The sequence below is a fragment of the Rana temporaria genome, chromosome 3 (genome assembly GCF_905171775.1).
Source record: "Rana temporaria chromosome 3, aRanTem1.1, whole genome shotgun sequence".
NCBI classification, from domain to species: Eukaryota; Metazoa; Chordata; class Amphibia; order Anura; family Ranidae; genus Rana; species Rana temporaria.
Window position 1 is genome coordinate 459254566 of NC_053491.1, and position 144179 is coordinate 459398744.

General features: G+C 45.1%; 1 protein-coding gene across 1 annotated transcript; it reads right to left on the reverse strand.

Moving 5' to 3' along the window:
* Nucleotides 1-42958: 42958 nt before the first annotated feature.
* Nucleotides 42959-108868, reverse strand: LOC120933506 (NXPE family member 3-like). Its single transcript, XM_040346746.1, has 6 exons — nt 108748-108868; nt 64867-65391; nt 59750-59970; nt 57643-57713; nt 46125-46340; nt 42959-43671 (listed from the first exon to the last, which is right to left on the reverse strand). The coding sequence occupies exons 1-6, from the start codon at nt 108802-108804 to the stop codon at nt 43139-43141; spliced, it is 1623 nt and encodes a 540-aa protein (XP_040202680.1). The 5' UTR covers nt 108805-108868; the 3' UTR covers nt 42959-43138.
* Nucleotides 108869-144179: the final 35311 nt, after the last annotated feature.

A 144179-nucleotide genomic window follows, 5' to 3' on the forward strand; every position in this document is an offset into this window, starting at 1 on the left:
ACTAGCAGTGCAGTGGTTAATATTGGCTTCCTGGGATGGCCTGGGGTGGAGCCATACAGGGAGGAGAGGTGATAAGTGGCATCTAGAAAGAGAGTCAGGCCTCTAATGAACACATGGAGACAGGTAAGCTGCCAGACTGTATTGCATATCCATGACAGATATATTGTGCAGAGACATCTAGGGATGCCTAAGCAGTATCCTGAAAAAAATTACTTTTTTCTTGGTATTGCTTAAGAAAAAACTTCATGTTCCTAGGCATTCCTCTACCTCTACCATGAGCCTCATTAAAGAGGTTGTAACCCTAAAAAAAATAAAAAAAAATCCTGTTCCTTTAAAGCATGTTAAAACGCATAGGGCTTGTGCGGTGTCGTTTGCCCCATTCTATGGTGTAATAAACCTGGTTGATCCTGTCTGTTCCTGTGTCCCCCTTAGTGTGCTGACCAAGGTAATCATGGCTGCTGATCCCTGATACCATGGTCAGTTTACATGTCTCCATCATCCCGCTGCTCCCCCCCCCCCTCTCACTGTCACTTCCTAGTGTTTGAGCCCCCTTGCCGCTATTCTGTACAGCAGAAAAGTCAGTGATCCCAATTACTGCCAGCCCTTTTGTAATAATAAGATATACTACACAATGTATTTGTTTTGTTTTTTAATTTGGCAACTAAATACCTTTTTCACATCGCTGACCGCCCGGGAGAAGTCAGAGGGAAATCTTAGCCCCTCCCAAGGTATTTCCAGCATTCAGTAGATTAAACTTTACTACTAGGCATGTGCATTTCGTTTCGTTCCGAATCGAAATTCGGACAAATTTTTCATTATTCGGACATTCGGATGCATACGAATTCCCGAATTGCAATATTAATGAATTTACCGAATCCGAACAAACGTTTTTGATTCCGAATAGAAAACCCGCGGACGAAATTCGATCGGAATTCGAAAAAAATAAAAATTTGATCGGAATTCGAAAAAAAAAAAGAAAAATATATTTTCGAATCGAATTCGAAAACAAATTCTATTCGAAAAGAGACTATTTGTTTTCGAATCCGGTCGACAATTGAACGAATTCTGAAAACGGTCGAAATTCGGTCGACAATTGAACGAATTCTGAAAACGGTCGAAATATTTTCGAATTTGACCGGATTTTTCGAAATTCGGTCGAAAACGAACGAATTCCGAAAACGAATTTAACACATGTAACGAATCTAACTTAACGAAATTAATTAAATAACGAATTAAAACGAAGCGAAACGAAACAAATTTTTCCCTTTTGCACATGCCTATTTACTACTGCTCACTGCTACACCTGAGGTGACATTCCTACTGTTTATACTGATCTGGATACCAAATGTCATTGTATGCCTAGCACCTAGGCTCCATTCACACCTAGACAATTTGAATCGCCACGATCCTGCCTGCAGTTCCAGAATCACGTCCCGCGTTTTGCCGCGATTTGGAATCACGGCGATTCAAATGACCGCAATTCAAATGACCTAGGTGTAAATCGAGCCTTTATGCCGCGTACACACGATCGGTTTGTCTGATGAAAACGGTCTGATGGACCGTTTTCATCAGACTAACCGATCGTGTGTGGGCCCCATCGGTTATTTATCCATCGGTTAAAAAAATAGGAACTTGTTTTAAAATTATCTGATGGTTAACTAACCGATAGAAAAAAACGATCGTCTGTGGGCACGTCCATCGGTTAAAAATCAACGCATGCTCAGAATCAAGTCGACGCATCCTCGGAAGCATTGAACTTCGTTTTTCTCAGCACGTCGTTGTGTTTTACGTCACCGCGTTCTGACACGATCGTTTTTTTAACCGATGGTGTGTAGACACGACTGATGAAAGTCAGCTTTATCGGATATCTGATGAAAAAATCCATCAGACCGTTTTCATCGGATGAACCGATCGTGTGTACGCGGCATTACTGTTTGCCTAGTTACCAAATATATTGGGTGACAAAATATTATGTTTGCATTTACTACCTGGATTGGTGCCTGTATTCTTTGATATAGTGCTACTACTGGGTACTAAGTATTACCTTCAGTGATTATCTGTGATATTGTATGTTTGTACACTCAACCTGGTGGGATATAGGAGCTGAGTCTAGACTAAAATTCTGACTTCCTTCTGACTTTAGTAACTTTGATCCACGTCAGTGAGTATTGCGTCCATTGGTACAGAAAAATGGCCAATAAACCAGCATTTACAGTAGGAGATGACAGTCTATATATTTCTTTTAGAACAGGGTTCCTTTTAGCCAATAGAAGCCTGGAGGTGAGGATCTTGTACAGAAGTGGTGCAATCAGAGTCAATATTCTTTGTCAAGAACAGTATAGTCCACCAGTATTTGTAATGGACCAGAATTACTATGGGAAGATTGGGCAATAGAGCATCTCCATGATATGTCATCAATGTCTTGCCTCCCATTGCAAGGATTGGGCTTCACAGTGGAGATTTTTAGGGGCAGATTCTCTAAAAAGCGCCTATCTATAGGCGGGCGTAGCGTATCTCAGATACACTACGCCGCCGTAACTTAGTGAGGCAGGTCCCGTATTATGAAAGAACTTGCGCCCAAAGTTACGGCGGCGTAGTGTAACTGTGCCGGCGTAAGCCTGCGTAATTGAAAGTAGGCTGGTGTGGGCGTGTTTTATGTTAATATATCGTGACCCGACGTGATTGACGTTTTTAACGAATGGCACATGCTCAGTATCACGTCGAATTTTCAAATTAAATTACGCCCGCTCAATGCCTAGTCGACGTGAACGTAACTTACGTCCAGCCCCATTCACAGACGACTTACGTAAACGACGTAAAACACGACGCTGTTCCGACGTTTCCGACGTCCATTCCTAACATGACTTACCCCTGCTTTATGAGGGGTAACTTTACGCTGGCGTATGTCTTACGTAAACGACGTATCTTGCTACGCCGGGCACATGTACGTTAGTGAATCGGCGTATCTAGCTCATTAGCATATTAGACGCGGAAATCTACGTCTAATGATAGGCGGAACACTAATTTTCCTAGCGGGGCCTCTGTTCAGTGTTCCGCCTATCACGGATGTCCTCTCGTCAGAGGATGAGAAGGCATCCGTGATAGTCGGAACACTAAACAGAGGCCCTGCTGGGAAAATGAGTGTTCCGCCTATAACAGAACCGTCTGAGGAGGAGGCGCGGCTTTTAAATCATGGATGCCCGCAGCCTGAAACATGGATGTCCGCAGACCGACGGAGACAGATCCGGCGTATAAGATGACCCCCGACTTTGGATGCATTTTTTTTGCATCCAAAAGGTCGTCTTATACGCCGGCAAATACGGTATATCAAAATGCACCTGAGAAGTAAAGCAGCACTAAATGACTAAATACTCAAACCATTTAAAGTAAAAAAAAAAATCCAAACCTTTTTTTTTATATTTAAGGTCAGGACAAACAGCATCACATAATATACAATCTTGCATAGTTATACATGGCCTGAAAGGTCCGAACCAACATAACAGTAATTATTACGTTTTTCATCATTTAAAGCTCTTAAAAATACACCTAAAACCTCTTTAAACCCACATAATTGACCTAAATGCATGTTGTCTATAGGAAAAATTTGCAATTTGATAAAAAAACTGGATTAAGATAATTAATAATTTTTCTTATGACTAATTTTTAGTTAGCTCTTATCATGTGTGTGAATCCTTATCATTACACGTGTCAAATAATAAAAAAATGAGTGCAGACACGACAGCCAAACGTCTTCTTGGCACACAGTCAAACTAACAAACTATGGATAGCTTGGCTGCCAAGGTTCTGCTTTGTACTGTTTACATTCTACTTCTCTTTCTCACATTTTCTGGCTCGGGCTGACTCATTCATCGCAAAATAACTTCATCTTTAGGATCTAGGATTGCTGGAGGAGATATGGGTTCGAAGGGCCCAGCGCCCACAATTAAAGGGACACGACAGTGAAAAATATTTTTTTTTAACTAAACAAGAGCCTAGGTAGCTGTAATATTCTTTATAGCATTTATGTTGTGCAACTTTCTGCTTTACTTCACTGTAAATAACCCTAGAGCTTTCACAGGGCTGAGGCTCTCGCCATCCACATTTCACGGTGATAGGTGCTTGACTGGGCAATTACCAACCAAAAGCATTGCCCCATGTGAAAAAAGTGGAGCAAGTCTTGTCCTACATAGCTGGATTTACTGGATTTTTCTTTGCACTCATGTGCCAAACAAGGGTTCAAATGGAATATGAAATAGAGCTACTCTGGGAGTAACAGTAAATGGAACCTGTTGCTTTGCCCTGTTTAGACTGGCATGCTCAGAATGGTAGCCAGGAAGGACAGCCAAAAGTCATTAGCAGAGCTAGTTAGAGATACATGTAAACACCAGATGGAGTTTCATCAAAGTGAAAGCAACAAAGCAAAAAAGTTGCACCTACAATTAATATAAATCTACCATAAGTCTACTTGTGACTCCTGCTTACACACAAGTCTGGTTACCCAAGACCATACCTCCCAACATTTAAAAAGTCCACTGCGGGACAGTTGTTGAGCAGGGGGGGGGTCTCTGTTGTTGAGCGGGGGGGTCTCTGTTGTTGAGCGGGGGGGGGGAATCGAAGTTGTTGAGCGGGGGGGTGGTCGAGGTTGTTGAGCGCGGGGGGGGGGGGGGGAAGTGGATGCCTCTCACCTTTGCACAGAATGTCTCCTCCCTCAGCAGTCATCTCATCGACGCGCCGCAGTACATTCAGCCACGCCCGCCTCCTCCTATAGTACAGCTGCCATTCAGCTCCACCCGCCTCCTCCGATAGGCTGCCATTCAGCTCCACCCGCCTCCTCCTATAGGCTGCCATTCAGCCCCGCCCGCCTCCTCCTATAGGCTGCCATTCAGCTCCGCCCGCCTCCTCCTATAGGCTGCCATTAAGCTCCACCCGCCGCCTCCAGCAGTACTGCCCATTCAGCCCCCGCCCGCCTCCTCCTACAGTACTGAGCAAGGGGGGGGAGCTCGGATCCTCTCAGTGCGGGAAATTTCACCCTTTTGCGAAACTGCGGGAATATGCAGTCAGTGCGGGATTATCCCGCAGAATCCGTGCTTGTTGGGAGGTATGCCCAAGACCCTTAAGGTCTGAGGAGCAGCGATACAACCAATGGCAATGATGGGCTACCGTACTCAGTTGACCACATGGTGGCCAACCATTCCCCTGGCAGCTAACCTTGATACAGATAACTACTGAGTGTCCGGCTGCATAAAAGCACAGCAGGTAGGTATTTTCCTGATACCAGGGGTCTCACAAGGACAAGAATTTCCATTCTCTTTGACTCACATACAAGAAGTTGGAGGTGTAGTTGTCACCAATACAGGAGATCACAGACAAGCAAAAAAAATTGTCAGCTATTCCAACCCTTCCTCACTCTGTAGAAATGTGTTTTTATCTGTGTCTATGTTGGAAAGATTTCCCATTACTCTGTCCTGTCGTGACTTGGTGCTAGGGCCAGGCTGTGTGGTAGGCAGAAGAGGTGGCTGCCTAGGGCGCTTCAGCAGGAGAGAGGAACAAAAAGGGCAGAATCTACAAACAATGTCTGCTCATGGAGCTTTTTCTCCTTGGGTGCTAAAGGACCATGTTCTGGCACAGCTTGGAGTTTAAACAAGACTTCCTTTCCTGGCAGTTGGATAGAGCTGGAGAGAAATGGAAAGAAGGTAAGTAGACATTATGGCCAAATGATGTAGCCACTCATCCCCATTATTGAGTTTAGGTTCATTCTCAGTAATAGGTACTGTAAATGCTACAGAATACAAAAACATTCATAGACAATTGTGTTCTTCCAATCTTACGGTAACCGTTTAGGGAAGACCCTTTTCTGTTCCACCATGACTGTGCCTTTGTGTACAAAGCCGGCACAATAAAGACATTATTTGACCAGTTTGATGGGAAGGAACTTGAGTGGCCTTCTCAGAGCCCTGACCTCAACCCTATTAAACACCTTTGGATGAATTGGAACACCAATGGCTGGCCAGGTTGTGGGAAAATGCAGCTTGGTGTGGCGGCAGTAATTACACAGTCTCTGGTTGTAGGGAACGGAACTTGTATTAATGCAGAACCCAGTAATTTACAAACTCAGCGGTAAGGGACACAACTGGGAAACACTTACGGCAAACAGCAATTTATAGCAGAGCATGTCTCAGATCACGTACCAACAGTGTCTGTCTTGAGGAGCGGAATGTGGCTTGGCTGGTCCTGACCCAAATGGTGAGGTCTCCAGGTAGCATGGCATGTCCTTATCCTCTCCCTACTTATCTGGATCCTCTCTTTGCCACTAATCACTGTCCCTGTCAGACGGATGAACTGTCTCTACACTACCTACACACGAAATGTGCACCAAGCCTCGGAGCCAGCACCTTAAATAGGCTCTGACTGACCCCAAAAAATAATTGGTTAAGCACCTAGGATAATAACGAATAGTGCCCATACAAAATTATTAATCTTAAAGGTAACAGCTGCAGTTATAGGGCTAGATTCAGATAGGTGAGCGGATCTTTAGATCCGCGTAACCTATCTGATTTACGTTACGCCGCAAGTTTTTCAGGCAAGTGCTTTATTCACAAAGCACTTGCCTGTAAAGTTGCGGCGGCGTATCGTAAATCCCCCGGCGGAATTCAAATTCGGCGGGTAGGGGGCGTGTATCATTTAAATGAAGCGCGCCCCCGCGACGACCGAACTGCGCATGCGCCGTCCCAAAAAAATCCCAGAGTGCATTGCTCTAAATGACGTCGCAAGGACATAGACGGGAACGTAAATTACGTCCATCCGTATTCGCGAACGACTTACGCAAACGACGTAAAATTTCAAAACTCTGAGCGGGAACGACGCCCATACTTAACATTAGCTACACCTCATATAGCAGGGGTAACTATACGCCGGAAAAAGCCAAACGCAAACGACGTAAAAAAAAGGGCCGGGCGGTCGTTCGTTTCTGAATCGGCGTAAGTCCTCATTTGCATATTCCTCTTGTAATAATACGGAAGCGCCACCTAGCAGCCGGCCTGGAATTTCAGCCTAAGATCCGACGGTGTAAGTCACTTACACCTGTCAGATCTTAGGGATATCTATGCGTAACCTGATTCTATGAATCAGGCGCATAGATACGACGGCCGGACTCAGAGATACGACGGCGTATCAGGAGATACGCCGTCGTATCTTCTTTCTGAATCCGGGCAACAATGTGCAAAATTCATAAAAAAGTGAGCGAATGTCCAGTACATGAAGGAAGGTTTTCAAATGCTTTATTTCAGGCCCAACATAGCCAACATCAACATGGAAGGAAAAGGGTGATGAAGCGATAGAGAACTTTGCGGTATCAGGCCTGGATGTAGAAAAAGAGCAATCCTGCTCTCAATAGTACAGTAATAATAATCACAGTTCATCGCCACTCTAGCCAGAGTGGGTGAAGTGCCCCCGGACAGACTTCTGCCACCAGCCTGGCAGCCAAAGTGTCACTTAGAGTTGCTGGGAGGAACAGGCCCCTGCCACAGGCCTGGCTCTAGGGCCTCTGCCACAGGCCTAGTAAGTAGATAAGCTGAATGAATTGAGCTGATCCTCCCAGTAGATTTAGTTAGGGTCACCGGGTGACAGTTGAAATGTACCTGTCAACGTCCCGGTCACCAGATCCCCAATGGTTCGCTCAAGCCCTGTTGGACAACCTGCCTCCGGGTTCTCCTCAAGCCGACCCCCCAATCGAGCAGCACCCAGCCTTGGATCTTCTCAGTAAAGCAGGGGAACGCAGTAAGTCACTGGGGCCCCTCTCTGCAACACAACTTAGCCAAGGAAAAAACAAATTGTTACCTCAACTCAAAATGGACTGTGATCCGGGGCTCTAGCCAGGGTGTTCAGGTCCCATGGGTAAAATTCTTGAATCAGGATAGCTGGCAACTCGGCTTCTCTTATATAAAAGTACTTTATTTGTTGCATGGGTGCACAGGTACAGGCTATATGTTGATGAGTTTCGGCTATGGAGCCTTCATCAAAGCACCTTAGCCAATAATTAATAATCAACCGTGTCTTATATAGCACTCAATGTGATCAACAATTACTTATGACAATATAAAAAAAATCATATTAATAACATATCAAAGTCCCATAAACTGTATTGATTTTGGAAGCTTCCTGAGGACGACCTTTCAGGTGGAAATGCGTTGAAGCTATACCTGCATCATCACTACTTCTGTCGAGCTTTCACTATTAAGCTGAGCTAACACAAGAGCTACTGGATTTAAAGGGGACATACACCACAAGCTTATTCGACCATACTAGCGATAGTTGGTCATCTACATTCAGCGAGTGCCACTCCATGTGGGGCACTATAAGTTTAAATTTTAAGTTTAAATTTAAATTTAAAAGTTTACATTTTAAAGAGCACCTGCACACCAGGGAATCTGTTCATAGGACTTTAATATGTTATATGCGACTTCATGGCGGATACATTGGACACTTTCGACACTTTTTGGGGACCATTGTCATTTTTACAGCGATCAGTGCTATAAAAATGCACTGATTACTGTAAACATGAGACTGTCAGTAAAGGAGTTAACCACTAGGGGGCGCCGAAGGGGTTAAGTGTGTCCTAGGGAGTGATTCTAACTTTTAAGGTGAGGAGCTACCAGTGACATGTCAGCGATCACTGTTCCCGATCACAGGGAACAGTAGATCCCTGACATGTCACAAGGCAGAACAGGGGAATGCCTTGTTTACAAAGGCATCCCCCTGTTCTGCCTTTGCTGACCGCAATTGTGGGCCGCCCGGGAACATCGAGTTCCCTGGACCCGCGGGCGTACTCACGAGGTATGTGGCGGCGCAAATTTAAAGGGACGTACAGGTACGCCCATTTGCCTGCCCGTGCCATTCTGCCAACGTATATCGTTGTGCGGCAATCGGCAAGTGGTTAATTATCTGCCTCACCCACGATGGCTGCTAGAGTCATCTGGGGCAGCAGCATCCCCAATGACCCAGGAAACCATAGTGGAACCATGTTCCTCTCCAATACCTCGCCCCCTGCAATGCCGCCGCAGTCGAGTGCCACCTGCAGTGGAGACAGTAGACTGCACCTGCCTACAAGGTCTTCTTAAGCAACATCAGTTCCTGACCTTGCAAATGCTCTTTTAGCCGAATGGGCACAAATTCCCACAGACACACTCGAAAAAATTGTTGGAATCCTTCCCAGAAAAGTGGAGGCTGTTAGTTGCAAAAGTATGTGTGTGGGAGGAGAAGCTCCAAATGAATGCCTATGGATTTTGAATAAGATGTTAGATAGGTGAGATGGTCTGGTACGCCCAAATGTTTGGCTCTATAGTGTATGTTCTGCTGAAGACCTGTTAATTTTCCCTACATAGGCAAAGTGCAAGTTCACTTATAACAAAGTATTGGGTTATAATCGGGGCCAGTTATTGGGGCCCAAGCTGAATTTTTCATCTGTTCTGTTTCTGTCTGGCCGCTGTCAGGAATGTCGCGGTATGGCTTCTTGTTTTATGGCTTTCAATGTATTTGCTTGCTTCCTTAACTGTACGAAGCCTTGTATTATACGCAGCTGTTTGCTTCAGGCTGTGTTCATATTTCTGGCACAGTAGAGAAACTTCCATGTGACTCCCTGTTTGTCTGATGGTCAGAAAGACAGAGACATGAGAAAGCAATTTGGCTAAACTGATGCAGACTGATGACTGTGGTATCCAAGTATATAGCAAAATCTCTTTCATTAAAGAGGAGCTCCGGTCTCCCCAAAAAGAATTGAAAGTCAGCAGCTAAAAAAAATACTGCAGCTGCTGACTTGTAATATAAGGTCACTTACCTGTCCCAGGATCCAGCGTTGTCCTCAATCCTAAATCTACTTTCCGTCATTATAGTAGAAAGGGCCTTTAAGCCAAAACCAGCACCCTGTAGCTCTTCAGACCGTAGAGCAGGTTTTAGAAAGCTCACATCCCCTCTTCTCTGGAAAAGGCAGAAAGGCATAGGATGTGTTTCAGAAAATGTGACAAAAAATGAAAAAAAATAAAATAAAATGATAAAAAAAAAATCACTGCTCCAGCTTAATGGAATTAAAAAAAAAAAAAATCAACATCAACCTCTCATAATTTTTTGGACAACCCTTTACTAATTAGGCCAGAAAATAGTAATTTTTAATTATAAAGGTTTTTTTTAATAGGATTTCGGCATCCAAAGTCCTTTGAAGTTTGCCAAGCAATGCTTGAACCCAACCTAGTTACATAGTTACATAGTTAGTCAGGTTGAAAAAAGACACAAGTCCATCCAGTTCAACCACAAAAAAATAAACAAACAAAATAAAAAACACAATACAATCCCATACACCCAACTCCATACCCACAGTTGATCCAGAGGAAGGCAAAAAACCCCAGCAGAGCATGATCCAATTTGCTACAGCAGGGGAAAAAATTCCTTCCTGATCCCCCGAGAGGCAATCGGATTTACCCTGGATCAACTTTACCTACAAATCTTAGTACTCAGTTATTTTATGTACATTTAGGAAATAATCCAGGCCTTTCTTAAAGCAATCTACTGAGCTGGCCAGAACCACCTCTGGAGGGAGTCTGTTCCACATTTTCACAGCTCTTACTGTGAAAAAACCTTTCCGTATTTGGAGGTGAAATCTCTTTTCCTCTAGACGTAAAGAGTGCCCCCTTGTCCTCAGTGTTGACCGTAAAGTGAATAACTCAACACCAAGTACACTGTATGGACCTCTTATATATTTGTACATGTTGATCATATCCCCCCTAATTCTCCTCTTCTCAAGAGTGAATAGATTTAGTTCTTCTAATCTTTCCTCATAGCTGAGCTCCTCCATGCCTCTTATCAGTTTGGTTGTTCTTCTCTGCACTTTCTCCAGTTCTCCGATATCCTTTTTGAGAACTGGTGCCCAAAACTGAACTGCATATTCCAGATGAGGTCTTACTAATGATTTGTACAGGGGCAAAATTATATCTCTGTCTCTGGAGTCCATACCTCTCTTATACAAGAAAGGACTTTGCTCGCTTTGGAAACCGCAGCTTGGCATTGCATGCCATTATTGAGCTTATGATCAACTAAAACCCCCAGATCCTTCTCCACTACAGATCCCCCCAGTTGTACTCCCCCTAGTATGTATGATGCATGCATATTCTTAGCCCCCAAGTGCATAACTTTACATTTATCAACATTAAACCTCATCTGCCACTCAGTCGCCCAATTAGACAGAGCATTGAGGTCGGCTTGTAAATTGGCGACATCCTGCAAGGACGTTATTCCACTGCATAGCTTGGTGTCATCTGCAAAGACAGAAATGTTACTTTTGATGCCAGACCCAATATCATTTATAAATATATTGAAAAGTAAGGGTCCCAGCACTGAACCTTGGGGTACACCACTGATAACATTGGACCATTCAGAGTGAGAATCATTAACCACGACTCTCTGAATTCTGTCTTTCAGCCAGTTTTCTATCCATTTACAAACTGATATATCCAATCCTGTAGACCTTACCTTACACATGAGCCGTGTGTGCGGAACTGTATCGAACGCTTTTGCAAAATCCAAATATATCACGTCCACAGCCACGCCTCTGTCCAGGGTTTTACTTACCTCTTCATAAAAGGAAATCAGGTTTGTCTGACAACTTCTGTCTTTCATGAATCCATGTTGTCTGCTGCTTAAATAGTTTTTTTCCAGCAAGAACTCATCCATGTGGTCTTTTATTAAACGTTCCAGTATCTTCCCAACTATAGAAGTTAGACTAACAGGTCTATAGTTACTTGGTAAAGACTTTGTTCCCTTTTTAAATATAGGCACCAAATTGGCTCTACGCCAATCCAGTGGTACTATTCCTGTCATTAATGAGTCCCTAAATATTAGATACAGTGGCTTTGAAATGACAGAGCTCAACTCACCTAGGATCCGTGGATGGATGCCATCAGGTCCAGGTGCTTTATCCACCTTTATTCTGTCTAAATATTTCTGGACCATATCACTTTTGAGCCATTGTGGATTTGGGGCTGTGTCACTCCCACCCCCATTTTGGACATGAGCTCCCCCATGCTCCATTGTATACACAGAGCTGAAGAAAGCATTTAATAAATTTGCCTTCTCTTTGTCCCCAGTCACCCACTCTAGATTATTTTGTAAGGGGCCTACATGCTCAGACTTCACCTTTACAGTTTGGCTCATCTATCTATCTATCTATCTATCTATCTATCTATCTATCTATCTATCTATCTATCTATCTATCTATCTATCTATCTATCTATTATTCTTTGGACAATCCTAGCTATGTATTTTTCTATCATATTATTCTACGTATCAATCTATCCATTTATCAATCTCTTTCTTGGTCTATAAATAATCTAATATACGGTAAATCTTCTATTTTCTATGCAATACTCTATTAGAAGTCGAATCTTCTTACGATTATTTATCACGTAGCAGTTTGTCTTTGATGGGTTATTAATTATTTTGAAATATTCATTGTAATGTAAGTTCATTATTTTCCCTTATGCCCCGTACACACCATCACTTTATGTGATGAAAAAAAATGACGTTTTTAAAAACGTCACTTTAATTGACCGTGTGTGGGGGAAAACGTCGTTTTATGTCTTGTAAAAAACGACAGAAAAAAATTGAAGCATGCTTCAATTTTATGTGTCGTTTTTCAAAAGTGCACTTTTTACTTCACAGAAATTGACCGTGTGTAGCAAAAAACGTCGTTTTCTAAGACGTTTTTTCATCCACGCATGCCCAGAAGCAAGCTTCAATGGTAAAACGTGGTGGAACGTAACCTCACTTTGCAAGATCATTGTGAGAAAACGATGGTGTGTATGCAACTTCGTCTTAGAAAATTGAAGTTTCAAAAACGTCATTTTTTACTTCACAGAAAGTGTCGTTTTTTTTCATCACATAAAGTGATGGTGTGTACGGGGCATTACTCAATACACATTTCCCAAGCTTGGACACAGAGACAAAGTGATGGCTCTGGTAACCAGGGAATAACGAGCGTCATTATTACCGGTATGGTGAAACATTGACTAGTTGAAGCATCACGTTTCCCTTTTATAGAGTTTATTTTACATTCTGTCAACATGGCGGTGTGTTTGCCTTTCTATTGCTTCACCCATCCACATCTGTTCACATTAATCTACATCACTTGAACTTGTCCTCTTCAGATTAATAATACTACACTCAGCAAAAGTCAATAGTTGGATGCCAGCGTAGCCTGGATTGCCCGATAGAAGGCCGTCTACGCAAGTCCTAAGTTTTATTGTCTCCGTACTTTCTTGCTCTATAATTCCATTTCATTTATCCTTTACTGATCTCACTTTTCCTTCTGCTTTTCTTAGCTGCCTTCTATCTTTTGCCAACAGTGTATCTTTCTTTTGAATCTCCAATCTCTTTTCTTCCAAATGCCATTCTCATTATGTCATTGTGACCCGCTGTCCCAACATTACCAGCCACTCGATACAAAGAGAACCCTCTGCTCCCCACACCATCAGCTACCCAATGACTAGGAGACTGAATAGGCTGTAATTGGAGAGATACACTTACACAGATGCCAGGCCTTGTATACTGGGACTTCTTCATAGTGGTCATTGTAACCTGTACCCATTGAATATTCAATACCGTCTTTGTGCCCAGATTACACAACCGTACTTTTTACCTTTGAATATCTGTAAACCAGGGTGTAATTACTAGGGGTGAAGACAGAGCATTAGTTCTTGAATAAGAACTTTTGGTGCTAAATTTCGGGTGTCATGGAAATTGCGCAAAAATGTTGGTCTCATATGGGATCTTGTATCAAAATGTCAAAAACATTGGTCCCATATCAGATTTCATGTCAAAGTGTCAAAAACTTTGGTCCCATATCAGATCCTATCTCAAAATGTCAAACATGTTAGTCCTATATCAGATCTCATGTTAAAATGTCAACAACATTGGTCCCATCTCAAAATGTAAAAAATGTTGGTCTCATATCGGACCTCATCTCAAAATGTCAAAAATGTTGGTCCCATATCAGATCTCATGTCAAAATGTCAAAAGCACTGGTCCCATATCAGCTCTCACCTCACAATGTCAAAAATGTTGGTTTCATATCAAAAACATTATTCCCACATCGGATCCCATCTCAAAATGTCAAAAATGTTGGTCCCTTATTAAACCTCATGTCAAAATGTCAAAAACATTCAAGTTGGACCTCATGTCAAAAATGTTGGACCCATATCAGATCTCATATCAAAAACATTGGTCCCATATCAGACCTCACCTCTAGATGTCAAAAATATTGATCTCATATCAGATCTCATGTCTCCTCATATCGGATCCTATCTTAAAATGTTGGCCCCATATCAAATCTCATGTCAAAAAACATTCATATCATATCTCATATCATGAACAATGTCAAAAACATTGGTTTCATATTGAACCTCATCTCAAAATGTCAAAAATGCTGGTCCCTTATTAAACCTCATGTCAAAATGTCAAAAACATTGGTCCCATATCAGACCTCACCTCTAGATGTCAAGAATATTGGTCTCATACCAGATTTCATGTGAAAAACATTCTCCACATATCGGATCTCATCTCAAAATGTCTAAAAATGTTGGTCCCATATCAAATCTCATGTCAAAATGTAAAAAAATATTCATATTGGGTCTCATCTCAAAAATGTTGGCTTCATATCAGATCTCATGTCAAAAACATTGGTTTCATATTGAACCTCATCTCTAAATGTCAAAAATGCTGGTCCCTTATTAAACCTCATGTCATGTTTCCGAACTCCCGCCGTGCATTGCATTGCCGTGACGTCATTTTTTCGAACAGCGACGCACGTAGCATAATTCCGTATTCCCGGACGGCTTACGCAAACGATGTTATTTTTTAAATTTCCACGCGCGAACGACGGCCATACTTTATACAGCAATAAGATTGCTGTGTAAAGTTAAAAAAAACGACTAACTTTGCAACGGGAAACTAGACTAGCAGCGACGTAGCGAACGCGAAAAACGTCGGGAATCGCCGTAACTCCTAATTTGCATACCCAACGCTGGTTTACGACGTGAACTCCCCCCAGCGGCGGCCGCGGTATTGCATCTTAAGATCCGACAGTGTAAAACAATTACACCTGTCGGATCTTATGGCTAGCTATGCGTAACTGATTCTATGAATCAGTCGCATAGATAGAAACAGAGATACGACGGCGTATCAGTAGATACGCCGTCGTATCTCCACTGTGAATCTGGCCCAATGAGTTTGCAAATTGTAGAGAAATGTTAACTAATGCATTACAAAATTTTACAACCATTAGAATTTAGACGCGTGAAATTAGTTTTAGTCTACTAAAATGTACTGGAGATTTAGTCGACGAAATATGACTAAAACTAAAACAATTGCAGAAGACTAGAATGGGACTAAAACTAAAATGTAATTTTAGTCCTAAGACTAAGACTAAAACTAAATCGAAATTTTCTGCCAAAATGAACACTGCTTAGAACAATGGGTATTCTTTAGAGCTAGAAAAAAAAAGGAAAAAAGGAGGGCGCACCGACCTAGTGCATTACCAGTGATAAAATATTTTATTACAAATATAAAAGCAATATATATACTCACAAACAAGCATGGAAAAAGGCTTGTCAATTAATCAGACTGCGTCCCTTGACACCTGCAGACAGGACCTGATGCTGAGGGGATTAGATGGTACACCAAACGGCTGACGCGTTTCAAGGGCCTTGTCACGTATCAGATAAGACCAGAACTGTGTGGCCAGAATGGTAGTCAAGCCAGGCCAGGATCATAAACAGGAGATCAGCAGATGGGGTCCAGAAGTAAACAGACAGGGACAAGATGGAAGGAATCAGGCTGTAGTGCAAGAATCCAGGGATACATGAACAGATACAAACAGGTTCAGGATACAGGAATCAGGGTTCAGGATCAGGATAACAGGTAAACAGGCTGCAGGTCAGGGCAGGAGGACAATTCCAGGGCCTTTCTTACTGACACTTTGGTGCCCCTAAGTTGCTGAGCCGGCCTGTCTTTGACTCCATTGTGCTGTGTTGGTACTGTCTTGGCTGACTGTTGCTGACCATGGCTTTGTAACAGACACTCCCAGCGATGTAATGCGTTCCACGCTGTAACGCATTACAGCGACCGCGCGATGATGTCATCGCCCGGCGCCGCATGCGTTCCAGCTTGGAACGTGGAAGTGCCGGGCACACTCAACGCTGGATTCGGCACACCTGCCTTGTACCTGTCTCCTGTCTATAAAGGCATTCAGGTTATACAGAAACCTTGTTCTATTATTGTCGGCCGGAGCCGGCCTGCCTGCAAGGAACTACAGATACCATCTGTCTCAGGCTGGAAACCATCGCATTCCTACATCAACCTCACTGTTGTTGTTGCGGACACCCTAAAGATACCCTCCTTCTTGGATCCCTACACCACGGAATCCCATTGCTGCTGAACTACAACAAGACTTCCTCTGCAAATGGATAATTAGCCATTGTTTCACTTGTAGTGCTTCACAATCATCTGCTACATGTATTGATTCTAATCAAATTGCTGTAATCAACCCTGGCTTACTATGTACTACCATACACCTTGAAATTGTCTGTTATATTCTTGGCTGCATACTGTGAAGTATCTTAAAGGGACATACACTCTCAAATTACCTGAGCTATATTTGCTTCTCTTACTCAACTACCAGTTGCCTACACCTTGCTTAGTTACTACGTGCTTGACACAAGTTGTTACTTGTTTATGGGCCCATGCCCTAAGTTACTGAACATGTTCGCCTTATCTTTTCTATGCTAGGGGTTGAGGATTTTTCATACCTGCTCCCTTAGTGATCTAATGCATTCTTTACATTAAAGTGATATGATGTAGAGAACCCCCAAACTCCTGTTCCCTGATTGGCGTGACATCTGGGGTCCGATACTGATAATCACTTGCATACAGAAGTACATTGAAATCCTTGCTAACCGCAGTTGTGGTTCACTCTCGTTCACCAGAGCTGTTACAGGCTTGCTCTTAGACTTTTCTCACTGGTGACCTATATCACCTTCAGCCACACGGCAAATGGCGCTCACCAGTTCAAGTGCCATCAGTGGTAACTTCATCCACCGTCACTCGTGCCTTCCTCATCTCAGGCTCCCAAGGTGTGACCGCAGTGAGAAGAAATTCTTCCCTTAGGCCACCCGTGGTTGAGGCAATGCCTGGCCATAAAACTTCTAGTCAGTCCAAATGAAACTGTCCTGATATAGTCCAGGATGAAGGCAGGACCAAGGTGATGTACCTGAATCTCTGAGGCAATAGTGGCTTGGCACTGTTTTTTTTATGTTGTAGTGATCCACATAACTCAATAGACAATCAGCAAGGCACAACAGTGTATTATAACATTGGCACCACATGCGCTGTGAAGTAGATCGTTTCCTTATCTGCAGAATAATGGTAGTAAAGTAGATTCACTCAGCAGTGATACAAAATCCATTTACTGGAACCTCTCCCTACCCCTTCACCTATGCTTTTCCTACCCAGCGGAGCTTTCTCCCTACCTTACTGCCTCGCTATCGCTAAATGATTCTGGCCCCTATATTTGAAGGGTCCTTTGTCAAGATGGGCACTCAGATTTTGTGGGACTTTGGTATCCAATACGATCATCGTCCTCCCCAAGATGGCTGTCTGGTGCTCAAGATCGGAGACATCTCCTCTCCATTGGACTTCTGCCATCCTGATGAAATGGCACAGTGCCAACTTTAGATTGGGGGAAGTACTGCAGTCTGTACTTACCTAAAAGGATGGCTGGAATGTTGAGACATAAAAAAGTCACATGACATCCACCCTTGTCACAGGATGGGGGAGAATTTATTTCCTGCTCTGCTCTTTGCATACCCCACAACCGTCCCGAATTCCGCGGGATCCTCCCGGAATTCTAACTGTGTCCTGGGGTCCCGCGGACTAGACTAGATTCCCGCAAAACAGTTCCCCGGGCGCAACATTACGGGGGCCTCCATGTTTGATTTTCCCCGCCATGTTTTGGTGTCCGTAGCCTGGCCTGTGATTGGGCGTATTGGCGTCATGTGCGTCGTGGGGCTGAAATTCTACAGACCATGGTGGTGGAAGGGGGTGCGGCAGGTGGATGGCGCTGGCGGGGATTCGGAACAGGTAGAAGACCCCCCCCCCCCGCTCAACAACTCTGATCCCCGCCCCCCCCCCCGCTCAACAAGATGTCCCGCATGGGACTTATTAAATGTTGGGAGGTATGTCTTTGTAGTTTCACTTGGGTATTAAATCAGGGGTGTCAAACTCAATTTCATCATGGGCCGCATCAGCATTATGATTGCCCTCAAAAGGGCCGGTTGTATCTGTAAGATTAGATGTCCAGCGTATCCCCTCCCCTTACATTAGATGTCAAGAGCCACCCCACCATCATAAATTGAGCCCCCCACTCTCCCTTACATCACTTGAAAGCAGAAAGTAAGGGTCTGGAGGAGGACCAGAGGAGGGCTGGAGCTCACCTGCAGCTGCAGGATAGGTGCGAGGGCCACATGAAATAGCCTGGAGGGCCGAATTCGGCCTGCGGGCCTTGTGTTTGACACCTTGAAAAACAGCTCTAGGCACCTTTAGTAATAGGTAATGTTTTGATTTACATTCATTGAAGGTTTACTCGCTGTGGATATTCTTTCAAAATATAAAACATGAAATAACCATTTAAAGTAAAGATACAATATCATCAGCTACAAGTCAAATTTCCAAAAAATAAATAAATATATCTAAAAAATAATCATTTCGAAGTGACGCTCCCTTTAGGGCATGGGACCAAGACACTCTGCATTTACAATAAGGCGCCTTTCACACGGGCGGCTGTTTTGCCGCAGATAAAAGCATGTTTATGTTTTGCTGGAATTCAAGACTCCAGGCACAGTGATCAGCTGCATTTGTACAGTGCTTTTAGCTGTGGTTGCGTTTAGCCGCGGCACGATATTGAACGGGGATCCGACTTAGATCCCTGCCAATACCAAGCACTGTGTCTGGTATGAATCTTAAGGGGGAACTCCACGCCAAATTTCAAATTAAAAAACGGCATGGGTTCCCCCTACAGGAGCATACCAGGCCCTTAAGTCTGCTATGGATTTTACGGGGAACACCGTACGCCGAAAAGAATGGCGTGGGGTTCCCCCAAATTCCATACCAGACCCGTATCCGAGCAGCAGCCCGGCCGGTCAGGAAAGGGGGTAAGGACAAGCGAGCGCCCCCCCCTCCTTAACCACTTTAACCCCCGGGCCTGTTTTTCAGAGTCGGTGTTTACGAGACAAAACCATTTTTTTTTGCTAGAAAATTACTTAAAACCCCCAAACATTATATATTTTTTTTTTCTAACACCCTAGAGAATAAAATGGAAGTCATTGCAATACTTTTTGTCACACCGTATTTGCGCAGCGGTCTTACAAGCGCACTTTTTTTGGAAAAAATTCACTTTTTTAAATGAAAAAATAAGACAACAATAAATTTGGCCCAATTTTTTTATATATTGTGAAAGATAATGTTACGCCGAGTAAAATGATACCCAACATGTCACGCTTAAAAATTGCGCCCGCTCGTGGCATGGCGTCAAACTTTTACCCTTAAAAATCTTGATAGGCGACGTTTAAAAAATTCTACAGGTTGCATTTTTTGAGTTACAGAGTAGGCCTAAGGCTAAAATTAATGCTCTCGCTCTAACGATCGCGGCGATACCTCACTTGTGTGGTTTGAATACCGTTTTCATATGTCGGCGCTACTCGCGTATACGTTCGCTTCTACTCGCGAGCTCGTCGGGACGGGGCGCTTTAAAAAAAAATTTTTTTGCTTTTCGCATTTATTTTTATTTATTTTAGAATTTTTAACACTGTGGCCCCCCCACCCCAAAGCACCTGTCCCCATGTTGATGAGGACAGGGCCTCTTCCCGACAACCCTGGCTGTTGAGTGTCGGGGTATGGGGAGGGGAGCTTATCGGAATCTGGGAGCCCCCTTTAATAAGAGGGCCCCCAGATCCCGGCCCCCCCCACCCTAGGTGAATGAGTACCCCTACCCATTCACCTGGCGGGAAAAAAATGTAAAAAAACACACTACACAAGGTTTTTAAAGTAATTTATTAGTCAGCTCCAGGGCCCCCCCCTCTCTTCTTTAGCTCTTTTACGAGGGGGGGCTTCTTCGATGTCTTCTGCGGGGGTCCCGGTCTTCACCACCATCTGGTGGTTCTCTTCCGCCGGGGGGGGGGAGGGCTTTCTTCGTTAGCTCTTTTACAGTGGCCCCCTCCCGGGCTTATGTCGCCTTCTGCCTCTCTTCTTCGATGTTGACACGTCGCTTCCTCCCACTGTAATGCCGTGTGCGCGGCTCGCACCGATTTTTATATAGGCCTCTTATGACGTCACAGTCAAATCATGCTCCGTGCACCCGGAGCATGATGGGAGGTCGCGGGCCACATCAAAGGGCTCCGCGGGTCACTGGTTGGGCACCCCTGCTCTAGCCTGTGTCTTAGAATAACAGGGAGGTAAAACCTCCATCAATCTACATGTAATATCCCGCTCCTATTGTGTTTAGCTGGTTAGTGGGCATGGAGGAGGAGGAAGGGAGTGGGCTGTCCTCAACCACTGTGTATACACCCACATGTGTGACTCTATAGTCACATGGGCTGCTCAGGTGTGATACGGAGGAAATGCTCAGCATAGAAACTCACTGAAAACTGAGCAGAGCTGCCAACACTGCTCTGCAAAATCACTAGCTAAATTGGGGACCTAGACAGAAGGGGGAGATAGAGAGCAGCAGGATCAACCAGGTTTTTTTTGCAGAATATAGAAAAGGAATCTCATAGTGACTGAGTATGAACAGCTTGTAATACACCAATTATTCATAGTTTTTTATGATGTGGGTTTGGTGGCACTTCATTGAACTAAACTTAGGCCCAGATTCACAACCGAGATACGACGGCGTATCTCCAGATATGCCGTCGTATCTCTGCGTTGCACCGTCGTATCTATGCGCCTGATTCTTAGAATCAGTTACGCATAAATAGCTGTTAGATCCGACAGGCGTAAGTCTCTTACGCCGTCGGATCGTAACTGCATTTTTATGCTGGTTGCTAGGTGGCGCTTCCGTCGAATTCCGTGTCGAGTATGCAAATTAGGTATATACGCGAATTCCCGAACGTACGCCCGGCCGAAGCAGTAAAGTTACGCCGTTTACGTTAGGCTTTTCCCGGCGTATAGTTGCCCCTGCTTTATGGTGGCATAAGTGCGGCGTAACAATGTTAAGTATGGCCGTCGTTCCCGCGTCGAAATTTGAAAATTTTGTGTCGTTTGCGTAACTCGTCCGTGAATGGGGCTGGACGTAATTTACGTCCACGTCAAAACCAATACGTCCTTGCAATTTTAACAGTTGAATGTGTTATAACAAAAGGCTGCATATAAATTGTAGCAGAGTCCTCCAGAACAGTAACATGATATAAAACGGGGGAGACAGAGACTGCTGGCACACACAACCTAAACCAACAGCAGTGTGCAGGCAACCGGCGCAGTCAGCACTGTGGCTGAAAACGTGAAGCCGCAGACAGACTCGCCAACCGTCTCTGGTTAGGCAGACTTTCCATGCGAGCGCACTGTGGTCACGCTATAGGGTTACACACAATACACTCACTGCCAAGGAATGATGAATCTCTTTCTTCTCAAGTTTATCCACTTAAAGCAGTATTAAAGCCAATAAGTGTAATATATTGCAGCTCACTAATTCTTAAATGTGGTGGCTGCATTTGTTTTCTTTTTTTTGTCTTGTTTTCCTTTATTTTAACCTGGTAACCTGCCATGTAACACACTTTCTTTCTGAGGCTGTCTCTACTCTGGCTGGGGGAGAAACGGAGACACCTTTGGAGAGCAGTACAGTGGAACCTCGGATTACGAGCATAGTTCCAGGAGAATGCTTGTAATCCAAAGCACTCGCATATCAAAGCGAGTTTCTCTATAGAAGTCAATGGAAATGGAAATAATTTGTTCCGCATTGACTTCTATGGCCGGCGGTGGGTGCTGGAGAGCCTCGGAAACACTCGGCTCTGGGACAGCTCATCTGAACTCAGAAAACCTTGGAAAGGCTTGGGAACTGAGTATTGCTGATCGGCTCCACTTGACTCCGGCGCCCCCCCCACCTCAGGCCAAACGCGGTACTGCAACCGCTGTGGTTTGAATCCTGCTCGTTTTGTGAGACAACACTCGCAAAGCAAGTTAGGATTTTTAAAAATACAGTGCTCGTATCGCACGTTAACCGCGTTACTTGCAAATCTGAGGTTTCACTGTATTGTCAGTCTAGGGGAGAGGAGTGTTAGATGTACTAACAGATTTAGATTGACTTGACTAAGGCCCCTTTCACACAGTCGGACCATTCAGGTCCGCCTGTCATATTTGTCGGTGGACCTGAACGGCCGCTCCATACGCTCCATCAGCGGAGACATGTTCGCTGACATCCGACCCGATCTGCTAAAATCAGATGGATGGCGATTTATTTTTGTACTATTGAAGGGAGGGTGAAGGGAGGGTGGGGTTTTATTTTTTAAATATATTTTTTCACAGTGCTTTTAGGAAAGGGGGTGGGGGGATGGGGCAATGGTCGGCGTCAGTGGTCGGCGTCAGTGGACGGTGTCAGTGGTCGGTGTCAGTGGACAATGTCAGTGGACGGTGTCAGTAGTCGGCGTCAGTGGATGGTGTCAGTGGACAAGGTCAGTGGTCGGTGTCAGTGGTCGGCATCAGTGGACGGCGTCAGTGGTCGGCGTCAGTGGTCGGCATCAGTGGACGGCGTCAGTGGTCGGCGTCAGTGGACGGCGTCAGTGGACGGTGTCAGTGGTTGGCGTCAGTGGTCGGCGTCAGTGGTCGGTGTCAGTGGACGTCGTCAGTGGTCGGCGTCAGTGGACGGTGTCAGTGGTCGGTGTCAATATTTTTTTTTTACAATTTCATTTGTTCTTCATTTTTTTTTTACAGTCATTTTGTGTCAATGTCAGTATTTTTTTTTTAATATTTTTTTCTACAATATTTTTTTTTAATATTCATTGCAGTTTTATTTTTTATGAGCTCTGTTGGGAGGCTTTGGTGAGATGTCAGGGGTCAAAACAGACCCCTGACATCTCCCCTTTGAGACAGAGAACGGGACTGAGGTCACAGATTCCCCACTCCCTTTCTCACACCGAAGATGAATGGAGAGAAGACAGCGTCTCGTCTCCAGTCATAAACTGAAGCAGAGTAACACAGGTTACTCTGCTCAGTTATCGCAAGGCATGGAGAGAGCGTTCGGTAACTAACGCTCTCTCTATGTCCCATTCAGAAAAGGAAAGGACCGATAAATTACATATATACCCGTCCTTTCCTCCGCTCTCCATCCTGACAGATTAACCCCCCCCCCCAGCCCGTGGGAGAGCAGAGGAGGGGAGCCGGCTGCGGGGGACGAGGGGGGGGGGGAGCGTAGGAGGAAGACACAGCGGGCGGATAAGGAGGAGAGAAGGGGGGACATAGAAGAAGGTGAGGGGAATTGGTGGAGGAGAACACGGAGGTGATCGGTACAGCGGAGGGACAGCCGTGAGCACCGATCTCCCTGCATGGCTTTAGCTCAGCCGCTTCTCCTTCTCTCCCTCCCCTGGCTTTCCGCAGAAAAGACATTCAGGGGGATCCGTGCTCACAGCTGTCCTCGCCGCACCGTCTGTCACTGGACCCGCGATCGGGTCACAGAGCTGCAGAACGGGGGCAGGGTTGCCAACTTCCCACAACTTCCCAAAGTATTTTTTACTGACAAAACCTGGAAAATTTACTAGCGGAGCGCATTTTTTACTGGCAAACTGAGAAGTTACAGAACTCCTATTAAAAACGAACACAATGGCCCAGATTCTCATACAATTACGTTGCTCCTGGGCAGCGTAACGTATGTGATTTACGTTACACCGCCGCAGGTTTACAGCGTTAGTGCCTGATTCTCAGAACACTTACCTGTAAACTTGCAGCGGTGTATCGTAAAAGCGCTTGGCGCAAGCCCGCCCAATTCAAATGGGGCGGGCACCATTTAAATTAGGGGCGCTCCCGCGCCGAGCGTACTGCGCATGCTCCGTCGGGTAAATTACCCGACGTGCATTGCGCTAAATGACGTCGCCCCGACGTCATTTGCTTAGACGTTAACGTAAATGGCGTCCAGCGCCATTCACGGACGTCTTACGCAAACGACGTAATTTGTTTAAATTTCGACGCGGGAACGACGGCCCTACTTAACATTGGTTGCCCCTCATAATAGCAGGGGCAACTTTACGCGTCGCTTAAGCTACGGAAACGTCGTAAATTCTCAGCGTCGACCGCGCGTATGTTTGGGAATCTCGCGTAATTACCTAATTTGCATAGACGATGGGGAAAACGACGATGCGACACCTAGCGGGAAAAAAAATTGCATCTAAGATCTGACAGCGTAAGAGCCTTACGCCTGTCAGATCTAATGGGTATCTATGCGTAACTGATTCTAAGAATCAGTCGCATAGATACCCGGGGCCAGTTCAGGACTTACGACAGCGCAAATGGTGTTGCGCCGTCGTAACGCCATTGAGAATCTGGGCCAATGAATATTTGAACAGTATAAACATGATATGGAAACACTGACAATACCTATAACAAGGTAATTTGCTTGATTTACACTTAAAAAGTCAATACAGCATGAAATTATCAGCCCCTGGTATTTACTGGCAGTTGTAAAAAAAATCACAGATTTTTACAAACTATCAGTAAATTTACTGGCGGTTGGCAACCCTGAACAGGGGATGCATGTGTAAACAAGCATCTCTCCGTTCTGCCTAGTGACACTGTCACCCTCTCATCGGGAGCAGCGATCAGTGACGTGCCACTCGTAGCCACGCCCCCTAACCGGTAGAATCACTCCCTAGGACACACTTAACCCCTTCAGCGCCACCTAGTGGTTAACCCCTTCACTGCCAGTGTCATTTTCACAGTATTCGGTGCATTTTTATAGCACTGCTTGCTGTATAAATGGTCCCAAAAATTTGTCAAAAGTGTCCGATGTGTCCGCCATAAAGTCGCAGTCACGATAAAAATCGCAGATCGCCGCCATTACTAGTAAAAAAAAAAATTATAATTCAAATGCCATAAAACTATCCCCTATTTTGTAGACGCTACAACTTTTGCGCAAACCAATCAATATGCACTTATTGCAATTTTTTTACCAAAAATATGTAGAAGAATACGTATCGGCCTAAACTGAGGAAACTTTTTTTTTTTTTAGATTTTTTTGGAGATATTTATTTTGGAGTAAAAAATATTGATTTTTTTTCAAAATTGTCGCTCTATTTTTTTTTATAGCGCAAAAAATAAAAACCGCAGAGGTGATCAAATACCACCAAAAAAAAGCTCTACTTTTTCAATTTTGTTTGGGAGCCACGTCGCACGACCACGCAATTGTCAGTTAAAGCGACGCAGTGCCGAATTACAAAAAGTGCCCTGGTCTTTGGCCAGCCAAATGGTCCGGGGCTTAAGTGGTTAAATAATTCTGTAAGTGCAAGGACTTCTGTATTCCAAGAATGCTGACACTGGAGCTTCTGCACCTAGTATTAGGAATGTTACTCTTTATTAAACTTTAAATAATCTTTCCTATTGGATGTAATCGTGTTGTGTTGTGTTGCCATCTAGTGGTGATTTGTGACATTGCAGCTTTTTTAAGAAACTCCTGCATTTTGCTGTGGTGCATATTATTTAGTGTGTGACAAACAGCATTCTTCTTATAGTCGAAGGCATTGACAGGTCCTCGCTTCCAGCACACAACCTAAAAACAAGTAGCTTAGGCTCTGCTTATTGGTAAGTTGGTAAAGTCATGCAAATCATTTTTTTTTTTTTCCCCTTTTAGCCCTCAGTGCATCATAAGCCGTTGGTGCATAGCATAGATACAGTGCATCCGGAAAGTATTCACAGTGCTTCACTTTTTCCACATTTTGTTATGTTACAGCCTTATTCCAAAATTGATTAACCACTAGAGAGCCGCGCTATAGACGAAAGACGTCCACAGCGCGGCTCTCAACTGCCGGGTGGACGTCCCTGGATGTTCTTTTATGTGCATTCCCTGCGCGCACCCTGCCTAGGATCAGCCCTGCTATTTAGTATATACTAAAATGGGTCAAACAGGCCTTGGTGTATCAACACCTTGAGATGGAAGTCTTTGCTGTGATCTTCTTCTGGAGAATCATATCATACCGGCTCCTGTAGATTTACGTCAGCAAAATGGCAGTAACGTATAGTTACGTCACTTTGAAATGCCCCTGCCGCGAGCTCCCTGACCATGCCCGTGACCATGCCCGCGGTACCCGGTGTCCTGCGATCGACCACAGAGCTACAGAACGGGGAGAGGAAAGTGTAAACACGCCTCTCCCCCACTGTAATATCCACAGACATCTTCCCACTGTAATATCCACAGACATCTCCCCCACTGTAATATCCACAGACATCTCCCCACTGTAATATCCACAGACCTCTCCCCCACTGTAATATCCACAGACCTCTCCCCCACTGTAATATCCACAGACATCTCCCCCACTGTAATATCCACAGACATCTCCCCACTGTAATATCCACAGACATCTCCCCACTGTAATATCCACAGACATCTCCCCACTGTAATCCTCAGACATCTCCCCACTGTAATATGGTCCACATCTCCCCCACTGTATAGGAAGATTAGTGCTTGCTTAGTCTTACCAGAGAAACCGGCCGATCACAAGCAGTTGAGGCCGGGTGATGACATCAGCGCGCCGCTCTAGGCTCACCTAGGCCACCGCCGGGTGGACCAAGATGGCCGCCGCTCTGGGAGCTAGTTCGAAGCTGCGGCCTTTCCTATGGCCGAGGCAGTAGCGGAGCTCTGCGGATCACGTGGTGTGCCGATCCGCATATGGTGACCCGTTCAGATCACGGTTCATTTATGATCCGTTGCACCACTAGTACAGATCAAAAGTATTTTGTGAGCCCAAGAGAGATGTTCAACTATTACAGATTAATTCCAGTAGTTCAGCCACTTTGTAAAAAGTGAAGGCACACTATGAGTTAAGTCCAAGCAGCTGTATGACATCTTTTGGGTTTATCTCTATTATTTACATTTGACAGGTTTATTGCTCTGCCAGAGAGACACCCCGGGGATCTGAGAGGAAAGAAACACACAGATCAGCTATGCCCACCTCTCTTCTCTGGTGCCCATTTACAGAAGCCTTTGTATTATGTGAATTTGTTCATATACCAAGGCTTCTGTGAATGTGCAGGAGTAGGGGAGGGGCAGGCTTAGCAGCTGCAGTGACTCTCCTGTTCAAGATATAGAGCTCAGAAGGATCAGTGCCGTTCTCCAGGAACTACAGCAATAACTGTCTTCTGGGAGTACTATAAACCTGTCCGATATAAATATTAGAGCTAAGCTCAGGAGGTGTCATGCATTTCGCTGGACTTACTCATAATGGGCCATATTCTCGTAGATCGGCGCATATTTAGTCAGGCGTAGCGCATCTGCTTAACTTGGAGAGAGCTGTCCCATATTCCCAGACCACATGCGTCCTACGAAGCGCTCGCGCAACTTAAATGTGTCGGCGTAAGCCGGCGCGAGGGATGTGGGCGTGAAGCATTCTAATGAACCGTGACCCCATGCAAATGATGTCCAGACCGAACGGAGCATGCGCCGGACGTGCCCCGCCCTCTGCGCATGCGCAAACCAACATTAGGCTAACTCCCCGCTGAGTTGGGCCGGCCCAGTGCATAAAAGCGTCACCACATGCGCCCAACGAGTGCAAAGTGACTCCATTTATTTCTGTTGGTGTTGTGAGATTTGGAGCTTTAACTTTGCAATGCCTGGACCCAGGAAGGAGAGAAGAAAAAAAAACTTCACCCAAGATGAGAGGGCCATCATTGTCTCTGCGATGGAGAGATACGATGCTCGCCTCCATGGTGCAGATAGTGGCAGCACCAGCAAGACAAAAAAGGAGGAGATCCTTAGGAGAGTTGCTGCCCAGGTGAATGCCTTAGGCCATGAGGTCAGGACCCCCCAGGACATTCAAAAAAAGATGAATGACCTGCGTGGTGTGGTGAGGAATAAGCTTGCCACCATTAATAAGCATGGGGGGCCACCCTGTACTATTCGGCTCACAGAAGAGGAGCAGGTGATTGCCAGATGCCTTCAGAGGGAGCAGGTGGAGGGCCTGGAGGGCCACGACTCAAGTGAGCCGCCCATGAGGACAGGTAAGTGTGTTTTATCTTCTATCTGGTAGCATGTTTGGGGGGGGGGTGGTGGGACATGTGACAAGTGTGTGGGTCCACCAACATGTGAATGTTTTGTGTCATCCACAGGTGTGCAGGAGGTAGCTGGGCCATCTGATCCTGCCAGTGGCCGTCCCACGGCATCATCCCCTGAGCATCCTGCTTCTGTGGCTGACCCCCTGGGAAGCCAACAGGCCTTGGTGGAGTGGAGTGGGCAGTCCTCCGCGCAGGAGGTGGTTGAGGAGGTCGTCCATGAGGAGGTGGTCCACACCGATCAGGAGGTGTTCCTCTTTTTGGAGGATTCTCATGTGGTGGCAGGACCATCCCAAACCTATCACATATCCAGCCCCTCAGGGTCCTCCAACACCCTCTCCAATCCATCCCGTCCCATCCCCCTCATCTCCAGCCCCTCAAGGTCCTCCCCCTATGCAAGGGCCCCAGCCACTCCTGTCCCCAGGAAGGCGACCCACAGGACAAGGGGTGCGGCAGGAGTGCTGCAAGAAAATCTTGCCAGGCAGCAGGACCAACAGAGCCGCCATATGGGGGAAATCGTGGTGGAGTTGAGGCGCCTATCCAACAGCCTGGCCTCCTCGGGAGCAGTACCAGATGCTCTCCAAGATGTGGCTGGAAACAGCGCAGCCACAGTCACCAGCCTGGGGGAGCTTCAGAATACCACAGCTGAACTTGTGGGGGAGGTCAGGTGCCTTCGAGTGGCTGTACAGGCCCAGACAGCTTCCCAGGAGGCCCTGCTCACCCGCATAGCGGTGGCTTTGGAGGGCAGACAGGCAGCCAGGGAGGGACCTGGGGATGCTCCTCCACCTGGGGATTCTCCTCCACCTGGGGATGCTCCTCCACCTGATGCCCCATCCCCCCCCAACTGAGGCTCCCCCCAGGCAAGTGAGGGCCAGGAACCTGGGCACCAGGCATAGCCCGCGCCGAGGCAAGTGATTTTTTTTTTAACTTATGTCTGCTCTGATTAAGAGCTTTTTTTATATTATTTGCTCTGATTAAGAGCTTTTTTTATATTATTTGCTCTGAATAAGAGTTTTTTTTTTGGGTGCTGCACACAGGCACTAGTGCAGAGTACAGTGTGAATGGTGTGTGAATGTGGGGGGGGGTGACACTCCTGCCAGTAAGGGGTGTCACCCTCGGGCGCTGGGGATAAGTTCTCCCCAGGTCCGTATGAATGGACAGCAACATCATTGGAGCCTTGACGCGGCGTTGCTGCTCCCTAGTACCATATGGGGTACTTCGGTCTAATCCAATGTGATGTGCATGTGGGGTGTGTGTGCTAGGGACCACAGTGGTGTGCATGCGTGCATTCTCATTGTGCCATGTTTAATGTGTGTGTTTAACGTTCAAAGATTCGTTCCACGAGACATCTCCTGACTGCTGTACCATCAGCAGATGTGGTACCCTCGGTTAGGGGGGGATTGTCTGGTTCAGGGGTAAGGTCATCACGTAGGTCAATCTGCAGGCCCCTTCTCACTGCAAAGTTGTGCAGCACGCAACATGCAGCGATGATCTGGCACACGAAGTTTGGGGAATACAACAGGGTACCCCCAGTCTTATCCAGGCATCGGAAACGGGACTTCAGGAGGCCAAATGTGCGTTCCACCACTCCACGGGTGCGTGCGTGTGCTTCATTGTATCTTCTCTCTCCTGGGGTTTGGGGGTTCCGGAATGGGGTCATGAGATCGGGTCCAAGTGCATATGCAGAGTCACCTGGAAGGGAAAAGACAGGAGGATGTTAGTCGTGCATGTGCCCCTCGTGATGTCTGCATCATGGGGGGGACAGTCATACCTGACACCCATGTCACTTACCAACCAGCCAGCTGTCCCCATACATGTTCTGATCAAATTGTCTTGGGATGTCGCTTTGACGAAATATGAAGCTGTCATGGCTGGATCCTGGGTGTTTGGCACGGACGTGCCATATGAGGCCATGGGCATCCACTATCACCTGTACATTGATTGAATGCCAATGCTTCCTATTGCGGTATATGTGCTCTGTCTCATGGGGGGGCTGTAGTGCCACATGTGTGCAATCAATGGCCCCCACGGTGCTTGGGAATCTGTCAATTAGGCAAAACTCACGCATTGCCTTCAGCCGCAGGTCCTCCTGGGTGGGTTTGATGATTTGGTTGGCCATGCGTCTCAGGATTGCGGGGACAACCTGGTGCACACATCTGCTCATGCTGGTTTGTGATATCCCAGCCACGTCTCCACTTGTTCTTTGAAAAGAACCAGTGGCAAGGAAATGCAATGTTGCCAGGACCTTCACCGGTGGCTGCACTGCATGTGAGCGTTGTGTTGGGCTGGTGATATCATCCTGCAGGTCTCTGGTAATTTCCAGGATGGCATCGGGGCTGAATCTGAAACGGCGATACACCTCCAAATCACCCATGCCAAAGAGGCTAATGCGCGGTGGGTATATCCTCTCACGTGCCCTCCTCCTTCTACGCGCCTCGGCCTCTGCACACACTAGTAGTGCTAATACCACGCCTGCCCCTGGCATGTTGGCATACAAATGTGTTGTCCTATAAGTGTGGTTGCTCAGCTCGTCCGGGATGGTGGTGCTGCTGTATTTGCTTTCAAGCTGACTTACTCAGGTCTGGAGCAAAGTTACCCGTGCTTTATGAGGGGTAACTTTAGGCCGGCCATTCGTCTTACGCGCACAGCGCGTAGGTTCGGGAATCAGTGCATCTACATCATTTGCATATTTGAATACTAATTCTATGGCAGCGTAGGATGCCATCAGCGGAAATATACGCCTACGCTGCGTAAACTTAAACATGTTAAGACGGACAGAAGAAGCCTTGTTTCAGGCGTATCTGGTTCTGTGACTACGGCGCATAGATAGGACGGCGCATCTTTACACTTACGCCGCGCATCTCCATATACGCCGGAGTAACTTCTTTGAGAATATGGCCCAATGTGCCTAGAATTTTTTACAAAGGAGCGGAATAACTGGAATTCAGTTTTGGGGTTGCAGTGAGGTGGCACAAAAGGACCAAAAAGCCCACCACCGAAGTACTGTGAGATACAGCATTGTCTTCTTATAAGGCTGCATTCACACCTGAGCGACAAAACGCCCGACGCCGGACGCTTCTGCCGCTAGAGGGGAGAATTCCCATTGCTGTCTATGGAGATGGTTCACATCTCATAGACGCCGAACGCCTGTCGCCTGAAAAAAAGTCCCGGACCCTTTTTTTCAGGCGACAGTGGCGTTTTCCCATTGACAGCAATGGGAAGACTTTTGAAAAAAATAAAAATAAATTGAAAGTTTCACACCCGCGGCAAAATACGCCGCTACCGCCGAACGCGGCTGTCGCTCAGGTGTGAATGGGGTCTAACAGAAGAGATTTACATGTCTTCACATTCCATTACAAAACCCCAACACAAGGAGCTCGGTCTCTGCTTATGGCCAAGTCAGCAGAATTATGCAAAGCATTACTCTTTGCTCTTTTTAGCCATCAGTACATCCAGAACCTTTGGTATATAGCTTACTGTAGATAGTCATCATTCTAAAAAAACAATGTTACCAACTTGGATACAGCTGTTTGACGCTTCTTAGCTCTCATCAGTGCAACATATGGTTTTATTGGCTCTGTGGTGTAGGGCTTGTAAGTCTGGGGAAAAGTCTAACCATTAAAGCTGAATTCCTGTTATGGATTTTTATCATAGTAACATTGATCATGCTTGGGCCAACATAAGTATGCACATGCCATGCCTGTGGAAACTGAAAATCTCTTAAAAAATCCCCTCTACTAGAGTGATTGCCACTTTCTTCCAGGTCCCCTGTCAAGTGGCTGCTCGGCCTCGTAGTGAGCACAGGAGGCTGTTTATTCGATATGGGCACCTGATGACGTCATTTATGACAGAACATAGCAGTATAGATATCCAGCATGAGATTTTTGCCCGTTGAGATCTGATATGTTTTCAAAGTGTTCCTTTCATTTTTTTGAGCAGTATATATATATAAAGAATAAAATGATGCGCTCAGTGATTAAATGAATATAAATAAATGATCCAACAGCTGCTCTCATATGTATGTACACACCATAAAACAGATAAAATAAGCATTATTGTGATAATAAAATCAATATGCAAATTAAAGCGGAGTTCCGGCCACAATTTCACTTTTTAAATATAAATACCCCTGTAATACACAAGCTTAATGTATTCTAGTAAAGTTAGTCTGTAAACTAAGGTCCATTTTGTTAGGTTGTTACAGCATTTAGACACTTTATAAAATAGAAATTGACTGGGGCCATCTTAAGTGTGGGCATCATGAAGCCAGACTGTATGACTTCCTGGATTTCAGCCTTGCAAATCTCGCACATGCTCAGTGCTGCACAAGCAGTGTCAGATCAGGTTTCAGCACCTGTGCTGTCCAAGTCACATGATTCTTTGAGACTGGGGAGTGCACAGACTCCTGGAAAGTTACACCCACTACATTCCCAGGAGTCTGTGCGGTGTAGGTTAGGAAGCATTAAGCACCTAGGTGCAGGAAGTGGGAAGATTAACTATTCTGCCTAGCAACAACACTTTGAAGGCATCTAAAAAAATAAAAATAAATTCGTAAAGGACTAATGACATTTTTTTAAAACTACTGATGTAATGTTATATTTATGGGTGGAACTCCACTTTAACAAATATTTATAAACAATGGAAGTCAATTGGACTAAGCACCCCATAGTGGTGTGAAACGTCAGCTTTTCATTGATCCTGTGCCTCTGATGTCTTTGTACCACAAGAATTTTTAAACCGTCTTCAATAAAGGCGTCAACAGAGTGCGGCCGTCCAGTCTTTTCTTCGATTCAATGAAAGTCCATTCATGTGATACACAAAACTTAGTAATAATTTAACCACTTTATTACTGGGTACTTAAACCCCCTTCCTGCCCAGACCAATTTTCAGCTTTCAGTGCTGACGCATTTTGAATGACAATTGCGCGGTCATACAACACTGTACCCAAATTATATTTTTATAATTTTTTTCCCACAAAGAGCTTTCTTTTGGTGGTATTTGATCAACTCTGCGATTTTAATTTTTTGCCATATAAACAAAAAGAGACAAAAAAATTGAGAAAAAACACAATATTTTTTACTTTTTGTTATAAAAATATCCCAATTATTAAAAAAAAAAAATGTTTTTCCTCAGTTTAGGCCGTTACGTATTCTTTTACATATTTTTGTTAAAAAAATCGCAATAAGCGTATATTGATTGGTTTGCGCAAACGTTAAAGCCCTTAAAAATAGGGGATAGAATTATGATTTATTTTTTTAACTTTTTATTTTTTACTAGTAATGGCGGCGATCTGCGATTTTTTTTTGTCAGGCCTGCGATATTGCGGCGGACACATCGGACACTTTTGACACTATTTTAGGACCATTCACATTTATACAGCGATCAGTTCTATAAAAATGCACTGATTACTGTATAAATGTGTCTGGCAGGGGAGGGGTTAACACTAGGGGGTGAGGAAGGGGTTAAATGTATTCCCTGGGTGTGATTCTTACTGTGGGGGGAAGGGACTGACTGGGGGAGGTGACCGATGCTGTGTCCCTATGTACAAGGGACACAGCATCGGTCTCCTCTCTCCCTGACAGGACGTGGAGCTCTGTGTTTACACACAGAGATCCACGTCCCTGCTCTGTCACTGCCGATCGCGGGTACCTGGCGGACATCGCGGCCGCCAGGCACACGCATCGGCATCTCAGCGATGCGCCGGGCACAGTTTTTCCCCGCCGCGCGCCCCCAGCGGCACGCGCAGGGAATGCAAATAAAAAGACGTCCAGGGACGTCCACCCGGCAGTTGAGCGCCGCGCTGTGGACGTCTTTCGTCTACAGCGCGAGTCTCAAGTGGTTAAGTGAAAAAGAAGATCCAAAACACCAAAAAGTCCTGGTTGTGAAAGAAGCTCAGCTTTTCCACCTGTTATAGGGAACACCAATATTGTGTCTATTGTTAATATGGACTACAGTGCTACTAATTAATAATTAAGGAAAAAAACAAACATAAAAAAACAAATAATAAAAGCTGCAATCTGGGTGATAAACCAAATCAATAGTAAAAATGTGAAATAATATAGATGCGCTTAAATGAACTTAACGTTTGGTGCTCAGTACAAAAGATACTGTTTAAACATACACAGTGAATCAAATATAAACACAGTGAGCATGTGTACTAAGTACAAATTATGCTGTATGAACATAAACAGTGAATCAAATCCCCAAACATAAACACAATACGCATGTGATATGAAAGTCCTGATGTGGATAAATCCTGTAATGCCTTTCCTTCATATAGAAAGCACTTCCCACACTTCAGCTGTGATAATCAGGTATACAGGCTCTCAGGAACAACCACATGAAAAAAAGGAAAGAAAAACCTCATTGCGCAATATATCAAGATACTGGTAACCCATGAGTAAGTCACGTGACAAGTGACGCAACGCGTAGGGGAGGAGCCTACAGTGACAGGACCATCGGATGCCGAGGCTGTCGGATCCGAGTGAGGAGACTGCTTACTGAGTGGCGTATTACATGCTTATGAAAAGCGAGGTTTCGTGAGTGAACACATTGCAGATTTGGCTCATTTATATTCCAGTATCTTGATATATTGCGCAATGAGGTTTTTCTTTCCTTTTTTTCACGTGGTTGTTCCTGAGAGCCTGTATACCTGATTATCACAGCTGAAGTGCGGGAAGTGCTTTCTATATAAAGGAAAGGCATTACAGGATTTATCCACATCAGGACTTTCATATCACATGCGTATTGTGTTTATGTTTGGGGATTTGATTCACTGTTTATGTTCATACAGCATAATTTGTACTTAGTACACATGCTCATTGTGTTTATATTTGATTCACTGTGTATGTTTAAACAGTATCTTTTGTACTGAGCACCAAACGTTAAGTTAATTTAAGCGCATCTATATTATTTTACAATCGTGTCTATTGACCTCCCACATGCCTCCGATCCAATTGAGCCATATGTCAGAAAGAAGAGGAAACACAACTCATTGCACAACATTCAGTTAAAAGCACAAGAGTTTTATAGTTTGAAGCTGTGGGATTCTGTTAGATATTCCGGGAACTTGATGTCCCCCTTCCTACCTCTCCTACCGATTGTCAACAACCCTCTTTTTCTTCCAGGGTTGGAACAACCCCGTTCTTTCTCCTGGTGGACCACTCATGGCTTTTCCAGAGTGAAACACTTTTTATCCGCGCGTTCGTTCCCATCATGGGAGGCCCTTCGGGTGACACACGAGATTCCTAGACAAGAGCATTTCCATTATTTGCAATTGCGCAATTGGATTCTTTCTCTTCGTCGTACCTCTACTTTTCCTTTTCGAACGACTTCTTTTGAACACACTTGTTTACATTCTCCGGGGTCCCCAGGTCTTATTTCATTGCTTTATGCATCTCTTAATAGTAGGTCATCTTTATCAACCCTCTCCTATGTGACACAATGGGAGCGAGACCTTGGTTCTAGTATTGAGGGAGAGGACTGGAGCAAAGCTTGGACGTCAATTGCGAAGTGTTCATTTAACACCTCCACTCTAGAGGCCGCCTATAAAGTACTCCTGCGGTGGTACTGGGTTCCTGCTAGACTAGCCCACGCTTATCCTGGCAGCAGTGATAGATGCTTTCGGAATTGTGGCCAACGTGAGGAGGTCTTACATGTATGGTGGTCGTGCCCACGCTTGATCGGCTTTTGGTCAAGGGTCTTTGGCCTATTACAGACATTATTTCATGTGACAGTCCGTAGGGATGCCCGACTGGCTCTCTTACATTGCCCGATACCGGGCCTATTTGCGCCCCAACAGAAATTGGCCACATATCTTTTTATTTCTGCCAAGAGGACCATTGCTCAGGCCTGGAAGACCCAGTCGGTTGCTTTCCAGGGGGTGAGATCCAGAATGACGACTATGATGATTAATGAGCAGATGTCCAGTATATTGAAGGATTCGCATGCAAAATTTTTGAAAGTATGGGAACCATGGATAAGTTATTCCTTTCCATCCCTGCCCCCGACCAGTTATGGTCGGCTTTAGGAATCTTGCTTCAGTGGGTCCCGTGTCCGTGATACTCTTTTTCTCTACTCTTTTTCCTTTCTCTTTCTCTTTTTCTCCTGTTTGCTTTTTCTGTCATTGCTTTTCGATATAAAGGCCAACAATGTAAGCTGCTGTACTCTTGGGTACAGAAGGATATTTGTGTCCATGACATAGGCCTAAATTTCAACCTGGTCCCCCATGGCCTGGGTTATAAGTTGTCTTGGTGTTTTATTATGTGGTTGTGCGCTATTTCTTATTTTTTGGTGTGTGTTCTATGTCGCCCCTGCGTGGGCAAACCATGGCTTGTTATAATTTTTGAAAATTCAATAAAATATTGAAAAAGAAAAGCACAAGGGTTTTATTAAATTCTACTTACAACTAGGACTAGTATACAGGCATATCGGAATATACATCAGTCCCGCACTCTGCTCGTGTACTGAGATTGTCACTGCTATTCCTTGCTTCGCCAACATATGTTTCGTTCAGCAGAACATTATCAGTAGGAAGTAAGGGATAACTGTGATTAGATGTTTTGAACACCAGAGGGCAGTACTCACTTCCTGATGGTTTGCACACCATCCTGGAACGCACCTCCATGATGTTGTAGACCATCCAGCACATTTAGAGGCCATGATGTTGGAGTTTGACTGTGCTCTGGTGTATGATAACAATACACACTGAATCAGTGACTCTAAAACAACTCAATCATACTAAAATACTACATTATAATAGCACATATAATAGCACATATATAATCATGGGCATAATTAATGATATTGAAAAAAAAAAAACACATTTGCAATGACAACTAACTGATACATTATTATCAAAGATTTTACAGGCAGTCCCCTAGTTACAAACATCGGACTTACGAACGACTCCTACTTACAAACGGGGGGGGGGGGGGGGGACAGGAAGTGAGAGGAAATCTACCCCTAGCAATGGAAATTCTCTCCTGTAAGAGTTAATATGGGAAAAAGGTGTCTCCTCTCCACTGATGCTTTATCACCAATCCTTGTTATCACAATAACCGCAAATTTTCAAAATCCAATTGTCATTGGGACAGAAAGTGAGGTGAAATCTTCTGAACTGGGGCACAGGCAGCAAAATAAACATTACAGGGGTGATAACCCTTCCCTATGCTATCCAGAAAGCTTAAAAATTGTTTATTTGGCTGGAGCTCCACTTAAAAAATATACCTGTTCTGACTTACAAACAGATTCAACTTAAAGTGACACTAAGGGCCAGATTCTCATACATTCGCGCTGCTCCTGGGCAGCGGAATATATGAGATCTACGTTACACCGCCGCAGGTCTACAGGTTTACATCCTGATTCTCAGAACACTTACCTGTAAACTTGCGGCGGTGTAGCGTTAGATTGCTCGTCGCAAGCCCGCCCAATTCAAATGGGGCGGGCACCATTTAAATTAGGCGCGCTCCCGCGCCGAGCGTACTGCGCATGCTCCGTCGGGTAAATTACCCGACGTGCATTGCGCTAAATGACGTCGCCCCGACGTCATTTGCCTAGATGTATACGTAAATGGCGTCCAGCGCCATTCACGGACATCTTACGCAAATGACGTAATTTTTATTGAATTCGACGCGGGAACGACGGCCATCGTTAACATTGGTTGCGCCTGCTAATTAGCAGGGGCAACCTTACGCGTCGGGTACGCTACGCAAACGACGTTAATTCGCTGCGTCGACCTCGCGTATGTTCGGGAATCGCCGTACTTACCTCATTTGCATAGACGACGGGGAAAAGCGACGATGCGACACCTAGCGGCGGGAAAAAAAATACATTTAAGATCTGACAGCGTAACAGCCTTACGCATGTCAGATCTAATGGGTACCTATGCGCAACTGATTCTGAGAATCAGTCGCATAGATACCCGGGGCCAGATGAGGTGTTACGACGGCGCTAATGGTGTTGCGCCGTCGTAACGCCTTTGAGAATCTGGCCCTAAAGGTTCAGTTTAAAAAAAAAAAACTTACCTCTACTGTGCAGTTCGTTTTGCACAGAGTGGCCCTGATCCTCCTCTTCTGGGGTCCCACGGCGGCTCCTTCCCGCATTAGATAACCCCCTCTGGGAAGCTCTCTCCCGAGGGGGTTACCTTGCGGGCGCGCTCCTGAGTCATACATTTGGCGTCCATAGATGTCGAGTGTATGACTCGGCCCCGCCCCCCCAGCGCCCGCATCATTGGATTTGATTGACAGCAGCAGGAGCCAATGGCTGCACTGCTATCAATCTATCCAATGAAGAGCCGAGAAGCCGCAGGGAGAGTGACACAGGATCGCGCCCACGGAAATTCAGGGGCTCAGATAAGTAAAACGGGGGGGGGGGGGGTTGGGGGGCCGGACACTGCAAGGTGTTTTTCGACCTTAAAGCGAGAGTTTACCCAAAAACTTTCTGCAGTTAGATCCAGCATACTGCTGACATCTGCAGTATGCTGGTCTTTTTTATTTTATTTTGGTACTTATCGTTATAGCAGTATCTCTTCTATGGCTCCGAGCGGGGAATCCTTCGGGGGAATGGGCGTTCCTGAAGGCAAGCAAGTTGATTGACGGCCTTCGATAGCGCGTCACAGCTTCCGAAAACAGCCGAGGTGACACTTGGCTGTTTACGGCGCCTGCGCCTGCCGTGTAGAGCTGACTGCGCAGGCGCCGTAAATTGACGAGTGTCACTCGTGTGGATTTTCGGAAGCCGTGACGCGCTATCAAAGGCTGTCAATCAACTTTCTTGTCTTCGGGAACGCCTATACCAGGAAGTAATTCCCGCTCGGAGCCATAGAAAAAAAACTGCTATAACGATAAGTGCCAAAATAAAATAAAAAAGACCAGCATACTGCAGATATCAGCAGTATGTTGGATCTAACTGCAGAAAGTTGATTTTTGGGTGCATAGGATGCATTAAGGTGAAAAAACATGAGGGTTTACATCCCCTTTAAGAGCAAACCTACAGACCCTATCTTGTTTGTAACCTGGGGACCGTCTGTATATACCATATGGTTCTGATTATTAGATTATTAATAAAATCATCTGGCGTATGATCCCAGTTACTTAAATTCTATATATTTATATTGTGTTGGTGGGACCCTGTGCTACCTTAAAGATTGCTGGTTTACGCCAGATTTTGGAGAGAAAGACACATTAATTGCACATCTGTGTGTTTGGCTATTTAGTTCTGACCTGACTATGGCTCAGGGCCCCACCCAACAGACAGGAAGTCTGTCCTGGGAGTCAGGTGGACTCCCATCCCTCTGAGAGGAGTCAGAGGCTGCATGGGCGCAGCCAGAGCATGTATGTCTGCAGGAGGCAGATGTCATTGGTGAATGAGCAGCAAGGCACTGATCAAGGAGTAAGCTAGGTGTGAGCTGAACTTTAGGAAACTCTGTTCTGAGGAGCAGACTTAAGGCCTAGGCTAAAGGCCTGAAATAGCCGGATGGCAAGAATGAAAGCCAGGAGGCTAAACTGTTGAGTACGCAGTAATGGTGGAACCCCAATGTGAGGGCTACTGATGTATTTGTGAACTTTTTGTGCATTTAAAGCAAAGCAAAAATGTTTAATACATTTTTAGGCAGATTCAGAGCGAGTTACGCCAGCGTATCAGTAGATACGCCGTCGTAACTCTGAATCTGCGCCGTCGTAAATTTAAGCGTATTCTGGAAACCAGATACGCTTAAATTAGGCTAAGATACGAGCGGCGTAAGTCTCCTATGCCGTCGTATCTTAGGGTGCAATTTTTCCGCTGGCCGCTAGGTGGCGCTTCCGTTGAGTTCGGCGTAGAATATGTAAATTACTAGATACGCCGATTCACGAACGTACATGCGCCCGTCACAGTAAAGATACGCCGTTTCTGTTAGGCCCCATACTCACGAGCAAACATGTCTGCTGAAACTGGCCCGCAGGCCAGTTTCAGCAGACATGTTTGGTCGTGTGTGGGCGCGAGCGGGCCGAATTCCAGCAAACATTTGCCCGCCGGGCCTTTTCCCAGCAGACAAATATTCCTGGACTTGTTTTAAAACAGCCCGCTGGAATTCAGCCCGCTCGGACATGTACGGTCGTCAGTACAGACCTACCGTACATGTCCAGGCGCCCGCCGTCCCTCGCATGCGTCGAATGACTTCGACGCATGCGTGGAAGCATTTTAAAGGCGGGCCGCCCACGTCGCCGCGTCATTGTCGCGGCGACACCGCGTCATCGACGCGGCGACACCGCGGACACGCCCCGCGTATTGTTTACGCGCGGACTTCTGTACGATGGTGTGTACAACCATCGTACAGAAGCCCTCTGGCAGACATGTATGGTGAAAACGGTCCGACGGACCGCTTTCACCATACATGTTTGTCCGTGTGTACCCGGCCTAAAAGGTACGCCGGCGTAAAGTAAAAGCTGCCCCTAGTTGGCCTAGTCAATGTTAAGTATGGCCGTCGTTCCCGCGTCGAAATTTGAAAATTTTACGTCGTTTGCGTAAGTCGTCCGTGAATTGGGCTGGACGTAATTTAAGTTCACGTCGAAACCAATACGTCCTTGCGGCGTACTTTGGAGCAATGCACACTGGGATATGTACACGGACGGCGCATGCGCCGTTCATAAAAAAACGTCAATCACGTCGGGTCACCAATAATTTACATAAAACACACCCCCTCATCCTCATTTGAATTAGGCGCGCTAACGCCGGCCCCATTTACGCTACACTGCCGTTAGTTAGGAGGCAAGTGCTTTGTGAATACAGCACTTGCCTCTCTGTCTTACGGCGGCGTAGCGTAAATACGATACGCTACACCGCCAGAAAGATGCGCCGCCGTACCTGAATCTAGGTATTTGACTTGATATACAAGCGATGTCTTTATATACAAGTAGCTTCATGTCACAACTGAGTATAAAAGAGAAGAGAGTAACCTCTAATGCCCTGTACACAGAATTTCCGATGGGATAAAATCCGATGGAATTTTCAGTCGGAATTACGTTCAAGCTGTCTTGCATACACACTGTCAGACCAAATTCCGACTGTCCAAAACGCGGTGACATAAAACACTACGACAAGCCGAGAAAAATTAAGTTCAATGCTTCCGAGCATGCGACTTGATTCTGAGCATGCATGTTTATTTCTCCGTCAGAGTTCCACACAGACGATCGGAATTTCCGATAGGAATTTTTTTTCGGAAAAAAATAAAACATGTTCTATTTCTAAACTCCGATGGAAAAAAGTCTGATGGGGCCCACACACGGTCAGAATATCCAATGAAAAAATTCCGTCTGGAATTGATATTTGGGGGGAACCCCACGTCATTTTTTTTTTTTAATTGACGGCAGGGTTCCCCTTAATATCCATACCAGACCTAAAGGGCCTGGTAATTGAATTTGGGGGGACCCCTACGCTTTTTTTTTTTTTTATGAATGACTTTTCTCTGAATTGTCGGGAGCCGACAATTCATTAGAGCCACGAGTGATTTTAAATTACTTTTTTTCCTTCAGAAATGACACTTTGTGCAGAGACAGTTCTAAGCACGGGAAACATGCGCTGCTTCACAGGCATACTATACACCCCCCCTAGGTACGAAATTTAAAGGAATATTTCACTTTCATTGGTTCACTTTGGTTCACTTTAAGCATTTAAGCATTATTAAAATCACTGCTCCCGAAACAATGGCCGTTTTTAAAACTTTTGTTTGCATTGATACATGTCCCCTGGGGCAGGACTCGGGTCCCCAAACACTTTTTAGGACAATAACTTGCATATTAGCCTTTAAAATTAGCACTTTTGATTTCTCCCATAGACTTTAACAGGGTGTTCCGCGGCATGAGTTTGACTCGAACTTGAAGTTCATCCCTACTCATTTTATACAATTTTCTTAGTAGAAACAGCTTACTGTTGAGGCTTGAATGCTCATGCAGTTTTTGTAATGAAGTCCACATACCTTTAGCCGTTTTTTCTGTTCTTATGTGTATAAGCTGGTCATCTTCCACTAGTAAGCTTATAATTGCTTTTGCCTGCCTGCCTACCTTACCTATCCCAGTACCTCAGCACTTGCCACAAGTTATCCTTGTTCAAAACCATTTCTAGCTTAAACTTCCACAGCTGATAATTGACATTATTCAGCTTTGCAACTGCAAATATCACATCTGAACTGCTTGCCATCTTCCAGTAGCTTGCATATAGTACTCACTGAGATGCAGAGTTATCTTTCCAGTGCCTGGGTGCTGCTGGGTACGCTGGGCCCGTAACCTATTGTGCAGAGTATTGATATAAGTGCTGGAAGCTTCTTGGATACAGCAATACGGCTTTAGTTTCATGGAGAAATATCAGAACATGTCTTTAAATACATTTCCATAGATACACACTGCAGTGCTGGATAGATAGGTATAATGCATACACTATATATATATATATGTGTGTGTATATATATATATATATAGTTTACATTACTTTACATTACATGTTGTTGTTCTTCAAACATGTTCTACTTTATGAAGAATCTTTGAAGAATCTACTGGGGAGAATACAATTATTAGGTTTGGTTATGGCAATGCCAGTTGGACGGAACATGAAATTCTGGTGGGGATATCTAACCACAAAAGTCTCCAAGAGCTACTTGTAAGCCAGTCTGTAATTTAACTTGCCAACAACCATGCAAAAGTGAAATACAAACTAAAACAATACAGGGAAACTGCCTGGATGCCAGGATTTATATAATATTCTTTCGTTTTCAACCCAAGTTTAACAGATATCCAAACAAGGAATAGAGAATATGGGGACATAATCTTATCAATCACGTAGGGCATATATAGGACAGCATAAGGTCCACCTCATTCCTGATGACCGGTGGACCTGGGTGGATGTTGTCCGGGAGGTAGTGACAAGACGTCATGTCCCAGGCATCTATAATAGTGACATCTATTCCTTTAAAGGCAGCCCTCAGTAGAATGTCCAGCTGAAGAGACAACCAGTCACTGCCAAAAATTGACTTATAACCCGTGTTGGCCGATTTTATGAGCACTGTCGTCTTGGGACTACGAAAAAGCAGAGATGAAATGGCTTGACGAATTCTTTCCAGCCTCTCCAAATAAACTCTGATGGGGAAAGTGGTAAAGTGAGCCCAGAGGGTCAATACAATAACAGTATGAGGTCCGCCACTGATCCCAGCCAAGTGGGCTGCCTCGTAGTGCAGGTCAGCCATCATCGTCTTTGTCGCTCTCAAGGGAAGTCCATGAGCACGCCATCGTAAAGCCAATCCAGTGTTAGCATCTACTGCAAGTAGTGGGCCAGATTGGTAGTTGATGTGCAAATCGATCGTCTTGAGACCTAGGTGAAAGACAAAAATATGATAATTTAAGCATCCTAGAGCCTTATTTCCGTTTAAACAAATTATTCCTAATTTCAACCATTACCTTCTATGACACCTGCCTGTTCAACCCCCTGGGGTCCACCATGCCACAACCTATGACTACCCTTAACATGACTATGACATAACTATGCCATACCAAAGCTTAAAGTAATTCAGCACAATGGCTGAAAAGCTTTGCAAAGTCAAAAGCAATTTATTGAATTATTACACATAATCATACACACCCTAACCAAAAAAAGCATGTTTGAATTTTTAAACCACACACAGTATAATAGATATAAATACTAACTACACTGTGTCAGTGTCCCCAACTGATTGTTGAACAGGGAAAAGACTCAGGGCTAATGAGTGCGATGCTGTATACATAAAATCACAAATTTATGAAATGCAGAGGTCAGGAGGGGTATTAAACAGGGAACAGGGGCCAAGAGCTCATAGGCGGGAAATGCAGGGGTGGTTATTGCACAGATTACAGGACTCAGCCGTACATAACACATAAAGTGCAATGCTCAACAGTACCAAACACAGAGTCAGGAGTGCATAATGCACAGATTTCAGAGGTGGGGAGTGTGTATGATGAATGCAGGTGTCATGAATGGGTATTGCAGAAAGTGCAGGGATCAGGAAGGGATATCACACAGGGACCAAGAGTGCATAATGCAGATATAGGAGTCCGGAATGGTTATTGCTCAGAGTACAGGGGTCAGGAGTGGTAAGCCCACACAGTACAAGGGTCATGGGTACATAACACACAGGGGCCAAGGGTCTGAAATAATTAATGCATAGATTACAGGGCTCAGGGGTGGTTATTACACAGAGTAAAGGGGTAAGGAGTGTAAAACACAGAGAATGTATGGGTCAGGAGTGGTTATCACCCAGAGTACAGCGGTTAGGAGTACTTAACACACAATATGGACAGTCCAACATAACACACAGAGTGTAGGAAGGCTTTAAGCGGTTGTAAACCACTGTTTTTTTTCTGGACCTGCAAGGTAAATGCATAATTTGCTAGTATGCATCGCATACTAGCACATTATGTGAAACTTACCTTAAAAAAAAGCCCTCCTGCGCTGCGATGTCATCGCTGGAGGCAGCGTCCGTCTTCCTTCCTGGATCAGCGGACTCTGGCTGTGTGACTGACCCGAGCAGTGATGACATCACTCCCACGTATGCATGGGGGAGCCATCATTCATGGCACAAGATTCTGAAGGAACAGCACGGCTGTAGCAAATATCTATTAAACAGTGCACATTTAGGAGATATTTACTGTACCTATAGGTAAGCCTTATTATAGGCTTACCTATAGGTATAAACTATGCATGGGACTTTACTTCCTCTTTAAGGCAGGGTTGCACACTGATGATGTTAGAACATGAATAGTTTATTCTATCTGGCTGGCTTACTAACAGTTCCCACCTATGGCCATACCCCTCTGACATGTTTCACCCCTATTGGGCCTAATTGTATAGGTAGAGGAGGAGATGCTGGGGCACCAAGACAGCAGCCGCCCGCAGCCCAGAGAGAGAAGAAGCTGCCGCCCGGAGCGCAGCCCAAGTGATGGGGTAAGTACGGGCCCTGACTGACTGACGGAGGGGGGTTGCCGCCCTTTACCCCCACAACCCAACTGGCCGACCGGGGGGCTTCTGTGCCATCTGTGACCTGACCACCACTGATATAAAGTTTGTGCAAGTATCCACCTAGTGTCTTGGAGTCCAAACTACCTAAATCCATATTGTGTTATCCTCATTATCAAAAGCAATGTAAATAAAAGAAAGATTACCATTCTAGGGAATTAACTTTACAAAACCTAATTATGAAAATTGACATTGCAAAATAATGACACTACAAAAAGAATGCCCCCCTCCCCAACTCTAATAAAATATATACCCTGAATCTGTCCCTTCTTGAAAATATATGTCGAAAGTCTAAAATCTAAAATGAAGTAATAATATGGGCAGGAGGGTAGATCAAAAGCACCCCAAGGAAAAAGTGAGCAACATACAGTATATCAACAAGGAGGTGAAGAATATAATTATCAGAAAATATATATATTTTTTAACTATGACAAGAAAAATTAGCATGTCTGTTTGAGAATTAGGTATGGGTATTGTTATTTATGGGCAATGGGGAGTTATTCATAATAGTGTGTTATATCCCACTCAAATTTCATCCCCTTGGGGATACGGAAGTCTAAACAAAATATCCAATAGACCTCCCTCCTACTCAAGAGTGAGCAACTTCACCCCCCTTGGACAGGACAGCCTGCTTCAAAATTTCCTTCTATCCCTTAGTCTGTTAAAAAAGAATCACATCTATGGCCTGATATAAACGACCCCAATGAAAACGAATAAATGATCACTTTTGTAAAAGGGTAAAATGAAAATGTAAAAAAATAAAAATAAAATCTTACTTGGTATGAAGTTTATCAGGTACTCGAACCACTGGCGTAGAGTTGAATCCCCAAACATGTAGATGTCTTTCCCTTTAAGACATGCTAATGCCTCATTCGGCTTCGGAAAATGTCTTGATTTGCAGGCAAGGGACGTCCAGGTGTCATTGTAATAAAACCCAGAAGGTTGTGGAGATTCCTGGCCAGGTCTACAGGCTGGGAGTGTAGAGGTGAGGTCTGTAAGAGGGTGATGGGTGAGAGATCATACTGTTTGGTGGTTGTCCATAATCTGGGCTTTTTTTAATAATAACAAAAATAAATAAGTTAAAATGCATAAAAATATTAATTATTTTAGTAACATCCAGGAATTTCTCCTGGACCAACACAACCATTTGAGCTACTTGGCCTTTTTGAAGAAATTCCCTAGCTAAATGAAATGTAGTTTGCTAAATCAAGGTATATCATAAGCCCCTACCTTTTTTAAATAAAAAAATGTTAACAGTTTTTTTAACGAATAGTTGTATCTCAGTGCTGCTCATCTCTTGCATCTTCTTTGCCGTCTCTTCCTATCATTATGCACTATAGCGATGGCTACATGGCTTTTCTCAGAATGGTTCTCCATAGGGTGAGCATGCAGTGGACCATATTTAAGTAATTCCCAATGCTACATATAGAGGGTGCATTATAATATTTTATTTGGAGACATCTAATTGCTGTGTTTTCAGAGTGGTGTACTATATCATTTCCTCTGCTGCCAGCCTGTACATGTTAGTCTGTGCCACCTGGTACTCCTTACAGCTGGGGGAGATTGGCTTTTATCCCCTAAACATCTGTTCATTTTTAGATTTTTGGGCTTCTTGTACCTTACAAATACGTAGTGAGGGTGTTTTTTTTTCTAGCAGTATAGACAGATTTTAGTCTACATATACTTTATGTATTTCCTGATATTTATGAATATATATTAGTTTGTTTTGTTTTAAATTGTTTCTTGAGTTTTTTTGTGGTATTTATTTATTTTGTAGATTATTTTTGATGGATTCATGGCGGAACTACCAATTATGCCAGGGTCCTGACATTGCAACTATCGCAAAACGTGCTGACACTTTACTATCCTCTCTTTGGGAGGCACTGTACTGGCAAAATAGACCTTTTTTATGATTCATTAGGTTTGCTTTTTACCCCAGTTTTATAATTTTTGTTATAAAATAAAGACATCCCATGCTTTCTACAGTTCTTTCCTTCCGATCTGAATTTGTGATGAACTGGCCACTATAGTCTCCATCGGAAGCCTGTGTGCAGGGTGACAACACAGTCCCATCATGCCCCGGGACTGTGTCATCATAAGGGGTGGGGTCACCAGGTGACATCACCCGGTGACCCCCGTCCCATGCCTATATAAGTTGTTGCGCACCGCTCGACATTACAGCAGGAGAGAGCATTGTGTCAACATCGGAAGAACAGAAGAGAGAAGAAGACGGAGAAGACTGGGCCACCGCTAGTAAAAGAGCTAGCAGAAGATAGAGGAGGAGCCTGGCAGAAGAACCGGAGAATGGGAGAAGAGGCCGGAGAATTCGGAAGAGACCCCCGAAGTCAAAAGAAGACCCCCGGAGTTGACTAATAAATGACTTTAAAAACCTGTGTAGTTTTTTCTTGACATTTTTTATTTAAAATTTGGCGTGGGAACCTCAAGAATCATACCAAACACAGTGCCTGGTATTGGCAGGGATCCAAGTCGGATCCCCGTTCACCAAAGAGCTGTCCAAGGATGTCAGGGACAAGATTGTAGACTAAAACAAGGCTGGAATGGGCTACAAGACCATCGCCAAGCAGCTTGGTGAGAGGGTGACAACAGTTGGTGAGATTATTCGCAAATGGAAGAAATACAAAATAACTGTCAATCCCCCTCGGTCTGGGGCTCCATGAAAGATCTCACCTTGTGGAGTTTCAAATGATCATGAGAAGGGTGAGGAATCAGACCAGAACTACATTGGAGCAGCAAGGTCCCCATGCTCAAGAAAGCTACAAATTAAGAAAGCACATGTACAGGCCGGTCTAAAGTTTGCTAATGAACATCTGAATAATTCAGAGGAGAACTGGGTGAAAGTGTTGTGGTCAGGTGAGACCAAAATCGAACTCTTTGGCATCAACTCAACTCGCCGTGTTTGGGGGAGGAGGAATACTGACCCCAAGAACACCATCCCCACCATCAAACATTATTCTTTGGAGGTGTTTTTCTGCTAAGGGGACAAGACAACTTCACTGCATCAAAGGGACGATGGACGGGGCCATGTACCATCAAATCTTGGGTGAGAACCTCCTTCCCTCGGCCAGACCATTGAAAATGGGTCATGGATGGGTATTCCAGCATTACAATGACTGAAAACACACAGCCAAGGCAACAAAGGAGTGGCTCAAAAGCACATTAACCTCCTGGGCGGTGTTCCCGAGTCTGACTCGGGGTGAGATTTTTGGGCAAGGATCGGTAACCCCGAGTCAGACTCGGGCTCGCCTCGCTGGATGTACAGGGAGTTTCACTTACCTTGTCCCTGGATCCAGCGATGCCACCGCGCTGTGTGAGCGAGCAGGACCTCGCTCGATTCACACAGTGCCTCCGTGTGACGCCGATCTCCGTTCCCTGCGACGTTACGACGCACGGGGACGGAGAACGGCGCCAAATTCAAAAAAGTAAACAAACACTATACATACAGTATACTGTAATCTTATAGATTACAGTACTGTATGTAAAAAAAACACACCCCCCTTGTCCCTAGTGGTCTGTCCATTGCCCTGCATGTCATTTTATATAATAAAAACGTTTCTTTCTCCCTGCAAACTGTAGATTGTCCATAGCAACCAAAAGTGTCCCTTTATGTCAAAAATAGTTTTAGATCAGCTAAAAAACAGCGATAATAAATTATAATCACTTGCAGAATTGTGCGATAGCGATTTGTGGGGAAATTCGTCATAAAAAAAAAAAAATAATGACAGCAACAATTCTGCAACTGAGCAAATTTCAGTGATTTTGATTTGATTACATTATTGAATAATTTTTATTATAATTATATTATTATTTGTTATATTGATTTATAATTATTTATTATATTATAATTTATAATTTTGTTTTTAAAAAAATTTCATACCCGGGATGCCTATTAGAAGCTTGTTTGGTCAGATTTAAGTGAGTTATTTCTAAAAATGACAGACCTACAATATAAAACGCCAAATTTCCTTGCAAATAATGGTACCGCTTTCAGCATGTTTTTTCTGAAAGAATCATACCGCCAGGGAGGTTAAGGTCTTGGAGTGGCCTGGCTAGTCTTCAGACCTTAATCTAATAGAAAATATGTGGAGGGAGATGAAGGTTCGAGTTACCAAATGTCAGCCTCAAAACCTTAATGACTTGGAGAGGATCTGCAAAAAGGAGTGGGACAAAATCCCTCCCTAGATGTGTGCAAACCTGGTGGACAACTTCAAGAAACGTCTGACCTCTGTGCTTGGTGGCAAAACCCTTGTTGGCAATCACAAAGTCATGTTTTGTGAAGGGGTTAAATATTTATTTCACTCATTAAAATGAAAATCAATTTATAACTTTTTTGAAATGCGTTTTTCTGAATGTTTTTGTTGTTATTCTGTCTCTCGCTGTTACAATAAACCTACCATTACAATTATAGACTGATCATTTCTTTGTCAGTGGGCAAACATATAGAAAATCAGCAGGGCATTAAATACTTTTCCCTCACTGTATATCTTGACTTTATAATGGCGGTGAAGGATGAATGAGGGAATATCTTGCAGATGGAATCATCAGTACAGTAGATACAACAACAACAAAAAAAAACAGTTTCGGAACCCTGGGCATTAATATAGAGTTTTACTTTTTTTGCTTAGCTCTTTTTCATTAAAGGGGTTGTATGGCTTTGTTTAAAAAATAAATAAAATAACAAACATATCATACTTACTTCCACTGTGCCCCGATCCTCGTCTTCTGGGGTCCCTCGGCGGCTGTCTCGGCTCCTCCCTGCAAGAGCTAACACCCTTTTGAGAAGCACTCTCCCAAGGGGGTTAGCTTGAGGGCCCGCACCCTGTCATACACTCGACATCCATAGACACAGCGTGTATAAAGTGACAAGTGCTTTTGCGCTAAAATGGACCCTAAATGGATGAACCCACCAAAAATAATATAGTGCAGCAAAACCTAATAATGTTTACATAACATTGAACAAGAAATAAAATAAAAAGAGATTCTGCGCAACGTATCACGCTAGTGACCTAACAGTATCACATAAAAATAAATATAAATATCAATAACATATAGTGATATAAATAATTAATGTAGGAGCTGACAGAATTCAGCAATAAATGTATCAAAAATAAAGTGCAGTGTAGTCAATCCACAAAAATATACAGTACTCTGTGAGTTAATGTGCAAAAATAGTAAAAAACAAGTTGTGCAAAAGGATTTAAATGAGAAAGTCCAGTCCCAAAAAAATATGTGTAAGCACAAATCAGCTGTCAGAACGGATGCACTGGATGAAGATGAGCACCAGCTCGATACTAAAAATACACAGCCGTGTAGTAGAAGATGAATCAGATCCCTGACTGAGCTCCCGGGACTCTTACCTCTCAGCCCTCCTTAATGGGCATCAATAGACAGCTCACTCGCAGCCTTCTATGGGTGGTCACAACTGCTTCCTCTCTCGATCTAATGAATCCTCCCTCTATTGGGTCAGGTGCTCCTCAATATCGAATGGGTAATAAAAAGCAAGAAAAAGAGAGGGGACTCCCATAGTGAGGTACCGTATGGTGCAGGTGAAATATTTATTAAGGAAAAACCTGCGCTTACATATAAAACTAAAAACATGTGCAACGAAGGAATAAACAAGCGGCGTCTCAATCGCCAGCTTACGTCACTCCGGGTGTACGTCCTCCAATCCCTACGCGTTACGACACCACGTGTCTTCGTCTCGGTCCCGCCCCCCGGCGGCTGGGTGATTGGATGTGATTGACAGCAGCACGATCCAATGGCTGCACTGCTATTAATCTATCCCATCTAGCTAATCAACGCCCAGACTCCGTGGAGAAGAGGACTCCGGGGGATGTGCACAGCAGGTGAACGGGCTCAGGTAAGTAAAACGTGGGGGCTAGGGGAGCCGTCATTGCCAGGTTTTTTTTATCTTAATGCATAGGATGCATTAAAGTGGATGTAAACCCACTCTCATCCTTTCTAAACTACTGCCATAGTGTTGATCTATAAGGATATAGATGCCTCCTGCATGTATCCTTACCTGTCACATGTCTCCCCTCTGTCTGTTATAAGAACTGAAAAACTGCAGTTTATGTGGGTGGATCTGTTGTCTGGAGCTCTGTGGGTGGAGTTGTGATGTCATTTGCATATTCCTTACACTGAATTCTGCTATGATCACTAACATCCAGTCAAAATCCAGAAAAGTAACTACATGACTTCAGAAAAGGAGTGGGGGTGGGAATTTAAAAAAAAGGATTTTTGTACTCACCGTAAAATCCATTTCTCTGAGTTCATAGACGGACACAGCCTTCATTGACCTTAGGGTTATGCTTCTTCCTACCAGGAGATTTAGGCAGAATTCTACAGCACTTAAGGTGTTAAAAACTTTCCTTCATGCCGCTCCTCCCAGGGGGCGTGGCTCCCCCAGGCATAACCCCCACTCTGCTCTAGCAGCTTCAGTTCGTAACAAGCAGTACAAACCAAGGAGGGGTGGGTGCTGTGTCCGTCTATGAACTCAGAGAAATGGATTTTACGGTGAGTACAAAAATCCGTTTTTCTCTTTCGTTCATAGACGGACACAGCCTTCATTGACCTTAGGGACGTCCCCAAGCAGTGTCAAAAAAATTTGAGGGGTGGGAAAAATAACACAGCAAAAACAGGTTACACCCCAAACAAAACCGGAGTTACTCAACGGAGGAACTCCAACCGTAAACTGCCGCCTGTAACACCCTGCAGCCGAAGGAGGCATCAGAAGATGCACTCACATCCACCTTTCAGACTTAGAAAAAGTGTGGAACGACGACCAGGTCGCTGCCATACACCCCTGTAACACAGAGGCATGATGCCAGAAAGCCCATGAGGCCCCGATCGCCCTGGTCGAATGCGCCGTAACCCAAAAGGGAGGCGCCTGCCCCTTCAGGGCATAGGCCTGAAACACAATCCATCGGATCCACCCCGGAAAAAGGTGGCCGACGAGACTACCAGGCCCCCTGGTAGAACCAGCCAGCGACACGAACAGTGAGACCGACTTCCGGAACGGAATCATAGCAGATAAGTACATACATAGGGCCCGAATCACATCCAGAGGATGTAAAAGTGGCCACCTCCCTCCATTTCGGCCAAGGACATAAGGATGGAAGAACAATGTCCACACCAACGTGAAAAGCCGAAACCGCCTTGGGGAGAAAAGACGGCTGCGCCGCAGCACCACCTCATCCTTATGGATGACCAAGCAGGGAGCCTTGCAAGACAAGGCCTCCAGTTCAGACAAACACTAGTCTGATCGAGGTAATTGCTACCAGAAAAAAATCACAGTGGAAATGCCCACGACGAGCCACGGCCACGTGACAACGCAGACCTTCCTGGGCTAGAACCCAGAGTCAAATGCCTGAAGGGCAGGTACTCTAGCACTTGAGCTAAACCTGCTCCCGTCTCGTGACAGTCAACAAAAAACCTCCCGAATGTCCACAAAGGGAGCATCCAGAAGAACCAAAAGGACTAAATACAAGTCCCATGGGGGTAGTGGAGGGGCCATATGCCAGACCCCCAGAACAGACGTACGCACCAAGGAGTGCGACGCCAAGGCTCATTGAAAGTAACAGCCAGAGCAGAAAACTGATTCCCAACTGTACGTAAGGCGAGAGCCTGATCCACTCCCTGCTGTAAAAAACAGCAGAATCCTGGATACCACGTACGTACGAGGGTGCCATTTCATCTCCTCACCAGAGATGCAGGCCCTCCACGTATGATGTAAATCCTACGTGAGGTAGACTACCGTGCCGGCAGCACGGTCGAGACCACCGAGCCCAATAGGCCTCGGGCCTTCAGCCCCAGGCTCTCAACAGCCACGTCGCTAAGCCAGTGGCTGTAAAAACAGGGTGGAAGATCGGACCCTGTAACAGAAGATCAACCCCCAGGGGAAAATGCTAGGGGGCGTCAGCCACCAGACGCACCAGGTCCACGTACCAGGAGCGACGCGGCCAATCTGGGGCAATCCGGATTGATAAATACCCTCGGCTTCCACTCTGCGCAGCAGGCGAGGAAGAAGCTACCGAGGAGGGAAGGTGTAAAGCAGGCGATAGCGACCCCAAGGAGCCACCAACGCGCCTGACGCGTCAGCCCACGGGTCCCGTGACCTGGCCAAAAACATGGCACCTTCCGGTTGAGGCGGGACACTAGAAGGACCACGCCTGGAGTGCCCCACTTTCGGCACATATACTGAAAAACCCCTACGGGTGGAGAGACCACTCTCCGTGGTCTAGCATAGTCCGACTTAGGAGTCGGCTTGCCAATTCCGTACTCCCGGAATGTACACGGCCAATAGAGCCGGAACGGACCCTTCGACCCACCAAAGTATGTGCGCGACCCTCGTCGCTGCAACAGAGCTCTGTGTGCCTCCCTGATGGTCGACGTACGCCACAGCGTTGACGGACAGGGTCCCGAATGGTCGGCCCTGTAGATCCAGGGACCACCAGGCAAGGCAAAGCTTGATTCAGAACAATGATTGGTAGGTGGGTCGCCACCTGAGTCCAGCACCCCAGGGCTGACTGGGTGCCCCAAAAACCCCTCCCACAACCGGAGAGGCTGGCATCCGTCGCGACCACTGTCCAGTGGCTTGGCCGAAACGACTTCCCGGCCCGAAGCACCGGAAAACATCAGCCACCACACCAGGGACTAGATGACTCATCCGAACCTGGTAATCCAGAGATGACGGAAGCTAGTCCCCACGTGACAACAGGTCCTCCTGTAGCACCCTGGCGTGGAATTGGGCATACGGAACCGCCTCGAAAGAGGCCACCGTCAGATCCAGAACCCTCAAGCAGAATCGCGGAGATGACCACCACTAGGTCGACAACTGCTGCCCAGCAGATTGCAGAGTCTTAAATTTTTTCGTTAGGAGAACAAGACTCCCGCCCCGGCGGAATCCAGGACTAGTCCCAGGAATTCCAGTCCCAGACGGGACCAACACTGACTTCTGGACAAAAACAGAAGCCAGCCAAACTTCCTGGAGAGTCTGACACGTGATAGACACGGCTCCACAAATGCAGAGTTCTCAGAAGCTCGTAGGAGAATGTCGTCCAGACATCCCACGATAAACCCCCGCTGACACAGCCGGGCCAGTATCGGGACGAGCACCCCGGTAAAAACCTGTGGTGTCGACACCAAGTCGAGCGGGAGGGCCACAAAAAGAAAAAGGTCCTCCCTGACCGCAAAGCCCAGAATCTCTGGTGCTTAGAGCATATGGGAACATGCAGGTATGCGTTCATGACATCCAAGGACGTCAGAAAAAAATTCCCATCCTGAAATTTTGTACTGTACAAAAAAACAAACGAGGGCCCTGAGGCCCAGGGTTGGACGGACCCCGTCCACCATGGGGATTACCAACAGATTGGAGTATTACCCCTGAGACCGTTCCATCGAGGGAACTGGCACCATCACTCCCCCGATCAGAAGATCCTGGACAGAACCAACCAGCGAACCGGAGGAAGCCAGAGGATGGAGGGAAAAAATCTGTTAGGCAGCCAAGAGAGAAAATCTCGGAAAGAAGAGGCCTCAACCGAGCCGCAAAATCACAAAGCCAGCCCCCCACCCGACACGGGCGGGGGCAGACCTACATGCGGAAGCAATACCGTCCGCAGGCCCGTAAGGCACGTGGTGCCAGGCGCATCACAGCCCCGCAGCGGGGGCCTTAGCACCCTGCAGAATACCCACCGTGCTGGGCGCACGAACCGCTCGGGAGAGGAGGGCCCTCGCCGACGGCGAGGCTCCTTGCCCTTCCTAGCAGAGGAAGCAGCGTGCTCTTACCACCCGTGGCATCCCTAGGGGTGCCAACCCGGGAGGCCCAAAAAGCCGCCCACCCCTAAAGGGGTGAGTCCACCAAGGACCCTTTGAGGATCGGTCCGAAGACCAGCATGTAAGCCACACGAGGCGGCGCAAACACCCCCACACAGGCGGAAGCCCTGGAAAGCAAGGGAAGCGCATCCAGGACCGACTCACAGACGAACTACAGACCCCGAACCAAACGTTCAGCTAGGTCCTTACAGGGCTCAGCAGCATCTTATGCCCCCAGCTCCTGCAGCAGGAGCTACAGCCCTCTAGTCAGAGTCTGTGACACCAGAGACCGAGTCAAGACCGGTCTCAGCGGGGTACCCACAGGCAGGAGCCCCTTCCACGGGCAACGTGGCGGCTTTGCTCCATCCGGACACCGGAGGGTCCACAGGAGGAGAGACCCACCTACTTACAAAGGGGTCGCAAAGCATTCAGGGACTGCAAAAAATATATATATATATATATATATATACACTGCGGTGTAACATAAAAAGTCCAAATAAGGAACACAGTTGCAGTGCGCTGCGTTTTTGCGGAACCCAAAAGGGACCGGTACATCTGGTACCTCCGCCAAAACCACAAACCGTCTAGTTACTGAGCAACAAGCTCTACCGCAGAAAATAAGAGCTCCAACAAATTCCTTGGTCGCGTGGGTTTTTATAGCCCGCATCCACTGACACCACAGAACCAGACGCAATAGCCGGGCATAGTCTAATGTCAGCGGCATCCCCCGAAGCAGGCTCAGGGAGGGGGCGCTTTTTTACCCCCCAACCAGGCACTAGCTGCTTCAGAAATAACACTCCCTCAACAGAAGTGGCAGGGGGAGGGGCATCAAGGGTTAACTCAGGCCTTAGTGGGGAGGATAGTACCTAGTACAGGCTCCAGGGCATCCCACCACCGAGTTACCCAAACTGCTAAGCAGAGAACCACCCACGGTCACCTCCCGGCTGTTCCAGCTCTAATCTGAGCATGAGGGCCCCCAGGGAACTCACCACCCGCCTGGTGCATCGCGCTGAGAGGAGCCTGATGATGTGCTGAGAAGCCGGCTGCGCTGCTGACAGTCCCCACGGACAGATTCGCGGTCTCTCCGAGCGCTAAAACGGCCACACGAGGCCAAACGAAAATGAAAGATGGCCGCCGTAATTGCAAAAAACCGCCAAGGACCACAAGAAAATGGCCGCCGAAATACACAAGGCGCGACTACGGCAAAATGGCGGCCGTGGCGCACTTTTCAAAATTTTTTTTTTTTTTTTAAAGAACAGACAGCCAGCAGCCACAGCAGCATAGTAAAACAGCACACAAGTCCCGCAGAGAACACTACAGCCCCCTGCAGTGAACACACACAGCCCCAGCTAACACACAGGCCCCGGTGATTATAAAGAGACCCCAGAAAAAAAAACCCTCACAGCCGCTACCCAAAAGGGAAGGAAGGAGAGGAATAAGGGAGAGAGGAAAGCAGGGCGAACCCTCAGTCGACCTCCCCAGGGAAAATTCCAGCCAGACCACTTACCTGAGCAAGGGTCACTACTTACCTGTCCTGCGACTACCGGCTGGAAGTATCCCAGACAGACCAACGTCCGCTAAACGGCATGGCTGACAGCCAGACACACTGTGACAAGGCCATAAAAGACCGGTCATATGTGTGCCCTAGAACCGAAGTTCCCCGGCCGCCCCTGGAGCAATGGGGCCTGTCGTGGACGTCCCAAAGCTGAGCTGAGGGCCGGCACACGCTCGAAGGCCGAACCTGGGGGGACTACAAGGGTCGAGGACCCAGCCTGTCACCCAGTCGGCTGTTGATAGAAGAATCGCAGGATTCAAAAATGCAGGAACAACATAATAAAAAGCGAGAAAAATCGCAAGAAAAAATGCAAGAAAATTGCAAGAAAAACTCCAGAGTCCAGGACTCCAGAGAGAGCCTGACTCTCCTGTCGGTTAGGCAGAAACAAACTGAAGCTGCTAGAGCAGAGTGGGGGTTATGCCTGGGGGAGCCACGCCCCCTGGGAGGAGCGGCATGAAGGAAAGTTTTTAACACCTTAAGTGCTGTAGAATTCTGCCTAAATCTCCTGGTAGGAAGAAGCATAACCCTAAGGTCAATGAAGGCTGTGTCCGTCTATGAACGAAAGAGAAATAATGCCTGTCTCCAGGCTAGTGCATGAGATATGTAAATAACCTGTCACTCACAGCAAGGGGGCGGAACGGACTAAGGTTTTTCTCTGTAAGTCCGTTTTATTTCACTGAACACTAAAAGAGGATTGCTCAGAGCTGGATTAACTGTGTGTGGCAAGACTGGGCACAGATGATAGGAAATCTTATACTCTACATTGTGACGTCAAAATTTTTTTCGGGTTTACATCTACTTTAAGGTGAAAAAATACGAACCTTTACAACCCCTTTAATGTCTGATACATTGTGTTAGCCCATAATAACAAGAACAAGTCGTTATATCAAATACAATGGAAGGCTTACCTAATGAAGAATTTGTTGTCATGATGTTGATTGGAGGAACCAAACCCGATATCGTCTTGTCAGTCACAGAGCTGTGGAGAGCGAACATTTTATTAGCAACCTTAGCTGTGCCAACAACCAAACTGAATACAATTACTGGCATCATCAGGGAAACTGTGTATGCGATGGTCGGAAGGCTGTCAATCAAATAGGAATGCCCAGTCCCGCAGCCCATACCCGGAAGCGGCGGGAGAACATCTATCTCTACAACGGTAAGTACGGCATTGATTTTAAAAAAAATACCCGTTTCTGCTCCCCTTAAATAGCCTCAATCTAATGTTAAAAATGTATTTTTTGGGTGAACCTCCACTTTAAAATATGATAGCTAACTGAAAACCTAAAGTGACACTAAACAACATCCTTATTTCCCAAAAAGAATCCATACACATCCACCACTTAATGGTCCTGTAATACATTTTTTATGAAATAGTTTATTTTTTTGTGTTTTTCTGCCTTCTTGTAACATCCTCCACAAGCTCTCGAACCTACCATTTTCCATTTGTTTGTTTGGAACAAGCAGTGAACATTAGTTGCGGTCATGTATACTCCACTATGCACCAATCACATCCCATAGTCCATAGTACTTCTTGGGAGTGAGCAAGAGAAGATGGCTACATTATTACATACAGTGGGACCATGGAGAACAAACATAGCCACCTTCTAATACAGCCTTTTAAATATGGGGAAACCCTTGAACTTTTCGCTCTCAAGGAGCCACCTGCTAATAATTGCTACATCTAAAGCTCATGGTCAGTGGCTGCCGCTGGCAATTTTCTTTGGGGGGGCGGCAAACAGTACCACCAAACCCACCCCCATCGGTTGGTCTGTCGGCGGACGGGTCTGGTGCACTTACCCCATCTAGGCACACTTCTCCTGGGCCCTCAGTGCCGACTCTCCCGTTCTCCTGCTCTCCACGGGTGACGACTCTGGCTTCCATTTCCTCCCTCCTTCTCGGCGGCCAATTGGGAGTCTTCTCACACCCGCTTCTGATTGGCCCGATTAAGGATCAGTGTAACAACAGCAAATATTAATTTTCTGTTGTAACACCTGGGTGTGCTCATGGCGCAATGCTCTGCGCCACGATTCCACATATTTTGAAGTCTATTAGAGCCTATGGCTCTAATCAGGTGCTTAAAAAAACACCCCCGCCACTGTAATTCAGGCACCGGGCATCCTGAAAGGTGCCAGACGCCTGAATAGGGGGTGGCAGCGGCGGCCGTGGAAAGATTCATGTTATGCATGAATCTATCCATTAGTCATATAGGGGGTGGCGTGGTTGCATGCGCAGTAGGGTTCCCGGCATGAAGCCGAAAGGCTAAACTGCCGAGTACCCTTACCCGCAATGGTGGCGGCAGCACCCGACAGCTGATAGAATGCCACGAATGCCTCCTCCGCCGGGTCACAGTTCTTAAAGTGTAAGTAAACCCACCTATCATTTTCAGGCAAGAAAGCTGCCATCTTGGCCTATGTTTAATCTTCAACTGCCATGATGCTGCACATGTGATCAGTTATGACACCAGCCATTGGATGGTTTGACAGTTTGGTTGAGAGCACAACCAATGTGACAGTTAGCAATCCCGGCATGCCGGAAATGTAACTGCTTTTTGAAACTGTTAGATCGATGGGTTTACTTTCGCTTTAAATAGATTGGGGGAAGGGCCACCACTTAATATCACCTCACCCTTACCAATTTAAGAACGGTCACCTGGCAGAGGAGAAATTCAGCAGTCAGCCTTTGTCGCGGGCAGAGCTTTTTTTTTTCAGCGGTGCGGCAGACGTCATGATTGACGATGGATCTACATTTTTTTTAAGAAAACGAACAGGGCAAACGGGTCGCGGTTCAGGCCGAACTTTCACTCAGGCCGAACCATTCGCCCAACAGTAGTCTACACTTTAGTGCTAAATATTGTCTAGAAGGTGGAAGGAGAAAGTATCAAGACAGGTTTTGAAGATTATGAAGACTACTCAGTCCATTTAACTGACCCTTTTACAGCCAGCCAAGACAATTACTACATCAGCATTTTCTTACATGAAGCACCCCCTAATATTTATAGACTGGTTTACTCACCCACTTAACAAAGAGTCCTCCAGGGTGTTGGTCACTTTGCGGTATCCACCCATGGAGTGATAAATCAAGGAATTGCAGGGGAGTCTCTGCGGCTTAAAACACTGCCATATCTCACCGGTGTGAGGGTCTTTGTACTCGCAAATATTTGGGCCTGCCAACTCCAAGTTACATTCCATCACTTCACTGCTCCCATTAAAGTGAAAATAACCACTGAAATATACCTGTGAAGAAGAAGTGTAGACAAAAAAAAATGACAGACATTACAAAAAAAAATAAAAAAATAGATAAGTTATCTTGTCACCTCCGATAGCATCCATCCAGGCCTCCCAGTCATTCGGAATGAGGACGGGCCCTACGTTGTCCTACATAAACTGATCAGTCATAACATTATGATCTCTGACAGGTAAAGTGAATAACATTTATTATCTTTTGACAATGGCATCTGGAAGTTGGTGGGATATATTAGGCAAGTGAAGATGTTGTCTCCCTAAAGGTGATGTATTGAAAGCAGAAAAAAATGGGCAAGCCCTAAGGATTTGAGTGACATTGACAAAGGGCATATTGCAATGATGAGTGCACGTGCTCAGCGTCATATCCAGAGATTGTCTTTGGGAAATAGACGTATGAGTGCTGCCAGCATTGCTACAGAGGTTGAAGGGGTTAGGGATCAGCCTGTCAGTGCTCAGACTATACGCCGCACACTGCATCAAATTGGTCTGCATGGCTGTTGTCCTAGAGCAGGGGTCTCCAAACATTCTAAACAAAGGGCCGGTTTATTGTCCTTCAGACTCTTGGAGGGCCGGACTTTGGCCAGCGGGAGTAGAAATGTTCCTGGCAGCATTGTTGGTGAACATCTGGTATTAGGGGGAGGAATAGTGCCCCATTGCTGGTATCATAGGGAGTAATAGTGCTCTGTTAGTTGTGTCAGTGGGAGAAATGGTGCTCCATTGTCGGTGTCAGATGGCAAAAAAGTGTCTCATATCAGTGGGAGGGATAGTGCCCCAAGGGCCAGATAAAGGCAAGCAAAGGGCCGCAGTTTGGAGACCACTGTCCTAGAGGGAAGCCTCTTCTAAAGATGATGACCAAGAAAGCCCGCAGATTGCTGAAGACAAGCAGACTAAGGACATGGTTAAAAAAAAACAAAGCAAAGGTTTGCGCTAGTATTACCACCTAGTGAGGTGTGTAATTATTTTGTAAATAGATAAGTGGCTACACCCTTAAATTCCTGAATAAAAAGAAAGTATGCAAAAATACATAAATTAATAAATAAATTAATTTAAGTGTCAATGTCCCAACCGGGCCAAGGCTGGCACACCCGGAACAATTACCAAAAATAAATTATAAATTAATATATATATATATATATATATATATATATATATATATAAATCCTGTGTGAACAGGATCAATATCACACCAAAGGCGTTAACCTTGTGCAACCTTATGAAAGCAATCTGCAAATACACTTAATGTGATATCAAGCAAATTACGACAATAAGCAAAGTGACATGTCTTCATTTAAAAAAAACATAATAATTATAGGACGTCTGTGAATCAGATGAAATGTCCCAAAGACCACATAAGTGGTGAAAAAACATATATATAAAAGTCCCGATCCAACTGACATCCACTGCAGTAGCACGATTAGCAGAAGTAGAAATCCACCACCGATTAAAAATTGAAGTTGGTATAGGAAAAAAGGAAGGAATCCCGAAGATCACACCGACAGAACAAAGGTAAGTGTGTACTCTTACCAGATCACCATGAGTTTTAGGCGTATCAATCCATCTTCCAATGGGGTACCCAGGAGGAAAAAATGAGGGCTCCGCGGAGCTACGCACTGACGTCACCGCGCTGTACATGACCCGAAAGCAGGGGCATACAATAATAATTTTTTTTTTGCTCTACTTTGTTCTCTGTTTTATATGTTTTTAGCCGGCAATTTTTTAATGCATGTAGTGTAGTGTTCTGGCTACAAATCTTTTAATAAAATTGCCTAACGGTACCTCACGATCTCGAGCCCTCATTTTTTCCTCCTGGGTACCCCATTGGAAGATGGAGCCTGTGAGGTGAGACTTTCTGAGTGGAGTGGAGAGAGGTGGTGTCTGGTTACCTTGCAAGAAGCAGCTGGAAGCGTGGGAGTTTACAGTTCCTGGTACATCCGATTGGTGGATCGATACGCCTAAAACTCATGGTGATCTGGTAAGAGTACACACTTACCTTTGTTCTGTCGGTGTGATCTTCGGGATTCCTTCCTTTTTTCCTATACCAACTTCAATTTTTAATCGGTGGTGGATTTCTACTTCTGCTAATCGTGCTACTGCAGTGGATGTCAGTTGGATCGGGACTTTTATATATATGTTTTTTCACCACTTATGTGGTCTTTGGGACTTTTCATCTGATTCACAGACGTCCTATAATTATTATGTTTTTTTTAAAATACAGACATGTCACTTTGCTTATTGTCGTGATTTGCTTGATATCACATTAAGTGTATTTGCAGATTGCTTTCATAAGGTTGCACAAGGTTAACGCCTTTGGTGTGATATTGCTCCTGTTCACACAGGATTTATATATATATATATATATGTAAATGTATCATTTATTTTTGGTAATTGTTCCGGGTGTGCCAGCCTTGGCCCGGTTGGGACATTGACACTTAAATTAATTAATTTATTAATTTATGTATTTTTGCATACTTTCTTTTTCTTCAGGAATTTAAGGGTGTAGCCACTTATCTATTTACGAAATAATTACACACCTCACTAGGTGGTAATACTAGCGCAAACCTTTGCTTTGTTTTTTTGTTCTGGTTTACATGTATATCACGTGTTTGTAGGTGTTGCAGCTGGAGTTATTGATTTAACATAATTTATCATAATTTTTGTATCATAATTTTTGTATCAAGTTATATAACTTTTCCCTTTAGCGCAATTATTTGCTTTGTTTATTTTTTAAGGACATGGATTACTTGAACTATGTCCTGTGGTCTGATGAGACCAAGATAAACTTATTTTGTTCAGATGGTGTCAAGCATGTGTGGCGGCAACCAGGTGAGGAGTACAAAGACAAGTGTGTCTTGCTTACAGTCAAGCATGGTGGTGGGAGTGTCATGGTCTGGGGCTGCATGAGTGCTGCCGGCACTGGGGAGCTACAGTTCATTGAGGGAACCATGAATGCCAACATGGTCTGTGACATACTGAAGCAGAGCATGATCCCCCCCCCCTTCAGAGACTGGGCCGCAGGGCAGTATTCCCACATGATAACAACCCCAAACACACCTCCAAGATGACCACTGCCTTGCTAAAGAAGCTGAGGGTAAAGGTGATGGACTGGCCAAGCATGTCTCCAGACCTAAACCCTATTGAGCATCTGTGGGGCATTCTCAAATGGAAGGTGGAGAAGCGCAAGGTCTCTAATATCCACCAGCTCTGTGATGTCATCATGGAGGAGAGAGGACTCCAGTGGCAACATGTGAAGCTCTGGTGAACTCCATGTCCAAGAGGGTTAAGGCAGTGTTGGAAAATAATGGTGGCCACAAAAAATATTGACACTTTAGGCCCAATTTGGATATTTTCACTTAGGGGTGCACTCACTTTTTTTGCCAGCGGGTTAGACATTAATGAGTGTGTGTTGAGTTATTTTGAGGGGACAGCAAATTTACACTGTTATACAAGCTGGACACTCACTACTTTACATTGTAGCCAAGTGTCATTTCTTCAGTGTTGTCACATGAAAAGGTTCCAATAAATATTTACAGAAATGTGAAATAATGTATGTATATATATATAAATGTTTGGGAGTAATCTTCTAGCAAAAAATACTGATTTTAACTTGTAAGCAACAAGTGTCAGAAAAAGGCTTATGCTGCGTATACACGATTGGACATTCCGACAACAAAGCTGTCGATTTTTTTCCGACAAATGTTGGCTCAAACTTGTGTTCACACAAATGTTGTCGGAAATTCCGAACGTTAAGAACGCGTGACGTACAACATGTACAACGAGCTGAGCAAAATGAAGTTTAATAGCCAGTGTGGCTCTTCTGCTTGATTCTAAACATGCATGGAATTTTGTGCGTCAGAATTGCGTACGACTTGTTGTCGGAAAATTTGAGAACCAGCTCTCAAATTTTTGTTGTTGGAAACTCCGTCAGCAAATGTCAGATGGAGCCTACACGCGGTCGGAATTTCCGACAACAAGCTCCCATCTGTAACGGTATGGCCTGTGGGACCCAGAGGCTCTTGAAGGATGTGGGGTACTCCTGTGTCAGCTTCACCAATGACTCTTGGGTCTAGGGTCATCCTATGTCCACTAGGGGCATAGGATGACTGAGAAATTATATCATGAATTACATGAGATGGGACAGTAATGATAATTCATGTATTGCAGGATATCTTGAAATATTACAAGTTGTTAATTCTGACCACAACAGGTCAATAGGAGAGTGTCTCCTTCAATGTGGAACATAGACTGTTGAGGTGCTAATTAAGTCTGCTACTGTTAAGATGTTAATCGCCTCCAGCTACCTGGCTGTAATGATGAAAGCTTGCAGTGATTGCATTCTATTGTCTATTGTGTTAATTAAGCCTGGCTCCTAAGATATTTCATGGTGCTATGCTAACTAACCCTGTATTGTGTGAAAGTTCTATTGATGCTAATATGTGTTGTGAGTTAACACACTCTAAAAGTCATGATGTCTGCCATGTCAGCTATAGTAATTGACTCAGGTAGATTCGGTGCCAGAAAGCCTGACTTACAGCTAAAGCAATGTGTATTGAAGTTCCTTGTGTCATGTTGTGGGTGGAGTTGAGTCATTGTCCAGATTTGGTTTCTAACTGTATATAACAAGCTGAGTTTACCATTAAAGTATTCATTCGTTTGGAACCAGAGAACAGAGCTTGTGTCTCGTTATTCTGGGAAAATCCATATGGATCGTGTCTGCTGGATTGTGGAGTGTCGGATAAGCTGACTTGGGTTGGTGGAATGGAATATCGTAAACGGTGTTAACCCCTGACCGTTACACCATCGAACATTTGTTGTCAGAAATTCCGATCGTGTGTACGCGGCATTAGGCATGGGTTGAACATAATTGGGATAACCAGTTTAATAAATTACCTTTCCAGGGTCACTTTCTCTTTTCTTCTTCAGAACATCTACAGCCTCACTGGAGTGGATGAGTCGGATGTGGACCTGGGCTTCCCCTGGCCAAGGCAGTAAGAAGATGGCCTGGTAGCTTCCATTGCCATTGTCTTTTACATGACCAGTGACTCCAGCCGTTAATGCTTTAGAGTGCAGCTTGGCCTGGAAAAAGTCTCCGCCATATTCCTTTCGTTTGCCATTGTGATCGCGGGCTGTGATGACCACCTCCAAAGTCTCTCCAACCCTGTAATTTTCCCTTGGATTCCACAGTTGGTAGTCACAATTCTTCGCACTGGTAGACAATGAAAAATCCTGCAAAGGCACTGGAGGTTCCGGCCAACTAATATATTTTAAAAGCTCCGTTAGTTTTGGTTCCGTAGGAGGAACTGAAGTAGAAGGAACTGTAGTGGATTGACTAATCTTAGCGGGAAGTCTGAATGTCTTGAGGGCAAGAAGTATGCGTCCATCCAAAGTATCCATAGATGCAAATCTATAGGAGAACTAAAATAAAAATGGATTTAAAAAAATGAGACAAGGCAATCATGTGAATGTCAACATTTAACAAAGAAACTCAAAATTGTTTCTGTTGTACCAATTTAGCAGAGATATGAAAATTGTTGAACTAGGAGGCAATATCGATAAGGTGGGACTTATGGCTTCAAAGGAAACCTGTAGTATGTCAATGTAGGCCAAATCAACAGCAACATCTTCTCACCTTCCCTTCACTTCCCGACCTCTTAGCCCAGCAATGGGAACAAAGAAAATAGTGGGGCAGATTCAGGTAGCTTTTACGGCGGCGTATCTCCAGATACGCCGCCGTAATTTGAAATCTGCGCCGGCGTATCGTTACGCCTATTCTAAAAGGCAGATACGCAAAAAAAATAGGCTTCCTCCGCCGGCGTAACTTGAATGCGGCGGCGTATAATTGTGTGCAATATTACGCTGACCGCTAGGGGCGCTTCCGTTGTTTTCGGCGAACGTACGTGCGCCCGGCGGTAGTTTTTTACGTCGTTTGCGTAAGGCTTTTTCGGCGTAACGTTGCTGCTGCTATTAGGAGGCGCAGCCAATGTTAAGTATGGATGTCGTTCCCGCTTTCGAAATTTTAATTTTTTACGTCGTTTGCGTAAGTCGTTCGCGAATAGGGCTGGACGTAATTTACGTTCACGTCGAAACCAATACGTCGTTGCGGCGTACTTGAGAGCAATGCACACTGGGATATGTACACGGACGGCGCATGCGCCGTTCGTAAAACACGTCAATCACGTCAGGTCATAACACATTAGCATAAAACACGCCCCCCCTTCCACATTTGAATTACGCGGGCTTACGCCGGCCCCATTTACGCTACGCCGCCGCAACTTACGGGGCAAGTGCTTTGTGAATACTGCACTTGCTCCTGTAAGTTGCGTCGGCGTAGGGTAAATACAATACGCTGCGCCGCTGTAACTAGGCGCACAGGTACCTGAATCTGTCCCACTGTATTCAGTACTTTCAGTCATGGAGGCACGTATGGCTTACCCCGCTTCCTTTCATGTATTAGACCCCTTTCACACTGAGGCATTTTTCAGGTGCTTTGGCGTTAAAAAAAGTGCCTGAAAGAAGCCTCATCTGCAATCCCAATGTGAAAGCCAGAGTGCTTTCAGAGCCCTTTCACACTGCCAGAGCCCGAAAAACGCTGGTAAAGCTAAGGCCCCTTTCACACTGGGGCGTTTTTCAATGGAAAGTAGGTGTACTCAACACTCCTAAAGCGCTGCAAAGAAGCTGCTTGTAAGACTTTTTTTGACACCCTGCCAGCGCAGCGACTCAGTGTGAAAGCACTCGGGCTTTCACATTGGGATTGCAGATGAGGCTTCTTTCAGGCGCTTTTTTTTTAACACTGAGACCCCTTTCACACTGGGGCATTTTTCAGGCGCTTTAGTATGAAAGCACTCAGGCTTTCACATTTGGATTGCGGATGTAGCTTCTTTCAGACGCTTTACAGGCGCTTTTTTTAACGCTAAAGCGCCTGAAAAACGCCCCAGTGTGAAAGGGGTCTTAGGCTACTTACACACTGAAGCGCTGGGTGCGTCGGAGCCAAAGTGCCGCTATTTTTAGCGGCGCTTAAAGCTGCTTTCACACTGAGGCGCTTTGCAGGCGCTATTGTGCTAAAAATAGCGCCTGCAATGCACCCGGAAAGAGCCGCTCCTTTCTATCCAGTGTGAAAGCCTGAGCTTGTTACATATGTACAGTAAGGCCTCAATTACATGGGTCAAGGGGTAGTAAAGATAAGTGGTTTAGCTGATGTTTTACCGCCCCAGCCCATCTGCCAATCTGCACATTAATATGCCAGTGGCCACAGTCATCAAATGGTTACTGCGTCTAACACTACTTTCTTACAGTGTATCTAAAGCCATATGTTTTTAAGGAAAAGCACAGGGTTAGCACCCAGCAGCTTTTGTTGTTAAAAAAATGAATTACCTTTTCTGCGCTTAGGGCTGATAGGGCTGTTTGTTAATGTGCATTGCACATTTATTTGAATGGGCTGCCAATGTATTACAACAGACCAAAACTGGGACCTGCACCATGGAATTATAGAACAGGAGGTTCTAAAAATGAGACAATTAATTTTATATTTGTAGGTACAGCCAACCTTGTGGGAACAGTTTGGGGACGGCCCCTTCCTATTCCAACATCACTGCACACCAGTGCACAAAGCAAGGTCCATAAAGACATGGATGAGCGAGTTTGTGGTGGAAGAACTTGATTGGCCTGCACAGAGTCACCTTTGGGATGAATTTAAGCGTAGACCAAATGCTCTTCTGGAAGAATGGTCAAACATTCCCATAGACACACTCCTAAACCTTGTGGACAGCCTTCCCAGAAGAGTTGAAGCTGCAAAGGGTGGGCCAACTCAATATTGAACCTTACGGACTAATAGCCAGATTCACGTAGGCGGGCGCAACGTTAGGCAGGCGTATCGTATGGCATATACGCTACGCCGCCGTAAGTTAGAGAGGCAAGTGCTGTATTCACAAAGCACTTGCCCCCTAAGTTACGGCGGCGTAGCGTAAATGGGCCGGCCTAAGCGCGCCTAATTCAAATGTGGAACAGGGGGGCGTGTTTTATGTAAATGACTGGTGACCCGACGTGATTGACGTTTTTAACGAACGGCACATGCGCCGTCCGTGGACATATCCCAGTGTGCATTGCTCCAAAGTACGCCGTTTCGACGTGAACGTAAATTACGTCAAGCCCGATTCGCGTACGACTTACGCAAACAACGTAAAAAGGTAGGCCTGTTCCGACGTCCATACCTTGCATGGGATGCGCCACCTAGGGAGCAGCTTTATCTTTACGCCAGCGTATCTCTAACGTAAACGGTGTAACTAATTGCGACAGGCGCTCGTACGTTCGTGAATCGGCGTATCTAGTCATTTGCATATTCTAAGCCAAACTCAACGAAAGCGCCACCTAACTCAACGAAAGCGTAAATATGCACCCTAAAATACTACGGCGTAGGAGACTTACGCCGCTCGTATCTTAGCCTAATTTAAGCATATCTGGTTTCCAGAATACGCTTAAATTTGCGACGGCGTAGATTCAGAGTTACGACGGAGTATCTACTGATACGCTGGCGTAAACCTACCTGAATCCACCTATAAGACTGGGACACCATTAAAGTTCATGTGCGTGTAAAGGCAGGTGTCCCAATACTTTTGGAAATCCTTGCCCAGAGGCTTCACATCATTTTTTATATATGTTTTCAAAGCCTTTGCTGTCTTCAATCATTTTGTAGCACTATAATTAGCACTTTGAAGGTAGCACCACATTTATATATTTTTTTTATCTTTTTTTTTTGTCTGCCCTTTCTTTTTATATTTTTTCTGAGCGATGTGGTTTGCGCATTAGTTTATATTTTTTACTATGCTCCTTGTGCTGCTTCTTCCGCTCACACTCCAGTCCTGCTGTACACGGACTGATTCCAGGTCACATGCAAGTATTCTGCTTGCATTTAAAAATACTTTTAAGAATGTATTATTAATTTCAGAGCTGCATTAATTTGTGTTTTTTTTTTTTTTATACCTGCCTGGAGTTCAGCTTTAAGAAGTGATAAATACAAAGGGAATGTTACATCATTAATGAGGAAGACAATCCAGGCATAACAATGTCAGGATTATCCATAATGACTGACATGTCATGTAATAGATTAGTAGGTTGTATAGATTTGTTTGTTGTTCCGGCACCAATTACAGAAAAAAAGTCATATATCATTTATTTCTGGTCTCCATAGACTTTAGGAGATTTCAGTGTATAATGCATATGCAACAAATATACATCTTAACCACTTCCTTACTGGGCACTTCCTTCCTGACCAGGTGAAATTTCAGCTTCTGGCACTGCGTCGCTTTAACTGACAATTGCGCGGTCGTGCGACGTGCCTCCCAAACAAAATTGGCGTCCTTTTTTCCCCACAAATAGAGCTTTATTTTGTTGGTATTTGATCATCTCTGCGGTTTTTATTTTTTGCGCTATAAACAAAAAAAGAGCGACAATTTTGAAAAAAATATTTTTTACTTGTTACTATAATAAATAGCCCCCCAGTGGCAAGGAGGAGCAGAGGCCGTAAAAAGACGGCCACTCAGAGAAGTAGAGCCACCCTGCGGCCGTACAAAGTCATACGGCCGTCGGGAAGTGGTTAAAGTGCAAGCGCTTATATAATAACATCATAAAATAGGTGCAAACAGGTCCAAAAAATGCAGCAATGGTCACTAAATGATAAGCATTGGTAAGTCCATGCATCAAATGGTTGACTTGAGAGTAGACAGCATCACCACGGAACAGATATCAAACTGGCGACACCCAGTGAAAGGTAAGTGCCTACTTACCATACCCCCATGACCCTTCGTATGAAAAAAGGATCAGGTGGAGCTTTAGTACAGTTAGTGGCCTAAGGTCTGTACTGGTACCTGGATGGGACTGGCCAGGAATGGACTCCAACAGAAGAAATTACCATGAATAAAAGGAAGAAAAGAGGGCCATAGTGAAGTTCTGCGATTTATTGTAAAACAGATTAAAAACAAAAGCCAAATGGCCGCTTACTTGTGCAAGTGCCGAGACCTTGGCACTAAGGAATCAAGCGTGTTACAGCTAGATGTGACGTGGAGCACCAGCTGCACTGTGTCTCACTCTCGTGGGTAGGTGTAGCGTGCGTTCCACCGCCTCTCTATGCCAAATCTGGAAGTGGCTGAATGTGACCAGGAATGCCTCGACGTACGTTTCATCTATTGATGTCGTCAGGAAGCTTACCTCACATGTTTTGAACAGCGTTTACATATGTGGGTGGGACTTACGTGTGTTCGCTTCTGAGTACAAGCTACCGAGGACAGGGGCGTTTTAATTTTGTTTACTTGGAGCGGGATGGGAGATTATGGGATGCCCACTTGACTTTAGCAACAACACTTTAACAACTTTTTCAGGGAAATTTTCCTATACACATTCTATATACAACCTCCTTCACACTCCTCCTGCACTTTATTTGCTTGCAGACTCCAGCTGGATCATTGAAATGGATCTGACAGGCACCGTCAGATTTAGCGATAGCCCTTTGCAGGCAGGAACTCGAAGCCAATTGTTATGTAGCAGAACACAGTGATCAGCATTTACTTTCCCACCTGTGGCTACTGATCCCAGATATCAAAAAGTGAAAAATTCAGCGCTGGGATATAAAAATTAAACTAAAATACAAGTACGCAAGCCAGCACTGAGGATAAATTCAAAAAAATTCCCAAAGCATATAGTAGTGAATAAGTGCAGCGCAAAAAATTAAATTAAAACAAATTACAATAAACGATAATATATATGAAACAATATAACGATAATAATTGGCCAGTGAGATAAATGTCCAAGTGTCCAAACATTCCTTAAATAGGTGTAAAACACACACTGAAATCCAACAGGAGTGAGAGTGAAGAGGAAGCACCAAAAGAAATCCACCACCGCAGATAAGATGGACTCTCACCTCATTGCTTCGACCCAAAAGAGTCACAAAGCATGTCAGCAAAACCCTCAGTCAGATCCAGCCTCCATAAGGAACCACCATACCACAGGGATATCAGCAGGCCACCATATATAAAGGATACACAAAAGAAAATCTAGTGCTCTCTGTATGCTGGTTTTATTGAAGGAGAGGTAAAAAGGAATGGCACTCACATTTAAAAACACTCGCGGAGCCGAGTGTATACTATAACAATAGAGATCTCAGCAACGATGATCGGGGTGACGTCTTGCGTAGCTCCTCCCCTTACGTACGCGTTACGTCCCGGGGGCAGGACTTCATCAGCGTCAGGTGGAGCGAGTACCTCCACCTGACGCTGATGAAGTCCCGCCCCCGGGACGTAACGCGTACGTAAGGGGAGGAGCTACGCAAGACGTCACCCCGATCATCGTTGCTGAGATCTCTATTGTTATAGTATACACTCGGCTCCGCGAGTGTTTTTAAATGTGAGTGCCATTCCTTTTTACCTCTCCTTCAATAAAACCAGCATACAGAGAGCACTAGATTTTCTTTTGTGTATCCTTTATATATGGTGGCCTGCTGATATCCCTGTGGTATGGTGGTTCCTTATGGAGGCTGGATCTGACTGAGGGTTTTGCTGACATGCTTTGTGACTCTTTTGGGTCGAAGCAATGAGGTGAGAGTCCATCTTATCTGCGGTGGTGGATTTCTTTTGGTGCTTCCTCTTCACTCTCACTCCTGTTGGATTTCAGTGTGTGTTTTACACCTATTTAAGGAATGTTTGGACACTTGGACATTTATCTCACTGGCCAATTATTATCGTTATATTGTTTCATATATATTATCGTTTATTGTAATTTGTTTTAATTTAATTTTTTGCGCTGCACTTATTCGCTACTGATCCCAGTACTACCTCTTCAGGCATTGCCAACCCACCTGGCTGCAGATGCCTCTTTGACTAGCCCTCCTGGCTAACTTCTCCACCACAGTCCTCCAGACTGACTCTCTTAGGAGACCACCCAGGGAAGGGATGAAGACGTGGTACAACGCTGTCTTCAGGGAGAACTGGCTACATGTGACAGTCTCCCCACTTGTAAGTCCCCATTAGTGCTGCTCTACTCAGACTGTCCTCTACTTGCTCCTGTGCCTCCAGGAAAGGATTCCTCCATGTGTTATGGCAGGATCCTTCCAGCACCCGAGACCCGGCCCAAGGTCAAACCCCCCTCCCACCAGACTAGGGGGTACCCCAGAGGGCCACTGATCACTATTATTATTATACACGATTTATATAGCGCCAACAGTTTACACATCGCTTTACAATGTATAGGGGGGAGGGCAACACAATTACAGTACAGTTCAATACAAAAGGTACAGGAGGGCCCTACTCGTAGAGCTTACATTCTAAAGAAAGGGGGTGTTGGTACAAAAGGTAATGGCTGCAGAGAATGATTTGATGGGGGTGGCTCGGGGACAGTTGTTAGGTGGGTGTGGGATAGGCTTCCCTGAATAAATTAGATTTCAGGAATCTCCTAGAGGTGGACAGGGTAGGGGCTGATCAGACATACTGGGGCAAGGAGTTCCAGAGGATGGGAGAGGCTCTCGAGAAGTCCTGAAGGCGAGCATGGAAGGAGGTAACAAGGGAGCTAGAGAGCAGGAGGTCCTGGGAGGAGCGGAGGGGACGATTTAGGCGATATCTACAGATGAGGTTGGTGATGTAGATGGGGCGATGTTGTGAATGGCCTTGTATATTGTGGTTAGCATTTTGAATTTTACACAGTGGGGTAGGGGTCCGGGGAAGCCAGTGAAGGGATTGGCAGAGAGGAGCAGCAGCTACAGATCGGTTAGTGGGGTGTATTAGTCTAGCAGCAGAATTCATAATAGAATTCATAATAGACTGAAGGGGGGATAGCTTGCTTAAGGGTAGGCTTAAGGGTAGGCGTGAATAAGTTGCTTTGTGGTGTCAGTCAGGAAGGGTCGAATTCTGGAGATATTGCGGCAGGATTTAGCCAGTGATTGGATATGGGGGCTGAGGTCAGAGTCAAGTATTAATGAGGTGAACCTTGCCCCCTGCCAGCCCTTTACTGGGTATGGGCTCTGGCCCTCATAAATATTCCAAATAGCTCCTTCTAACCTCCACCCACTAGCTCTAGGAGTTTCTACAGCCTTCTAGACCAGGGTGAGGCACCAGAGGAGCTGTCAAGAGGAGTCCTCCAGCCCTGAGCCAAACTAAATTTTCCTACACTAACCAACCTACACTGCAAAACCCATCTTACACCCAGCACACACTAGAGGGTGCTACACTCAGACAATAACGTTTTTAAAAAAATGGGCAGACTCGATGGACTACTCTGTCTTTTTCTGACGTCACTTTTCTATGTTTATATCAATGGACGAGCAGTGTTGTCACCCTAGGCTGCTTTTCTGATTTAGAAAACAAACATTTCTCCCTCTCCTAAAAGGTATTTATAGTGTTTTTTTTATATATATTTATACACAAATGTTTTGCCTTGCATTTACTAAATGAATTGTTTTACAAGTTGAGGATTCATGTATACTTTACTGTATATTCTATGGGTGTCACTGCCAGTAAATTCTATATTCTTATGCCGCGTACACACAACCGTTTTTAATGGTCTAGAAAAAACAATGTTTTTTTCGACGTGATTCTTGTCAAGCCTGCCTTGCATACACACGATCGTGAAAAAAAAATGCTCGAGCAAAGCGTGGTGACGTACAACACGTACGACTGTACTATAAAGGGGAAGTTCCATTTGGATGGCGCCACCCTTTGGGCTGCTTTTGCTGATTTCGTGTTAGTAAAAGTTTGGTGAGAGACAATTTGGGTTTTCAGTCTTCGTGCTTTTCAGTCTGTTACAGTGTGACGAATGTGCTATCTCCATTACGAACGCTAGTTTTACCAGAACGAGCGCTCCCGTCTCATAACTTGCTTCTGAGCATGCATGTTTTTTTCACGTCTTTAAAGCCCACACACGACCGTTTTTCACGATATGAAAAATTACAACGTGAAAAACGACGCAAAAAATTAGAGCATGCTCTACATTTTTAATGCCCATTTTTCACGTCATGAAAAATGCTCTGGAGCCCACACACAATCGTTTTTAATGACCATTTTAAAAAAATTCATTTTTCACGTCATGAAAAACAGACGTGTGTACGCGGCATCACAGAATGTCACATCAACAATGAGGAAGTCAATCCAGGCAAAACAATGTCAGGAGAACCTATAATGAATGACATGTCATCGAACAGATTAGTAGGTTAGAGATTTGTGTTCTTCTGATGTCAGAAGCAAGGAGTCATAAAAAATGCAAATCTTTATTATCTGGTCTCCATAGAATATTGGCGCCATGGGAATAAGATGTATACATGGTATATCTGTAAATTAGATAAACATCTACAAATCTATTGGGCTGTGCACCACTCAAACATGATTTCTTCATGTTAAATTATTTCTAGACACGGACACTGCGGAAAAATTAGTTGTTTTCATTTCATTGGTTTCGTATTCGTTATTTTGAATAAATTTGTATCTTCGGATAATTTCAATTTTGTTACATTCCTCTTGTATAGACAGGGCAATTTTTAAAGGCAGGGCAAAGGGGACAGCTGCATTTGGCCCTGTCATTGTTGTGGGGCCCAAAGCAGCTACCTCATACTTGCCAACTATCCCAGGTTAAATTCCCTTGTCCCTTGAAGTTTTAGTCCCGTGCTGTGTCCCGATATATCAGGCTGAAGTGCTGCTACTAATGCTGCCCAGCTCTGCCCTATTGTTGTGTACAGATGACTCACCTGCAGACCCTGTAAATAATCGGCATTGATATGTATAATGGCTGCATTCCTATGTAAATAGCTGCAGACCAGTGGCATTTATATGTAAATCACGCCCTTTTGAGGTCATATCCACCATCACCTATACATTGGTGGTTACTGTGAATGCTCCTATTACATCAGTGAGTGAGTGAGTGAGTGACTTATATAGCGCAGCAAATGCGAACTTAATCGCCTCAAGGCGCTTGACATCCAGAGTCGTACCGGTCCTTCAGAAGAGGTGGGTCTTTAGTTTTTTCCTAAAGGCCCGATGGTTTTCCTCCAAGCGGATGGTAGTGGGTAGAGCATTCCAGAGCCGAGGTCCTTGGGTCAGTGGTCAGTATAAATCCCCTTTACATTGGTGGTCATTGTAAATCTTCTCATTAAATTGGGGCTTGGTGTAAAATCCTTTTATTTACACTAGTGGCCAGTGTGAAGTTCCCCCTTCTTACATTGGTGGTTACTGTAAAGGCTTTTATTACATTAGAGGTCAGTGTAAACCCCTAGTACATTGGTGGCCAGTGTTGAAACTCCTCTTTATATTGGTAGTCGGTAAACAAATCAGCATTGCCATTGATCACACCCTTCCCACCCCCCCAGCACTGCCACGGTGAGCAGGCAAGTGGAGAGTGAAATTGCATTAAGAGGGCGGCCCCAAGTAAAGGTTTGCCCAGGGTCCAATCATTATTAACCACTTGAGATCCGCGCTATAGACAAAATACGTCCGCAGCGCGGCTCTCAAGTGCCAAGTGGCCGTTTAAACACGGCCTTTTATGTGCATTACCCGCGCGCGCCACTGGGTGGCGCGCGGCGGGTAAAAACTGTCCCGGCGCATCGCCGAAGACCCGATGCGTGTACCTGGCGGCCGCGATGTCCACCGGGTACACGCGATCGTCGGTGACACGGCAGGTGACAGCAGGGACGTGGAGCTCTGTGTGTAAACACAGAGCTCCACGTGCTGTCAGAGGAGAGGAGACCGATCTGTGTCTCTTGTACATAGAGACACAGCATCAGTCACCTCCCCCAGTCACCCCCCTTCCCCCACACAGTTAGAACACACCCAGGCTACACAGTTAACCCCTTCCTCACCCCCTAGTGTTAACCCCTTCCCTGCCAGTCACATTTATACAGTAATTAGTGCATTTTTATAGCACTGATCGCTGTATAAATGTGAATGGCGTCAATTTTGTGTCAAAAGTGTCCGATACGTCCGCCGCAATATCCCAGTCCCAATAAAAATCGCAGATCGCCGCCATTACTAGTAAAAAAAAAAAATAATAAAAAAAAATCATAATTCTGTTCCCCATTTTGTAGGCGCTATAACTTTTGCGCAAACCAGTCGCTTATTGCGTTTTTTTTTTTTTTTACAAAAATACGTCGAAAAATACGTATCGGCCTTAGCTGAGAAAAAAATGAGTTTTTTAAAAAAAAAATTGGGATATTTATTATAGCAACAAGTAAAAAAATATATATATTTTTTTTAAATTGTCGCTCTTTTTTTGTTTATAGCGCAAAAAATAAAAACCGCAGAGGTGATCAAATACCACCAAAAGAAAGCTCTATTTGTGGGGAAAAAAGGACGCCAATTTTGTTTGGGAGCCACGTCGCACGACCGCGCAATTGGTGGCGCGCGGCGGGTAAAAACTGTCCCGGCGCATCGCCGAAGACCCGATGCGTGTACCTGGCGGCCGCGATGTCCGCCGGGTACACGCGATCGTCGGTGACACGGCAGGTGACAGCAGGGACGTGGAGCTCTGTGTGTAAACACAGAGCTCCACGTGCTGTCAGAGGAGAGGAGACCGATCTGTGTCTCTTGTACATAGAGACACAGCATCGGTCACCCCCCCCAGTCACCCCCCTCCCCCCACACAGTTAGAACACACCCAGGCTACACAGTTAACCCCTTCCTCACCCCCTAGTGTTAACCCCTTCCCTGCCAGTCACATTTATACAGTAATTAGTGCATTTTTATAGCACTGATCGCTGTATAAATGTGAATGGCGTCAAATTTGTGTCAAAAGTGTCCGATACGTCCGCCGCAATATCCCAGTCCCAATAAAAATCGCAGATGGCCGCCATTACTAGTAAAAAAAAAAATAATTAAAAAAAATCATAATTCTGATCCCCATTTTGTAGGCGCTATAACTTTTGCGCAAACCAGTCGCTTATTGCGATTTTTTTTTTTTTTACAAAAATACGTCGAAAAATACGTATCGGCCTTAGCTGAGAAAAAAATGAGTTTTTTAAAAAAAAAATTGGGATATTTATTATAGCAACAAGTAAAAAAAAATATATATTTTTTTTAAATTGTCGCTCTTTTTTTGTTTATAGCGCAAAAAATAAAAACCGCAGAGGTGATCAAATACCACCAAAAGAAAGCTCTATTTGTGGGGAAAAAAGGACGCCAATTTTGTTTGGGAGCCACGTTGCACGACCGCGCAATTGTCAGTTAAAGCGACGCAGTGCCGGAAGCTGAAATTTCACCTGGGAACGAAGGGGGTTTATGTGCCCAGTAAGCAAGTGGTTAAAGACGGCCCTGCATATAGATGCTGTATTCGTTCAGATAAATTTGAGTTAGTTACATTCCATTCATTTAGATACGATATTCGTTATTTCACTAATTCGTAATAATTCGAAAAAATTGAAAATCAGAAAGAAAAGTTTCAATTATTAAAATAATACATTTATTTACCATTATTATAGCATCTAAACAAATGGAATGTAACAAATTAATAATAAAAAATAATAATAATAAAAACTATAAATTAGTTATAAACTAGGTATTGGAATCTTCCTTTCAAATTTGACTGTTAGTGAATTTATCCGAAGTTACAAATTATCCAAAATAACGAATGCTGCATCTAAACTAAAGAAACGTAACAAATTAATAAAATTAAATAATAATATAAAACAAACAATAATAATAATTCTAAACTAATAAATTATAGGTATTGGGATTTTCTTTCAGATTTGGCTGTTAGTGAATTTATCCGAAGTTACGAATTATCCTTTTTATTTATTTTGGATAATTCGTAACTTCGGATACATTTTTAATTCGTCAGGCCTCGTACACACGACCGAGGAACTCGTCGGAAAAGACACATCGTTTTCCCTCGACGAGTTCCTTGTCAGGCTTGTGGAGAAACTCGACAAGCTTTTCTTGCATACACACTGTCAAGACCAAATCTCGTCGTTCTCAAACGCGGTGACGTACAACGCATACGACGGCAGGGTAAGTTCGATTCCACTGGCACAACCCTTGGGGCTGCTTTTGCTAATCTCATGTTACTGCGTGTTAAAGCGGTTCTCCACCCTAAAGTGAAGTCGCGCTGATCGGTACCCTCCCCCCCTCCGGTGTCACATTTGACACCTTTCAGGGGGGAGGGGGTGCAGATACCTGTTTAAAGACAGGTATTTGCACCCACTTCCGGCCCGGCATTCACGGGCAAAAGACGGGCATTGCGTCACATCCCGTCGCCCCCCGTTGTGTGCTGGGAACACTCGGCTCCCAGCACACAGCGGGAGCCAATCGACGGGCGCAGCGCGACTCGCGCATGCGCCGTAGGGAACCGGGCAGTGAAGCCGGAGCGCTTCACTTCCTGGTTCCCTCACTGTGGATGGCGGGGGGCAGCAGGGTGACGAGCGATCGCTCGTCCTCTGCTGCGGACGGCGCTGGACTCCAGGACAGGTAAGTGTCCTAATATTAAAAGTCAGCAGCTGCGGTATTTGTAGCTGCTGGCTTTTAATAATTTTTTTTGGCGGAACATCCGCTTTAAGTAAAAGTTTGGTGAGAGACGATTTGCACTTTTCAGTCTGTTACAGCGTGACGAATGTGCTATCTCCATTACAAACCCTTCTTTTACCGAAGGTGCGCTCTCGTCTCATACTTTATTCTGAGCATGCGTGGGTTTCTAAGCATACACACGAACGTGTTTCTTGTCGAAAACCAGCCCGACGAGGAACACAACGAGGAAATTGAGACTCCTGATGAGGAAAAGGAGAACTTGTTCTCTTTTTTTCTCGTCGAGTTCCTCGACAGTTTCCTCGATGAAAAACATGCACACGACCGTTTTCCTCTGCAAAAAAGCTCTGCCACCAAGTTTCTTGATGGATTCTGTCGAGTTCCTCGGTCGTGTGTACGAGGCCTCACTTTCACTAACAGCCAAATTTGAAAGGAAATTCCAATACCTATAATTTAATAATTTATAACTAGGGTTGTCCCGATACCGATACTAGTATCGGTATCGGGACCGATTCCGAGTTTTTCCGGCGGTACTCAGACGCCGATACCCCGCCCCGATACATAAATAGAATACTTGCCGCCGACCGCCGCCCGCCGCCGAACGCCGCCCGCCGCCACGAAACGCCGTAATCCGCCGCCATTCGCCGCATCCCCGCTGCCGCCGACTGTGTAAATACGGGCGGGAACATTACAGCTTTGAATAGCTGTAATGATTCGCACCACGCATAGACACTCCCCCTCGCTCGGGTGAACTGTCCAATCCCGAGCGAGGGGGAGTGTCTATACGCAGCGCGGCGCCAATCATAACAGAGATTCAAAGTTCAAAGTAATGTTCCCGCCTGTATTACAGAGTCGGCGGCAGCGGGGATACAGGTAAGCGTGACATGGCTGGATGGGGGGAGACGCTGGATGGGGGGAGACGCTGGCTGGATGGGGGGACGCTGGCTGGATGGGGGGTGATGCTGGCTGCATGGGGGGACGCTGGCTGGATGGGGGGTGACGCTGGCTGTATGGGGGGTGACGCTGGCTGCATGGGGGGTGACGCTGGCTGCATGGGGGGTGACGCTGGCTGGATGGGGGGTGACGCTGGCTGCATGGGGGGACGCTGGCTGGATGGGGGGTGACGCTGGCTGTATGGGGGGTGACGCTGGCTGCATGGGGGGTGACGCTGGCTGCATGGGGGGTGACTGGCTGCATGGGGGGTGACAATGGCTGCATGGAGGGTGACAATGGCTGCATGGGGGGTGACAATGGCTGGGGGAATACATTGCTGGATGGGGGGTGACAATGGCTGGATGGGGGGATACATTGCTGGATGGGGGGTGACGCTGGCTGCATGGGGGGTGACGCTGGCTGCATGGGGGGGTGACGCTGGCTGCATGGGGGGTGACAATGGCTGGGGGAATACATTGCTGGATGGGGGGTGACAATGGCTGGATGGGGGGTGACAATGGCTGCATGGGGGGTGACAATGGCTGGGGGAATACATTGCTGGATGGGGGGTGACAATGGCTGGATGGGGGGATACATTGCTGCATGGGGGGAGACGCTGGCTGGATGGGGGGTGACGCTGGCTGGATGGGGGGTGACGCTGGCTGCATGGGGGGTGACAATGGCTGCATGGGGGGAGACAATGGCTGGATGGGGGGATACATGGCTGCATCTGTGGGGGGACATCGCTGCATTTGGGGACACATTTTAAAAAAAGTATCGGTATTCGGTATCGGCGACTACTTGAAAAAAAGTATCGGTACTCGTACTCAGTCCTAAAAAAGTGGTATCGGGACAACCCTACAAATATTATAGTTTTTATTATTAATAATAATAATAATAATAATGGTTATTAAACTTAATATATTAATTATACTAGAAATTATCCAAATGTTTTTTGTTCTTTCGGATTTTCATTCTTTTTTTTGGATTTTCGTACTGGTTTTCTGATTTTTGAATTTTCTGATTTTTGTTCTTTCTAACTTTCCAAATGTTTTTGAAATTCGGATTTTCGTTCTTTCTAATTTTCATTCTTTTAGAAAATTTGTTTTCAAATGAACAAATTTGCCAACTTTTGATGAAAAACTAATTTGGAACAAAACAAATTGCACATGGCTAATTATTTCCCTATATAAAATATAAGTCAAATGTTCTCTAGCATAGCATACTATTATGGATGAGCTAGTATGCTATGCTAGAGAACATTTGACTTGGTCAATATTTTATATAAGGAAATAATTAGACATGTGCAATTTGTTTCGTTCCAAATTTGTTTTTTATCAAAAATTGCCAAATTTGTTAATTCGAAAATTACAAAGAATGAAAATCCGAATTTCAAAAACATTTGGAAAGTCTTGCAGGGTCTTTTTTTTTTGAGGAGGGTTTACTTCCTCTTTAACCTAAGCTGTACCAAGGTGAGGCTAGTGAGCACAGAGGTGACACCACGGTGGAAGAAAGGGAAGAATACACATTTGTATTGACATTCACAGCATTTGACTAGATTTATATTTATGTAACAATACCCCCGGAGGAGCTGCTGGTTTGTTTTGGGTGGCATGTTACCTCGTGGCTCCTCCGCCGTCTTAGGGGTGTATGGTGCATATAGCAGGAACGGAATGTCCACGACAGGTGTCTTTTCTGTGCTCTTTATTAACCAGCCGGGTAAAAACAATAACTTGTGGTGAAAGGCGGAGTTGAAAGAAGAAGAAGAAGGAGAACAGCAGATTCAGGCGTAGTAATAGGGAAACAGTCCTGCTCCCACGTGTAACACTTCTTGCGCCACTCCTGCTTGAGTGGACTTAGTGTACCTGGACAGGCCTCTCTCACTGACCTGGCAGCCAGATTATCACTCGAACCTTTAGGGAAAAGTCTTTGCCACAGACCCTCCTGGAATGAACTTGAACCTTTAGGAAGAAGTCTCTGCCACAGACCCTCCTAGAGTGGACTCAGGAAAAGGCCTCTGCCACAGGCCCTCCCCGTAATCGTGATTACCGAGATGATCCTCCTCGATAGAATTGCGCCTGGATCTCCTTATCTCAGTGTCCCGCTACCTTGTTCCCCTGTGGTTTGTCAAGACCCTATTGGATCGCCAGCCTCTCGTTGGCTCTCTTAAGATGGAATCCCCACCGAACAGCTATCTTGCTTGGGATCTTCAGGGTTGGGAACCTGAACGGCTCCCTGCCACAGCTCAAATGTTCCGGACCAACATGGTCCCGGAACCAGGAACACCGCGTGGCACACACACTCAGGCCTGGAAGGCCATTACACCGATGATGCAGTCACCCTAAAGGTGGGTGCCGCATTTGAAGAAGAACCCAGACCAAATGGCGTCTTTCCCATAAATACCCTCCCCTAGCATGCACAGCAAGGAAACTCACTTCACTATTGCAAGAGAGTGGCGGGCGGAGAGCGGGGCGGAGAGTGGGCGGAGAGCAGCGCAGTCCTCAGGCAGGTAATAATCGGCTGTAATAAGTTCTTACTGTCCTCTCTCATGTCGCGCTGTTCCCGGTGACCCCTCCCCTTCTCTCGTTGTATGCTTGTGGCATCATCTGAGATGGACGAGAGGAGAGGAGGGGCCGCAGGGGAATAGCGCAACATGATAGAGGACAGTAAGAACTTATTACAGCCGCTTATTACAGGACTTATTACAGATGTGAGCCGCTTCCTGCGATACTCTGCGTTTAAAGTAAACTGAAAGGAAAGTGTGCCCTGCTGATGTGCCCCATACCCTGTGCCCAGTACCCTGATGTGCCCAGTACCCTGTGCCCTGCTGTGCCCAGTACCCTGATGTGCTCTGTGCCCAGTACCCTGTGCACAGTACCCTGATGTGCCCAGTACCCCGCTGTACCCAGTACCCTGTGCCCAGTACCCTGATGTGCCCAGTACCCTGATGTGCATCATACCCTGTGCTCAGTACCCTGATGTGCCCTGTGACCTGCCGTACCCAAGTACCCTGATGAGTACTTGTACTTGTGCAAATGCTGCCGATGCCCTGTCCGATACTTCTCTATTGACAAGAGAGCGGTGGGCGGAGAGGGGGCGGAGAGCAGAGAGCAGAGCAGTCCTCAGTGGTCACCCTGGAATTTTTCTCCCTCTCTAATGTTTTCCCTATCTGACTGTAAAGGAACATTCTTCCCACTGACCACCAATGTAAGAGACATCCTTCCCACTGACCACCAATGTAAGAGGCATCCTTCCCACTGACCACCAATGTAAGAGACATCCTTCCCACTGACCACCAATGTAAGAGACATCCTTCCCACTGACCACCAGAGTAAGAGACATCCTTCCCACTGACCACCAATGTAAGAGACATTCTTAACCCCCCTGGCGGTATCCCCGAGCGTGACTCGGGGTTGGTTTTTCATGTTACGATCGGTAACCCCGAGTCACGCTCGGGGTAGACATGCAGAGCCTGCAGCGTGCGCTGGCTTACCTTCTCCTGGATCCAGCGATGTCACCACGCTGTGTGAGCGAGCGGGACCTCGCTCGATTCACACAGCGTCCTCCTGTGCCGCCGATCTCCGTTCCCTGCGACGTTACGACGCACGGGAGCGGAGATCGGCGCCAAATTCAAAAAAGTAAACAAACACTATACATACAGTATACTGTAATCTTATAGATTACAGTACTGTATGTAAAAAAAACACCCCCCCCCCCCCCTTGTCCCTAGTGGTCTGCCCAGTGTCATGCATGTCATTTTATATAATAAAAACCTTTTTTTCTGCCTGAAAACTGTAGATTGTCCATAGCAACCAAAAGTGTCCCTTTATGTCAAAAATGGTTTTAGATCAGCTAGAAAACAGCGATAATAAATTATAATCACTTGCAGAATTGTGCGATAGCGATTTGTGGGGAAATTCGTCATAAAAAAAAAAAAATAATGACAGCAACAATTCTGCAACTGAGCAAATTTCAGTGATTTTGAGTTGATTACATTATTGAATAATTTTTATTTTAATTATATTATTACTTGCTATAATTATTTATAATTATTTATTATATTATAATTTAAAATTTTGTTTTTAAAAAAATGTCATACCCGGGATGCCTATTCGATTCTTGTTTGGTCAGATTTAAGTGAGTTATTCCTAAAAATCACAGGCCTACAGTATAAAACACCAAATTTCCTTGCAAATAATTGTACCGCTTTTGGTACGTAATTCCAGACAGAATCATACCGCCAGGGAGGTTAAAAGTATTGGTATTCGGTATCGGCGAGTACATGAACAAAGGTATTGGTACTTGTACTCGGTCCTAAAAAAGTGGTATCGGGACAACACTAGTTTATAGTAAACATTGATCACCCTGAATATTATACTGCACCATTTGAATAGATTTGTATTTATTTTAGTAATAAGCACTATAGCATTTACTTTCCTTTTCTTTTCTTTTTTTTGTTTCCTTTTGTAGATTTGCACATTGTATAATATTTACTTTTAGGCATTTATGTGTCAAATTTCTGCTGGATTTACACCAGGTTGATTGTTTGCACACTTTTGTATTTTATTAATTTATTACTTTGTTGACCTTGTAAGATGCACACAGTAACCGCACATTTTTTTGGTAGCTCGGCACTTATTTACTTTACTTTTGATTTTAGTCACATCAATCACAATAGCTACGGATAAGCTATAGAGTGCTGGCAGCAGCCTGGAACACCTGCGATCATCTCATGGTAAGGAAGAACGGGGAGATGCTGATGTAAACAAGCATCTCCCCGCTCTGCTTAGTGACAATGACAGTGATCACCGGTTCCTGAAGCGGTGATCACTGCTTTTGTCACGTGTAGCCCATCCCCCCCATCAGTAAGAATCACTCACTAGGGCACACTTATCCCCTACAGCACCACCTAGTGGTTAACCCCTTCACTGCCAGTGTCATTTTCACAGTAATCAGTGCATTTTTATAGCACTGTTCGCTGTAAAAATGACAATGATCCCCAAAAATGTGTCAAAAGTCTCCGATGTGCCATAATGTTGCAGTCACGATAAAAATCGCAGATCGCCGCCATTACTAGTAAAAAAATAAAATAAAAATGTCATGAAACTATCCCCTATTTTGTAGACGCTATAACTTTTGCGCAAACCGATCAATAAACGCTTATTGCGATTTTTTTACCAAAAATATGTAGAAGAATACGTACGGCCCAAACTGAGGTTTTCTAATTTTCGGATTTTCATTTTTACTTATGGATTTTTGAAATTTTTGAATTTTCGATATTTTGAATTCTTGAGTTTACGAAATTAGGAATTTCCTAATTTCTAATTTCCAAATTTCTGAAATTTCAATATTCCTATTCCAATTCTAATTGGACATATAATGACGTAGGTCACATGTGTACTATTGCATGTTATTAATTGTTTTATCTGATGTATTGATCCATTTGATGTAGAGGTAAAATCAGCTTTTTTCTTATTGGTTTTCCTACTGACCCTACGGGGAGGCATCTCCCACATTTGTGGAACCCCTTAAGATTTTTAAAGATTTTGATCTGTTTTGGAGGGTCCAATGCGTTATGTACGAGTCTGTTTCTGAGGTTTGATGCCCTTTGATATATAAAAGAAGGCCTGTTGGGTATTAGAGTTTTCAGGATTTTGTCTAAATGTAGAATGGGCCAATGTTTCTTAACCACTTAAGCCCCGGACCATTTTGTTGCTAAATGCCCAGGCCAGGTTTTGCAATTCGGCACTGCGTCGATTTAACAGACAATTGCGCGGTCGTGCGACGTGGCTCCCAAACAAAATTGTCGTCCTTTTTTCCCCACAAATAGAGCTTTCTTTTGGTGGTATTTGATCACCTCTGCGGTTTTTATTTTTTGCGCTATAAACAAAAATAGAGCGACAATTTGGTAAAAAATTCAATATTTTTTACTTTTTGCTATAATAAATATCCCCCAAAAACATATATAAGTTTATATCAGTTTAGGCCGATTTGTATTCTTCTACCTATTTTTGGTAAAAAAATATCGCAATAAGCGTTTATCGATGGTTTGCGCAAAATTTATTGCGTTTACAAAAAAGGGGATAGTTTTATTGCATTTTTATGAATTTTTTTTTTTACTACTAATGGCGGCGATCAGCGATTTTTTTCATGACTGCGACATTATGGCGGACACTTCGGACAATTTTGACACATTTTTGGGACCATTGTCATTTTCACAGCAAAAAATGAATTTAAATTGCATTATTTATTGTGAAAATGACAGTTGCAGTTTGGGAGTTAACCACAGGGGGCGCTGTAGGAGTTAGGGTTCACCTAGTGCAGTGATGGCGAACGCGTGGCACGCGTGCCGCTCCCGGCACGGCAAGCTGTTTTGGTGGGCACGCGGTGACAATGCAGAAATGTCAAAGAAAAAAAAATTAAATCGTCAACCGCAACTAGAAACTACATTTCCCACACTACCCTGTGCTAGCGGTGACGTGTCCGAGTGGGCGTAACTTAGAATGAGCGCCCGGAGGTCACGTGTTAGCTTGCTACCCAATGAAAGCTCTCAGATCATCCACTGCCTGACGTGCTGCTGGGCGTGACTGGGAGCATGAGGAGAAGACGCACGGCGGGAAAGAGCTGCAAGACTCGTGAAGCCATCTTCTTCATTGCGCAGTTTGATTCAGCTGCAGACAAAGGTAAGAATACTTATTACTCGAATACTATTTAGACATGGGATACCTGGGTCGTTTTATGGGTTGCCCTGCTAACATCACCCAATCTAAAATGTAAAATTTTGCTGAACAATTACTTTAGCTAATCTCGCTGGTGGGTGTTCTGACAGTTGCTGACTGACTTGGGAAACTTTGTTCTGCAAACATATTACCCCCCTCATTGCTGTTATTGGGTCTAGTTGTCCTTTGCAAACATATTACCCCCCTCATTGCAAATGACACCTATGCCCAATAACAGCAATGAGGGAGGTAATATGTTTGCAAATGACACCTAGGCCCAAAAACAGCAATGAGGGAGGTAATATGTTTGCAAATGACACCTAGGCCCAAAAACAGCAATGAGGGAGGTAATATGTTTGCTGTTATTGGGCATAGGTGTCATTTGCAAACATATTACCTCCCTCATTGCTGTTATTGGGCATAGGTGTCATTTGCAATGAGGGGGGTAATATGTTTGCAAATGACACCCAGGCCCAATAACAGCAATGAGGGGGGTAATATGTTTGCAAAGGACACCTAGGCCCAATAAAAGCAATGAGGGGGGTAATATGTTTGCAAATGACACCCAGGCCCAATAACAGCAATGAGGGGGGTAATATGTTTGCAAAGGACACCTAGGCCCAATAAAAGCAATGAGGGGGGTAATATGTTTGCAAATGACACCCAGGCCCAATAACAGCAATGAGGGGGGTAATATGTTTGCTGTTATTGGGCCTAGGTGTCATTTGCAAACATATTACCCCCCTCATTGCTGTTATTGGGTCTAGGTGTCCTTTGCAAACATATTACCCCCCTCATTGCAAATGAGGGGGGTAATATGTTTGCAAATGACACCTAGGCCCAATAACAGCAATGAGGGGGGTAATATGTTTGCAAATGACACCTAGGCCCAAAAACAGCAATGAGGGAGGTAATATGTTTGCTGTTATTGGGCATAGGTGTCATTTGCAAACATATAACCCCCATCATTGCTGTTATTGGGCCTGTGTCCTGGCCTATGGACAACAATGACACACTTTTTTTTTTTTTCATTTTAGCCCTTTGGATTCTTCTTTGCAATTCTTGTAGAATCTACAGCAGCTTCCAGACCCAGCAGAGCGGTGTCAGCAGCGGCACAGCGCGACTTCTTGTTTCACAGGACATTGGACGATTTGAGCTTATATCTGTCTACATTAAAAAAAGTAAGTTGCTAAGGGTCACATCTGGCCCCCGGGCTACGGTAGTTTCCTGTGTCCCTATGGACAACAATGAAAACATATTTTTTTTTTCATTACAGCCCTCTCTCCGGGATTCTACTTTGCAAATCTTGTAGAATGTACAGCAGCTTTCAGACCCAGCAGAGCGGTGTCAGCAGCGGCACAGCACGCCTTGTTGTTTCACAGGACATTGGACGATTTGAGCTTATATCTGTCTACATTACAGAAACGTAAGTTGCTAAGGGTCACATCTGGCCCCCGGGCTATGGTAGTTTCCTGTGTCCCTATGGACAACAATGAAAACATATTTTTTTTTTCATTACAGCCCTCTCTTTGGGATTCTTCTTTGCAATTCAGAATCTACAGCAGCTTCCAGACCCAGCATAGCGGTGTCAGCAGCGGCACAGCGCGACTTCTTGTTTCACAGGATATTGGACGATGTATATCTGTCTACAAAACCGTGAGTTGTTCTACCTTTTTTGTGAAATGTTGCAATAATATTTTTGGTATAGGTAGGTAGGGATAGATTTGTATTGGGTGCTTCATCCATCCTTATTTTATACATTTTGTGTTTTTTGTAGACATGAACAACCAAAAATGAGTACATCAAAAAAAGCAAAATTAAAAACAGATAGTGGAAGATCATTCCAAGAGACCTGGACACAGTCATTTGGAGTGATTGAACGCAATGGGAAAGCGTTATGTGTTCTGTGTAGTGAAAGTGTGGTATCTCGCACATCTAGTGTCAAACGTCATTTTGATACCAACCACAAAAGTGTTGCCGAACTTGGTGTAGCTGAAAGAAAAGAGTTTCTTGATGGGAAATTGAAGAGATATCACTGCCAGTATCGTAGTTTTTGCAACTATCTTTCTAAAACAAATTATCTGGCAAATGCCAGCTTTGAAATTTCACTGTGCATAGCAAAACATGGAAAGCCCCTCTCTGATGGCGATTTTATCAAAACGGCCATGTTGGCTGTGAGTAATTCCCTTTTTCATGAATTTCCAAACAAGGACAAAATTAAGCAACGAATCTCTGAAATGCCACTTAGCAGAAATACTGTTAAAGATAGAGTCCTGCGTATGGCAAGTGATGTTAGTCAGCAGCTCACCACTGACTTACAAAAGGCAGCCTGTTACTCCATGTGCTTGGATGAAAGCACAGACATAAATAATCATGCAAGGCTAGCAGTAATTTTGCGTTATGCTGTTGGTGACACCATGAGAGAGGAGCTCATGAAACTGTTGTCTTTGCCTGGAAGAACACAAGGGATAGATATCTACAATGCTGTGATGGAGGCTTTTGTCTCACAAGACATAAGGCCAGAAAAAGTGGTTTCAGTTACTAGTGACGGGGCACCTTCCATGGTGGGGGTAACATCTGGTTTCATACAGTTTTTTGTCAAAGAAGCAAAGCACCCAGTCATTCAATTTCATTGTATTATACATCAAGAAGCTCTTTGTGCCAAGGAAAGCAGCAAAATATTAGACGATATCCTCAAGGATGTCACAAAAATGGTGAATTACATCATGGCTCGTGCTCTTAATTTTCGACAGTTTCAAGCACTTCTTGATGAGGTACAGGCACAGTATAATACTTTACTTATGTACAATAATGTACGATGGCTAAGCAGAGGACGGGTCTTGGAGAGATTTGTAGCCTGTTTGGATGAAATTAGGCTGTTTATGAATGACAAGGGGCAGGAATATCCACAGCTCACTGATATGACCTGGCTCACCAATCTCATGTTTTTTACTGATTTTACAATACACTTCAATGTCCTGAACAAAAAACTGCAAGGTTTAGGGAAAACAGCAGAAAGAATGTTTTGTGATATCAGAACATTTGAGAGAAAACTGCAGGTTTTTGAAAGAGACCTTGAAAGTGGGCAGCTGAAATATTTTCCCAATCTAAAAATGCATTTGGAAAATTCTACAACATTTACAGACAATCCAAACCATCATGAAATCTACAAAGAATTTTCTAGCATTATAGCAGTTGCAAAGGAGAATTTTGGCAACAGATTTGTACAGTTCCGTAAGATGGAAACAACCCTGAGTTTTCTTACTTCTCCAGATAAAGCCAAATTTGAAGAACTTGATCTTTCCTGCTTACACTGGTTAGATTTAGAAAATTTGGAAATGGAGCTACTGGAATTTCAAGAAAGCTCTATCTGGAAAAATAAATTCTCTGACCTGCGTGCCACTCTTGAAAAGATGGAGTGTGAAGGGATGACCAAAGACAGCACAGTTGCTAGTTCAGAAAATGAAATACTTAAAGTGTGGAATTCTCTGCCAAATAATTTTAAGGCAATGAAAACACTTGGGATTGCTTTCCTTACTTTGTTTGGGTCATCCTATGCTTGTGAGCAGCTGTTTTCAGCATTGAATTATATCAAATGTGATGCCAGAAATAGACTAATGCCGCGTACACACCATCGTTTTCTGCGATGGAAAAAAACGTCATTTTCAAAAACGTCAATTTAATTGACCGTGTGTGGGCAAAAACGTCGTTTTATGTCTTCTAAAAAACGACAGAAAAAAATTGAAGCATGCTTCAATTTTATGTGTCGTTTTTGGCCGACGTCGTTTTCTGTGTTCTAAACATTGACCGTGTGTACGTAAAAACGTCGATTTAAGCCCGCGCATGCTCAGAAGCAAGTTAGGAGACGGCAGCGCTCATTCATGTAAAACGACTGTTCAGAATGGAATCAGCACATTCGTTAAGGTGTTTTTCAGCTTATAGACAAGAAAATAAACCGCATCTTTAACCCCTGCTTTTAACTGCTACCCAGAAATGGACGTTTGTTGCGGCTGATCTTGTTGCATAGTTATGACAAGCTTTTAATTAGTTTCTTTCTTGTTTGATAATGTTTATGTTTGTGTTCTGTTATTTAGTTGTATCTTCCATCTTAAACATTTTAAATATATATATTGGTCCACCTTTTATTTTTTTAAAAAATTTTTCTCACCAATTTGATTAGTAATCTCTATTATTTTTTTATTTAGGAGTGTGTGAAGTGTATGCAACAACCTAATTTTTTAGTTTACTCACCCACAAGCATGTTTTTTTACCTTGTTAATGTTTTCATTATTTTTTTTGTCATGGGTCTGCCCACTCAATACTGATCTCTCAAATCTACAATAAAGAAACATGTTTAAATTTGGCTGAAAATTAAATTTTTATTTTAGTCTTCATAAAAATTTAGAAAAAAAAAAAGTGGCAAACCAAAAACACAACATAATAAAAACAAAGATGCCAGGGTAGGCAGCACTTTAGAGCATGCTTGTTTTTTTCTGAAAACAAGGGTCCCCGAAGCCACAAATACAGCCTGTGAGTCCACATAAAAATTCCATCAGGGGCACCGTATTATTTCTTCGCCCTTTTCTTCCCAGCAGCCTTCCCTGCAGTCTTCCCTGCAGCCTTCCCGGAAGCCCGAGTCCTTGGGGGCTGGGTTCCTGGAGGAGATGAGGTGGCAGGAGCCATAGCAGCCTCATGAGGTGGAGAAGCAGGAGCAGGAGCAGGTGCAGGAGCAGGAGCAGGAGCAGGAGCAGGAGCAGGAGCAGGAGCAGGAGCAGGAGGAGCAGCAAGGACAGGAGGAGCAATCCGCACAATGTGGGTGTCGTCATCGAGCTGCCCCAGGGATGCCATGGTTATGGCTTCGAACATGAGGAGTTCGCAGCGCACACGCTGGCTCTGCTCCAGATTGTACAGCTTGGCTGCAATGAGCGCTGCGAACCCCTCAACTTCACTGGGTGGCTCTCGGATGGCTGCAGTAGCTTGGCGAAGCAGGCCCTGGGTCTCCTCCTCCATCTGTCGCATACTCCTGAGCCGTTTATTGGGATTGCGGAATGGAGGGATCCGGGAGATGGTATCCCGCCGGCGTGCCTCCTGGGTCCCACTGGGGCCTGCCACCTCCTGGCTCCCAGTGGGCTCTGCCACCTCCTGCCTTGCAGTTGGCCCTGGCTCCTCCTGGCTCCCTGTGGGCCCTGTCTCTTCCTGGCTCACTGTGGGCCCTGGCTGTTCCTGGCTCCCTGTGTGCCCTGGCTGTTCCTGGCTTGGGTCTGCCTGTGTATGAAAAAAAGGAACATATGTTATTTGTGTTTGTCATTAATCACACACATTTTTACAATCATGAGTGATGCAAATTGAATGTCAATATATATTACACACAGGGTCGCCATCCTTAATTATGTGGCCCCTTAAACACCTTCAGACATGGTCCCCCTGGAATTATGTGGGTTGTTGCATGCCTAATTTAGTAAATAAGTGGCCTTTTACCCAAAAATTAGGTTAATCAATTTAGTGTCAACTAGATAGTACTCAAAAAGGGTGTCTTCCATCTGGGACCCCTTGCAGGTGTATTGCGTTACTCCCCCCCTACTGGCCTATCTGAAAATGCCACCCACTCCTTCATCAACATTATTAATTTGCCCATTTTGACCCCATCATGTTTTCCCACTACTGACTATTGATCCTATCCCTAAACTTTACAAGATTCACATAGAATTTAGAACAATAGTAACATACATTTACCATTATTACTATACTTGTCATATACTAACTAAATTCAAACAAAAAACACATACCATTCTCCACGGCTCACAATTGGGGTCCTCCAGGAACTCTTCCTCTTCCTCCGAGCTTGTCTGCTCTTGTCTGCAGGGAAGACTGGAGGATTGGCTGCTGGGAAGCTGGGAGCTACCTCTTGGGGGAAGGGTAGACAGGGATGGCCTGGTCTCTATGTGGTCGTCCAGGAACTGCAGCTGACTGTAGTACCACAGGGTTGGTTTGTAGATGGAGTCAGCTGCAGCCCCAGACCTCATTGAGGCCAGGACTTGGACCCGTTGGGCCCTGTAGGTGCCCCTGATGGAATTGATTTTATTTTTCACAGTGGCTGTTGTGGCGTTGGGGACCCTTGTTTTCACAAAAACAAGCATGCTCTGTCTAGCTTTCTCCCTGGCATCTTTGTTTTTATTTAGTGTGCTTTTGGTTTGCCACAGAACTGGATGTTCCTTCCATTTTTGGATGAAGTCTGTCAGGAAGTCCGCATCCTTGAAGGCATCCATTCTTTCTGCACATGAAACAGAAGCCAAAACATAATGTAATTAAAGGCACTAGCTTACTTCCCCTAACTAGCCCACAAACTCATTCCCTATTCACTATAATAAAGTCGGAATTAAAAACTTACGTCTCGTCGTTATTAGGAAAGATCGGGAATTACGACTTCTTCCACAGACTATGCAGGCCGTTTCCAAACACGTCCCATCCCTTTTACACTACGCACGCGTGACGCTCCGCACGACACCCCGCCCCTGACGTTCGGTATCGTCCTTTCCACGCCCCTTCTCTGTCGTTTGGTGAGGGAGAAAAGATGGACAACATGGAGGTGTATTCCAGCTCAAGCCAGGAGGCAGGCCAGGCCCAACCACGCCGCAGATTCCGCTGCAGAGCCTCCAACATGTCATTTAATGAAATGGTGGAGATGGTCACCATATTGAGGAGGGAGGACTATGATGCCAAGCATGGCCCCTACATGCATCCCAATAAAGTAAAAGCACAAATTATGGAGAAGGTCATCCGTAGGCTCCAGCGGAAGTTTGGTAAAACCAGGAGCAGAGAGCACCTGCGCAAAAGGTGGTCGGATTTGAAAAAAAGGGAACCCCACCAACTTTACCGAATTAATAAGGTGATTCGAAGAAGAAGTAAGTTTTTTCCATGTGTATTTAATTATTTTTGTGTGTTCTTTGTGCCCTTTTTTTTTTGTGCCAGGTTGACCATAAAATGAATATTATGAATGTGGACGCATGATGCAGTCGTCGTAGTCGTCGTTCATTCGGTGACTTTCAATAATCCAAGACCATATTAACGAGAAATGGCATCATGCCTAGTTGGCATGTGCAAAGGGGAGTTGAAGCACTGTATCTGATCAAAAATCGTAAATTGAGGAATTGTGGGCGAATGAACGACGACTCCTATGACCAATTAGTCGACACAAATATGAAAGTTGTGACATTTTTGGGGCTTAAAAAAAAGGTGTATTCAATTCTGGACTAGATGGAAATGTGTTTCAGCTTATTTTAGAAGAAACGTAAATACCTTGAGATTCACAAAAAGGAGCGTTTGCTACTCCTTTTTTTATTGAACATGTGTACTCAGTAGCACAATTGTTTGTCACAATCACAACCTATGTTGGGTCACACACAGGGGTGAGCAGATCCAGGGGAGACTTGTTTAGCTTACATATCTAAACGTAAAAATTGTGTTAACTGATTTGAGATTACTTTGTGAATGGATTAAATATTGGTCTATTTTATTGATAATTGTTTAAAAATCAACAATAGTGACCTTTTGTTTATCATTTTTTAATTTTTGGGTGTCATTTCAGGCCGCTCTTAATGGTTGAACCTCATGTTTTCCCTTTCTTCAATCTTGTAGGGCACAATGAAGCACAAAGGCAGGAGGCACAAGCCAATCAAGCCACACCCCCGAGGGATGTAGAGGAAGAGGAACCTGCCTCAACATCCGGTAAAGTAACATCTACCACATTTTCTGTGAATATAGATATAGGCATACAATCTTTTAACACATGTTTTGGTTCCACATTTCAGGAGGAAATCGGGCTGGTCAGGGACTGGACACGTATAGTGCCCAGCTCCTCATCGGCGAGGTTCTCACCTGCAGGGCCCAAGTTGAGGACATACGTCTGGCCTGCCGTGAAATACGCCACAAAGCCAAGACGCTGGAACGGCAGCTAAAAAATTTTATTAATGTTTTGGGGAGGGTTTAATTTTTGGTGTATTTTCTTTTTTCCTTGAATTTAAAAAAAAAAAAAAAAAAATAAAAAAAATATATTTTCTAATAATCAAAAAAGACCAAAAAAAATAAAAAAAAAATTATATTTTGTAATAATCAAAAAAGACCAAAAAAATAAAGAAAATATATTATATTTTGAAATAATCAAAAAAGACCAAAAAAAAAAAAAAAAAAATTATATTTTGTAATAATCAAAAAAGACCAAAAAAATAAAGAAAATATATTATATTTTGAAATAATCAAAAAAGACCAAAAAAAAAAAAAAAAAAATTATATTTTGTAATAATCAAAAAAGACCAAAAAAATTAAGAAAATATATTATATTTTTAAATCATCAAAAAAGACCAAAAAAATAAAGAAAATATTTTATATTTTGAAATAATCAAAAAAGACGAAAAAAAAAAAAAAAATGATTTGTTGTACTAATCAAAACTAAAAAAGTAACAAATAAATAACATTTTGGACTCCAAACAATTTGTGTGTAGTTATTGGTATCAATGCAGACTCATTAAATTAATCAGGCATATTTGTAGAGTTATTAAGATTTAACACTCATGGGAATTTATTACATCCCAAACACATGGCTGGATGAGAACCTACGAAAAAGAAACATTACCCCCCAAAACTTACAAATAACTAAAATCAAACAAATAAACACTGTTTCATCAAACAAAAAGTAAATTTATTTTTTTAAACAAGATCAGGCATTGCAATGGCCCCCCTCCCCATAAAATAGTCCACATAGGATTGACGCACTGCACGTGCGGTTTGGGGGGCCAAGCCTCTATGGCTAGCCTGATGTCCCGGCTCCGGAGCCACAAGATCAGCCTCATCAGGCAATACCGTCAGGTACGTTTGAGAATTTCTTTTCAAAAAATTGTGCAAAATGCAACAAGATAGTATAATATAATTCCACTTGTATTCCGCCATGTTTATTGCTGTTAAAAACAATCTGAATCGGCTGGCCATGATTCCAAAGGCATTCTCTACCACACGTCTTGCCCTGGCCAGCCGATAATTAAAAACCCTCCTCTCATGGGTGAGGGTGCGTACGGGAAATGGCCTCATGAGGTGGGGACCCAAACCAAAAGCCTCATCTGCTACAAACACGAAGGGCAGACCCTCTTCGTTCTCCTCCGCAGGTGGCAATCCTAGGTCCTCCAACCGAAGCCGTTGTGCGAACTCCGTCTCCGCAAAGACACCGCCGTCCGACATCCGGCCATTTTTCCCAACATCCACGTACAAAAACTCGTAATTTGCTGAGACCACCGCCATCAAAACAACACTGTGGAATCCCTTATAATTGAAGAAATGGGATCCACTATGGGGTGGGGGCACAATGCGGATGTGCTTGCCATCAATGGCTCCTCCACAGTTCGGAAAGTTCCAACGCTGGGAGAAGTCCGCTGCCACAGTCTGCCATTCCTGTGGCGTGGTGGGGAACTGGATAGAAAGAAAAAATAAAAAACATTAGAACAAAGATTTTAAACAGAATATAGCTAAAATTACAAGGGATCCCACCAACAATTCAACAAAAAAGGTTAGTATTAAAAAAAAAAATGTGAACAATTAAGCATATTAATCACCCCCCTCTGATGTTTAAAAAATATATTTAGGGGGAGTGGGGCTCAAGATGAGATGAGAAACAACCCCCCAAAAAATATCTAAATAAGAAAAATAATTATTAGTATGTATTTCAAAAATCTAGGGGGGGGGGTTTGGACAATGGAGGCCACAAATAAACGGGGATATAGGGACACACAAAATGCAGCACTACAATGGAGGCCACAAATAAACGGGGATATAGGGACACACAAAATGCAGCACTACAATGGAGGCCACAAATAAACGGGGATATAGGGACACACAAAATGCAGCACTACAATGGAGGCCACAAATAAACGGGGATATAGGGACACACAAAATGCAGCACTACAATGGAGGCCACAAATAAACGGGAAGATAGGGACTATGCTAGGTGGGTTTGCCCACAACATAGAATGATGGACAGGTTGGCTAAATTAAATAAACATGTAGGGCTTTACTAATTGTGTAGAACAGCATACATAGAGACAAAGTGAGCATTCTGAGCATATTAGAAAATTATTACTTTTTTTTTTTTTTTTTTGGGAATTAGTTTGACCATTGAAAGAACACCACTTACCTTAACATAGTCCTCCTGAAGAACCTGAATGATGGCCGAACAGGTCTCAGGGATTATGAGGCCCAGAGCCTGGGGGGAGATGCCCGTCGAGAACTTCAAGTCCTGCAGACTTCTCCCTGTTGCAAGGTAGCGCAACGTAGCAACTAGCCTCTGCTCAGCAGTGATGGCTTCCCGCATAACGGTGTCCTGCCTGGTGATATATGGCGACACCAAAGCCAAAAGCTGCTGAAATACGGGGTCAGACATCCTAAGAAAATTCCTGAAATCATCAGGGTTATTTTCTCGGATCTCCCGCAGCAGAGGCATATGAGAGAACTGGTCCCTGCGTAGCAACCAGTTCTTGGTCCACAACCTCCTCCTCACCCTGTTCATGGACCGTCGCTGGGATGCAGCACACATCCTAACAACAAGCACAGCACGATCTCGGCGACGAGTTCGTACCCGCAACATGGCTAGAAAACGGTCGTCAAATCAGATCAGACTAAAAATTACGCCCTGAAGTAAAGAATGGCCTTTGAAGAACGACCTGCTAAACAGCACCGTGCACACCAAACGTAATGCCTAAACAAATACGTCCTTAGTACAAGCACTGTATCACAGATCCGACAACAAATAGACAAACTGTACGACAGAAAACGAAATTTAAAGCACAGTCACTGAAAATCACGAATCGTATCTCACCAAACTTTTACTAACACGCAGCAACACGATATCAGCAAAAGAGGCCGTCTTCCGCATGGAAACGACCCTTTATAGTGACGTAGTGCGTGATTGACGGAACTGCGCTGTGCTAGAGCGTTGTGAAAAAGCGATGGTGTGTATGCTACGTCGTTGTTCAAATTGAAGTTGGAAAAATGACGTTTTTTTAAAGCACATAAAGCGTCGCTTTTTTCCATCGCAGAAAACGATGGTGTGTACGCGGCAAAACAGATGATTTGAGTGCTGTATGTGTTGCTCTCAAACTAACGGAGTATGAGCCAAGGTTTGACAAGTTATCAGCATGCATACAACAGCAAAAATCACATTAATTGTGCAAAAGCATCCCAAATCTTTATCAACGCCCAGCCAAGGCATCTTTAAAAATGCCCAGCAATGGCATCTTTAATAATGCCCAGGCAAGGCATCTTTACCAATGCCCAGCCAAGGCATCTTTAAAAATGCCCAGCCAAGGTATCTTTAAAAATGCCCAGCAATGGCATCTTTACCAATGCCCAGCCAAGGCATCTTTACCAATGCCCAGCCAAGGCATCTTTACCAATGCCCAGCCAAGGCATCTTTAAAAATGCCCAGCCAAGGTATCTTTAAAAATGCCCACTGCTCTGCTGGGTCTGGAAGCTGCTGTAGATTCTAATCTACAAGAATTGCAAAGAAGAATCCAAAGGGCTAAAATGAAAAAAACAAAAATGTGTCATTGCATCTTTACCAATGCCCAGCCAAGGCATCTTTACCAATGCCCAGACAAGGCATCTTTACCAATGCCCAGCCAAGGCATCTTTAAAAATGCCCAGCAATGGCATCTTTAATAATGCCCAGGCAAGGCATCTTTACCAATGCCCAGCCAAGGCATCTTTAAAAATGCCCAGCAATGGCATCTTTAATAATGCCCACTGCTCTGCTGGGTCTGGAAGCTGCTGTAGATTCTAATCTACAAGAATTGCAAAGAAGAATCCAAAGGGCTAAAATGAAAAAAACAAAAATGTGTCATTGCATCTTTACCAATGCCCAGCCAAGGCATCTTTACCAATGCCCAGACAAGGCATCTTTACCAATGCCCAGCCAAGGCATCTTTAAAAATGCCCAGCAATGGCATCTTTAATAATGCCCAGGCAAGGCATCTTTACCAATGCCCAGCCAAGGCATCTTTAAAAATGCCCAGCAATGGCATCTTTAATAATGCCCAGGCAAGGCATCTTTACCAATGCCCAGCCAAGGCATCTTTAAAAATGCCCAGCAATGGCATCTTTAATAATGCCCAGGCAAGGCATCTTTACCAATGCCCAGCCAAGGCATCTTTAAAAATGCCCAGCAATGGCATCTTTAATAATGCCCAGGCAAGGCATCTTTACCAATGCCCAGCCAAGGCATCTTTAAAAATGCCCAGCAATGGCATCTTTAATAATGCCCAGGCAAGGCATCTTTACCAATGCCCAGCCAAGGCATCTTTAAAAATGCCCAGCAATGGCATCTTTAATAATGCCCAGGCAAGGCATCTTTACCAATGCCCAGCCAAGGCATCTTTAAAAATGCCCAGCAATGGCATCTTTAATAATGCCCAGGCAAGGCATCTTTACCAATGCCCAGCCAAGGCATCTTTAAAAATGCCCAGTCATGGCATCTTTAATAATGCCCAGCCATGGCATCTTTACCAATGCCCAGCTAAGGCATCTTTACCAATGCCCAGCCAAGGCATCTTTAATAATGCCCAGCAATAGATCATTAGACTCATCCTCTGCTTATGTTCAATAATGTCTTTTAGCTATGCAAAGTATACTGTGCCTGTACCCATCACAGCATTGTAGATCTCTATCCCTTGTGTAAGCAAATGCATCTTTACCAATGCCCAGCCAAGGCATCTAATGCCCAACCAAGGCATCTTTACCAATCTTTACCAATGCCCAGACAAGGCATCTTTAAAAATGCCCAGCAATGGCATCTTTAAAGATGCCTTACCAAGGCATCTTTAATAATGCCCAGCAAAGCCATCTTTGGAAATGCCCAGCAAAGCCATCTTTGGAAATGCCCAGCAAAGCCATCTTTGGAAATGCCCAGCAAAGCCATCTTTGGAAATGCCCAGCAAAGCCATCTTTGGAAATGCCCAGCAAAGCCATCTTTGGAAATGCCCAGCAAAGCCATCTTTGGAAATGCCCAGCAAAGTCATCTTTGAAAATGCCCAGCAAAGTCATCTTTGAAAATGGCCAGCAAAGTCATCTTTGAAAATGCCCAGCAAAGCCATCTTTGGAAATGCCCAGCAAAGCCATCTTTGAAAATGCCTAGCAAAGGCATCCTTACCAGCGATCAGCAAAGGCATCTTTACCAGCGATCTGCAAATGTATCCTTATCCAAAAATACATGCACAAGTACAGTTGTTGAGAATCTTTTTCAATAAAAAAAAAATGTTTAATAGAAAGCTCTGTTATTGTGTTTTTCTTTTAAAACAAAAGCTGTTAATTAGTTTGGACAAGTGTACGAGTTGATTTTTCTAAACGAAAACCTTGGTATTCATGTTTAATTGCAGTGTTGGCACTTCAAAAAAAAATTAGGTTTTGTGTTGCAGTTTGGGCACTCGGGCTCAAAAAGGTTCGCCATCACTGACCTAGTGTGTGTTTACAACTGTAGGAGGGTGTGGCTGTAGGACTGATGTCATCGATCGAGTCTCCCTATAAAAGGTATCACTCGATCGATGCAGCCGCCACAGTGAAGCACGGGGAAGCCGTGTTTACATACGGCTCTCCCCGTTCTTCAGCTCCGGGGAGCGATCGCGACGGAGCGGCTATAAACGAATAGCCGCGCCGTCGTCCCGGATCGCTCCCTGCGGGGATCCGACCGCCGCATGTAGCGGGGGGGGTCCCGATCGGACCCCCGACCCGTGGAAAGGCGGGGACGTACATGTACGCCCATATGCCTGTACGTGCCATTCTGTGGACGTACATATACATGCGGCGGTCGCCAAGTGGTTAATAATCATCTCAATGTCCTTGTGTTGTATGTTATCTCCTGTTAGAAAAGCCATATCTACAACTTTTCTTTTCTTTTTTGATGTTTCTGTTATCATGTGATCTCTATTCATTTTCTTGACTTTCTCCTTGAGTGCTTCCATTTCCCTTTTCTTATATCCTTTTTCTACAAATTTGTCAATAATAGTTTGCCTGGATTTCAAAGTCATCGGCACTACTACAATTTCTATGGATCCTCATTAACTGCCCCTTTGGGATTTTACTAATCCCTTGTCTGTGGTGACAGCTTGTTGTGGGAATATAACCATTTCTGTCCGTTTTCTTGAAAAAGGTTCTGGTATTGATGTTTCCATTTTCTTTGAACAATTGTAGATCTAGATAATCTATTGTATGTTTGTGATTTATTTAGTCAAAGAAAGATTGCAGTTCGTCTTCTGTTCCCCCCCAAATTTTTAAAATATCATCTATGTACCTTCCGGTACATTTTAAGATTTTTCCTTTGGGTACTTTGTATTTGTTCTGGCCTCCCAATGGTTTAAAAAAAATGTTGGCATATTAAGCCCCCATTGTCACGCCTTTGGTTTGGGTAAGAAATTCCCCTTTGTGCCAAAAATAATTGTGACTCATTGCCATCCTCAGGCCTTCTATGATATACTGTATCTGTTCCTGCTTCATTTGCGTCTGATTATATAGGGCCCATTCCACACTTTGGATGCCGTCCTCTTGAACTATGTTCGTGTACAGTGAATTTACATCTATAGTGACCAATATGTCGCTTTCTCTCTACCTTTACATTTTTTTGTTCATTAATTAGTTGTCTGCTGTCTTTGAGATATGATGGCCCCTCCTTCACCAATGGTTGTAAAAACCCATCAATATAAGCTCCTAATCTTGAGAATAGTGAATCGATTCCGCTTATAATCAGTCACCCCGGTGGGTTAGTTTGGTCCTTATGGATCTTGGGGACATAATAAATAACTGGAGTTTTTGCTGCTTCTGGGGTTCGAAATTTGGCTTCTTTTTTTGTAAGTATGCCCATACGTTTTCCCTTCTCTACAAAGTTAGTTCGTTTATTTTCATATTCTCTTTTTGGATCTACCTTTAGCTTTTTATATGTATCTGGGACATTCAGAAGTTTATTAATTTCTGTTTCATAATCGTGTTTATTAAGAATGACCAATCCTCCCCCCTTGTCGGCGGGCCTGATGATTATATTTTTCTTCTTCTCTATTTCTTTGATTGTCTTCCAGATGTTATTTCGTTTGGACTTGTTTACTTTTAAGTTTCTAATATCTTCCTCCACCATTTTTCTAAACACTGTTAAACTTCCATTATGTTGTGTTTTTGGATTAAAAGTCGAATTGTTTCTCAGATTAGAATGTTTATACATGGTAGTATTGTTTCCTTGTTTGCTATCCTTATTTGCAAAGAATTTCTTTATATTCATTTTTCGTATGAATTTCTTTAGATCTATGTATACTTCAAATGTATCTAATTCCTTATCTGGGAAATATTTGAGTCCCAAATCTAATACTTTCATTTCCTCTTCATTAAAAATTACTTCACTTAGATTAAAAATGCCCTTCCTAGTATTCTCGTCTTCTTTTTCTTGATGCCCCCTCGTTTTCCTCTTGTCCTTTTCCTCTTTCCCATCTCTGGGGCCTGTATATCTGTTCTCTCCTTTCTTCCCATTCGTTGTCCCCTTGTTCCCATTCGTTCATTCCTCTCCTCATATTCCTGTTTGTTCTTGGATTCCATCCTTGGTATTGGTTCCGGGGTGGGTACCTGAAGGGCTGCCGCCATCCTTGTGATCGGAAAGGCCTGTTGTCCTCTCTCATTGGTCTGAGGTCCTCTATATGGGGTTTCTTGCGGGAATGTTCGCAATGGAGAGAATCTATTACGATGTCTTGGGATCCCTGGTGTGTATGGAATTTGTGGTTTTCTATCCTCACTTTGTTCTTGTTGCCTATAGTTTTGACTGTAATTTTAACGTATGGGACTTCTCTCTTCTCTTCTCTGAGGTGCCATGGTATTTTCTATTCGTATGGCCCTATTCGGTCTGTTGTCATCTCCTCTAGTAAGTTGCCATGCCGTTACTTCTCTTTCTGTGGAATTGTCTCTGGATTCCTCTGTCATAGAGATATTTTGATCCATCTCATTGTATGTTTCATCTGTTTTTTTGCCATTTATATACTTGCTGATTTTTGTAGTCCAGCACGTCTCTTGAATTTCTTCTGTTTCTTTTGTTGTATTTCTCTGTCATATTTTTTAACAGCTTCTTGTAAAAAAGTTTCTTTCTCTTTATATTCCTTTGTATCAATGAATGGTATAAGTTGATCCCTCAGCTGCAGGATCTCTGATTCAATCACTTTTAATTTATGTTGTCTCACTACAATTTTATGCTGCAAATCATTTTCGCTTTGATTAAAAAATCTATACCACTCATCTATTAGCCCTTTGTCATTTACAGCATCATTGGGTGAGATATCCCATCTTAGGCCCCATACACACGAGAGGATTTATCCGCGAATACGGTCCAGCGGACCGTTTGCACGGATAAATCCTCTCGAGGATTTCAGCTGATTTCTATGCGATGGAGTGTACTCACCATCGCATTGAAATCCGCGCTGAAATCCTCTGGCGATGACGTGTCGCGCCGTCGCCGCGATTATGACGCGGCGACGTGCGCGACGCTGTCATATAAGGAATTCCACGCATGCGTCAATTCATTACGACGCATGCGGGGGATCCCTTTGGACGGATGGATCCGGTGAGTCTGTACAGACCAGCGGATCCATCCGTTGGGATGGATTCCAGCAGATGGATTTGTTTAGCATGTCAGCGAATATTCGATCTGCTGGAATCCATCCCAGGGGAGAAATATCCGCGGAAACAGATCCGCTGGAGTGTACACACCATAGGATCTATCCGCTGAAACCCATTCGCTGGGATTTATCTGCGGATGGATTCTATCGTGTGTATGGGGCCTTAGTCTCCTGGGTGTTATTTTTTCTGTGATATACGTCTCCAATGTGGCGACATCCCACCAAACCCTGAGCTGTTTTTCCATGCAGTGTCTTAATTGATTGAAGAGGCTATCAGTATCATGTTTGGTAACCACCTGTTCCTGATTAAATACCTCTATCAGGTTTATGGCCCTGCTGTACATATATTTGAAAATGTCCATTGCCTCCCCTGTAGGGTCAGTAGGAAAACCAATAAGAAAAAAGCTGATTGTACCTCTACATCAAATGGATCAATACATCAGATAAAACAATTAATAACATGCAATAGTACACATGTGACCTACGTCATTAAATGTCCATGCAAAAAACAATACGTAGGAAGAACCACTAGGGAGTTGCATGTAAGAATCTGAGAACACATTGCTAATATAAAAAAAGGGTTCAACAAGCACAGTGTTTCGAGACATTTTAGGGACTACCATAATAAGGATCCAACTTGCATGACTTTTTATGCAATTGATAAAATAAAAGAACACTGGAGAGGAGAAAACAAAGTAATCAAAATCTCACAAAACGAAACCCGGTGGATTTTTGAGCTCGATACCCTCCAACCTGCGGGTATGAACATAGATCTGGATTTGAATTGTTTCCTGACCAATTTTTAGACATATATATCTTATTCTAATCTAATACTTCCATACTGGCATTTATATGCATTTTTTCCTAATTTTTACAGTTTCCTCATAAATTTTTATATTTTTAATATCATAGGGACCATTTTTTTATTTTTTTCATTACACCTTCTTTGTCGTATATATTTCCCCAATTTATTATTTCAATTATTATAATATTTTATTTATTTTATAATATTTCACATCATTTAATTTTATATTTTCTATATTAATATGTCCCCCATCCAGTTGAGGTACACTTTAGCAGATATCCAACTTTCCATGCATTTTGATAGTCTATGTGTCTATAGAAGTAATGCATATATCATGTATTTTGCTTTTTATAATTACCAGTCCGTTTCTATCTTCACTGTGATCTATCAGATGTATTATAATTTCAAAGTGGGGATTCAGTATACGTGGTGTATGTCTTATCATGTTCTGGTATTCGTACACATTGCATCTGCTTAAATGAATAAGGGTTTACTTGGGTTGGTATTAATCCGGACTTCAGTCTGCAAATATCTCACCAAACATGGCGCCCGACAACAGGCATCCTAGTGGGAGGACTTAAGTCCTCATAACCACAGGGAAGATGTCGGCTGTAGCTTACGACGCAATGGGAGAACAATATTAATAATAAAAGGGAAGTGAGTGTGACGGTCCGCACGCTCCAGACGACGTCATTACGACGAAACCGGTCGAGCGGATAGACGCAGTCTACACACACTTCCGTGGAAATAATACACAGCTTGTTTTTAAATTGACAAATGTGAGTACCTAGAGTTTTTATTAATAAAGTCCAACATTTATTACGGTATCACACTATTTGGGAAAATTCTTCTCTTTGTACATGAGTGCAACCTGGAAAGAGTCATATAGGGGAACAAGGATTTGCCAGAGTGCAGCACAGGGCATACACTGTGAATGCTTTCTACCCCAGGAGGGGGATATGATCTGGTGAGTGCGGGCCACATCAGAGCATGGATGAAGGGGGCACAGAGTGGAACACAGCAATAAATATTAGGATTGGCACACAGCATTTTGCATGAAACGTACAGCACTTTTTTAATGCAGCACGAAGCATTTAATGCAATTATCAGCACTTCAATTATATATGGACTAATTTTTATTATTATTTTATTTCAATTTTATTTCAATTGAATTTTTATGTTTATTCATACACTATATGCTCGTATTAATTTTTATTAATGCATTTGTATATGTAAGCACCACACATGCGCCTATAGGAGTGTGGGTTCATTTGACATCACTAAACTAATGTCATTTATCACTTATGGTATTTATATAAAATTTTATGTCACAGGATAGCAGATATTTATTTCACATAGGTAGGCGCCAGCACCTACTAACTCCTTTTTTTCAAATGTTTGCATGTGTTTCAGAAAACAGAAGGTAATATACATCAATTAAATACAATGATACCTCGGTTTGCGAGTAATGTGGTATAAGAGCGTTACGCAAGACAAGCTATATATTTTTTTTTTAAATCGTGACTTGATGTTAAGCGCTCGCAAGACAAGCAGGACTCAAGCCGCAGGTGTATGCATTACCGTATGTGGTCAGAGGTCCAGGGGGGCTGGAGAACTCGGAGACGCTCGGAGACACTCAGAAAAACTCAGAGACACTCCCAGCTAGGTGGGGCGGGCGTAACGTGCGTCGGAAAAGTGTCCACAGTTCTCGAAAGTTCTCGAATGTCTCTGAGTGTCACCAGCGCCCCCGCACCTCTGGCCACATACAGTACTGCATACGCCAGCAGTGGTTGTGGAACGAATCATCATTATTTCTTATGGGGAAACTTGCTTTAATATAGCATGCTTTGGATTACAAGCATGCTTCTGGAACGAATTATGCTCGTAATCCAAGGTATTACTGTAATAGATTTCAGTTAATAATATAAATTTATAGCTAATAGATATTGTTTTTGCGATCATTTTTTCAGCAGATCCCAGTGTGGAACAATACTGTGTGTTGCATCGTTCAATATTTTAATTGATGATAAATTACTTCAAGGGGTTGTAAAGGAATTATTTTTCCCTAAATAGCTTCCTTTACCTTAGTGCAGTCCTCCTTCACTTACCTCATCCTTCCATTTTGCTTTTAAATGTCCTTATTTCTTCTGAGAAATCCTCACTTCCTGTTCTTCTGTCTGTAACTCCACACAGTAATGCAAGGCTTTCTCCCTGGCGTGGAGAAAGCCTCTTGAGGGGGAAGGGGGCGAGCAGGCCACTCTCTACTTTGCAGATAGAGAAATAAGCTGTGTGTTAGTGGGCGTCCTGACACTCCTGCTCGCCCCCTCCCCCCTTAAGAGGCTTTCTCCACACCAGGAAGAAAGCCTCGCATTACGGTGTGAAGTTAGACAGAAGAACAGGAAGTGAGGATTTCTCAGAAGAAATAAGGACATTTAAAAGCAAAATGGAAGGATGAGGTAAGTGAAGGAGGACTGCACTAAGGTAAAGGAAGCTATTTATGGAAAAAAATGTCTTCCTTTACAACCCCTTTAACATCAATCACTGGAACCCAATTCAATCACAAATCTCTATAGGAATGGCCAACTATTAGTCAGAATTTAGGCTAGGCGAGTACTTTATAGTTACATAGTTAGTCAGGTTGAAAAAAGACACAAGTCTATCCAGTTCAACCATAAAAAAAAAAAAAAAAAAGTATAATATAATACAATCCCATATACAAATTTTTTATCCACAGTTGACCCAGAAGAAGGCGAAAAACCCCAGCAAAGTATGATCCAATTTGCTACAACAAGAGAAAAAATTCCTTCCTGATCCCTGAGAGGCAATCGGATATTCCCCGGATGAACTTTACCTATAAATGTTAGTATACAGTTATATTATGTACATTTAGGAAATAATCCAGGACTTTCTTAAAGCAATCTACTGAGCTGGCCAGAACCACCTCTGGAGGGAGTCTGTTCCACATTTTCCCAGCTCTTACTGTGAAGAAATCTTTCTGTATTTGGAGATGAAGGGCCAGATTCAGGTAGATCGGCGCATTTTTGTTCCGGCGTAGCGCATCTCATATGCGCTACGCCGACGTATCCCAGAGAGGCAAGCAGAGTATTCACAAAGCACTCGCTCCCTACGTTGCGCCAGCGTAACTTAAATCATTCGGCGTAAGCCCGCCTAATTCAAAGAAGGTGGACGGTGGGCGTGATTCATTTAAATGAACCGTGACCCCATGCAAATGATGGTCCGAACTAACGGCGCATGCGCGCGCATGCTCAGAATCACGTTGAACATACTCCCTAAGATACGACGGCACAATGCCTACATACTACTACGTAAACGATGTAAAATACGACGGCTGTTCCGTCGTCCATATCTTTGCATGGGATGCGCCTCCTATAGGTGGAATAACTTTACGCCGGACGTACGCCTTACGTAAACGGCGTATACTACTGCGACGGGCGCAAGTATGTTCGTGAATCGCTGTATCTCGGTCATTTGCATATTCGACGCGTAAATCAATGGAAGCGCCCCTTGCGGGCAGCGTAAGTATGCGCCCAGGCTCCGGCACGTAGGAAACTTACGTCGGTCGGATGAAGCCAAATTTCAGGCGTATATTATATTAATCAGGCGCATAGATACGACGGCGCATCTGTGCACTTACGCGGCGTATCTACACATACGTCGGCGTAAGTGTTACCTGAATCCGGGCCGAAATATCTTTTCCTCTAGGCGTAAAGAGTGCCCCCTTGTCCTCAGTGTTGACCGTAAAGTGAAAAACTCAACACCAAGTTCACTATATGGACCTCTTATATATTTGTACATGTTGATCATATCCCCCCTAATCTCCTCTATGCTTCTGCTTTGCTTAAAATGTCTAGACGGATTGCAGAAGATGACTTTGGCTGGCATGACTAATCGCACATGCTCTCAAATTTGGGAAATTGGTGAAAATCATGTGATGACAATCGGAAAAACTTTTCAGAATCCTGAAATGAGCGTTGCATTGTGACCCTTTACACAAAGGAGGTTTACTGGTCGGTTTAAAGTCCTTCCCTGCTAATGACCACTGATAATTAGTTTTTAACCACTTGAGATCCGCGCTATAGACAAAAGACGTCCACAGCTCGGCTCTCAAGTGCCGAGTGGACGTCTTTAAACGTCCTTTTATGTGCATTACCCGCGCCACTGGGGGGCGCGCGGCAGGTAAACACTGTCCCGGCGCATCGCCGAAGAGCCGATGCGTGTACCTGATGCGATGTCCGCCGGGTACACGCGATCGTCGGTGACACGGCAGGTGACAGCAGGGACGTGGAGCTCTGTGTGTAAACACAGAGCTCCACGTGCTGTCAGAGGAGAGGAGACCGATCTGTGTCCCTTGTACATAGAGACACAGCATCGGTCACCTCCCCCAGTCACCCCCCACACAGTTAGAACACACCCAGGATACACATTTAACCCCTTCCTCACCCCCTAGTGTTAACCCCTTACCTGCCAGTCACATTTATACAGTAATTAGTGCATTTTCTATAGCACTGATCGCTGTATAAATGTGAATGGTCCCAAATTTGTGTCAAAAGTGTCCGATACGTCCGTCGCAATATCGCAGTCCCAATAAAAATCGCAGATCGCCGCCATTACTGTAAAAAAATAAATAAAAAAATCATAATTCTGTCCCCTATTTTGTAGGCGCTATAACTTTTGCGCAAACCAGTCGCTTATTGCGATTTTTTTTTTTACAAAAATATGTAGAAAAATACGTATCGGCCTTAACTGAGAAAAAAAATAGTTTTTTAAAAAAAAAATTGGGATATTTATTATAGCAACAAGTAAAAAAAAAATATATATTTTTTAAATTGTCGCTCTTTTTTTGTTTATAGCGCAAAAAATAAAAACCGCAGAGGTGATAAAATACCACCAAAATAAAGCTCTATTTGTGGGGAAAAAAGGACGTCAATTTTGTTTGGGAGCCACGTCGCACGACCGCGCAATTGTCAGTTAAAGCGACGCAGTGCCGGAAGCTGAAATTTCGCCTGGGCACGAAGGGGGTTTATGTGCCCAGTAAGCAAGTTGTTAAAGAAAAAAAATTAAATTGTCTCTTTGCCAACCTTATCCCTCTAATTATTAAGAGCCCTTCTAAAAGTCCCCAATTGAGTAATCTTACTCACCCCAGCAATGCAGACAAGACTGAAGAAGAGGAACGAGCATTGTCTCCAAGTCACCATCCTCGTAGTTATTGTCACCTGCTGCTCTCTGTTAGACTAGGCTGTGCACTGGAACACCTGAGCTCCACCTGTGTACTGCATCTCACTCCCAGCTCATGTTAAACATTTTGCAACCTCCCACTAAGCATTTAAAGAGAATATACAGTATGTTCTGTTGAAGGGTTTTTCTTTTTAGATAAAAATGTGAGCTTAATATAATCAATAGGGATGATCCGAACACCCCCCGGTTCGGTTTGCAGCAGAACATGCGAACAGGCAAAAAATTTGTTTGAACACGTGAACACTGTTAATGTCTATGGGACACGAACGTGAAAAATCAAAAGTTCTAATTTTAACCCCCTTAGCGGTGTTCCCAAGCGTGACTCGGGGTGTTTCTTTTCTGCTGTAATCGGTATCCCTGAGTCACGCTCGGGGTAGCTGTGCAGAGCCTGCAGCGGGCGTAGCTTACCTTCTCCTGGCGATCCAGCGATGATCTCCCATTGCTGTGATCGCCGGCGAGACCCCCCCCCCCCCCCCCCCCCCGCTCCGTCCGTCGGCATCTGACTTCCTGGTTCCGTTCCCGGCAGCAGCAATGATGCATTGGAGCGGAACTGGGAGGGAAATTCAAACGTGAACACAAACACATAAAAAGGAGGTGGTACAATGTAATCTGAGAGGATTACACTGTATCACCTTGGAATCTGACACAGTGCCCTTTTAGTGCCCCTTGCCATTGTCATTTGTGCCCATAAAAAAAAACGTTTGAAAATGGCATCAAAAAAGCGCTTTCCTACAAAGGCGCTTTTGGATGAGTTGAGCGACAGCGGCAGCGACACGGAGTTGCTCGCAGAACAGAGCGATAGTGAGTCGTGGGGAGATTTGTCATCTGACTCTGATCCAGAAAGTGACAACGCCGATGATCCCGCACCTGACCTAAGCGATGTGCGCACTTGGTGCCCTATAGACAGCGGTACGGACCAGGCAGCGCCCCCCGAGATTCCGATTCACTGGATCACCTGGGATGAAGGTAGATGTGGAGAGTGACAACCCTCTGGCGTACCTGCAATTATTTCTTACTGAGGAGGTCATTTTAAAAATCGTCACAGAAACCAACCGCTACCATGATCAGCAATCCACTACGCTGCGTGCCAGGTTTTCCAGAACCAGAAAGTGGGAACCGGTGACTAAAGAGGACATCTGGCAGTTTCTGGGACTCATCATCCTTCAGGGGGTGGTGGGGAAACTGCTCCAGAAATGGTACTGGACATAGGTGTGCGCACAGGGTGTGCCAGGTGTGCCTGGGCACACCCCAATCACCCTGTGCGGTGCCGATATCCCCTGTCTTACCCCTGCAGTGCTGCCAGCTTCCCTCCTCTCCCACTGGCTGCTGCGGGGATGATTCAGGATGTAGAGTGGGGGAAGGGGTCGGTAAATATTGTATTTACCGGCCCCTTCTTTTTGTGAATGAACACAGTGAGTGATCTGTACGGATTGCTTCTATGTTTACTATGCTCCAGTTTGTGAATGAACAGGAAGCCGCTTAGCAAAGAGCACTTCCCATTAGTTCACTGTCCAGTGCAGCTGAGGCTGCAGAAAAATGGACTGGGGAAACTTTGTCCTCTGTCCCTTTCTCTGTCTCAAAAGTGAGACATCAGAGGTCTGTTTAGACCCTTGATGATTCACCAAAGCCCCCCAACAGGGCTCATAATTTTTTTTAAAAAAAGAATAATAAACTACTGACACCGTCCACTGTTCTGCTGATGTATACTCATGTCTGTTTGTGCTCTGGGGTGCACACCCTAATACAATAGGCTGCGCACACCAATGGTACTGGACCAAAAATAGGTTACTGGCCACTCCATTTTTTGGCACTGTGATGTCCGAATACCGCTTTTCGCTCATCATGAAGAATTTACATTTCACCAACAACGAAGAGTTTGATGAGGCCACGCATCCTGCGCCCAAACTAAAAAAAATCTGGGAGGTGTGCCAAATGATTGTCACCAACTTCCAGCGAACCTACGTGCCAGAAAGGGACGTCAGTGTGGACGAAAGTCTGATGGCCTACAAGGGACGCCTGAGCTGGATACAGTTTATTGCATCCAAAAGAGCGCGTTTTGGCATCAAATTCTACATGCTCTGCGAATCATCCACCGGATACATCTGGAATGCGGTCATTTACACCGGTAAAGGTACCAAGTTCAACCCCAGCCGCTATGGGATGGCCACATCATCTGTCCTTACACTGCTGGACCCATTGCTGAACCAGGGATATTGTGTGACAATGGAAAATTTTTACACGTCTCCGGAACTTTATGAGGTTTTGCTCCTAAACAAAACTGATGCGTATGGTACCGTTAGGCAGGGGCGTTGTTAGGGGTGGGCTGGGGAGGCTGGAGCCCCGAATGGGTCGGTGAAAATCCCCGAGTCTCGGCGATGAACCATTAAACTATTAGCCCCGAATGCCGCCGAGCAGGGACCATTTTTTTTCCGAGCGCCGCCGACTCATCGAGTGACAGAGCAGGTCCCGCCTTCTGGAGCCTGCAGCGCCTATGATGGACGTCCCACTGGTCCAATCTGGGACCTCTGGGCCGTGTGACGTCCATCATAGGCACCGCAAGCATAGAAGGCGGGAATTACAATGCCGTCTGCGTCCGGCGCACAATGCGACATCCCCGCTCGCTTCGGAGGCTCTCCACGGCTCCCGAGCCTCCTCTTCTCTGGCACCACAGCTGCCCGCCACACCACATCCCCACTCCCTGCTCGGCGGCTCTCCTCTCCTGTCTCCTCCTTGGCTCCCTCCATCGCTATGACGGGCACATCACGGCTGAGGTAGGTGACGTTAATAGTTGTGTATGTATGTAGGTCAGGTCAGTGTAGTCAGGTCAGTGTAGTCAGGTCAATGGAGTCAGGTCAGTTCAGTGTAGTCAGGTCAGTGTAGTCAGGTCAGTGTGGTCAGGTCAGTGTGGTCGGGTCAGGTCAGTGTGGTCGGGTCAGGTCAGTGTAGTCGGGTCAGGTCAGTGTAGTCGGGTCAGGTCAGTGTAGTCGGGTCAGGTCAGTGTAGTCGGGTCAGGTCAGTGTAGTCGGGTCAGGTCAGTGTAGTCGGGTCAGGTCAGTGGAGTCGGGTCAGGTCAGTGGAGTCGGGTCAGGTCAGTGGAGTCAGTTCAGTGGGGTCAGGTCAGTGTAGTCGGGTCAGGTCAGTGTAGTCGGGTCAGGTCAGTGTAGTCGGGTCAGGTCAGTGGAGTCGGGTCAGGTCAGTGGAGTCGGGTCAGGTCAGTGGAGTCGGGTCAGGTCAGTGGAGTCAGTTCAGTGGGGTCAGGTCAGTGTAGTCGGGTCAGGTTAGTGTAGTCGGGTCAGGTCAGTGTAGTCGGGTCGGGTCAGGTCAGTGTAGTCAGGTCAGGTCAGTGTAGTCAGGTCAGTGTAGTGTGGTCAGGTCAGTGTGGTCAGGTGAGTGGGGTCAGGTCAGTGTAGTCAGGTCAGGTCAGTGTAGTGTGGTCAGGGGAGTGAGGTCAGGTCAGTGTATGCAGGTCAGGTCAGGTCAGTATAGTCAGGTCAGTGTAGTGTGGTCAGGTCAGGTCAGTGTAGTCAGGTCAGTGTAGTGTGGTCAGGTCAGTGTGGTCAGGTCAGTGTAGTCAGGTCAGTGTAGTGTGGTCAGGTCAGTGTGGTTAGGTCAGTGTAGTCAGGTCAGTGTGGTCAGGTCAGGTCAGTGTGGTCAGGTCAGTGTAGTCAGGTCAGTGTATGCAGGTCAGTGTAGTGTAGTCAGGTCAGTGTGGTCAGGTCAGGTCAGTGTGATCAGGTCAGGTCAGTGTGGTCAGGTCAGGTCAGTGTATGCAGGTCAAGTCAGTGTATGCAATGCAGGTCAGTGTGGTCAGGTCAGTGTAGTCAGGTCAGTGATTGTGTATGCAGGTCAGGTCAATGTATGCAATGCAGGTCAGGTCAGTGTATTGTATGCAGGTCAGGTCAGTGTAGTCAAGTCAATGTATGCAGGTCAGGTCAGTGTAGTCAGGTCAGTGTGGTCAGGGCAAGTCAGTGTGGTCAGGTCAGGTCAGTGTGGTCAGGTCAGTGTGGTCAGGTGAGTGGGGTCAGGTTGGGTCAGTGTAGTCAGGTCAGGTCAGTGTATGCAGGTCAGGTCAGTGTGGTTAGGTCAGTGTAGTCAGGTCAGGTCAGTGTGGTCAGGTCAGTGTGGTCAGGTCAGGTCAGTGTGGTCAGGTCAGGTCAGTGTGGTCAGGTCAGTGTAGTGTGGTCAGGTCAGTGTGGTCAGGTGAGTGGGGTCAGGTCAGGTCAGTGTGGTCAGGTCAGTGTAGTCAGGTCAGGTCAGTGTGGTTAGGTCAGTGTGGTCAGGTCAGTGTGGTCAGGTCAGTGTGGCCAGGTCAGGTCAGTGTAGTGTGGTCAGGTCAGGTCAGTGTGGTCAGGTCAGGTCAGTGTAGTCAGGTCAGTGTAGTCAGGTCAGTGTATGCAGGTCAGGTGAGTGTAGTCAGGTTAGTGTATGCAGGTCAGGTCAGTGATTGTGTATGTAGGTCAGGTCAGTGCATGCAATGCAGGTCAGTGTATTCAGGTCAGTGTATGCAGGTCAGGTCTGGTCAGTGTATGCAATGCAGGTCAGTGTGGTCAGGTCAGTGTAGTCAGGTCAGGTCAGTGTAGTCAGGTCAGGTCAGTGTAGTCAGGTCAGTGTATGCAATGCAGGTCAGGTCAGTGTAGTGTATGCAGGTCAGGTCAGTGTATGCAATGCAGGTCAGTGTAGTCAGGTCAGTGTAGTGTATGCAGGTCAGGTCAGTGTAGTCAGGACAGGTCAGTGTTAGTGTATGCAAGTTATGTCAGTGTATACTGACACATACACACACACTCACGTAGGTCTGGGTATGTGTCAGGTAGGTCACCCTGCGCCACTGCACCCCCCCCCGGTGCCGGCTTGGCCTCGGGCTGAAGCCCCTGGTCTTTTTGGCACCTAGCAACGCCCCTGCCGTTAGGCCAAACCAACGTGACATGCCATCTATGTTTGGCAAGAAAAAACTAAAAACTGGAGAAATGGTTGCCTTTCAAAAGGGTAAGATGATGGCAATGTGATGACAAGAAGGACGTGTGTCTCATGAGCACTGTGCACAATACCTCCACTGCCATGGTCCATACAAAACATGGGAAAGATGTGCTGAAGCCGCAAGTCGTGATCGACTATAATCACACCATGGGAGATGTCGACAGAGCCGATCAGGCGATGACTTTTTACCCGGCAATGCGGAAATAGCAAAATAAATATTACAAAAAGATTTTCAGGCATCTCCTGGAACAATGCCTTTGGAATTCTTATATCCTTTATAGAGCAAACACTGAAATACCTCTTGTTCATTCTGACTTTATCTGGAAGGTGGCTGAGCAGATTTTTGTCAACCACCAGACACCATCAGTAGCTCTTAACAGACCCGGACGACGCGCTGTTGACGTTGTCAACCCAGAACGCCTGACAGGTCGTCATTTTATGGACTACATATCACCAACCGCAAGAAAGGCAGCACCTACCAGGATGTGCGTCGTTTGCTGTTCCAAGAGAGATGGCAATGGAAAAAAAGTCAGAAAATAAACAAGGTTCCATTGTCCTGATTGCGACGTCGGACTTTGTCCAGTTCCATGCTTCAAAATGTTTCACACTCAGGGGGCCAGATTCAGGTAGATCAGCGGATCTTTAGATCCGCGTGATCTATCTGACTTAAGATACGCTGCCGCAAGTTTGAGAGGCAAGTGGGTAATTCACAAACCACTTACCTCCAAACTTGCGGCGGCGTCTCGCAAATCCCCCGGCGGAATTCAAATTCCGCGGCTAGGGGGAGTGTACTATTTAAATCAGGCGCGTTCCCGCGCCGATTTAAATGAGCATGCGCCGTCCGCGAAATTTTCCGGCGTGCATTGCTCCCACTGACGTCACTAGAACGTCAGTGGTTTCGACGTGAGCGTAACTTGCGACGCGCGTAAAAAAACGACGTAAAAAAATTCAAAATCGACGCGGGAACGACGGCTATACTTAACATTGGCTGCGCCTCATAGAAGCAGGGGTAAGTATACGCCGGGAAAACCGCTACGGAAACGTCGTAACAAACTGCGTCGGGTCCGCGTACGTTCGTGAATTTGCGTATCTCGCTGATTTACATATTATTCAGTGTAAATCAGCGGGAACGCCCCCCGCGCCATTTTCAAATTGAAAATAAGATCCGACGGTGTAACACAGTTACACCTGTCGGATCTTAGCCATATCTATGCGTAACTGATTCTATGAATCAGGCGCATAGATACGATCAGGAGATACACCGTCGTATCTCTCTGTGAATCTGGCCCAGGATGTTTATTGAATTTCTTTGAATAGAACAAACTGGGTTGGTATTCGCCACACCAGTATAAATAGGACTTTATTGGGGCGTTGTGTCTATAGTAGGTGAGCTAGTAAATTCACAGAGAATTGCTTATAATGAAAATAACAAATGTTTATTTAAATACATAAAAACAATAAATAAAATCCATTGTTTGCCCTGATACAGTGTAGATGCTATGATTGGTTAGATGGGGGTGGTGCTGGTCGCCAACATGTTTCGCATAAATTAGCGTCATCGGGGCGCCGCATCCATCTATTTCATATCTTCATCTAATAATATGCAAAAAACAAAACAAATTATTTACATATAATGATGTTCCAGGGCATAAAAAGCATTTCATAAATAGGAATATTCTTGCATAATATATAGTGTATATAAGCTCACCAAAACTGTCAGGTCTGTAAACTGCACGAGGCCTATGGTGACCCCAAAGGTAACAATATAGCCAACAAGGAGAACACACCCCCAACAGGAGTCAGATCCGTTACCATAGGCCTCGTGCAGTTTACAGACCAGACCTGACAGTTTTGGTGCGCTTATATACACTATGGGCCAGATCCACATAGAATTGGATAGGCGCAGCGTATCAGAGATACGCTACGTCGCCGTATCTTACCTGGCTTTAAGTCGAATCCAGGAAGATTTTGCGCCGTAAGTTACGGCGGCGTAGTGTATCTCTCGGCGCGTAATTCAAATCGGCGATTAGGGGGCGTGATTCATTTAAATGAAGCGCGTCCCCGCGCCGATTGAACTGCGCATGCTCCTTTTTAAAATTTCCCGCCGTGCTTTGCGCGAAATGACGTCGCAACAACGTCATTGTTTGAACTTAGACGTGACTTACGTCCATCCCTGATTAAGGACGGCTTATGCAAAAAATAAAAAAAATTCAAATTTCGACGCGGGAACGACGGCCATACTTTAACATGGCAAGTCTATCTATACGCCGCAAAATAGCAGCTTTAACTATACGCCGGGAAAAGCCGACTAGAGACGACGTAAGAGAATGCGAAGGCCGCACGTATGTTCGTGGATTGTCGGAAAAAGCTCATTTGTATACCCGACGCGGAAAACTACGCGAACTCCACCCAGCGGACGCCGAAGTATTGCACCTACGATCCGAAGGCGTACGAAGCCGTACGCCTGTCGGATCGAACCCAGATGCCGTCGTATCTTGGTTTGAGGATTCAAACTAAAGATACGACGCGGGTAATTTGAAAGTACGCCGGCGTATCAGTAGATACGCCAGCGTACTCTCTCTCTGGATCTGGCCCTTTATATTATGCAAGAATATTCCTATTTATGAAATGCTTTTTATGCCCTGGAACATCATTATATGTAAATAATTTGTTTTGTTTTTTGCATATTATTAGATGAAGATATGAAATAGATGGATGCGGCGCCCCGATGACGCTAATTTATGCGAAACATGTTGGTGACCAGCACCACCCCCATCTAACCAATCATAGCATCTACACTGTATCAGGGCAAACAATGGATTTTATTTATTGTTTTTATGTATTTAAAAAAAAAATGTGTTATTTTCATTATAAGCAATTCTCTGGGAATTTACTAGCTCACCTACTATAGACACAACGCCCCAACAAAGTCCTATTTATACTGGTGTGGGGAATACCAACCCAGTTTGTTCTATTCAACTCTTTTAATTCTTCAAAGGACTGGTGCACTGTGGTCTGTGCTGGAAACTATCCAACAAACGTTCTTTCAAATATTGAATTTCTTTGTTTGATAAATTTCATTATTTTTCATTACATTATTGAATAAAATTATATTATTGATTAAATTATAATTCATGAATTTGTGTTTCAAATTGATCACATCTGGGATGTCTACTAGAGTCTTGTTTGGTCAGGTTTAACCACTTAAGCCCCGGACCAATATGCAGCCTAAAGACCCAAGGTGTTTTTACAGTTCGGGACTGCGTCGCTTTAACAGACAATTGCGCGGTCGTGCGACGTGGCTCCCAAACAAAATTGGCGTCCTTTTTTCCCCACAAATAGAGATTTCTTTTGGTGGTATTTTATCACATCTGCGGTTTTTAGTTTTTGCGCTATAAACAAAAATAGAGCGACAATTTTGAAAAAAAAGCAATATTTTTTACTTTTTGCTGTAATAAATATCCCCCAAAAACATATATAAAAACATTTTTTTTCCTCAGTTTAGGCCGATACGTATTCTTCTACCTATTTTTAGTAAAAAAAATCGCAATAAGCGTTTATCGATTGGTTTGCGCAAAATTTATAGTGTTTACAAAATAGGGGATAGTTTTATTGCATTTTTATTATTTTTTTTTTTTTACTACTAATGGCGGCGATCAGCAATTTTTTTCGTGACTGCGACATTATGGCGGACACTTCGGACAATTTTGACACATTTTTGGGACCATTGTCATTTTCACAGCAAAAAATGCATTTAAATTGCATTCTTTATTGTGAAAATGACAGTTGCAGTTTGGGAGTTAACCACAGGTGGCGCTGTAGGAGTTAGGGTGCACCTAGTATGTGTTTACAACTGTTTGGGGGTGTGGCTGTAGGAATGACGTCATCGATCGTGTCTTCCCTATAAAGGGAATGACGCGATCGATGCGCCGCCATAGTGAAGGACGGGGAAGCCGTGTTTACATACGGCTCTCCCCGTTCTTCAGCTCCGGGGAGCGATCGCGACGGAGCGGCTATAAACAAATAGCCGCGCCGTGGTCCCGGATCGCTCCCCGAGCGGACCCGACCTCCGCATGTAGCGGGGGGGGGGTCCCGATCGGACCCCCCACCCGCTAATAGGCGAGGACGTACGTGTATGCCCATGTGCCTGTACGTGCCATATTGTGGACGTATATGTACATGCGGGGGTCGGAACTGGTTAAGTAAGTAATTAATAGGAATTGCAGGCCTATAATACATATCACCAAATTTCCATGCAAAAAATTGTACCGCTTTTGGTACAAATTTCCAGACAGAATCATACCGCCAGGGAGGTTAAAGGTTAATATGCAAGTTATTGTCATAAAAAGTGTTTGGGAACCCGGGTCCTGCCCCAGGGGACATGCATCAATGCAACAAAAAGTTTTAAAAACTGCCATTTTTCAGGAGCAGTGATTTTAATAATGCTTAGAGTGAAACAATAAAAGTGAAATATTCCTTTAAAGCGGAGTTCCGGCCACAATTTCACTTTTTAAATATAAATACCCCTGTAATACACAAGCTTAATGTATTCTAGTAAAGTTAGTCTGTAAACTAAGGTCCGTTTTGTTAGGTTGTTACAGCATTTAGACACTTTATAAAATAGAAATTGACTGGGGCCATCTTAAGTGTGGGCATCATGAAGCCAGACTGTATGACTTCCTGAATTTCAGCCTTGCAGATCTCGCACATGCTCAGTGCTGCACAAGCAGTGTCAAATCAGGTTTCAGCACCTGTGCTGTCCAAGTCACATGATTCTTCGAGACTGGGGAGTGCACAGACTCCTGGAAAGTTACACCCACTACATTCCCAGGAGTCTGTGCGGTGTAGGTTAGGAAGCTTAAGCACCTAGGTGCAGGAAGTGGGAAGATTAACTATTCTGCCTAGCAACAACACTTTGAAGGCATCTAAAAAAAAAAAAAAATTCTTAAAGGACTAATGACATTTTTTTAAAACTACTGATGTAATGTTATATTTATGGGTGGAACTCCACTTTAAATTTGACTGGTGTCTATAGTATGCATGTAAAGTGGCGCATTTTCCCCGTGTTTAGAACAGTCACTGCACAAAATGACATTTCTAAAGATAAAAACTTGAATTGTCAGGTCTTTTTTACAGATAAAAGTCATGGGTTTCCCCCCAGTCCATTACCAGGCCCTTAGGGTCTGGTTAGAATATTAAGGGGAACCCAAAATCTATTTTTTTTTTTAATTGCGTGGGGGTCCCCCAAATTCCACACCAGGCCCTTCAGGCAGGCCCGTTTGAAGAAATTTGGGGGCCCCAAGCAAAATGGACATGGAGGCCCCCCATCCCCTAACCCCCGCCGGCCGCACGCACGCACGCAAAGCCTACAGGAACCACAGCATAGCGATACAGTTTAAGTTCACCCACACTTTATATAAATGAAAAAGGTTTACAGTGAAAATACTGCTGTTGCATATACTGTGTTGCATATATGTTTTTTTTACTCCCCCCCATGTTCAGTGTGCACTTCCTGTCAGTCCGGCCCGGAACAGGAAACTGAATCTCCTGTACCGCGAGGTACCCGGCCGGACTGACAGGAGGAAGGATGAGGAGCTCGGCCACGCTACAGGGAAGGGGAAGAAGTGACCAGAGAGGCAGCAGTGCTGCAGTCGTCTGAGGCTCTCTATAGAGCGCTCAGACGGCTGCAGAATTTATAGGAAGCACGACAAGGGCCCAGCTCGGGTCCCCAAGCAATTGCTTGGTTTACTTACTTTGTCGCGACTTCAGGTCTGGTATGGATATTAAGGCAGGGGCGTTGCTAGGTGCCAAAAAGACCAGGGGCTTCAGCTCGAGGCCAAGCCAGCACCGGGGGGGGGGGGGGGGGTGCAGTGGCGCAGGGTGACCTACCTGACACATACCCAGACCTACGTGAGTGTGTGTGTATGTGTCAGTATACACTGACATAACCTGCATACACTAACACTGACCTGTCCTGACTACACTGACCTGACCTGCATACACTACACTGACCTGACTACACTGACCTGCATTGCATACACTGACCTGACCTGACTACACTGACCTGACCACACTGACCTGCATTGCATACACTGACCTGACCTGCATTGCATACACTGACCTGCATACACTACACTGACCTGACCTGCATTGCATACACTGACCTACATACACTACACTGACCTGACCTGCATTGCATACACTGACCTGACTACACTGACCTGACTACACTGACCTGACCTGACTACACTGACCTTCATTGCATACACTGACCTGACCTGCATATACTACACTGACCTGACCTGCATTGCATACACTGACCTGACCTGACCTGCATTGCATACACTGACCTGACTACACTGACCTGACCTGACTACACTGACCTGACCTGACTACATTGACCTGACCACACTGACCTGCATTGCATACCCTGACCTGCATTGCATACACTGACCTACATACACAATCACTGATCTGACCTGCATACACAGACCTGACCTGCACACACTGACCTGACTACACTGACCTGACTACACTGACCTGACTACACTGACCTGACTACACTGACCTGCATTGCATACACTGACCTGCCCTGCATACACTACACTGACCTGCATTGCATACACTGACCTGCCCTGCATACACTACACTGACCTGACCTGCATTGCATACACTGACCTGACTACACTGACCTGACCTGACTACACTGACCTGACCACACTGACCTGCATTGCATACACTGACCTGACCTGCATTGCATAGTGCACTGACCTGCATTGCATACACTGACCTACATACACAATCACTGATCTGACCTGCATACACAGACCTGACCTGCATACACTGACCTGACTACACTGACCTGACTACACTGACCTGCATTGCATACACTGACCTGACCTACATACACAATCACTGACCTGACCTGCATACACTGACCTGACCTGCATACACTAACCTGACTACACTGACCTGACCTGACCACACTGATCTGACCACACTACACTGACCTGCATACACTGACCTGACCTGCATGCACTGACCTGACTACACTGACCTGACCTGCATACACTGACCTGACTACACTGACCTGACCTGACCACACAGACCTGACCACACTGACCACACTGACCTGACCTGATTACACTGACCTGACTACACTGACCTGACCCCACTCACCTGACCACACTGACCTGACCACACGACACTGACCTGACTACACTGACCTGACCTGATCACACTACACTGACCTGACCACACCGACCTGACCTGACCACACCGACCTGACCTGACCACACTGACCTGACCTGACTACACTGACCTAACCACACTGACCTGACCCCACTCACCTGACCTGACCACACTACACTGACCTGACTACACTGACCTGACCTGACTACACTGACCTGACCTGACTACACTGACCTAACCACAATGACCTGACCCCACTCACCTGACCACACTGACCTGACCACACTACACTGACCTGACTACACTGACCTGACTACACTGACCTGACCTGACCACACTACACTGACCTGACCACACCGACCTGACCACACTGACCTGACCTGACTACACTGACCTAACCACACTGACCTGACCCCACTCACCTGACCACACTACACTGACCTGACTACACTGACCTGACCTGACTACACTGACCTGACCACACTGACCTGACCTGACCACACTGACCTAACCACACTGACCTGACCTGCATACACTGACCTGACCTGACTACACTGACCCGACCTGACCCCACTCACCTGACCACACTGACCTGACCTGACTACACTGACATGACCTGACTACACTGACCTGACCTGAGTACACTGACCTGACCACACTGACCTGACCTGCATAAACTGACTTGACTACACTGACCTGACCTGACCACACTACACTGACCTGACCACACCGACCTGACCTGACCACACTGACCTGACCTGACTACACTGACCCCACTCACCTGACCTGACCCCACTCACCTGACCTGACCACACTACACTGACCTGACTACACTGACCTGACCTGACTACACTGACCTGACCTGACTACACTGACCTAACCACACTGACCTGACCCCACTCACCTGACCACACTGACCTGACCTGACCTGACCACACTACACTCACCTGACCACACTGACCTGACCACACTACACTGACCTGACTACACTGACCTGACCTGACCACACTACACTGACCTGACCACACCGACCTGACCTGACCACACTGACCTGACCTGACTACACTGACCTGACCACACTGACCTGACCCCACTCACCTGACCTGACCACACTACACTGACCTGACTGCACTGACCTGACCTGACTACACTGACCTGACCTGACTACACTGACCTAACCACACTGACCTGACCCCACTCACCTGACCACACTGACCTGACCTGACCACACTACACTGACCTGACTACACTGACCTGACCTGACTACACTGACCTGACCACACTGACCTGACCTGACCACACTCACCTAACCACACTGACCTGACCTGCATACACTGACCTGACCTGACTACACTGACCCGACCTGACCCCACTCACCTGACCACACTGACCTGACCTGACTACACTGACCTGACTACACTGACCTGACCTGACCACACTGACCTGACCTGACCTGCATACACTGACTTGACTACACTGACCTGACCTGCATACACTACACTGACCTGCATTGCATACACTGACCTGACCTGCATTGCATACACTGACCTGACTACACTGACCTGACCACACTGACCTGCATTGCATACACTTTACCTGCATACACTGACCTGACCTACATACACTGACCTGACCTGACCACACTGACCTGACCACACTGACCTGACCACACTGACCTGACTACACTACACTGACCTGCATACACTGACCTGACCTGCATACACTGACCTGACTACACTACACTGACCTGACCACACTGACCTGACCACACTGACTACACTGACCTAACCACACTGACTTGACCTGCATACACTGACCTGACCACACTGACCTGACTACACTGACCTGACCTGACCCCACTCACCTGACCACACTACACTGACCTGACCTGACTACACTGACCTGACCTGCATACACTGACCTGACCACATTGACCTGACCTGACTACACTGACCTGACCCCACTCACCTGACCTGACCACACTACACTGACCTGACTCCACTCACCTGACCACACTGACCTGACCTGACTACACTGACCTTACCTAACTACACTGACCTGACCTGACTACACTGACCTGACTACACTGACCTGACCTGACTACACTGACCTGACCTGACTTCACTGACCTGACCTGACCTGACCTGACTACACTGACCTGAGCACACTAAACTGACCTGACCACACTACACTGACCTGACTACACTGACCTGACCCCACTCACCTGACCACACTGACCTGACCCGACTACACTGACCTGACCCGACTACACTGACCTGACCCAACTACACTGACCTGACCCAACTACACTGACCTGACCCGAATACACTGACCTGACCCGACTACACTGACCTGACCCGACTACACTGACCTGACCCGACCACACTGACCTGACCTGACCCGACTACACTGACCTGACCTGACCACACCGACCTGACCTGACCACACTGACCTGACCTGACCCGACTACACTGACCTGACCTGACCCGACTACACTGACCTGACCTGACCACACCGACCTGACCCAACCACACTGACCTGACCCGACCACACTGACCTGACCTGACCACACTGACCTGACTACACTGAACTGACCTGACTACACTGACCTGACTACACTGACCTGACCTACATACATACACAACCATTGACATCACCTACCTCAGCCGTGATGTGCCCGTCATAGCGATGGAGGGAGCCAAGGAGTAGACAGGAGAGGAGAGCCGCCGAGCAGGGAGTGGGGATGTGGTGTGGCGGGCAGCCGTGGTGCCAGAGAAGAGGAGGCTCGGGAGCCGTGGAGAGCCTCCGAAGCGAGCGGGGATGTCGCATTGTGCGCCGGGCGCGGGCGGCATTGTAATTCCCGCCTTCTAAGCTTGCGGCGCCTATGATGGACGTCACACGGCCCAGAGGTCCCGGATTGGACCAGTGGGACGTCCATCATAGGCGCTGCAGGCTCCAGAAGGCGGGACCTGCTCTGTCACTCGGCGAGTCGGCCGCGCTTTCGGAAAAAAAATGGTCCCTGCTCGGCGGCATTCGGGGCTAATAGTTTAATGGTTCATCGCTGAGACTCGGGGCTTTTCACCGACCCATTCGGGGCTCCAGCCTCCCCAGCCCACCCCTTACAACGCCCCTGTATTAAGGGGAACCCTACGCCATTTTTTTTTCAAAAATGGCGTAGGGGTCCTCCTCAAAGAACTTTTGTGTGACCGTGTGTATGCAAGCCAAGCTTGAGCGGAATTCCGTCTAAAAAAACATCCGAATTTACATATTGTTTATTGCAATTGCTGCACTCCTCACAGCATAGACCACGTTGTCTGTGCCAAAATTTACATAACTATATATCAGCCCCCGCGATTGCTCGTCACAAAGCCAGGGACGTGGATCTGTGTGAAAACACACAGATCCAAGTCTAGTCAGGGAGAGGAGACAGATGGTGTGTCCCTTGTACATAGGGACACCGATCGGTCACCTCCCTCAGTCAGTCATCCCCCACACAGTAAGAATCACTCCCTAGGGAACACATTAACCCCTTGATCGCCCCCTAGTGTTAACCCCTTCCCTGCCAGTCACATTTATACAGTTTATCAGTGCATATTTATAGCACTGTTCGCTGTATAAATGTGAATGGTCCCAAAATAGTGTCAAAAGTGTCCGATCTGTCCCCCGCAATATCGCAGTCCTGACAAAATTGGGATATTTATTAAAAATATAGTTTTTAAAAAAAAAAATTGTCAGTCTTTTTTTTTTTATAACGCAAAAAATAAAAACCGCAGAGATGATCAAATACCACCAAAATAAAGCTCTATTTGTGGGGAAAAAAGGATGTCAATTTTTTGGGGGAGCCACGTCGCACGACCACGCAATTGTCATTCAAAGCGTGACAGTGCTGAAAGCTGAAAATTGGCCTGGACAGGAAGGGGGTGAAAATATAATGAAGTGGTTAAGTACCCGGAGTTTGGCGCCATTCCACGAGCTTGTGCAATTTTGAAGCTTGACATGTTAGGTATCTATTTACTCAGCGTAACATTATCTTTCACATTATGCAAAAGTTGGGCTCTGTTTTTTTTTTTTAATCCCTGAAACTCTTTTTTATTTGCCCAAAAAATGAATTTGAAAAATTGTTGCGCAAATACCGTGCGAGATAAAAAGTTGCAATAACCACCATTTCATTCTCTAGGGTCTCTGCTACAAAATAAATATATAATATTTGGGGGTTCTGTGTATTTTTCTAGCAACAAAATTATGATTTTTACATGTAGGAGAGAAATGTCAGAATTGTCCTGGTAGGCATGTTGTTAAACTGCATTTATTTAATAAAACACAGAGACAAAAGTTAGCAGAGTGGGTTACCAAGCATTTTAACCACTTCCATACCAGACACTTACGCACCTTCCCGCCCAAGCCATATTTCAGCTTTCAGCACTGTCGCACTTTGAATGGCAATTGCGCGGTCATGCTACACTGTACCCAAACAAAATTGGCGTCCTTTTTTCCCCACAAATAGAGCTTTCTTTTGGTGGTATTTGATCACCTCTGCGATTTTTTTGCGCAACAACTAAAAAAAGACTGAAAATTTTGAAAAAAAAATAAGTTTTTATTTTTTTCTGTTAATTTTTTTGTAAATACGTTTTTCTCTTTCAATTACGGGCACTGATATGGCGGCACTGATGGGCACCGATGAGATGGCACTGATGGACATCGATGAGGTAGTACTGACGGGCACAGATGAGGTGGCACTGATTGGCGGCGCTGGTATGCGGCACTGATGGGCACTCATAGGCGGCACTGGGCACTCATAGGCGGCACAGGTGGGCACTCATGGGCGGCACTGATGGATACTTATGGGTGCAGGCTTTTTTTTTTTTGCAGCCTTTTTTATTTTTTTCCTGCAGGCTTTTTTTATTTTGTTTGGCCCACCCTGGTGGTCCAGGGTGGGCTTCCCTGGTGGTCCAGTGTGGCGATCCGAGGGGGGGCCACGCTGATAAACAATCAGCGCGAACCCCCCCTGTCAGGAGAGCCGCCGATCGGCTCTCCTCTACTCGCGTCTGTCAGACGCGAGTGAGGAAGAGCCATCGACGGCTCTTCCTGTTTACATCGTGATCAGCCGTGGTTGGACACGGCTGATCACGTGGTAAAGAGTCTCCGCCGGAGGCTCTTTACCGAGATCGGAGATGCAGGGTGTCAGACTGACACCCCGCATCACTGATCGCCGCGATGCGCGCCCCCACGGGCGCGCGCGGCATGAAATCCTGCAGGACGTCCAGGAACGTCCTGTCAGGATTTCAAAACCACTTCCCGGACGTAAATCGGCCATAGGCCGGGCGGGAAGTGGTTAAATACCTGCATTCATTGTAAATTGCCTAATTGCATTACATAGTTACATAGTTACACAGTCGGTAAGGCTGTAAAAAGACAACAGTCCATTCAGTTCAACCTGTGTAATGCCGCGTACACGCGACCGTTTTTCATTACATGAAAAATGTCTATTTTTTTTATGTCATTAAAAACGATCATGTGTGGGCTCCAGAGCATTTTTCGTGACGTGAAAAATGACCATGAAAAATTTAGAACATGCTCAAAATTTTCGTAGTTTTTCACGTCATGAAAAACGGTTGTGTGTACGCTTTAACGATGTTAAAAAAACAGAAGCAAATTATGAGACAGGAGCGCTCGTTCTGGTAAAACTACCGTCCGTAATGGAGATAGCACATTCGTTATGTTGTAAATTATTGCATCGTTTATTGCAGCGCATTCTTTTCTTCTTTTTAATGCTACACTAATCCAAATATTTTGCTGCTGATATTCTCACATAGTTAATGACAAGCTTGTTTCTTTATTATTTATTGTTATCTCATGAATATTATTGATTTTTTGGAAGACAGATCTCCCTATAAAAAAATTTCATCAGATTTTCAATTTTTTAATGGGGATCTTCTTTTTTGGTTATTAATTGGATAATATTTTAGACTGCTTTCCATTTTTTTTTTGGAGTGTGTCAAGTTACCACAACAACATTATTTTTTTTTTTTTTAAAGGGTAAATTTTATTGTACATATTAACAGTATCATACAAGGATACATCACAGTACACATTTTGTACAACATACGTCAAGTACATCAACTACTGATTATAGAGTCATCCACACAACAACATTATTATTTAGTATTATTTACCCACAAGGAGGTTAGCGTCCCTTGTTAGTTTGAAAATGTTTTTTTTTTATTGTCCCTGCCTACTCACTAGCAAACTCTCTATTTTTAATAAAAACACATGGTCAAGTTTTGTCCGAAAAACAAAAATCCATTTATTCTGGTGCAAAATAAAATAAAGACTGAAGGCAAACAAAAAACTCAGTTAATAAAAACAAAGAAGCCAGGAAGGCAGCACTGCAGACCCTGCTTGAATTTGTGCAGACAGATCCCCACAGCAAACAACCAAGGATGTCAAGAAAAAAATTGGGACCATGAGAAGCACATATATCCTAATTTTCTGGTTTTCATTTTAGCCTTCCCTGCAGTCTTCCCTGCAGCATTCGATAAATGAGTCTTCAGAGGCTGTGTCTCCGGAGGAGAGCTTGTGGCAGGAGCAGGAACAGGAGCAGAAGCAGGAACAGGAGGAGCGATCCGCACAATGTCTGTGTAATCATCTAGCTTCCCCATCATGACCATGTTGACAGCCTTAAAAATTATCTCCATAGTTGGCAGCTTGTTAGCAATTAGGGCAGCAAATCCCTCTGCAGCGATGGGGGGCTCTCTGAGAGCCGCAGTAGCCTCCATAATTAGGGCCTGTGTCTCCTCCTCCATTTGCAGAAGCCTCCTGGCCCTTTTTGCTGGAGTGTGGAGAGGAGGAATCTGCGACATTGTGTGCCGCCATGCATCCTCCTGTGTCCCACTGGGGCCTGCCTCCTCCTGTGTCCCACTGGGGCCTGCCTCCTCCTGTGTCCCACTGGGGCCTGCCTCCTCCTGGATCAAATTTTCTCCCCCCTCATCCTGGCTTTGCTCTGTCTGTGTATAAAAAAAGGTACATAGTTACATTTTGGTCTTCATCTATCACACACATTGTTCACCTCATGACAGATGCAAATTGAATGCAAAGAAATATTAACTACTTGCCGACCAGCCGCCGTCGTTTTACGGCGGCAGGTCGGCTCTCCTGCGTGAGAGCATGTAGTATAACGTCGGCTCTCCTAGCAGCCACTAGGGGCGCGCGTGCCTGTACGCTCCTGACTCCCGCGCTCGTGCCTGGCGGTCGCCATCACCGCTTGGCACCCACGATCGCTCGTTACAGAGCGGGGACCGGGAGCTGTGTGTGTAAACACACAGCTCCCGGTCCTGACAGGGAGAGAAATGCTGATCAGTCATTTCCCCTAGTGAGGCCACCCCCTCTACAGTTAGAACACACCCAGGGAACATACTTAACCCCTTGCCCGCCCCCTAGTGTTAACCCCTTCACTGCCAGTGGCATTTTTATAGTAATCCAATGCATTTTTATAGCACTGATCGCTATAAAAATGCCAATGGTCCCAAAAATGTGTCAAAAGTGTCCAAAGTGTCCGCCATAATGTCGCAGTACCGAAAAAAAAAAAATTGGTGATCGCCGCCATTACTAGTAAAAAAAATATTAATAAAAATGCCATAAAAATACCCCCTATTTTGTAAATGCTATAACTTTTGCGCAAACCAATTAATAAATGCTTATTGTGATTTGTTTTACGAAAAATATGTAGAAGAATACGTATCGGCCTAAACTGAGGAAAAATTTTTTTTTTTATATATTTTTGGGGGATATTTATTATAGCAAAAAGTAAAAAATATTAATTTTTTTCAAAATTGTCGCTCTATTTTTGTTTATAGGGCAAAAACTAAAAACCACAGAGGTGATCAAATACCACCAAAAGAAAGCTCTATTTGTGAGGAAAAAAGGACGCCAATTTTGTTTGGGGGCCACATTGCACGACCGCGCAATTGTCAGTTAAAGCGACGCAGTGCCGAATCGCAAAAAGTGCTCTGGTCCTTGACCAGCAATATGGTCCGGGGATTCTGATCCCTGCATTTTTCATTCTTGTCCCCATCATTTTTGGCCACTACTGTCTATTGAGAATTCCAACACTTTTTGTTCAATCCTTAAATTTAAAGGGGGGTTGTAAAGACAAAAATATTTTCCCCTTAAATTAAAGTCTGACAGTAGCTGATAAAGTAAAAATTAATGTTTTGCATTATAACTAGTTTGATACCTGTTGAAATCGAGCCGTTTTATTCACCTCTGTCACTCCTGAATCATTATTCTCACTGACTTCCTGGTTTGCGGTGCGCATTCATTCTTGCTACATCACGGCCTAATGGGAACTACAGTTCCTATTAGGCTTAGCCTCCATGCCTGTGAGGGATAAGAGAGCATCTTCACGCAGGGCTGTAGTCATAGGGAGGGGGTGAGCACATTCTGCTTTCCACCATGCAAAACGGCTCAGATGCTGGTGGAAAGCAAGAAGAGGAGTGACAGGAAATGGCATCTTCAAACCTGGATTACTGTATTTTGGAGGTCAAAAGGAAAAACGAGGTAAGTGATATTTAAATTCTCTAGCTTACAGCAATCAATTGATCTAATAAAAAATGAACCTTTAGTGTTCCTTTAGCATCATTATACTTTTAGTACAAAAAATCGTTGGCAAATTACAATACCTGGTTCCATGTGGGACAATCAGGCTCCTCCAGGAACTCCAGTTGTTCCTCCGAAGATGGCTGATCTTGGTTGCAGAGAAGGCTGGAGGGTTGGCTGCAGGGAAGGCTTAGGGCTAGATTCAGGTAGCCCTGCGTAATGTTGTGCGGGCGTAACGTATCTCCGATACGTTACGCCGCCGTAAATTAGGGCGCAAGTTCCATATTCAGAAAGAACTTGCGCCCTAAGTTACGGCGGCGTAACATATGTGCTCCGGCGTAAGCCCGCCTAATTCAAATTTGGATGATGTGGGCGTGTTTTATTTAAATTTAGTGTGACCCCACGTATTTGACGTTTTTTACGAACGGCGCATGCGCCGTTCATAAAAGAATCCCAGTGTGCATGCTCGAAATTCCGCCGCAAATCGTCAATGCTTTAGACGTGAACGTAACTTACGTACAGACCTATTCGCGAACGACTTACACAAACGACGTAAAAATTTCAAAATTCGACGCGGGAACGACGTCCATACTTAACATTGCATACGCCTCACAATAGCAGGAGCAACCTTACGCCGAAAAAGCCTAACGTAAACAACGTAAAAAATAGCGTCGGGCGTACGTACGTTTGTGAATTGGCGTATCTACCTAATTAGCATATTCCTCACGTAAATCGACGGAAGCGCCATCTAGCGGCCAGAGTAAATATGCAGCCTAAGATACGACAGTGTAAGACACTTACGCCAGTCGGATCTTAGGGAAATCAATGCGTAACTGATTCTATGAATCAGGCGCATAGATACGACGCCGCAACTCAGAGATACGACAGCGTATCTGGAGATACGCCGTCGTATCTCCTACCTGAATCCGGCCCTTAATCTACTTCTGGGGGGAAGGGTTGAAAGGTATTCCCTCGACTCCAGATGATCATCCAGGAAATGGAGTTGGCTGAAGTACCACAGATTTGGCTTGTATATCTGATATGCAGCTGCTCCTGACCTCATAGATATTATTACTTTCACTCATTCAGAACGATATGTCCCCCTAATGGTCCCAATTTTTTTTATTGACATCCTTGATAGTTGCTGTGGGGATCTGTGTCTTCACAGATGTAGGCCTGCATATTTATAATACATAGGCCCAGATTCACAAAGCAGTTACGCCGACGTAAATCACGTTACGCCAACGTAAGTGCAAATGTGCGCCGACGTATGTGTGCGCCAGACCCACAAACCAATATGCGCCTAAAAACAGACTACACCCCGTCGACGTAGCCTGCACACGCCGGCGTAGCATGGGCGCACATATGGGCTGGACGCACGGTGCTGTTCCCATTGATTAGCTATTAAAAAATGCAAATGAGGGAAATACGGCGATTTACGAACGTGCGTGCGCCCGCCGTGCACAGGTCAGCTGGAGAGCAGCTGCAGCAGCACCGTTACGGACGAGCTGAGCAACCACACTTGCAGGACAACACATCCATATGCCAACATGCCAGGGGCAGCCATGGTCATAGCACTACTGTGTCCACAGGCACGGAGGAGAGCACAGGAGAGGATATACCGAACGTGCATGAACGTCTTTGGCATGGGGGAATCGGAGGTGTATCGCATCTTCAGATTCAGCCCTGATGCCATCCTGGAATTAGCCACAGCCCTGCATGATGACATCACCAGCCAGACGGGACGCTCACATGCAGTGCAGCCACTGGTCAAGGTACTGGCAACACTCCATTTCCTCGCCAGTGGATCTTTCCAACGTACAAGTGGAGTCGTGTCTGGGATGTCACAATCCACCATGAGCAGATGCATGCACCAGGTTGTCCCTGCAATCCTCACATGCATGTCCCACCACATCATTAAACCGACCCATGAGCACCTGCGGCAGAAGGCAATGCAGGATTTCTACAGCATTGCCGGATTCCCACGCACCGTCAGGGCCATTGATTGCACACATGTGGCACTACGGCCCCCCCATGCCACAGAGCACATATACCGCAATCGTAAGCAGTGGCATTCCATCAACGTACAGGGGATAGCCGATGCCCAATGCATCATATGGCATGTCCGTGCCAAACACCCCGGGGCCAGCCACGACGGCTACATATACCGTCAAAGCAACATCCCAACAGAATTCGAACAGAACGTGTATGGGGACAACTGGCTGGTTGGTGAGTGACATGGGAGTCAGGCATGACTGTCTGACCCCATGATGCAGACATCACGAGGGGCACATGCACGACTTGGGCCCCATCTCCTGACTCCATACCGGAATCTCCAAACCAGAGGCGAGAGAACATACAATGCTGCACACATACGCACCTCTGCAGTGGTGGAGCGCACATTTGGCATCCTGAAGTCCAGTTTCCGATGCCTGGATAAGTCCGGGGGGGGGCCCTGTTGTATTTTACCAAACTTTGTGTGCCAGATCATCGGTGCATGTTGCGTGCTGCATTACTACGCCATGAGAAAGGGCCTGGAGATTGACATATGTGATGACCTGACCCCGGAACCACACAGTCAACTCCCCTGCCCGAGGCTACCCCGTCTGCTGAAGAAACAGCAGTCAGGAGATGCCTCGTAGAATGCATCTTTGCATGTTAAACACACACATTCATCATGGCACACGGACAATGCACGCATGCACACCACTGTGGTCCCTAGCTCACACACCACATCCACTTCACATTGGTTTAGCCCAAGTCCACCGCGCGGGACTTGGGAGCAGCAACGCCACGCCAAGGCCCCAATGATGTTGCTGTACATTCATACCACATCCACACGGTCGTGGGGATAACCTCTCCCCGACGATCCAAGGTGACCCCTGCTAGTTGACACGCCTTGCTGGCAGAAATGTCCTTGTGCCTGTCTGGACACATTGGCCACACACACTCACACACCAGTCACACAGTCGCAATGACATCACCGGGTAAACCCTGCCCCTGCAAACCGGTGTACAGTCACCATCTGACCGTGTGTAGTCCGATGGTGCTGTGACATCCGTGAAAAAAGAAAAATAAATTGGGATCATGCCATTGTCCGCCATGGCAAGCCCTTAGGCCCCATGCACACGAGACGCAAATGCAATCTCATCTAAACACAAGTTTTCAAACGCAAAAAAACGGCGTTTAAAACGCCCGTTTTTGCCACAAATTCGCAGCGTTTTACCGTGTTTGCGTTTATAATTGTTTGGTTAAGAAACATAAGACCCTCCCTAAGCTCAAAAAACAGTATTATTTAACCATTTCAGCCATTTTGTGAGACCAGAGCAGCTGAGAGAGCAGCAGTGTACGTGTATTTAGCGTGTCACTTGCCACATCACCTGCCTCAAGTTGTGAATTGTCCACTTGCCACGTCATCTGTCACATCACCTGGCCACGCCACCTGCCACAAGTTGTGGATTGTCGACTGGCCACGTCACCTGGCCACGTCACCTGCCATGTCACCTGGCCATATTACCTGCCACAAGTTGTGGATTGTCCACTTGCCATGTCACCTGGCCACGTCACCTGCCACGTCACCTGGCCACATCACCTGCCACGTCACCTGGCCACATCACCTGCCACAAGTTCTGGATTGTCCACTTGCCATGTCACCTGGCCACGTCACCTGCCACGTCACCTGGCCACGTCACCTGCCACGTCAACTAGCCACGTCACCTGCCACAAGTTGTGGATTGTCCACTTGCCATGTCACCTGACCACGACACCTGCCACAAGTTGTGGATTGTCCACTTGCCACATCACCTGCCACAAGTGGATTATGCACTTGCCAAATCACCTGGCCACGTCACCTGCCACAAGTTGTGGATTGTCCACTGGCCACGTCACCTGGCCACGTCACCTGCCATGTCACCTGGCCACGTTACCTGCCACAAGTTGTGGATTGTCCACTTGCCATGTCACCTGGCCACGTCACCTGCCACGTCACCTGGCCACATCACCTGCCACGTCACCTGGCCACAAGTTGTGGATTGTCCACTGGCCACGTCACCTGCCACAAGTTGTGGATTGTCCACTGGCCACGTGACCTGCCACATCACCTGGCCACGTCACCTACCACAAGTTGTGGATTGTCCACTTGCCACGTCACCTGCCTCAAGTTGTGTATTGTCCACTTACCACGTCGTCTGCCATGTCACCTGGCCACGCCACCTGCCATCGAGGGCAGCGCAAAATATTTGCGGGGGTGCAGGGCAAAATCGTTGCCCTGCTCCCCCGCAAATATAGCGCAAGCTATGCTGAATCTGGGCCAGAGAGATTATCTTTTTAGATAGATAGATAGAGCAGGGTAGTCAGTTTAGCTTGAAATACAGTGTGTAGAGAATATATATACATCCCTAGGAGTTGTACATATATTTATACACTGTATAGCTTAGCTAGATCTGCTATTAGTATTTGTCAGGCAGGAGATTGTGCATAGCTGCAGTGCTCTAACGTGTTGTATTGCCTGTCTGTGTGCTGTGTAGTTTACGCCTAAACGTACTGGGTGTTACTGCACGTGTCCTGTTTATTTGCAACTGCATTTACTGTAAGTGCAAGTTTGCTCTTTAATAGCACGTAAGCGCATTTACTGCAAGTGCAAGTTTGCTCTTTAATCGCACGTAAACGCATTTACTGCAAGTGCAAGTTTGCTCTTTAATAGCACGTAAGCGCATTTACTGTAAGTGCAAGTTTGCTCTTTAATCGCACGTAAACGCATTTACTGCAAGTGCAAGTTTGCTTTTTAATAGCACGTCAAATCATTTACTGTAAGTGCACGTGTCCTGTTTATTTGCAACTAAGCGCATTTACTGTAAGTGCAAGTTTGCTCTTTAATCGCACGTAAACGCATTTACTGCAAGTGCAAGTTTGCTCTTTAATAGCACGTCAAAGCATTTACTGTAAGTGAAAGTTTGCTCTTTAATAGCACGTAAGCGCATTTACTGCAAGTGCAAGTTTGCTCTTTAATCACACGTAAACGCATTTACTGCAAGTGCAAGTTTGCTCTTTAATAGCACGTAAGCGCATTTACTGCCAGTGCAAGTTTGCTCTTTAATCGCACGTAAACGCATTTACTGCAAGTGCAAGTTTGCTCTTTAATAGCACGTCAAAGCATTTACTGTAAGTGCACGTGTCCTGTTTATTTGCAACTAAGCGCATTTACTGTAAGTGCAAGTTTGCTCTTTAATCGCACGTAAACGCATTTACTGCAAGTGCAAGTTTGCTCTTTAATAGCATGTCAAAGCATTTACTGTAAGTGCACGTGTCCTGTTTATTTGCAACTAAGCGCATTTACTGTAAGTGCAAGTTTGCTCTTTAATAGCACGTCAAAGCATTTACTGTAAGTGAAAGTTTGCTCTTTAATAGCACGTAAGCGCATTTACTGCAAGTGCAAGTTTGCTCTTTAATCGCACGTAAACGCATTTACTGCAAGTGCAAGTTTGCTCTTTAATAGCACATCAAAGCATTTACTGTAAGTGCACGTGTCCTGTTTATTTGCAACTAAGCGCATTTACTGTAAGTGCAAGTTTGCTCTTTAACCTCCCTGGCGGTATGATTCTGTCTGGAATTACGTACCAAAAGCGGTACAATTATTTTGCAAGGAAGTTTGGCGTTTTATACTGTAGGCCTGTAATTTTTAGAAATAACTCACTTAAATCTGACCAAGCAAGAGTCTTGTAGGCATCCCGGGTATGATTTTTTTTTTAAAACAAAATTATAAATTATAATATAATAAATAATTATAAATAATTATAACAAATAATATAATTATAATAAAAATTATTCAATAATGTAATCAACTCAAAATCACTGAAATTTGCTCAGTTGCAGAATTGTCGCTGTCATTATTATTATTTTTTTATGACGAATTTCCCCACAAATCGCTATCGCACATTTCTGCAAGTGATTATAATTTATTATCGCTGTTTTCTAGCTGATCTAAAACCATTTTTGACATAAAGGGACACTTTTGGACAATCTACAGTTTTTAGGCAGAAATTACATTTTTTATTTTTATAAAAGTACATGCAGGGCACTGGACAGACCACTAGGGACAAGGGGGGTGTGTATTTTTTACATACAGTACTGTAATCTATAAGATTACAGTGTACTGTATGTAAAGTGTTCGTTTACTTTTTTGAATTTGGCGCCGTTCTCCGCTCCCGTGCGTCGTAACGTCGCAGGGAACGGAGATCGGCGGCACACGGGGAGACTGTGAATCGAGCGAGGTCCTGCTCACTCACACAGCGGGGTGGCATCGCTGGATCCAGGGACAAGGTAAGTAACTTGCCTGTGGATCCAGCGAAAGGTAAGCCGCGCCGCTGCACACTCTGCACGTCCACCCCGAGCGTGACTCGGGGTTACCGATCCTAGCATAAAAAATCAACCCCGAGTCACGCTCGGGTTTACCGCCAGGGAGGTTAATAGCACGTCAAAGCATTTACTGTAAGTGAAAGTTTGCTCTTTAATAGCACGTAAACGCATTTACTGCAAGTGCAAGTTTGCTCTTTAATCACACGTAAACGCATTTACTGCAAGTGCAAGTTTGCTCTTTAATAGCACGTCAAAGCATTTACTGTAAGTGCAAGTTTGCACTTTAATAGCACGTAAGTGCATTTACTGCAAGTGCAAGTTTGCTTTTTAATCGCACGTAAACGCATTTACTGCAAGTGCAAGTTTGCTCTTTAATAGCACGTCAAAGCATTTACTGTAAGTGCACGTGTCCTGTTTATTTGCAACTAAGCGCATTTACTGTAAGTGCAAGTTTGCTCTTTAATAGCACGTCAAAGCATTTACTGTAAGTGCAAGTTTGCTCTTTAATAGCACGTAAGCGCATTTACTGCAAGTGCAAGCTTGCTCTTTAATCACGTGGGTAGGTACCGGAGCATGATGGGACTGTGAGGCCTATATAAATCAGATGCAAGCCGCGCACCCGTCATTGCAGCGAGAGGAGGCGTCGGGTCAACATCGGAAGAAGGGAGAAGAAGAGAAGAGAAGAAGACGACGTCACAGAACAGCGGGCTGGCCGCCTGCTAGTAATTGAGCTAACAAACGAAGATAGCGGGGGCCAGCCCTGGGGAGAAGAACCGGGGTGCGCCGAGTCAACAGTGGAGAGCGACAAAGATAGAAGAAGACCCCCCCCCGGAGAGCGGAGAAGACCCCGGAGAGCAGAGAAGACCCCCCCGGAGAGCAGAAGACCCCCCGGAGAGCGAAAGAAGAAGCCCCCCCTGGTGAAAGAGCTAAAGAAGACAGGGGGGGCCTCGGAGCAGACTAATAAATTATTTTAAAAACCCTGTGTCGTGTGTTTATTAACTTTAACACTTTGCCTCCAGGTGAATGGGTAGGGGTACGATGTACCCCATATCCATTCACTTAGGGTGGGGGGCCGGTATCTGGGGGCCCCCTTATTTGAGGGGGCTCCCAGATTCCGATAAGCCCCCGGCCCGCAGACCCCGACAACCAACGGCCAGGGTTGTCGGGAAGAGGCCCTGTCCTTATCAACATGGGGACAGGGTGCTCTGGGGTAGGGGGGCCCTGCAGTGCGCCCCCCTGCCCCAGAGCACCCAACCCCCCCATGTTGAGGGCATGCGGCCTGGTACGGCTCAGGAGGGGGGAGGCCGCTCGCTCGTCCCCACTCCTTTCCTGGCCGGCCGGGAAGCGTGCTTTGGATACGGGTCTGATATGGATTGTAGGGGGACCCCCTATGTCGTTTTTTCGGCATAGGGGGGTCTCCTTACAACCCATACCAGACCTAAGGGCCTGGTATGCTCCTGGGGGGGGAACCCATGTCGGTTTTTTATTTAAAAATTGGCGTGGAGTTCTCCCTCTCAGGAATGCATACCAAATGCGGCACCTAGAATTGGCGGGAATCCAAGTCGGATCTCCCGCCGCTTCTATGACGCGCTCTCTGAAATGTGCTTTGTCTATTCCAGCGAGTGCGAGATGTCGGCACCATATCGCTGAGAATCAGCGCGATGCTGTCGTGCTAGAAACACAATATCGCGGTCACCCACTGTACTTCAATCACAAACTCCAGCTTCCCACCATCAGCCACTAGTATTATGTTACAATTTACTGGAGCAAATCCTGTCCCAGAGGGCCTGGAGGTTGGGGATTTTTAGTAAACTCCATAAACATTACCCCACTTATAACTTAATACATAAAATCTGGCATAAAACTCAACAATTGGATAGAGTGGAGGGGTTTATTTCATACAGTCCGATATGAGGTAACCAGGCATATGATGAGTTGGCTAAACTGGAGCAGGGCGCTAGATAGAAGGCGTTTGAGGTGACCCACTTAGCTCAAATATTCCAACAGGGGACCCCGTCGCCCTTCTCAGTTTTACGGGAAAAATTCTCCCTCTGCCAATATATGCAATTCTATTATGCATATTTGCAGTATGCAGTCAGAACCCAGGGACGGCATACACAGTGGACACTCTCACCGACTCCGGTTTTACATCTTATATCCTCAGTTTATAATGCTAAGGGCCTAATATCACAATGCTATAGCATGCATTTGAATTGCCTTCTTAATGCACACCCTAACAGAATGCGACAAAGATGGGAGAAAGATGTAGGTACACTATCAGGGGAACAGTGGGAGGAGGTGTTGCAAAATGTGGCGATAAGCTCCACAATCTCCTCACAGAAGTTATCCCAACTTTATATAATACTGAGAGTGCACTTTACTCCAGCTAAGCTTCAAAATATGGGAGTGACTGCAGAGCCTCAGTGTTATTAGGTGTCGAAGAGATAGGGAAGACCTTATCCCCCTCCTTTGGAGGTGCCCAAAGCTCCACCGATACTGGAACAAAATTCTGGGTACCCTTAATAGGGTATTCCAAGGTACCCTTTGGTCCGAAATATGGTCTGCTGAATGCTCTTAATGATATTATACCAGAAGAACACACATGAGTGGCCTTTACTCATGCACTCTTTCAGGCTCATAGAGTACTGCTGTTAGGTTGGAAAACGCCTTGGTTCCCCTTCCCATCGGCAATGGGTAGCATTAACAAACGGGGGAAATGCACTTATTTTTGAAATACATGTTTACCAATGTAGAGGCTGCCTGGGTAAACTTGAAAGTCTATGGGCACTGCGGTTAGATACTTTACAAAGAAAAGATACGCCAGGGCTCAGTCCCCAAGAGTTGGAACAAATGCGGGTGAGGCAGGGTCTGTCTGGACCTGTGCAAATAAACCGGGTGGCAGTAATGTTATCCGCCTATCGTTAAAAGCCATGGTTTATGTAAGTGTAGCAAGCTATTAATAGATTAACCACTTAAGACTCGGACCTTTAGGCAGCTAAAGGACCCGGCCAGGTTTTGCGATTCGGCACTGCGTCGCTTTAACAGACAATTGCGTGGTCGTGCGACATGGCTCCCAAACAAAATTGGCGTCCTTTTTTTCCCACAAATAGAGATTTCTTTTGATGGTATTTGATCACCTCTGCGGTTTTCATTTTTTGCACTATAAACAAAAATAGAGCGACATTTTGAAAAAAAAAACAATATTTTTTACTTTTTGCTATAATAAATATCCCCCAAAAATATATAAAAAAAATTGTTTTCCTCAGTTTAGGCCGATACGTATTCTTCTACCTAAAAAAAAAAAGAAAGAGAGAGCGGGACTTTAAATGAAGCATGTGCAGGGATCAGATTACAATGGATAGGGGGAAAAAATAAATCTGGAATAAGTTATTAATTTCAAGACTTTCAAATAATGCACCGTCCATGACTATATTGCATTATTAAAGAAATTTGGTAAACATATATATATACTTGACAGAAAAAGCTGAGGTATTTAATATAGAAAAAAGGGGGGGGGGTTTTATTTGGGGCTATAAATTAGATGACAAACTTAAATACTGGTGAAGCAATAAACATTTCTAACCAGGTTCCTCCTTACCATCCAATCAGCAAGCCAAGTTCAACGGTCTAACTATACATATTAAAAGCAGAGGATTGGTCGCACACATTTGCAAATATATGTTTTATTCTTCTACCTATTTTTGGTCAAAAAAATCGCAATAAGCGTTTATCGGTTGGTTTGCACAAAATTTATAGCGTTTACAAAATAGGGGATAGTTTTATTGCATTTTTATTAATTTTTTTTTTTTTACTACTAATGGCGGCAATCAGCGATTTTTTTCGTGACTGCGACATTATGGCGGACACTTCGGACAATTTTTACACATTTTTGGGACCATTGTCATTTAACTAGTTGCCGACCAGCCGCCGTCATTCTACGGCGGCAGGTCGGCTCTCCTGGACGAGAGCCAGTAGCTATACATCGGCTCTTTTAGTGGCCACTAGGGGCGCGTGCGCACCGCCGGAGGTGCGCGTTCACGCCCCTCCGCTCGTCCGTGACTCCCGTGCGGGTGCCCGGCCGGAGCGATCGCCGCCGGGCACCCACGATTGCTCGTTACAGAGCGGGGAACAGGAGCTGTGTGTGTAAACACACAGCTCTCGGTCCTGTCAGGGAGGGAAATGCTGATCTTCTGTTCATACAATGTATGAACAGAAGATCAGTGTTTCCCCTAGTGAGGCCACCCCCCCTACAGTTAGAACACACCCAGGAAACATACTTAACATACTTAACCCCTTCACTGCCAGTGGCATTTTTATAGTAATCCAATGCATTTTTATAGCACTGATCGCTATAAAAATGCCAATGGTCCCAAAAATGTGTCAAAAGTGTCCGAAGTGTCCGCCATAATGTCCAGAAAAAAATCGCTGATCGCCGCCATTACTAGTAAAAAATATATATTAATAAAAATGCCATAAAAATACCCCCTATTTTGTAAACGCTATAACTTTTGCGCAAACCAATCAATAAACGCTTTTTGCGATTTTTTTAAAGAAAAATATGTAGAAGAATACGTATTGTCCTAAACTGAGGAAAAAAAATGTTTTTTTTATATATTTTTGGTGGATATTTATTACAGCAAAAAGTAAAAAATATTCATTTTTTTTCAAAATTGTCGCTCTATTTTTGTTTATAGCGCAAAAAATAAAAACCGCAGAGGTAATCAAATACCACCAAAAGAAAGCTCTATTTGTGGGGAAAAAAGGACGCCAATTTTGTTTGGGAGCCACTTCGCATGACCGCGCAATTGTCAGTTAAAGCGACGCAGTCCCGAATCTCAAAAAGTGCTCTGGTCTTTGGGCAGCAATATGGTTCGGGGGGTTAAGTGGTTAAAATGCATTGTTTACTGTGAAAATGACAGTTGCAGTTTGGGAGTTAACCACAAGGGGGCGCTAAAGGGGTTATGTATGACCTAATATGTGTTTCTAACTGTAGAGGCGTGTGGCTGTAGGTGTAACGTCATCGATTGTGTATCCCTATAAAAGGGATCACACGATCGATGACGCCGCCACAGTGAAGAACGGGGAAGCTGTGTTTACACACAGCTCTCCCCGTTCTTCAGCTCCGGGGACCGATCGCGGGACTCCAGCGGCGATCGGGTCCCGCGGTCCCGGTCACTGAGCTTCGGACCGGGTCCCGACCCATGGCTGGGCACTAGCAGAGGACGTACCTGTACGTGCATGTGCCCAGCCGTGCCATTCTGCCGACGTAAATGTGCAGGAAGCGGTCCTTAAGCGGTTAAACATAAATGGTATATATGGTCACGTCAAATTGCAAAGTACCAAAAGATGTAGGGTAACCTGTGAAACAAATACCTATAATCTATTACTCTAACCACTAGAGAGCTGCGCTATAGACGAAAGACGTCCACAGCACGGCTCTCAACTGCCGGGTGGACGTCCCTGGACGTCCTTTTATGTGCATTCCCCGCGCGCCGCTGGGGGCGCGCAGCGGGGAAACACTGTGCCCGGCGCATCGCTGAGAAGCCGATGCGTGTGCATGGCGGCCGCGATGTCCACCAAGTACCCGCAATTGGCGGTGACAGCAGGGACGTGGAGCTCTGTGTGTAAACACAGAGCTCCACGTCCTGTCAGGGAGAGAGGAGACCGATCTGTGTCCCTTGTACATAGGGACACAGCATTGGTCACCTCCCCCAGTCAGTCCCCCTCCACACACAGTTAGAACACACCCAGGGAATACATTTAACCCCTTCCTCACCCCCTAGTGTTAACCCCTTCCCTGCCAGTCACATTTATACAGTAATTCGTGCATTTTTATAGCACTGGTCGCTGTATAAATGTGAATGGTCCCAAAATTGTGTCAAAAGTGTCCGATATGTCCGCCACAATATCGCAGGCCTGACAAAAAAAAATCGCAGATCGCCGCCATTACTAGTAAAAAAAAATAAAATAAAAAAAATACACAGAATAGAAAATACTAGCCCACCTGGCTCTCTGTAGCAGTACTTCTGCACTTTATCCTGGTCACCCAGACCAGCGGACTCCTCAAAGTAGACAGCTTCCCTTTAGCAACTACGGCTCTGCCTCTTGCAGTCACCAACGTTCTGGCTGTCTCCTATAGCCTCTCTGACATATATATATATATATATATATATATATATATCAGTGGCAGCTGGTGAAGTTTTATGATGGGGGGGGCGCAATACCCCGCCCTTCCACATTTGGTCCCTCCCACTTCTCATAAGCCACACCCCTTATATAATCCACCACTCCGTCCCCTGTATTCCACTCAATGTCAGGAGTATACAGCTCAGCGTCACAGCACAGAGTATATAGCCCCAGCATCACAAATCATGGTATATAGCGCAGCCTTACAGATCGGTGCAAACAAACTAAAATATGACACTGTTAGTAATGAAGGACTCGAAATGGGCAGGAGATTACCAGAGACTGCGGACATACTGCACAAGATTACCAGAGACTGCGGACATACTGCACAGGATTACCAGAGACTGCGGACATACTGCACAGGATTACCAGAGACTGCGGACATACTGCACAAGATTACCAGAGACTGCGGACATACTGCACAGGATTACCAGAGACTGCGGACATACTGCACAAGATTACCAGAGACTGCGGACATACTGCACAGGATTACCAGAGACTGCGGACATACTGCACAGGATTACCAGAGACTGCGGACATACTGCACAAGATTACCAGAGACTGCGGACATACTGCACAAGAGTACCAGAGACTGCGGACATACTGCAGAAGATTACCAGAGACTGCGGACATACTGCAGGAGATTACCAGAGACTGCGGACATACTGCAAAAGATTACCAGAGACTGCGGACATACTACACAAGATTACCAGAGACTGCGGACATACTGCACAAGATTACCAGAGACTGCGGACATACTGCACAAGATTACCAGAGACTGCGGACATACTGCACAAGATTACCAGAGACAGAGACTGCGGACATACTGCACAAGATTACCAGAGACTGCAGACATACTGCAGGAGATTACCAGAGACTGCGGACATACTGCAGGAAATTACCAGAGACTGCGGACATACTGCAAAAGATTACCAGAGACTGCGGGCATACTACACAAGATTACCAGAGACTGCGGACATACTACACAAGATTACCAGAGACTGCGGACATACTGCACAAGATTACCAGAGACTGCAGGAATTACTTGTCCTGCGACTTGGGACTTAAATGTTGCATGACAAGTCGTTTCCAATGAGAACCGTTCATATCTGTGCGACTTCAAAGTAGTCCCTGCATTACTTTGGTCCCACTTTGATGCAACTTGAGGTCCGTAGACCTCGAGAATACACAGGCATTGCTTTAAAGGAGTTCTCTGAGCTAAAACTTTTAACCCCCGCTGTGCCCGGGCTGTAAAACTATACAAAATAAACTTTCACTTACCTGCCTACGATCCCCCGTTGTTCCGATATCGCCGTCCCGTTCTCCGGTCCCGGTCTCTTCCACTTCCTGGGGGTCGGTGACTCACAGTGCGCTCAGCCTATCAGCGGCCGCAACGGGACATTGCTGCGGCCGCTGATAGGCTGAGCGCACTGTGAGTCACCGACCCCCAGGAAGTGGAAGAGACCGGGACCAGAGAACGGGACGGCGATATCGGAACAACGGGGGATCGTAGGCAGGTAAGTGAAAGTTTATTTTGTATAGTTTTACAGCCCGGGCACAGCGGGGGTTAAAAGTTTTAGCTCAGAGAACTCCTTTAAGTCACATCAGAATTGCAGTAGAATTGTGCAACTTTCAGACTGCATTAGCCTGAAAGTCGCAAGAATCTGCCACAATTTTTTGGTGCGATTTTGCAGCGACTTGAAGCAATGCCTATGTATTCTGGAGGTCTATGGACCTCAAGTCACATCAAGGTGGGACAAAAGTAATGCAGGGACTACTTCAAAGTTGCACAGATATGAACAGTTCTCATTGGAAATCATCGGGTCCAACTTATCCTGCAACTTTCCAGTCCCAAGTCGCAGGACAATTTGCAAGCGGGGGGTGGGGCGGTGTTGACGGCCGATATTTTCCCTGCACATTCAGTATAAAAAAAAGTTTTTTTTTTAATAACTGGGGGGGGGGGGGTTGTGGTCTGGTGGGGTAGTGTTACCGCCCGCTATTTGTGCTGTAATGAATTTTTACATAGAAAAGAAAT

Coding starts and splice junctions, on each gene's coding strand:
- LOC120933506 (XM_040346746.1), bottom strand. CDS start 108,804: ATGGTGACTTGGAGACAATGCTCGTTCCTCTTCTTCAGTCTTGTCTGC. Junction 59,971..64,866: donor GAGAAAGTGACCCTGGAAAG/GTAATTTATTAA, acceptor TCTTCTTCACAG/GTATATTTCAGTGGTTATTT. Junction 43,672..46,124: donor CCTGATAAACTTCATACCAA/GTAAGATTTTAT, acceptor TCTTTCACCTAG/GTCTCAAGACGATCGATTTG.